Consider the following 137,716-nt stretch of genomic DNA (forward strand, 5'->3'; position numbering starts at 1 on the left):
TTACATCATTTCCACGACAACACTTCACTAAAGACGTCATACTTACTAATTTGCATATTTACACACGAACACATTCTACGGCCAGATTGATTAATTTACATAATTAAACACACGTCATTAGACATCTCCCTCTATTAACGTCGTCACTAAATGCCCTGATTCGAGATTACCGGAAGCGCCGCCATTTTGGCACCATAGGTAAATATAACCGACAATTTTCTTCGGGGAAATAATTTTGGGGAAATGTTTTTATAAAACTCATCACTACTCTCAAAATTAACATTTTTGCCATTTTATAATAGTTAAAAATATAAAACGTTTTTTAAACAAAATATGATAACAGATGGCGCCACCAAAATTTCACATGTCGGGAAAGTTGAGTAACTGGTTTACAGTATTTCATTTATTGACTGCTTCCGCTCTATGGTCACTAATACAGGATTTTGGAACGAATCTCCAGGATACAATCCTTGGTTCACCAAAGCAATAGATTTATACCTTAACCGGCCGGGTCATTCAGTAAATTTATACCAATGGATCGATTAACTATTGTATAAGTTTCCTCTATAAATATAATCGTTTTGCCATTTTAAGTTCAGCAGGGTCACAATGGGGACAATTGGATATTCGGGATGGATTTCCCATGAAAAATTCGATTCTGTGTTCTCCACAGCGATAGATCTTTAACATCCTCACTCATCTGGCCATCTTACGCAGGGTGTCTTTAAGTACAGTACATATTAATACATAGCAGATAGCTGTAGAGTTAAGGCAATATGTACGCAACATTTCAATGAAATTACTCGAAAATACTAATGCACGGATACATAATAAAAACTTAAAATAATGTTTATCCCAAAGGTTTATTGTATACGACTTACCTAGAATGTGTTTTTATAAAGTATGCGGTATAACAACTCAACTATGCGACATTCTCTCAGATCCGGCAAACTGTAAAGGCGATCGAAAAACCTAGTTAACAGATTGAAAGTAATAAATCGTAGGCATTTTTAGATGAAAAATTAAGCTGACATTTTAAAAAAGTTAGTCAAGTCTAAAACAAAACTGTTAGAGGGATGCGATTATGTTTCCAAAACGGGCCGTTTTCTAATCACTTTTAACAATCTCCGCTTACATAATTATCATGTCGAACACGTTTGCAAGTTTCTTGTCCCGGAGACGAACATTTTTCTAGTTAAACATGTTTACAAAACACGTAGTGGGCTGAACCCGACGTTTTGCACGCATTACACAAGCGTTTCGCAAAAAAAAAATTTCCCAAAAACTTGTGTTTGTTTACGTTTAAAAATATTTAAATTCCCCCCCCCAAATGATTTAAATAATCCAAGATTTTCGCACCAAAAGTGGATAAAGTTATCTCATTTTTAAAGATTCTGTCAGTTTCCACTACAGAAACTCGAAGGATTAAACTAATTTGTTTATAAATTAATAAAAAAATTTCAGTAGGGTTTAATTGGTTTATTAGACGAAGGTTTGTAAGGTTATATTTACTCCTTAATTTATATACTATACATTGTATCTTCATTATAATCTTCTAAGTATCGCATCGCTGCATCAATTAAACTGTGTTGTGTCAAGCATACAATCCATGCGAGTAATTATATTTTTATTGTGATGAAACTCGTATATATATATATATATATATACATGTATTTTTTCTTCTTCTTCTTTTCTTTTACATTCGACTTTTTACAGAAAGAAAATTATAACTGTAGTGGCAAACGTCGTAGTCATTAGTATCCTATTGCTAAACTTTCTTATGCTTTCTATTGCTTAATTTTTTGCTCTTGAGAGCTCCCTTACTACAGATTTGAATAAATATTTTTAGTAAATTATCTGTTATAAGCAAGATCAAGGAGCAGGTAAATTATATTTTAAAAATACGTATAATTTTAGGTCAATTCTAAATCGATTAAAGTCTTAAATATAGTTTTTTTAATTACTACATTCTACACGAATCGATGAAAATAGGCATGATAAATGCGACAACGTGCCTCGAATGATGACTTATGTTTTGTGTTTTCTGTTCCCTATAGCAACAATTGACGTAAACAATCAATTTTAGATTGAACAAAATTATTTTTGTAACACAATTCTCTATAAGTTTGTCGACAAATCGTGCATTTAAATCGTTTCTTTTTATCGTATATAATCAATCTGTAACCAACGTAACATATGGGCGATCTGTCAAAGAGATGCTTTCTCCAGAGGACTGTGTATGGGAAACTGGCTCCTATTTAGGTGTTAGACACGTGACGAAACCAGGAAAACTCCACGTAGAGGTGCGTTAAAACTTCACGGGGTCCAGAAAAATTAAAATTATGGAGTTTCATAAAGAACTTTAACTCCTTCTATCTCCCCACTCCCTCGATCTTTAACCACCAAATTTTAATAGCACCAATGGCCCTAATACACAAACCTCCCTGCAAAATTTCAGAAATTTTCGACAAAATACCCAGGAGTTATTAAGCTTCAAAGTAGATAAATAAAATCGTGCACCAAAAACAAACATATATAGGCGTATGGAGAATGCATGGCGATTGGATATGTATAAATGGCTAAAGAAATCTATTAATTATACAGTAAAATATATATTATTATACAATGAATAGATACTGTAATGTACGTGAAATTAATGTTTCCAAAGAAAGAAAACTATAATAAAGAGTGTATTATATAACTACATACATTAATTCTATTCCTGATAGAAAATAATGAACTACTTTCACAGTGAACTAGTTTACTCGTTATTGTGATGTACAAGTATAACATTTTCTTTCTTTATACACGGTATACACTTCCAATAGAAATATTTTGAAAAACTGGGGAACACTTGTGACTATCTCGACCCACATTTTACTTCTCTTACACCCCTGTATAACGCTAAGCAGCACACTTAAATGTACAGTACTGTTTACTATACACGGCTTTTGTGTTGTTACACAGGCTTATAGCCTATATTTTTATACATAATTTACTGTTAAAGGGCAGTGCTTGCTATAAGTATTCTAGTATTATTTATACATTTATTATTACGTTTTAAAACACCTTCCCCGCGATAACAGCGGGATAGTCTTAAATTAATTGTAACTAGAGCTGATTTTGCATACAGATAAATAAATTAATTCACCGTGTAATATAATTCCTAGTATTTGTGACCTAAAATTTTCCGCATATTTTTTGTATTACTGTCGATATTATTTAGTTATTTGGTCTATTAAAATATTTTACTCCTCCCTATACTTCATCCTGTATACGCCCATTACCTATTCAATTATTCTAAGAGAAGAATGAATGCATAAAAATGAAGATTGTACAGGAATTATTTATATTTTTATTTATATTCTACCTCTCTACACGTGTTAATAAGCGTGTACTTTCTTAAAACAGGGTCGTGGATACAGGAGTAGTGTTGATACGTACGCTAACTTATACCAATTGTACGTATCTCGTTTCATTGTCTGCCTTATTTAATAAGGTACAGAGACGTAGAATACAAATTTTCAAAGAAATATTACCTGATTAATTTTAAAGAAACAGCAAGTTGGAAAATTTAATTGTGTTAGAGTTGTCGATAAGCGTAGGTTTTGAATTTCAATATCAGAATAACTCATAAATAAAAGCGAACTTTTTGTCTTTCTATCTGTTTAACCGTTACTTACCTCAATAAATTTATCATTTTATCTATTGTGAGTAAAATTATGGTGACGTTTAGCTGTAACTTTAGATTGGAACGATGAAGGATAGGCTCAATATCCACGTGAATTCCTAAGTAACGACGATATAGCATAACGATTTTCTCGTAAAATAATAATTATAATAATTCTAATAATAAATAAAGTCGTTAGTAATATAGATTTTTATATAATTATCGAGTAAATATGTGGAGCGATTGAAAATCCTTTAAATATATTGTATTATAAGACACTTAACATATCAAAACACATCTTAACATCTACAATCTCGTATATATAAGTTGGTTAACCGTTGTAAAGATAAATTTCTGTTCTGCTCACATACTTGCATGCCAAATCATACTTTTTTTCGTTAGTTTTGTAAAAGAAAAGCACGTTATAACAATTTATTTGGCCTTTGTATTGTAATAACATGCAAAATTTTATGTGTTCGTGCTATTTATGCTTCCCTGAATGCAAGGCAATTGCTTACCTTAAGTCAATAAAGTTGAAAAATGTATCGTTTTAAGCTCAATTCACATTCAAAAGTGTACGTAAAACACAAGAAACGTTTGCGGTTAATTGGGCCACCCTTAATAATTTACTCCTTTTATTCTATTAATTTTCTTTAATTTTATTAATTAACCTTTAACTAATATTACCATTTCCCGCTATTAATTTCTGTTTTTAAAATTAATTATACTTAATCCCTAAAAGATTTAGAAATGAAATTAAATGAATAAAATAAAAGAAAATAATTAAAATTGTTAAATCAGCAATAAATTAAAATATACTTTTACTCTGTATATATCTGATAATTAAAATATTACCTTAAAAATTGAATTGAAAATATGTAGGCTATATACTGTATATAAATTAAAACATGTATATATGTTAGGTAAAAAGTTCTATACAGTTCAACGTATCCTCACCAAATTTGGCAAGAATATTCTTCGACACCCTAGAAAAATTTTGTAATGGTCCCATCCCACCTTCAACCACCTCTAAAGCCCCTCCAACATCTCTTAAAGTCCCTAGATTAGAGGCTTTAGGAGTGGTTGGCATCCCTCTTAGTTTAATCCCAACAATTTTTTCTGTTTTGCAGTTTCATTATTGTAAATAAACATACAAATTTTAGTTACAAAAACCATAATTTTTTTTTATCACTCCCTCCCAATCCGACCTCACCAATCCCCCCAAAAGTCCAAGCAAAAACGAACACAAGCAGCTGGTATTTACATAAGATAATATTTTTTGTTCGTTTACATTGATATATTTCAGTTATAAACTTAAAAGAAATACAAAATAATAGATAAAACTTACGAAATTTTATTCCCGAAAAATAAAAATACACATGTTCACTTGACATTCGATTTTAAATAATGTGCAAATGACAAGAAGATAATATAAAGAGGCACGACCTTATTTCTGATAAAGTATTTGATGATTTAATGAAGCGATGCTTAAGTATAGAATGCAAGTTTATTATCTCCCACGAAAGATGTATGATACGTAAGAAACGAGCAAAATAAATAGAGCACTAGCCGGTTTGACACTATCACCTACAGATGTCCTACTGCTCTGTGTTGGAGACAGACTATATATGACTGTACGAGGGATCCAAGTACTTGATGTAGTTGTAGCGTGATACCTGCTGGCTGTCACTTTATTGGTAGATGTTTGAGATAATAAATTCTCCGGATCCGCTTTTGGGCATCTGTAGTGCAATCTACAGGAAAACAACACTTCACCCTTATTAAGGTGTTACACTAGTTGAATCGAAGGTGTTTTTTTTTTTATTATTTTATAAAATTTAAAGGGTATACTCACGGATAAAATGCATTCCCACAGTGAGATATTAGATAAGTCATTGAATGGGCCATTAATTCGTGTGCATGCTTACCACACTGATGCAGTAAAGGATCGTTCACGCACTGTTGAAAATGGCTAAATGTGCTATAAAAAATTAATTTTTTTTTTTTAGTATAAAAACTATAAATACAGATGTATTTCTGTATTAAAAACGTGTAATTTACCAACAAATGTGATTTTTTTCGGCCCTTGAATTAGTAACCTGTTCGACCATTCGACGATAGTAAGATCCACAGTTAGCCGCGGCCACCCTTTTGAAGCAAACTGCGTGATCTAGATAATCTATAAATTACATTTCACATTTAATTAACTTTACATAAAATTAACGTTTAGTATCTAATTACAATTTACCTCTCTGATACTTATTAGAACTGCATATAGCGTGAACTGTGCGAACGGTATCTCCGACCGCAGCATTGAATTTCGACTTAATTAATCGATTAGTGCACTCGCTCATATAAGTTCTAACACAATCGATGAATCGGCTCCATAATCTAAAAGAAAAAAATTACAACAAATTAACTTAGCCTACGCGATGAGCCTTCGTATATTTACTCGATACGCTTACTTGCACATGTCTTCCACGTCTTTGATGGCCGTAGGGAACATGTATCTGAGGTCGTATAAGAACGGCTTAACCATCCTCTTACAGCTGTACAGTGCTTCCTTACAGCTTCCATCAGTCGAGGATATTATAAATATAACTATTAAAAAACACTTCATATTGGAGATAAGGCTACACCTATTGAAATTTGGAAATTCCTAATTATGGTCTATTACCTTGTATTAAATGCCAGGCGATCCTAACCAAACTCATGTTGGATATAGCATATCATTTCTGCCTCTTTCTATCAGGATATCCGAATTTTAGTGCGTGCACTGGCCATTAGGTCACCAGCCTCTGTTTCCGTTCATACAAGCGGATATGACGCTAGGTTTAAAGTACTAGCCCACTGACTTAGTACATTTCAATGGTTAACAAGAGTGATGCAAGGCACAATGTAGAATAAGCTTAATTTCACCACTAAATTTACAAAAAAGAGGAGAGTATATTTGTATGAACAGGAAAATCGTGAGAAAGAGAAATTACGTTTGCTATTTAGAAACTATGAAAACTTAAATATTTGCCATTGCAACACCCTTTGAACAGTGAGCCAGTTGAGCCACTCAGATGTACGAAGGAGAACTAACAAATATGGATTCAAAATGTCCGTTTTAACTTACAGAAAGCCTTTTGTGGATCCAAAATGTCCATTTTATTCAGAGAAACTGGTTTAAAACCGTTTAGATTATAGATCCCAACTCTTCGGAGTACCCAAATCTTAAGTTTTGTGAATTACGAAAGTTCTAGACTTCATCATCATAAAATTAGTTTTAAGTGTTACTGATAATTAATGAGTTTGCAACACTCGACAACAGATTATTGCCCGAGGAAGAATGTCAATGACATACTCGAACGCTTCAAAACAGAATATAATAGGAAGTAACCGCCATTGCTCAACCAGAAATCCTATTGATCACTCGTCCAATTAACTTTATAAGTGTTAATATGTACGTTTATAACTTAAAAAATATGTTTAAAAAATTATTTTTATACGAGAAACACTCGACATAAAGAGAAAAAAAAACGAGGTTATCATCTTTAGTGTCAGAACTGGATCACATTTTAGTTATTGTTTGAATCACGACATCCTGCAACACGCTGTATCTGTTCCCTTGAACTGTTTCAAATCACGAAAAGATATCGATTATATAAATTAATTTAAAATAGTTTTTATTAACTTTTTACATAAAAATATATCACACAAGTCGGTGTCTCGCGCACACTTCCATCACAGTTTTCATTCCAACGATTAAACTGAGTAATGACGTTAGAGCAGAACAAGACGAACACATGTCGAGATTATAATTAATACATTTGTAATTAAGATCCCTGTTTAGGCGCTGTAAAGCATTGTCGATTATTTCTCGAGATTCGGATCTACAGTTTTCAGTTGCAACGTCGTCGATACAAAAGACGTACTTCTTAAAGGCACTGTAAACAAAATGATAATTGATGTATGACGTACAGAAAAATATATTGTTAAATATATCTTTAGGCATAGAACACCTAAACTTCTACCTAAGACCCGAGTTTTTAGGGATTTTAGACGAGGCTTTTGTCGAGTAATCGAGATCCAATTATCAGTGGAGGTGTGCCACCTGTGCGTTGGCACAGGGTTCTTTTAGAGGGGTGTAAAGATGTCTTGTTTTGGTTCTCGTCGTCTTACCGGTGGCACGTTACCCTATGGGCAAAGAGGGCAATTTTCTGGAGCCGCCTACCATCAGGGGGTCCCAAACCGATCTTTTATAAACTTATTATTTTAGTAAGATCATCGAAATTAAAATTTGGGACCCTAGATTGCCGGTGTGGCGCAGGAGCAAAGTGTATTGGCACAGCGCACGGAGGTCGCGTAAAAAAAACGAACGAGAATACCGGGGAATCCTCCAAAAATTCTCCCGAAGAAAAATGTTTGAACACTGTACACGGGGCACCCTAATTCAAATTTGCCTGGGCCCCATGAAGCTATAACGCGCCACCGTGTCTTACAATGCTCCCGGTAGTAGCTAGGATCCAACCTTGTACAATATGAAGTATCGTGTGATATAAATGAGGTCTTACTAAGTCCACGCTTGCTTAAAACCTCGAATTTTTACAGATCTCATAGAGGAAATTTTACAAATGTACATAAAAAGGGCCTCACACGTTTCTAGGGCCTCGCGCAACCCAAAAACCACTGCCGAATTTTACATCTAGTCCCTACTTACCAGCAAGCAGTGGCAAAGATATCTTCACTCTCCACCACATTTTCATTCTCGTCGTAATTTCTTCTGCACACGGAAAGCTTCTCTCTATTCTTAATCAAGCACCCCGCGCCCTTTATGGACCCTAAATAATTAAATCGGTAAATTAATTTATAATTAAAAGAAAAAAAAACTCATTAAAACACTTACGTATCATCAATTGATCGTTTCTATTATTAAAATACGTATCCTCTTCTGAACACATCCAACTGAACTCATCCGCTTTATCTAACAGATAAGTGCTTAAATAGATGTTGTATTTCTCTGTACATTTTTCATCTAGTGTCCTCTCGGCGCATCTTTTGAACTGAAAATAATGCCTACAAAAAACGGGGCATGTCACTGATATATACATCTTTCAACTGTTATATTTTATAGTCCTCACCCGCAGCTGTACTCGTCGATCTTCTTGTAATCGTTATGCTTGAAGTAATCCTCTTTACAAGCTTCCATCTCATCACTCATATAACATTTTCGATCCCTCCAGTTCTCTTTAAGTGTATACATTTAAAAAATATATATTATTTAAATAATATAAATTAACCTTATATTCACGAATAGCACCTCTGAACAACGGCCACTGACGGGAACATTAAAAAAATGGCCGCCGTCTGGAAATTATTTCGTATGAATTTTTGCATTCCTTATAAAATGCCCGCTGTTTAGAGGTGGCCGTTATTGAAGGTTCGACCGTAATTTTTTATGTTTAAGATGTATTCGTGAATAGCAGTGTTGTCAAACCTGTGAACAACGGCCGCTGACGGGAACATAAAAAATGGCCGCCGTTCTGTATGTGTTCCCGAAAATTGTCCGCTGTTTAGGGGTGGCCTTTATTGGAGGTTCGACCGTAATTTAGGACCGTAACTTCTGAGAAAAAACTTCTATTGTAATTTTTTTTTAAATTAATTAAAAAACGAACCATTGACTTGTTCGAAGTCTTCGCACACGTTCTTCAGATACTGCCTGACGTTTTCGATGACGTCTTTGCTAACACCGCGTTGCGATTGGCTAATACAGTTAACAGAATACCAAATAAGGCAGTTTAGACCCTCCCGAAAATTCCTGTGTAAAGGGGGAAAACGTTAATTATATAAAATAAGTAAAAAAGAGACAAAAGAAAATTATAAATTACCTGCAATTACTCATAAGTTCGATTGTAGAAAGGGGAGCACCGATAGATCTTCTCTCTAGTGTTATAGATATTAAACACTGCTGTAACTGATCATTCGAACACTGCAACGTGTCTAATTTTGCATAGGATACGCCTGTATAAAGTAAAAATAAAATAATAATAAACACAGGTACGGCTCGGCTACATAAGCTAGTAACATCAGGTAAATTCAAGGACAGGTAAACGTATAAGGCGTTTAAACAAGTTAATATCCTATAGGAGAACCTTTTAAATGGCATAATATACTTACTGAAACCCAATAGAAAAATCAATGTTTCGATGTATGCCATGTTTACTCACGTGTTCATTATTAAAAACCCATAAACACGAGAAAAATGGTGTTCATGTTGATAGGTTACTTCCTCATTCAAGAGCGCAGGCGCAGATACGTAACATCAACCTGCTTTTTATTTAGTAACCGGTATAAAGAGTAACGTTAGAGAATAATAACGCTTATCGACGATAGATGGAAGCACTGGAGCGTTTTAAACACGTATCGATGTTTTTAATAAATATTTTTTAAGCTCAGAAAATTATTAATTTAATGCCAAATATAATTTCGATTAAAATCATAATTTATTTGCTATTATTTATTTTTTTCTCGATAGAAAATATATATATATATTAGTTCATTTTAAAAGATTACAACGTGTCGCCATCTGTTGAGCGAAATCGGAACTTGGACACGAGGATAACGACCCTAAACACCCATAGGAGGTCTAAGATAATGCACTTCAATTGATCAACATATAAATAAAAGACTTTCTTGAAAAACGATGAATAGAAAATAATGAGGCCCTTTTTTTCTTTTATTTGATGTTATTTTTTTAAGAGGGGTTAAATCACGCGCTTCTTTTTCTAAAAATTCTCTACTCTGATTGACTCTTGCATAATATTAAATATTATTGTTTCGGCATGTTTAAAACATTAAAGGAAATCATGCAACCGTATTGAGCAATATAACCGATCAATATCAAAGAACAGTAACTTGGGAAGTCTGCCAGACATTACGCGTGGGCTAATTTAGCGATCTGAGACTTATCGTGGGCCAAACAATGCCTTAAAATTCTTTCCAAAGGTTACGGTGTCCTGTTTCCCAGTAGAAAAAAATCTTCCTTTTAAATTCCATATTCTTCTTTTTTACTATAATAAAATTATACAAGATAGAAATCTTTGTTGTTGTTATTGCTCGGATGAATGTGTTTTATTGTTAAATAAATATAAATCGTGCAAACGTCTGCTTCAACACGCTAAAAATCACAAAATTTCCCATTGTGTAGTTATCCGAAGTGCAGTTTGCATGTCTCAATGTCACGTAGAAAGCATAAACACAGTATTTTTTTTTTTTTTTTTTTTTAACTTTCAGACACACAATTTCGAATTCCGAAGTATTTCTACGGATTATTCTTGGCAATTTGCATGGCAAATAACCTTTTAATCAGCGTGACTTTAGACTCTTTTGCATTTAAATACTATGGGAATTAATAAGCCGTACGCTATACTCCCCACGGTGTATGCCCTATTGGGATTAAGCTTTTTTTTAAAGTTGTTTAACTCGTGTACCCCACTTTACATTTAAATACAATATTATGAGAATTACAATGTGTTACCGTAACGGGGGAACTAATACCCAGGAGATGGCGAATTCATTAGGGAATGTTTTCGAATATCGAATCGAAGATATCCCCTAAAGTGTAGTATATCAAATGCGCGAATGATATACATATAAGTGCTTTAAATATCTGAAATGATTTTTATGTTACGATTGAATAGGGATGAGAGTTAGCGCGTGTTAGGTGCGTAGATTTTAGTGTAAACGTGATAACAGAAGGAAATATCACGTTTACACCTAGGTACGAATCGATAACTGGTTAGAAATATAGAGGCTATTAGAGGAAGGTCGGTTGCGTGGCCCGTTGGTCTAGGGGCATGATTCTCGCTTTGGGTGCGAGAGGTCCCGGGTTCAAATCCCGGACGGGCCCTACTTTTCTTTTTGTAACATTCCTTTTGTCATTTATTTTTTTAAATTTATGTATTTTCATCATCGCCGCATAAGACTCGCGTTAAGACGTTTTTATGGATTAATAAACTGCCCTTGTTATTAAAATATGACGCTAGATGGAAGCACCGCGTTTCGGTTTTTTCGCGCGCATTTTTCCCGGCTAATTACACGCCGTTTAAGAGGAAAGAAATGTTTCGAGGGCCGTAAATGGTGGTAGTATGAAAAATATTCCGTCCTGTATCACGTTTAAATGGAGTACAGGAAACACGAAAGAAACAGTTAATTAGATTAGTAAATTTCGGTCAATTCTAGTCGTTATCCATTGTGATAGTAGACGAGACGTGTGAAAGGGTTCACGGTGCATCTGCTTCTCCAATTACATTCGACCAATGCTCCTGCACCCGAAGGCCAAGCCGTACCACGTGATGGGCGAGCGCCATTGAACTCGGCGGGTGTGTTGAGGTAAAGCACGTGCGCGGCAGACAGGTCAGTGGCTGTGTATGTGTGTCTCGACAATACAAAAAAGGGATTTCCCTCCAAAAATCGTTAAGGAACGTCTAGTCCGTAACAGATCGATACACCTATTAATTAATCTTTAATTTAGTAGATGGCGACAGTAGAGTATAGTCAGGCGTTACGCAGACAATTAAACAAGGCCAGGTGTTGGTTAGACCGACAGATGTGGTGTTCTCACTAAAAACGGGAGACGTCTCGGCTGAATGGACCCAAACGCACTCTGTCTCTCTCGCTGAACACCTGTCTGTTATGGAGCTGGGGGGCAGGTGTCCGATCTTGGTTTTTCGAAAACATGGAACACCAAACACAAAAGAAAGGAAAAACCCTAACAGACAGCTGCATTCCAGTAGTGTTAGATCTACTACGCATGCCCTAATCACGAACCCAACAAGGCCACGTGGTCATAGACCTCGGTCTCGACCTTGGATGTTTGGTCACAGATCTTGATTCTCGTTTCTGAATGATATTGATTAAACGCAAAAGACAAGGTGACGTCAATGCAAAAGGTCGAAAGTCGCTTTCTGGTGACTGATCCCCATCGATATTCTCGTCACGTTCCCAAAACCATTGTTTCTTATATAACGAAAACTTATTATCGGGCTTATTCTTTGCCTCGTCATTTAACAGTTCGTTTTACCAACTTTTAACTCCCGATTTATCGATAGATAGCACGTGGATAAGAATTTATAGCGCTTTTTTTTTCTTTTAGCTTATTCCGAGAAAACTCTCTCCTCTTCCGTTTCACCTCTGACATTTCCCCCTCTTCATCCTGCATCACGTGATAAAACACTAGACGGACGCGTGCGCAATATTAAAATCGATATTTTGACGCCATCCCATCGACTGATACACATCGTTTTACGTTTCTCGTGTGTATGTGTAAACCCTTAAATAGGTTAGGGAATTCAACACCAAAAACTCCATTTTTTTGTACAAAAATTCTTAAATATATTTTTTCCTCAAATTTTCTGAAACTTTTTTCTCTTTGTTAAAAAAAATATATATAGAACTTTACAAAAGTTTTCTTCTTCTTCCTCCTCATCTTCATCGTCTCCTCATCCGAATACAAGAAATACTGGCATGACTTTTGCTATTTTTCGATAAAAGTTTTGGTCGTATTTTGGAACTTCTGCCTTATAAATTATCAGGAAATATACAAATTAACAATAATCAAAACCGTATATACAATATGTACAAGGGGCTGAATAAATTAACCATTTATCACAAAAAAGAGTTCTACGAAGCACAATTAGGATCATATGCTTTCTTCGCTTGTTGTCGACGCTTTATCGTATGTCTGTTGATCCAAAGAGCTTCTTCGAGTCGGTTCTAGTTTGGCCGTCATCCAAGGGTGCACCATGATGTCCTCCAGGGTCAAACGATCGTTAGGTACGAGCGACAGACATTTCTTGATTAAATCCTCGCATTCTGTAAACGATTAACAATTATCTAAATGGTACATGGTTCGAGGCAGGGGAATCGCTTCTTTACTGATGATACGATCATACCTGAACTGAGATTCCTCCGAAAGCGGATGTCACCCCTGAGTATTTGTTCGTCATGTTCAAAGGGGATGTCTCCACACACCATGTCGTATAAAAGGATTCCTAGAGACCACACGGTGGCACTGCGACCGTAGTAGCGATTGAAGCGGATCCATTCCGGTGGACTATACACTCGAGTACCTGAAAAGCAAACCGGGTTGAATGGCCGAGCAGGTGGTACAATTATTGATTGGTTGGCACTGTGCCAAAAATGACGTCAGTCTAGTCCAATTGTCCGTCGTCACTTACGAAAGTAATTTTAAATTAAAAAAAAAAAACTCACCGTCAAAATCCGTATACATGGTATCCTTCAGATATGCCCCCGAACCGAAATCGATCATCTTGACTTGCATGGAACGTAGATTCACTAATATATTTTCGTCTTTGATGTCGCGATGGATGACACCCACTTTGTGACATGCCACCGTTGCCTCCACCACCTGTCTGAAGAACATCCGCGAAAGCTTCTCTTCCAAATAACCCTTCTCGGTAATGAAGTCGAACAGATCCTTAACTGGCTCCGGTCTTTCCATGACTATTATAAAAGAGTCCGATCTCTCGTACCAATCGAGTAGATTGATCACAGCTTTGATGTGCCGTACCTTCCGAAGTAAACAGATCTCGAGCGGTACACGATGTCCACCGATCTGTAGAAAAAGAAAAATAATACCAAATAAAACTTCGGAACTGAAACGGGGGGAGGAACTACTTCCGCGTCATCTCAACCTGTCTGACTAGCATTCCTAGCTAGTGACGTCTCGCATCAACAATGTCAACAATGTCAGCCTCAGCACACTACTCCCATTACCGTGTAAATACAAAACAACGTTAAAACGACGGATACAAACTTACCTGTCCCCACTCGGGAACTCTCTCCTTCATAACTTGTTTAATAGCCACCTAAATTGCATTCATACCGTATTAGATGAACGTCTAATATGCAAATTTTTTTTTAAAACAAATAAACCCACTTACCTGGAGATTATCTCGTATTCTCACACCGCTATAAACGGTACCAAAGCCACCTTTACCCAGTATGGAACCGATTCGGTATGTCTTCTCGAACTGCTCTTTGTCGCGACACTTACCTAAAAGTAGTGGTGGGTCAGTCAAGTGTTCATTCAAACACAATTGTTAAAGTATAGCATGTACTCACTTCCAGACTCCTTGTCGTTTCCAGTAGTAGAAAAGACGTTCGATAACGTGGGTAGTTTTCGCGAAAGCATGGTCGAAGATTGTTAACAGGAGAATTCGGAATTTTCAGCAGAAGTGTGATGACCCTACCAAGAGGCATGCACGCCAAAATCACAATACTCTGTCTCGCCTTCTATGACCATTGACCGTCACCCGTCTGGTATAAATGCGCTGTCTGGCGGGAGTTTCGTGCTAGACTACATCACGACTCTGTCTCCATAAAACAGACACGACAGGTAACGTCACAACCTAATTAACACCTATCGATCGTCTAATCTTACTTATATTTTCCTCCTTTATAAATATTTCTAATATCTTCGGGGATTACTTTCTTTTAGTGAGACGATATGACGTAAATGGATGCGAATCGTCACCACGAGGTTGCGAGTAACAAGTAAATTCCTACCCGCCAAAATAGACCAATCGGCAGACGTCTTTCTTCGGTATTTATAGAAAAGGACGAATAACCGTAAAGAATATTTGGATGAATTGTGACGTCGGGCTGTTGTGTTTGGAGAGGGGAGGAGTGCAATGACGTCAACAATGGCGAAAGTTTATCAAACGTAGTCTCTTTCATAAGACACTACGCATTAAATTTTATATTTTTTGTAATAAATACTTAATTTACAAATTTTGTAATATTTTAGAAAATATATATTTATTTATACCCAATTCAAATCTATGTTTATATAAACACGTTTGTTTACACGATATTCATTGCATTTCATCTTAATCACTAATGAGTTCTGTCTACAAACATGTTGACGCAGTGTCTGAGTCTTCGATCACTTTATCCGAAATAATTACATCTTGTCTCATACCCGTTTACTAAAATTGAATTTCCCAAATAAAATAATCCATTTTCCAATTGTTTACATATATTTTTTTCCCCCAAGAAAATTATCGACGGGTAATGTTAAACGAATTTCTTCTTATCAAAGAAAAATAGGAACAAAGCTCTAAATGGGGCCCCTTTTAGCCTACCGGATTGATTACAAGATCTGTATATCTGCCAGAATATTTTGTTTATGTGTTATATACTTAATTAGCTTGTTCTCGGCTCCTGACACTTAACAGCGTATTGTTTGTCCATAACTGCTGATATGCATCAGCATATTTATTTTGTCTATAATCTGCAGCTCTTAAATAACAACAGTTTATTTACACCGGTCACAATAATACACTGACGTGTTCGAATCTTTAACGCTTTTAAATTTGTCATCCGCCTGTGTATTTTTTTTTTATTATTATAATTTTTAATTTAATTCTCTTATACGAAAGCTGCTTAATAGGCAATTTACTCGATCCGCTCGTTATTTCTTTCCCTTCTTTTAATAACATTGTGCGTGTGTCTCTTCTTATTTAACGGCTATTTTAATTGATCCATATTTCTCCATGCTCATTTGCATACAGATATGTAAATTGGTTGTATTTTGGCATATTTAAACGCCGTGTTCTTACAGTGCTTTATATATAGGTAAAGCTTATATTCTTTATTATCCTGTTCTAAATCGGAATCAAAACAGAGTTTCCACTAATGAGTGAAAAAAGGAGGAAACTAGGCCAAAAAAGCAACGTTTTAATTCGGTGCACATTAAAACTGTGATATCTATGAATGGAAACTCATAAAACGCTAACAGATGTTAGCGTGGGAGTCAGGTATACAGTTCAGTAATACTGGCAGCTGTTCTTACCTTAATATCCTACTTTACATCTACCCTTAAGCAAATAATGTAGGATCTAATTGAAGGATATAAGTTTTAACCGCAGAAATAATTTCGTTTTGATGATATTGATGCGATAATTCAATGTCGTTTCTATAGGGAAAAATATGAGATTTTTCTGCCTGGTTTCTCGTCTTATACTTCCTGGTCCATCTGGTAATCGTCAGTTTAAGGAACGATGCTTTTATTCTCTTGACCGAAAAATACTTTGGGCATATGGTTAATCTAGTTAGGCCAATAAGGTCATTTCAATTAACCAACAGGACGGAGGAAAAATGCGTTTATACTTACTGTGCGCAATTTTTTTTTTCTTTTGAAATCTCATCGTCACTCCATTTAGTAGGAGACGAATAAAGGAAACTACAGTTTGGATAAAATCCAAAATTCGCATTCAGTAATTTTGATTAAAGTATCTCTTACATTTCGCGCGTGCTAAAATAATTTTACATCGGGTCTTCCCTATTCTTTTCTTTATATTTCTTATAAATGTTGGCGTAAGTTGTAACTTTGCTTTTTCCCGTCTAGAATCTTAGATAGCCGACCTATACGTTGCCATGGCAACTGGCTGGAATAGAAGTCTCCCCTCTGTCACGTGATGTTCACCTGGTGATCTTTGCTTTAAGTAAAAACAAATCGAATCAATTTGCCTTGAACCCGGCCACCGATTGTGCAACATATTCTACACGTTAATAATTATAACTGCGATTAATGTATTCAGGGAATCTCAATTCGCAACTATTGCATAAAATTCTAAAGAAGTCGAGAACAAAGACGAAATTAACGTAAAGAGTAATGAACTCTAAAAAAAGGAAGGGCACGTGTAAATAATATCAAAATCTGCAATAGTTAATGACGTCTGGATGTATGGATTGTCGTATAAAACCAATCGATTGATGAGTTGAAGTACGACTCCAGCATTTGATGATTCACTCTGCAAGCCACGTGACTACGGGTACGTCACAGCACGTGCCTAGTCCTTCGGGGCTGATGTCATTTAACTGCCTAAATTGATAATACGAACTATGTATAGGAGATACATAAGCAATACGGCGTGTACCTGTGCGGGTAACTGGAGCAACCTCTCTCCTCATTCTACACTAAATTAGCCCAGACCACACCTGACTCCATCCCATCACAAATACTGTATTATGTCATTAAATACAATAGCACTGCAAATGGAAGCAACTTTCGACCTTGAGAATTAGAAGAATAGAGAATTAGAATGGATCTTAAAGACGTGTGGCCATCAGTGGGATTAATTTCTTTCTGAAAGTGTATTCCTGTACCAATCAGCACTGAGTGACCCCATCCATCACTGCTCACTAGACCCTTATATGACAAGCTAATACTCGATCCCCCAAAAAAGAATCGCTGAAGGCACTATTCGGTTGCATTTCTTTTTTAACCTCTTCCGGTATTATAGTCTCATTTTTAAATATCCAAAATAGGATTTCTTAAAGAAAGCGTCCTTGGATGGTATGTGAAGGATGTCTAAAAACTGGTTTACGACTCCCTACGTGTTAATTGTCTGCAGACAGACTTATAGATACATGCTGGACGGTCAATAACCTAGCCAAACTTGCCCACAGATGGAATTTTCTCTGCTAAATGCAACCAAGCAGGGCAAATTGATAGAATATGAACGCTGTTTGTCTACTTTGGTTCCATCTCGTGTAAAATTTTTACTTTGCAGCACTTTCTCAATCTACTCATCCCTTTTTTAAATAGGATTTCTGTGCGGATTTTTATTGCCAAAATTCTTATTTTACAATTATTATTATTATTTTTTTTTTTAAGTTACACACTCGCATAATATACTAAATACGTTTCTGCAATTTACTTTCAAATGAAAATTTTGATGCGAAGATTCTGCAGAGTGATCAGATTACATTCCAATTATCTGTAATAAACACCTTTAAAATTGTATATTTTAGATAATACTAAAATTAAATCGCCTATAAATTAATCCCGAATAGGAAAAAATTTACATATATTAATTATTTATTACTTTAAATTTCGCAGAATTTTATCCTTGACATTTTAGGCGCCATAAAATTAAGTTATGTAACAGTATTATTTTCCTTATCAGTCATAATAATTTTAACTATAATATATATATATATATAGGCTACGCTCAAAATGAACCAATTTGCAATTTTATTTTCAGAGCAGTCATGAAAATTCAGGATACTTTTCAAGCTTAGAATACCTGAAGCTTCTTCATATTGCATAACTTACGCCATATTAACCTATACAAATTTCAATTAAGAAATGTAAAACACGAAAGCTTGTGTTTAAAATAATTAACTGAAATTATAGAAATTTCACCAATCTAAGTGAAAACCAGGAAATTTTTTATTTTGTGTTCAGTTATGCGTAGGTAGAATCTCTTGTTTATAATACACATTTTATATGTTTATAACACCCACACACAACTGTTCAAATTGCTCTATTAAGAGGAAATCGCTTTCATTCTAACATCAATATTTAATAATAAAATATTTTATATACCGTTCTGCGATTTAAATAAATTTAAAATGTTTATAAATTATTAAAAATCGCAGAGATTTTAATTTTATCTCCCGATTTTCTTTTTTTCTTTAATATTTGAAAAGACAAGTCATTTGTCCCCCCCTCTTAAGAGTAGTGTTTCGTTTTAATTGTGACGTCGATATTTAAATACGGACTGATTGGTTGATTTAGTTTCAAAAGTGGAGAATGCAGTCAAATGAAGCATGGCCGACATGGGTTCTTAATTAAATAAACGTAGCTTTGGCTTATTCGGGGAGGGATTGTACAACTTGGATCCTGACCGCCGAAGAGAAATGTTATTGACTTTTTAATTTTAAAAAGTTGCAAAAACGATCAATATGCATTTTAAATGACGCCGTAGCGTTTTGAATAGGCGAAAAATGGCAATAATAAACATACGAGTTACATAGTTCTACAGATAAATGCGGCAAGTTTTTATTAGTTGTTGCTATAAATTAAAAGGTTGTATCGAATGTCCCGGATATATAGACATTTTGTTTCGTATAAAAACTTAATGTTTTGCACACAAAACAGGCTGTCGGCGCCATACTCTAACTAGACTATAATTTGGCTTGACCTTGGCCACTGTGCTATTCTTTTATCGCTATGCAGCTGGAATTCGTTTGGACGAAATCCAAAAGAAAAACGAGAAAGAAAACGAAGAGGAAACAAAACTGATTTAAAGAAATAGAACCTTATATTTCTGGCGAAAAGTGCAATAAAAAAAACGCAGGGGGATTAACACTAGAGAAGGCTTTCTTGTGACGAAAATAGAGCTGTTGCTTAAATGGGAGGGGGGGGTGAGATTTGTCTCATAGCGCCATCTACCAACTCCAACCGGAACTTCGATACCAGAAAGGAATCTTTAAAATCCACGCCGTATAATTCGACTAAAAGAGGATCGTAAAGTTATTTAAGGCATCCTGGCACACGCTGCTAGATATATCCTTCACCGAGATAAACCTACTTCAAAGTGAGTCATCGTCGATGTATTTGGGAACCACCTATCAGTTGCTGACCTTCGGCTCTCATTCCATCGCGTCCAGAAGAATTTCGAAAATATTTTTAGTCGACGTTTGTTACGAGAGGTTACACAAAACATTCCGCGAAATGTAAACAATTTCTCAATCCAATTCGGATACAAACCCATCCAATTATTATTGTTTTTCTTATTTTTTAATTGTGTAACGTTGAATAAAAATTTGCCATTGCTTGGCACAAATAATGAAACTTTAATCGAGTTAGTTGAAAATTCAAAATATGTAATGAATATATGCAAATACGGTTGGTTATACAGAAAGTATGCAGATGGGTGCTGTTGAGTGGGATTATTAAAGACCAACGTATCGAAATCTATCAGATACTTTGTTGAAGATTTCGTAGATAAAATTTATCTAGTTTGCGATTAAATAGCTTGCGATAAGGACATTAAACCTACAGCATATTTCGGTGATACAACTTGAAGATCATGCTGTGTACTTTGCAGCTATTTCCTAAATAGAAATAATAATAAAAAAAAATATACAGTATGTATATTGACGTATCGATATTATGTAACAAAAATCATAAAAGATGAGTTGTCTTTAATATAAAAATAAAATTAATATAAAATTATGTAATTATTTTGGACTTTATATAATAATATACACAGATTAAAAGAAGTAATAATAAATGAATCATCTATATATCTTTTTTGATAATAAAATAAAGTAATTTTGGCTTACATTGGCATTTTTTATGTTGTTTTTTATAAAAATAAAATTCATTATTTCTCAACAAAATTATTTTTCTTAAGAATAAATAATATTGTTTTAATTATTAAATTCAAGTCATATTATTTATTTATTACAGATCAACTATATTCCTTAGTTGATAAAGAAGAAAAGTTTATAAATAAAATATAAAGTGCATAAATATATTTTAATAATTTTAAAGACTATACTATATAATAAGAATTATTATTATTATTATAAAAATTAATCTTTATATATGTTTGAGATAAATAATTTTTGGCCTATCTCTGGGAGTTCATGAATTCACTCCTAATTTCACGTGTCCCATGAGAATTGTTATGTTACTTTATGATAGCAAATATATTTTAAAAAATTTTTACACCTTATGCCAATCATAAATTATGGATAATTCATTTATATATTCGAGTTATAAGTCAATTCTACTAAATAGAATTGACTTATAACTCTTATATTTTTAGACTTATTAAGCGCGTTATACTCTTATTAAGTCTAAAAAAATAGAATTCAAAACATGAAAATAATGCTTACACTAGGGAATTTAATTAATACTTTTTCATTTTTATATTTTTCTTTAAGAGTTTTCACATTTTCTTTTAAAATATAATTCATATTTTACATGTTGCTTATATTCAAAACTCTAAATAAGGCAGGAAATATATTATTAAAGAAGCAAATTAAAAAATAATGATGATGAAAGAAGATACACACAACTTTTTATGATGAAGTAAACTTTTGAAATGGACTCCAAGTTTTGTTATTAATTGAAAATATTATGGAAGTTTACTAAATTAATATAATCCTTCTGTACAATAACAAAATTGAAATTAGTGTAATCATAAATTCTCGAATTTATTTCAATTTTTTATTATTATATAGTACAGTACATAACCATCTTGGAATATCCCAAAATCTTCATTTCATTAAAATTATTTTTCATTTATTTTAAATATACATTTTACTTTAAGGTTCTTTTAATCTATTTTAATTAATAATTGTATAAGTTATCAATATTTTAACATTTGGATATTGAAAATTCAATATCCAGACGTTAAATATTAATTGAAAGGTAAACAAGTTAGGCATTACTTGCTAGTTAATTAATATTGTAAAACTATTACTTTAATTCCTACTTAAATAAACTGATCATTTGTAGATTAGTGATTTATATATAAAAAAATTGATTTTAATATTTTTATTTTCGTAAAACAAAACAAGAAAACTCTACTGTTGTTTTGAATTTGCTGCATGACTGCATTTTCAAACAGGGATAATTTTTTAAAATAAACTATCCTTTCTTAAATTTAATTCTGTTTTTCTCTTTTTTTATTCGGTGAAAAACAAAAATATCCACTTTTCCACGCTGGTATTTTATTTTTTTTATATATAAATAAATTTCATAAACAACAGAGAAAATATTCAAAATCTACTTTTATTAGCATTAATATTTATGATTTTTTGTAGTAAACAATGTAAAAGATGAAACGGCGAATAGAATGCTGTACGTGATGATTAAGCGGTACATATTTTTAATGAAAACACAAATATTTCAAAAGCTCGTACTTAAATTTCCACAAAAAAACTGCTTTAACTGATTAGCACGTATATTAAATATAATAAAATAATAAGAGCTTGTTATAGTTAAATGTGCATGCGTTAATTATTAAAACAGTCTCGTTCTTTAGGTGGAAAAAACATTAATTCTTTGCCTAAATCACAAATAAGAAATACAAAATAATAATAACAAACTCTGCGCCAAATATCTGTATCTCAGATTCGCGACTGTGTACCTACTTTTGAACCCCTCTGACAAATTAAATAAACCAAACAAAGTATAAAATTAAAATGGTTAAAATAGAGGCAAAATATATTCTTATCATCGATTAAATCGCAAAATAGAAACTTTGACCGCGTTTAATAAATATTTGGGTTAAATAAAATATAAAATATATATATGTATATATAAATTACGTAAAGATACGCTAGATAAAGATCCAGGAAAATAATTATGTATAGAAGTCCAATCATAAATTTGTACAGGATCTGTTTATATTTATTTTCAGTGAAAGCAGCACCGAGAAAAGATTTCTAGATAAGGTTCCTCTCTCCTAAAATTTGGCCTTTCGGTGAATGAAAGATGCTTCGCGTCTGTCTAGATCCTCTAGAGAAACTATTTTTCAAATTCTTCGAGTAGAAAAATGTAGATTTTTTATTCAAAATAATAATCATATTTAATATATAAACCTACGTAGAATACACTCGATATTACAATGCTTAACGATAAATCTTTGTCCATTTAATCGTGTGTATAAGCGAAAATTAAAAGATATAAATATGGCAACGTTCATTAAAAGTATTAGAAATTTGATACTTTAATTCGTACAAATGCTTGTAAATACATTAAAAATATAATAAAATGCTTGCATAATAAAACAATAACCTAAAAAAACTTTTTGAAGATAAACAAGACATTAATGTAGTGTGATATTTTAAGTATAACAGGGAATAAGAGAATACATTTCGCATAACTTTAATTAAATATTGTTAATTATTTAAAGATGTTTAGCCACGGAGAAGAGCAGTTATTGTGGTTTATAAGTATAGGGCAAGCATCGATCGAGCACACTTTTTATCGGAATTCTGTTTCATTGAGGAAACTGTGACTCAGCAATTAACCATAATTTGGCCACCCGTGGTTTACTCAATGGTTCTTGAATAGCAGTATAATAGATAAGATGACCCATTGTACTATAGCAAAAATTAGCTTATTCCCAGTGATATATTTTATCAACAAATGTAGAAAAGCAGTATTTAAACTTCTCGATAATTTCGGTAAGCAACTAGCAAGGCATAACTACAACCACGATAATCTACGGATCTATATAGCGTGTGGATTTAAAGCGCAATCAATCATAAAAGCGAGTTCCCACAATTTTACTGGCGGAGGAAAATTAAAATGCCACATCGAAGTTAATCTAGAATATTTAAAAAATTCAACGTTTGTTTGTTTAATTATTCGAAAATGCAAACGCTGTGTAATAAACAGATTGTTAATTATATACTATTTACTGTATATCCGGGCTTATGATCCTTAACGATTAAATATTGGAGATCCGAAATAGGAGAACAGATCAATGAATCACGAGTGAATCATCAGATAACCACTGGTCAGATGGAATTCGTGACCTTTCCAATGTACATTTCTATTCTTTTGGGATTTTATCGCATTAAAATATTCTAAATGAGTAGAACAAATTCGGCGTAAAAGTAAAAATTTCGTGAATAAACAATATTAATTTTACAAAATCTTATAATTAATTTTATATTTCCATAAATTTTACTAATTTATTTCCTCGGTTTAAAATTCTATTTATCAGTAATAATTTTCTGACTGGATCAGGCTTTTGACTTTGAATAATATTGATGTTTACTGGTTTAGAGAGACTTTATTTTCAATTGAAACTGTGGCTTTCTAAATGATTTGCATCTTTACTTTGTTTTCTTTCAATTGCTAAATCGAATTTTTAGCAAGTAAACAAGCTCTTATTTTTCTCATCGTCGTCTTAATGGTATGGTAGAAAACAACACAATATTATACTGTAAGATGACAGCAATGCACATTAAAATCGTCTATACTTGAAACAGTATTCAAAATTTAATAAAATTTAGTCTATATTTTCAAGAGGGTCTATCGATCGAATAAACCGTGTATCTGTGCTTCCATCTGACGGTGTTAATGTCAATTAAATTGACAAAACCTGTAAACATATAACTTGTTTTAACGTAAAATTTCAAAAAAAAAATTGCATCAAAAAATAGAAAAACAACACTTTTGTATTTTTTAAAAATTTTAATTAAATTATGGTTAACACGAAAACGATATTAATGAATGTATTATATTATTTCAAAATCATGTGAAATTGTTTACCCAAATTCTATTTTTATGTTTATGATTAAGAAATCCAAATTACAGTACATTAGCCCAAATTGATATATCATGTTTATTCGAAAAATATTATGTTGGTTAGCATTATTATTTCAGTTTATATTTAGAATTTTGCAATTAATCCTTAAAATAACTCTCTACAATAAATAAATAGGTTAAACACGCGTAAGATTTTTTTAAAAATAAAGTCAAATTTATGATAAATTCTACAGAATTACCATATATGATACTTAGGATCATCCAGAGGGAGAGGAGCTGGGGATGGGGGGATATTTTTACTGACAACAAATAAAATCTTTCAAACAGCTTTGTTGTTAATAAAAAAACATTCTACTTATTTAATTTGTTCAAAAATAAATGGCAGAAGAGGCACGCTCTAGCCTTAGACCTCATACAATCTCTCCACCGTCTGAAGCTAGGTTGGGTTGAGTCTTAAGCACTTAAAAGATTTTGGTGGCCCCATATACTGTATATGTAATTCAAAATATAAACAATAATAAAACATGAAATAAAATTTGATTTTTCGAAATGAATGACAGAAGCAAATACATTGGAATGTTAACGCAGCAAATTACAAAATTAAACTAGAGAAATCGCAACAGGAATGTACTAAAAACCCCAAACGTACGCTTCAAGGTGTATTTTCTAAGAATTCTTGTCATGTCCTTATAGATTACAGTAGAGCATCGATTATCCGACCCCCGATTAACCGACCGCGTTCTAGTCGGCAAGTTCAAATGTCCGCTAGTGATGTGGCGCTACAATATTTGGCTATGTCTTGGCTACTTTAATATTATTTTTGTTAAATTTTTGCATGTTTTAGCTGGCAACACTGGCTCGACCATGAAAGGGAGGCTAGTATTTAAACCAGGCTAATACACTATACTAATAATGTATTTTTTCATACTTTTCGGTTATCCGACCAACCCCAGTTCCCAATTAAGTCGGATAATCGATGCTCTACTGTAGTATGCAAAAGATAAAAGGTACGCTTTGTTTAACAGTAAGTTTCGAAGAAAAGGTCGATTTAGTACAGATTTTTAAAGAATTCTTAACTTTTGTCCCCATGTGTAATTATCACAACTGATAACAATAACCGAAGTTTCATTATAACTGACGGATTAATTTTATATAGACTGTTTTAGGACCGACTGATTATTATAACAATAGCCGATCGATAACGTTATCCACGATTATAATAACCGGATTCCACTGTACTTTAGTTTTTTCATTTATTGTGGGGGCCTCCTTTTGTGGACTCTGATTCATCGCCACCATTTGCAGTTTTGCACCATATGTCCATGGTAAATTAGACAATGAAAAATTTCAGTGGTGCCCCCTTTTCTTGATGCCCTAGCACGTGCTTACTTTGCCTAACCCTGATGGTACTATATTCTACGATTAGCATTATTTAAAAAAAACAGGTAGCTTATATAATAATATCTAATTCCATTACGTAAATAAATTGTTTTAAAGAGAAAGATTATTATAAACACAAAAATAATGGGACTATTTACATTTTTATAATAGGTAAATTTATTCTATCTCAGTTTTTATAAAATCTAAATTTTAGATTAGAATATAAACCTATATTAATATGGTAATTGGAGAATGTAACACGCAAATAAAAAAACCCAGAATTTCGTCCGGTGTTTAAATATGATACAGGTATATACAATGTAAATTAATAATTACAGCTGAGGTTATAAATTTGAGTAAAATATATATATATATATATTTTAAAAAATCTGAGAATGTCTTTGGTCAGTCATAGCTTTTATGTCACGTTATATTTTGGAATACTCTTATGAAAAATAGCTCACTTGCCAATCTGGCCTGTCAATTATCCGGCATACCCCCTCCAAGTATGATTGCCCATCTGCTTTTGTTTCCACGAAAATGTTAGTCATGCCACATCCTGTTTTCCTGTTTACTCGAGTTTTGTTTCTGTGTAAAGTATTTCATGTTAGTGCGTCTTATTATCTGCCTGCCTACCTCCAAAAAGAATCAGTACCGAAGGGCGACAGGCCACTTCATTCATTGCCTTTAAGCCTGTACGCTTATTACAAATCCGGCACTCTCGCTAATCTGACACCCCTTATGCAAGGAATGACCGGTTTAGTAAGAGTCTAGGATATAATTATTCATGTTAATTAACTGTTAATTCAAACAACATTGTGAAATGTTCGAATTTAAAAATATACCGTAAAATAATAACCGTTATTTATAATCAATTACTATTTAATTTTAATATAAATTACGGTTATTTAATTACATTTGTAATAAAATTTATTTTAATTGTATTATAAATACAATTCAAAACTTGTTTGTTCGTATTTATTATTATTAATTTAATCATTAGTATGAGATAAATAAATTGTGGGATTGAAAAAATAATTAAGAGAAATTTAAAAAAAAATCAAAATAACATCAGATCTAGGAAGGATGATTCTGCCTTATATCGTGTGATTTAGCTGGAGTAAAACCTGTCTATAACGGAAATCTGCCTAAACAGAAAAATTCGCCAGAACGGAGCGATTTTCTGTGTTAAATTTTAGTATAAGACGGAAATGGAAGAGATTTTGGGGTACGAAAAATGTAACTTAACCTGAATAAAGCGAAAAATTAAGGTCCACTTGTAGACAAATAAGTAAAATCGCCTCTAGGTATAACGGCCATCGCAGAGCATTCCGAGAACTATTCTGAAACTTCACAGAAACGTAGGTCGCGTGACAAAAGACATACTGACACAGGGTCTTTGTTTAATATTAAAATATGTTGGAATTAACTAGGGGCAGAATCGAATGTTTTAAAGAATAAAGAACTTTCAAGATTTCAATGAGTTTCTAGAACAAGCAACGAATGTAACTCGTTGAAAACAGTGAAAATAATGTAATGCATTGCCGTCAATTTGTCTTCTACGGATAGTTTGTAACTAACAACGGATATTCAAGAAAAAGTTCGTAAATAAGGAGATTGAAATTAACGATTAGTTAGAGTATTAAAATTCCTTGATAAGCCAGATTACAGAACTACTATTACAAAAGAGCGATTTGAATTTTCGACGGCTGAACGAGACACTAATTCTTTGTATTCGAATTGGCTTGCTCGCTGTCATGCCAGCTCGTACGACCGATTACAGAAACCAAGTGTAGTTTAAATTAAGCTTAGACATCCTTGCCTTTTAGCAATTAATTATCCATTGTCGAGCATTATTCTCGTCAAAAGCCATAGCTTAAATACGGATAGAGACAGGTCTAAACTATAGTTTAGGTTTAGACTTTGTTTTCTGTTATCGGTCCATCCAGAAGTACTCGAGCACAAATTTTCTTGGGAACAACGAGAACTTTTGCATTCGAATACTACCATCTTTCATTGGGAATTACTTTAAATATTTAACCAGATAATAAATTGTTTTTTATACATGTTAAAATGATTTTACTATAAAATGAATGTAACTGTGTGGCATTTATCTGGTATAATGTAAAGATTCAAAATACGAAGAAGAAAATATTAAAACCTGTTCAAAAACGGGAAAAAAATAACTCGGTACCGTGCGATTCCGGTTTACATAAGTTTTACTGTATTTATTTAAAATATCAAAAAACATATTACATAAATTCTCATATAAAATAAAAATAAATAATTGAAAATATATATATATATATTATGCTTATTAAATCGTAATTGAGAAGATATATCGTAAAGTTATTAAATAATTAACCGAAATAAAAATATTTTCAATATACATAGAGGAGAATAACAACTGTACCTATTATTAAAAACAAAACATTTATGACTTTTCTTAAAAATTATCAAATTATTAATTATATATCCAAAATACTCAATAGTAATATTGTAGTAGTAGATGTTTTTGTTGTTGTTATACATAACAACGCGACTCGAGAGATCTACCCGAGGGGATGGCTCCCGGAAGAACTTTCTATAGGAAACTGGCCCCTATTTAGGTGTTACAAACGTGAAGAAAACCCGGAAAACGCCACGTGCCAGCCCGTCGGTGAGGCGCGAGTCACCACCGACTGCCATTATATTTTATTTTTTTAGATAACGTTAAGTAGAAATGTGGAAAATATTCACGCAAAAAGTAATTCAAATAACCACTTTTTACGGTTTTATACATTCGCCACTGAATTGGCCTGTGAATTTTTGACGTCTTTATTATTCCCAACGCAAGTCAATAAGAATTAATAAGACAATTTGATTTTCACGGAAAATATACTCAATTTAAAAGATCCATAAGCTGTATTTTAAAAAATTATTTAACTCCCGGATGACCGAGGCGGCTAAGGCGTCAGCATCAAACCCGGCCGCTCAGAAACCCACAGGAATTTTTTTATGGGTTTCATTGTGGATATATCGAACCAGTTGGGCCTTTTTCCATACCCATTGTGGGTATGGAAAAAGGCCCTCTTAGTGCTCGAAGAGAGGAGAGCCAAAGATGCTAATTATTTCTCTTTTATATGACTTTGTTTATACATAAAAGCATCTTTGACGCAGCAATGACGCAGCGTTAGTATAAATTACGTATATCATACAACGATCATATAATGTTGATATTCTCTAATTCAACATCCAAGTGCTTATTCTAATACGAAATTTATATCTAAATAAACCGTATTACAAATAATACTACACTCCTGTATTAGTATGAGGAATATTTGTACAAAGTGTACTTACAATATTCTGTATAAATATTTATTTAATTATTATTGGCATGTTTTTATTTACAAATAATTTTAATTTAAGTATTAATATTTAAGTAATCGCTAGCATTTCCTTAATGATTTTTAACTTGTCAACTCCAACTTATGCACAATTTGGTACTCCAAACTGTACGTAGGCATAATAAGCGTCCACAAATATTTACTATATTCCATATATACAAAAGTAGGCTTCTTTTTATGATTATAGCGTGTCAAATATGTTTCGCGGGCCTTAGTATTTAGCATAGTTATAACAATTCTTTATATTAATCTGTATTGTTAATAATGCGGCTAAAATTCGATTACATTACTATATACACCAGTGGCGTAACTAAAGATCTGTAGCGTGTTCCTAAAGATTATGTTCCTTCGAGGTCTTGGCGCAATTTCGTTATAAGGCCCTTAACTTAAAAGTGTTTTTTATATTAAAAAGACAATACAATCCTTAAATAATATCAAGTTTTTTCTTTATAATGTACTGTACTGTACACTTTATAAAATTTCAGTAGTTTATTACCTTTTGCTAGGTAACTTTTGAAGCCCTTCGCACTTATTGGGTAATCTGCCACTGACTAAGATTTTACTCTGGGAGATGTTCTGAAAGGATGATCTATGTAGTATTGAAATTTAAACCTGTAAGGTTACAGAGCAAAGAAAGAATTGCAGCATCCTTTAATCCGCATAATTGAATAATAAAAATGAAATAATGGATTGATATTGAGTTAATCACTAATAAAATGTAATTTTAGATGTTGTTTAAGGCGTATTTCAGATGTTATTTGAGGCAAATTTTTTCAGTTTAAATTCTAGAAACCTCGAGGGATCAACACCCAAATCACCCCCATAAGAATAATTAGTTTCCATCAGAAGACTTACTAAAGTCATAAATTAATCTTAAAGATTTCTAAATATTAATAACAGAAAAGACTGTAATCATTACCTGAACCTCGGGTTTCCAAATCCAACGAGTAGAATGCACCAGTGCAGCAGATGTAAGGTATTAAATGAAAGTATTTACAAATAAATATTAATCAGTTGACGGAAGTTAGACATCTGCCATTGCCGAAACATTGATAAACAATACGTAAATACAATACTCTATAAAAGAATAAACTACTTTTATAATTATTGAATTACGAACAAATTGAAAATGCGTCTAAACCGACCTTGAAACAAAACATAAACCCTTTTTTCTAGGTCACTGGAATAGGAAGCGTCGCCATGGCAACTCAGAAAACAACAGCAGCAGACGATACCATTTTCGGATCAAAATCAAATTTTACTTAATTTTTCCATACGATATTTAATTATTATTTAATTTTAAGCTTATTTTATCAATAGTAAGTTACGAAAGTCCCGTTTCGTTATTTATATTTTTCAAATATAATAATAGTATATTATATTTCTTAACACCCCTTTCGTTACAATAGTACGTAGCGTAAGTTTGCGTGTTAATGAATTTTAAATTCGACCAATCAGCGTTCGCGAAATTTCCGTTGGCTTCGTTATTGATATAATCTTTTTTTTTAACTGGATGAAATCACTTAGGCGGAAATCGTTAGACATTTTCTCAATTCCGTGTTATTATCCTATTGTAAATATTAATTAATATATTATTAAATTTAATAATGAAGCATCTGTAGATATAAATTTCAAAATTATTTTTAAAATCGGCTACGTAGGCTAATTTCACTATAAATGGGATGAAGTATCCGCCTAGCGGAGTAAAAATCTATAAATATAGAATTTTGGATCTGATTTATTAAAAAGTTTATTAAATTATTATTAATTACACTAATAATTTTACAAATATTTATGCCGCTTCGTTAATTTGAATATGTCGGAAAGAAATTTTAACGTTTTATAATAAATACACGTGATTCTTGTATACAGAATCAACGCGACACTTGTTTAAATGATTTCGTAAATAACCTTCGCAGATTATAACTTAAACACCAATAATAAAGCAGCGATAATTGGACGGAAACAATATCTTTAAAAACATTAATGGAAACGCTTCCACCCGCATTTTTCTATGATGAGTAAGTAGAGATGTAGAGCGCGACAGGCGGACACTTAAACAAACACTACGAAATCACGTGCAAATAATACAGCAAACCAAAAGCCTATAATTTAGATTGTTAAGATCGTATCTATGTAATAAGCCCAAATTATTACTATAAAAAGTTTAAATTCATTGTACATTAAGTGTTTACTTAAGTAATATGTTTTTATGTTTGTTCGTTATTAGCCATCAGAGATAAAAGGGAAAACGCCCCCTAGAATTCGAACGACAAATAAATAGTTCTAAAAATGGAAACGTTTCCGCATTCGCCATTTATAATATATTTAACGCCAAAAATATAAAATTAAATAATTAAAAACTATTGAATATTATCAAGGTTTAAAGAAAAGTAAATAAATTTTTTTTAAAGATATGGCGTCCAATATAGTTACGTTTCACATTTGATATTACTCCATTCAAATTTTTATTCTTCTATTACTGTTGTAAGAATGAGAATTTATACTAAAGATTTTCAATTTATTCGATAAAACAATTTAGTTTCTAAATACTCTGTGATCGTTTTCTTCTGTATTTTCAAGAGGCGCCACCAGGATTTTTCAAAGGATCAAGCTTTTTGGATAATGTCAATTGTTTGCTTTTAAAGAGATAACCTCTTGCCTTAAGCGTTAGTGAGCAAATCCAGGGAGAAATTGGCTAACATGCTTGCCCCTTCCCTGCTCGATGCGTCTCGTGATTTCGATTCAATTCAGTAAAACGTTACCAAAAAAAGACGCTCTAAATCAATACATTTCGTTGTTGTTCAATCAAATTTACGAAAATATTAAGCCAAATTTTATTAAATTCGAATAAAAATTAGTAGTAACAACTTAAAGTAACAACAGATATAACAGCGAGCATTATTTAGGGGGTTATGCGTAATGCCGTCACACATACCCATTCCCAAATTACGTAACGCATATCTTCAATCAACCCCTTAATTGTACTGTATTAAAAAGTAATAAACAACATGAGTATGTACTGTACAGTACAGTACGTTGTCGCTATTTGGGGATAAAATCCCTACATATTTAACAAAACCTCGTTGTAACGCGTCGCCCACCAGTGTCCGAGTGCGTAAAACCGCTTAACACTAGATTTTCTTCACTTAAATATCCCTAAATAGGTGCCAGTTTCCCCATAAAACGCCCGCCTCCCTCTCGTTAGATCGCCCACGTGTCGTGTTACCTCGTACGAATAAACCAACCTTGTAACGCATCGTAACGATCACCCGCATCTGCGTTACGTAGTTTAAGGGCATCCCTCTAATATATTTTATGACTAAAAACAATAAAATTGGCAATTACAACAACTTTATTTTGTATAAAAACAGGATAAACTTGATCTGTTGGGTAGAGAGCGAGATCAATTTTTGATTATTACAATGTAAATGTTTAAATTAGAACAAATAGTAGTGATCTAACAAAAAATCCAAAGACAAAACTTCTGATACGTTTACAAACTGAATAAAGAAAATATTTTACTTCTGCATAAACAAACAAGACTCAAGTACAGTACTTTGTAAGACACGGCTCTAAATCCCTTCAATTTTCATTATTTGAACTTCTTTTCCTCCATACAAAATCAATCTTTTTGAATGTTTCCTCCTAAATTTTCAAGCTTGAACTTTAACTTTTATCATCAGAGATTTGAGTAAACATTTTGAAGTGATATAACGTATTGAGCTAGCCAATTAGGATCTTAAAAATTGCTGTTACTTAACTGGTAAATTAATCATTTTGCATTCAAAAACATGATTAAAGAACATCACATTGAATAGATAAATGCATTAAAATATTAAGTGACCTTATCCATTGTTTATGAATCAAAAAGCACTATCATCCACGTTTAAATGCATTATGAAAGTTCATAAACCTTTTTCTGTTCTTAGATTTAGATTATATAAATTTAAGACGATAAAAACATGAATTAATTCATAAATCTATGGCAACAATTCAATTTAACGAATAGGAAAAAGGGGGGGTTTATAAAGTAGAATTAAATTTAATCCCATTTTATTAAAGGTCAAACTCCTAAAAACAAAATTTTATTTTATAATTAATATTACTGTACACGGTTAAACACACAGAGAACAGAATAAACCAGAATTTTTATAGAGTAATATTTTTATTTTTATGACAATATTATTACAGTAAATTAAATTTCTATATATTTAAGCTTGTTTATTAATATAATTTTACGGAAATTTTTTGTAAAAATAGTTTTAAAAATGACAATATTACAATAATATTTTGTTATGATGAAAAATAATAATTCAACATATTCAAAAAAGATATTCACAATTGTGGTCCATTATACAATTTTACTAATTACTACACATTCAGTAAATATTCAGCATATATTTTTAAAAACTAAATATACAAGACTGGTTTCAGGTTAACATGTTAATACAAGTAGTATACATCCTTATTTTTTTCCGTTAGATCTTGATATAATTAAAGTGTGTAAGCATTTATGCCAACGTAAGCGATGCTATTATTTTGATATCCGATATATTTTATTAAATTAAAAACCGAAACAAAACAACGTTTAATTCCTAATGCCATTGATGTACGGTCTTCCAAACGAATGCTATCCGTTTTAAATTACTGTAGTTATGCTGTCATCACCTCAGTAGTATGCAACGTACGCCAATCAATAGAGTAACTGTCCGAGTTTCGCCGTTCATCTGCGCTCGAACGCCTTGTCTATTACCTCTAGGAGGCGCCATAAAGAAAAATGGCGACTCTGCGATACAGAAGGCTTTTGGTATTTTGCAGTTTGCAAAGTCAACACGAATAAACCAGGGAGATGTGACGAGTGCAATCAGAATTTGGGTATCGGTTGGACGTGTGCCATGTGACGTGTTTTGCACACACTGAAAAAAATAATGGGCAAGCGTGACACTCGGGCAGTTTTCCAATGTTTTAGCGTACATTACAACGCACTAGGATAATAATTAATGTGATTACAATAACTTAAAATGGTAGCACTCTTTTTGGAAACCCCCGTACATTAAATATATATATATATTATTTAATGTGAAATTGGAATTTTTAAAACAATTTTAAGCCATCATCATCACATAAACCTCATCAAAAGACGGACGTAAGCCGTCCAAACGAGATCTAGAACGACTTGAGCTTGAAACAATTGTTCACGGTGATGGTGATGATGATGTTGACTAAATTAGCATATAAAATATGTAAAACATGCAATTATTACCTTAATTAAAATTAACAATTTCTCTTCTTAATTCGTAATAAAGTACATCAAAGTCTTGCTTAATTATAAACAATACAATAAAAGGAAAAACTTTACAGAGCATTATTCACATTATAAAAATCTAACTAAAAAATTACACACAAAACAATATATATATTTTTTTTCCTCCTCATAAATTAAAAAATACAACCACTTAAGATGGCAGTGACAAGCTATATTTTAAATCTAAAAAACGTGCTTTATTATAATACTTAATAGATGGATACGTTTTTTTTTGTTTGTTTAGTTTTAAAACTTAGTAATCGTCAAAATCGGGGTCGTAAGGCTCAGATTTGATGTTGTTTTGGAAATGGGCTTTATTGACCATCGAAGATAATGCAAAATTGATTGGAAAATACGTTTTGTTATCGGGCGAGAAGTAGGGGCTTGCATTATAATTATTTGGAAAATTTGCACTCGAGCAATGTATAGAATCGTCGAGCGAATTGGAAATTGTCGTTGCCGTCGCTTTTGCCTTGTTCGGCGCCTGCTGCCAATTGTTGACGGCAGAATGCAATAGACTATTCCACGATTCTTTGTGGGATGCTTCGGAAGATGTTTTCTGCGAAGTTTTCTGCTTCTTCCTTCCGCTTTCTTTCGGATTTGCGGAATTACTACTTTTCTTCTTCTTTTCTTGCTTGTTTCCCAGATGAAAGACAGAATTTTCAGACAGAAAGTCTGGATTAGCAGACATGTCGATTTCGGCTTCGAATTCGAATGGTTCTTTTTTAACGTCTACCTTCAGTTTCAGGTCGGGAAACGAAACCTCTGTAAAGTCTAAATGAGGTAACAAACCACAAAGATGATCACGTAATTTTTTTAAAGCTACATAAAACGGGACCTTGTCTACAGCTCTGGGTAACTGGGCACATCTTGCACTCGACGATGGCATAACAAATATTGTCTACAAAAATAAAACGTTTTTATTAATTTTACATAAAATTTAACTTAATTTTAAAGTTTTTTTTTACCATTTATGGCTTACACCAATAATTATTTCTGATATTTTCATATAATAATAATTGTAAGTATCTGATTTTTCCATCGAACCCAATTAATTCTCTTGAGTTCCATCGATCCCTTTCAGAATTCCATTGATCCCCAGGGGGTTTAAATCGACCCATTTGGAATCCGTGTTATACAGGGTGTACCACATAAAACCACCTCAAACTAAGCATAGGCTATGCAAATTTCCATGTTTTGTGAATAAAACTAAGTCTTCAAAGTGTTTCTTTGTCTAGTTTTTATTTTCTTTCATTCGCCCCTTTATTTTCCAATGTAAAAATTACAACAATTCACTCAATCAGTGAGTGGAGACAGTTTTACATGGGTTACATTAGAAAAGTGTCAACTATAAAATTTATTTTCTATTAATTAACAAATGTTTCATGGTTAGGTCTACTTTTATCACTTAATGACAAACCTTTATGAGGTTAACAGACTCTACAGTACATCTTTTTCCCCTCTCCCAAGAAAAAGTACAGCTATAAAAATGAGAAATTTCAATATATAGAATAATTCATGCAAAAACAGTCAATAGAATAGAAATGCATTTTTATTCATAGATCTTTCAGTAACGTTTCCAGGAAGATGATAGGATAAAATTGGGAACAGATATCAATAGGAGAAATCTTTTCTAATGATCACATTACAGATTTATTTTCCTTTATGTGAGAGGTATGATTCAAAATATATTCTCATTCTCATCTTAAAATGATTTAAGTCTTTCGTAATACAAAAATATTCTTACATGATTAATTATAATGCAAAAAATATATACACACAGTAAAACCTGTCTAATATGGACGAAAAATAATTCTTTTGGAATGGAGCAATTTTCTTCATTAAAAAAACCCCCCATCCAAAATGGAAACCTGCCAAATCAGATAAAGTATTTGATACTGTGTAATTCCAGTTTACACAGGTTTTACTGTATATAAAATATTTTACTACTGCTAAAATCAAATACCAGAGAATATTGGTTATTCTCAAGAAACAAGTTTTAATTATTTTATTCCGAAAGAAATGTGATTATACGGTAACAATTGCACTTAACGAATCCTTGCATAGAAACAAACCTTATATTACTACCAATAGATATTTATGTTTTAACTGTTACTGTTACCCAGACATTAATTTATCTTCAACATCATACTGCCAAATATTGTTTAATAACTACTGTATAGATCTTCAAGTGAAAAGAGAAAGAAGTCTTTTGGTATCAAATTTGCTTGAGCAAACAGTTGCAATAATTATACATTATTACAGGGTCATTGGATAGCTTAAACATAAAAAGAAACAAAAATCTCAAACTGGAAACTGTTCAAAATATCAAAAAGATTAAATATTGTTGCTGGAAAGCAAACGGTTATGGTTAGACAAAGGTTTTCGGACTGATTTACAGTCAAACTTCAGGTTTAGATTCAACTTTATGTATAGTACATTTGCATTCTATCTGAAACATTTTTATGTTTGAGGTATTTTTATTTTTAATGTAAACAGAACTGTTAACATTTGTAAAATTGTAACCAAATTTGAATTTTTATACACGTTCCAAAATTTTAAAATTTGAAAACTGGTGTGCAGTACATGTCATATGACTTTCCAATGTTTCAAAATATAATGCAAGGTACTACATTAAGTTGAATCTAGAGGCTGAAGTTATACTATAAATCAAACCAAAAACCTTTGTTTAACCATTAGATATTGTTGCTGGAAAGCAAAAGGGCTGACACAGTTTATATATATATTAATGTCAGTGATATTTGCATTGTATATGTGTATATACTGTAGCTACATATCCTGTTTTCATATATATATGTTACACGAGTGCATGCATTTTTCTTCCTGTTACAGTAATATTTTGTTTTCTGTACTGGTTTCAAATTTATTGTTGCATGTGTACACTTCAGTTAGTGCTGTGGGAGATCTGTCATCTGCTTGATGTAGAACTGTTTACTTCATGCAGTTTCCTTCTTATCCCTCTGCTCTCTTTCCTTTTAATCTCATTTCTCATTGAAAGAAACAGTAAGGAACACTTACTTTATATAACATGTTTCCACAAATAGATAATGTGTAAAGTTAAACTGCAAGAAAATGTCTTTAAAACGCACACTAATCACTTTCACTTGGATAGTATGCTTAAGAAATTTACAGTTATTCTGTAACTTTACAAAATTATTTTATTATTAATAGTAATTTCATATTAATATATTGATATGAAATTATGAAAATAATTCCTTAAATTTATGAAAATTATTTGAGATAGCTTTTATATTTTTAAAATCTTTCCAATTAACAAAAGACACTTATCAAACAAAATAAAATAAATCAATAAAGATTAATTAATTAATTAATGTAAATAAATTTAAAATTCACAAGTATTGAAACAATACATTTAGTTGACCAGAATGTTTTGAACATATAACAGGGAACCAAAGAATTTTAAAATGTGTAATATAATGATGAATAATTAAATTCAATCGTTAATTTCATCAAAAATTAAATTAAAGCATTACATCTAAAAAAATCATGACGTTAATAATTAGTGTTGCAAGTTAAATTTGCAATAGAATATTAACTTAAATCTAGTTTTTATAACTAGAATAATATTTTCAAAGAAAATAATTCATAATATATAGAAGAAATTTTCATTTAATATGTCACTGTTGTTATTTTATTGATTTCCAATTTGTAAGGTTATCATTGGTAGTGACTACTCAAAATTCATATACTGCATATAAATATAAGTAGATAAATAAATATTTATGCAAATTATAAATTTTTAAATACAAAACTTTTTACTTCTTTTAATTAACCCAGAAAAATAAATAAATAAAAAACATTAACTATTTTAAATTTATCAAATCCTTGAAATAAAAATCACCACCACCAAACATTTCATAGAAATGCAGGAAAAAAACTTAAAAATGTCCAGAGCTAGAATTATTAGTATATTTCTAAAATTAAAATTATAGTTTTGCATGTAATCCATTGGAAGCCTTTGGTCCAATCGAACTTTCAACCCATTGCCAGAAAAAATTGTTTATCACTGTGATAGAATAACCATTGTAATTGTTATTGCATAAGTGGAGGTTTTTAAGCTAAATATATTTTGACCTGAAAGATCCATTGTGCATCCCACCACATATTACTTTGAAAGTCTGATCTCTAAAGAAAGACTGAGGGACATCACTGGTGCTCAAAAACAAAGAAAACAGATGAGTAAGTTTGTCTGAGCAAAGATCTACACAATCACACAGAAGAGACGCAGAGGAATCGCCTCAGCAGATTCACAGTAGTAGTAAGAAGCTGTGGAGGAAAGTTTTAGATGGCACAAATATGTATGAAATAAGCAAAACCAGTTACAACACTGACTGAAAAGTGAAAATGATTTTTGTTAAATATCCAGATATCCCTGCCCAAAGAGCAGGCTGAACAAAAATGTTTTGCTTGACTCTAAACCAGGAGTTAAACTCCACTGTTTAGAATGATTGAAAATAGTTCAATCTTTGACAGCTCTAGAAAAAACACTATCCTAATTCAAGCCATACAGAGGGATAAGATTATCTTGGAATAGTCAGTAGATCAGCACTTATATCACTCACAATGAGTAACCATAATATACCCATTTATTTTTGTTGTAAATTATAATTTAAATCAAGCTGTACCATGTAAATGTTATACTAAATTTACATAATAAACTGAATTCTATATGTATACTGATCAGTTTCTTATCCTCTTTTTCATTAATTAGTTCTCATATACTCCAGTTGTTTTAATGGTTAATTGGAATATAACTGTATATGAGAACTAACCAAACCGAATTCTTTATTAATCTGATAATTATTAAAATTTTTATTACCATATTTTCCGACGTATAAGACGACTTTTTAACCCAGGAAAATCTTCTCAAGTCAGGGGTCATCTTATATGCCGGAAAATACAGTATCTTAAAATTGAGAAATTATTAAAAACGATTGTTAGGAATACATCATCAATTTAACAAGTGAAACATTAAAGTATATTGTATGAAGTGAACAACTTTTTCAATTAACTTTTACTGTTTTTGTGATTTAGATAAATATGAATAGTAGTATAAGGAATTTCATATAATATAACTATATAAGAAAAATCCAGATAAGATAAAAATTGTTAAACATAGTTTGCTATAAAATTTTAATAAGAACAATAATATGATTTTGGTTAGGACTAATAAGTTTTATTTCCAAATCTAAGTATACTAGTCAATGTTAACAAAGTAAAAAATATTATAGCAACGATATATATAATAAATTAATTTAAAATGGTGACACGTCACCAGCAATGACTTCTATATTTTTCACTGAAACAATAGTTACAAAACCTTGGCTGTACAGACAGTTTTGATATTTGAAATTTTGTATTGATTATATTTATATAATAGTCAATGACATCATTTATTATGTCTCTCTATGCTCTATCAGACCTTCAAATATGAATAGTTTTATTGAGTGTTAATATTAATAACAACATATTGTAAAATTATAGTTCATATGATTTTAACAAAAATAAACAGTAAATCATTTATTAAATAATAAATATAGAATAGTCTAAATAAAATTCCCGTGCCTCATACTTTTTAATTTTATATATTATATTTCAGTCAAATCATATATTAATATGGAGTTCTCGTATACAGGGTCTTCTAAAAAAAAAATGCCACTATTTTAAATTATTGTAATTATATTAATTATCTGAATGTTATAATGCACATTAAAACATTGAAAAATTGTTAAAGTTTCAGATTTGCCCATTCATTTTCTCAACACATGCACCTTATGTTACAAAGCACACAGATGACTGATACTCAAATTTTTCCTATGCTCGCTACAGCATATCCATTGTCACTCCTCCCACAGCAGCCATAATTCTACAGCTCCTGTAGAATACAAATCACCTTCTCTGGTGCAGAGTGCCATTTTATAGCACTTAGGAGGAGTCCAGAGGTAGACAAGATGTTTGAATGCAGATGGGAAACGAAACTCAGACAGTTACTCTATTGATTGGTGTACATCACATACCTCTCAGATAATAATTAACATAATTACAATTTAAAATGGTAGCATTCATTTTGGAAGATTTTGTAAGATTTTAAAACATTGTGGAAAAATATGAATGACTCACTGATTTAGAAATGCAAACTACAATAAACACGCACGGCAATTAAGTAATAATTGACGTGTTATTTTGTTTCTTAATACTATTTCCCACACTTACAAAAGCAACCAAAATATTTAAATGAAATATTAATATTCACAAATGAAAATTTTTGCTCCTCATTATATGTTTTTTAATATGTAAATGGTTTTAAAACATTGCTGAATTTATAAAGTATTTAATTTCAAATTCCAAGTTTGTGAAATCAACATTATATTTATGCCACAACTGTTAAGAAGTATTTAGAATTTTTTAAAATATATCATAATCGATAGAGATTATTTTATTTCTTACTTAAAAACAAATTTTAATTTAAACTTACAACTTTTGTTCCTAGAACGGGTTCTGGCTGCCTTCCAAAATCAAAAGTCTTTCTACCAGAGAACACTTCGTAGATCACTGATATAATTAAATAATTTATTATTATTTAAAAATTGATTAATTAATTTAAAAAAATAAAATCTCTCTTACATTTTCCATTAAAAACTGCAATTTTTGGTTGGAATTTTTGTAATTTCTTCAGTAATACTTCTGCACCTTCTTTAATTTCTTTTCTAATGAAAAAGAAGTTTTTATTGAGAGACAGATAAATATATACACTATATTTTCTAAATGTATTTATTAAAAAATAAGAAAATAGTAATTTTTCATTTATAAATTAAAATTATATTTAATTTAAAGTTAAAATTCACTCAACATTAAAAGTGAACAAATTATAATTATGAAATATTGAGTAAGTTACTGTTTAACAAAAATATATATCTTTATAAAATCAAAATATAATAGAATCTGTTTATTGTAACCACTTTGAGATTTGCCTGTATTGATGATGATAACTCATTTAATGTTATCAGTTGTAAATTACATGTATAATTTAAGGAGGAGAAAAATCACAAAAAGTATATCATTGTATATGACGAGGAGAGAAGTGTTGAGACAATGTCTATGTGGACTTTTTTAGTGGTATTAGTGGTGTACAATTCTTATAAACCTACGTACTAATAAAAAAAGTTCTGCAAAATATCTTCTAAGCCATTTCTTCAATGTCAGAGGGGTCCCTGAACTATTGTACAAAAGGAACCAAAAGTACACTACTGTACTTTTGAAGAAAAGGGATACAGAGAGAAGGGTGGGGAGTTAGTTTTGACAACTGACTCAAAAACTGTACACACACACAATTAATTGACAGCCGTATGTAAAGGCTACTACAGTTAGCAGAAATCGTGGTTTTATTGACTGACATTAAAACATGTAAAAGCAATTAAAAATTTAATTTTGGATTGTTATTAATTAATAATAGTGTAATTAAAATAAAAAATACCGGCAATTTAAACTACTGTAATTAAAGCATATATTAATGTCAATAATCTAAATCATTATTTCAAGCATTGCTTAAAAACGTACAGTGTATTATCAGTAACATGTGGAACCATTAGCATGAAAAGACATTTTAAAAATGCCTACTTATCTGAAGATAATGATAAAATACCTAAAACTCTGATTACAGTAAGCAAAATTTCATAAACATTTTAATTGATGTTTTGAGACATTCTAATTCTGATAATATTAAAACTGCTGATAGCAGTATGTGTGATTACGATAAGCAGATTCTACTTTCTTTATTGCAACAGATGTATCTATTATTCCAGTACAGAAAACATTTAAAATCATCTGGCAAATTATTCTTCAATAAAATACATGTAGATAACATGCTGTATAGAAAAATTTGTAGTTTGTACATTTCAAAATTATGAATTAAATTGCCAATTGTAATCTCACAGCAAAAAGTTGCAATACTTGTTAGTGTAATAATATGAGTAATGTTGTAAAAACCAATTTCATATTTATGATTAAAAAAACATTGAATCAGCTGTTACAAAAAAGTTATCAAAAATTACTGTCCAAAAATTCATTTCCTCCAATAAAATTTCTTTTAACAAAATTTCCAGTCCATATATCACATGTAAAAATTAACAGGTTTTTTTTTTTTTTGACTTATTCCAAACAGTGTCTTCTTTTAATTATTCTTTACTTCACAACTGGGTACATAGGTAATGAGTATCAGTGTATAAGATATTTCTGAATAAAGAGTGATGTTAAAGATGCCCAGTGTCTACCTATGCACCCAGTTGTGAAGTAAAGAATAAGGTTATTTTTTTCAAATCCAAGATTCACTGCTCTTAATTAAATACAATTAAAGTGTATCTTCCAAAAAATGTTTGTTTATTTTGATTTAGATTGTGCACTTGTTTACTACAGTCTCAGTCTCTATAGTGAGTACATAAGCAATAATACATATAGAAAATTTTTCTGTAAAATTAAACTTCTCATATGTACTTAATTTTAATTACACATACCTATCTACATAAGTGTGAGAATCCACACTCACTATGTAACTTATTAACAACATAACTAAATCACAGAATAACATCTTGACAATAAAACTTTGTCAAATAACTGTCAACTTTCAAACCTGGGAGTAAATTGTCCGCTAAGTTCTCAGCACTGAAAGCGACATTTTCTCATAACCTTCTGACCTACTGTCTCATTTTCATCAGTTCAATATAGCAAGTACTGAGAGTTTAGTTAATCGTCATCCGTTCATCCAACTGTTTAGTACTGTGTCTTATCTAGTTCCAATGGTTCTTATGGATACTTCCTTGTCTACTGTTAGATCTTCTGAAGATGAACTATCTCCTGTGACTAAGAAATCTTGCTACCATGATCAAGAATGAGTCAATCATCAATGAGCATCAGACCACTTTTGAACACTATCAACCCCAGTTATCTATCGCCATGCTAACCTCATGTAAAGTCTCACATTCCCTTACGTCTATAAATCCCTTAAATTTAACATCTTACTAAATCTAAATTGTAAATTGTATCATGTTTTCTTTGAAATTAAATTGTTATTAGTTGTTAACCTGGCATCCAAGTGATTCACTTCCGATATGCCATCTCTCAGATCTCCTCCACCCCAAATCTGATCTGTCCCACATGTGGCCACTTGCATGACCTACTTTTAAACAAATCTCGTCATTGAAGCTTCCATGTCAAACAAGACATGATGGGGTCAGTCTCGATGAGGCATCGAAGAGGTGCCGATCAATTTGCCAATTTATTTGTCAATTTTTTAACATATAAAGTAAGTTTTCTGAATGCCAAATAGATTTTTGGTTTTAATGATACCCACTCACCCAAACTGGTCTGTTAAATCAAGGTTTTACTGTTTTTAATTAGTGACAAAAAAAGTACAGTAGAATCTGCTTATTACAATCATTTTAGGGTAAATAAATTGCGACTACAATTAATGGAAATTCTGGTTAAATGATTTAAATTTTGTGTAAGAGTTATCACTATTAAGATAAGCACAAGTAACTAGAACATAAATTAAGGTGTTTATACAGAATGCAAACTTGATTTATTTAGAGATCGGGTGTACTATAGATTACTCCCTATGGAATTTCAGGACTTTGATTATATATTTGAACTCGGGACCGAGACAAGTTCAACGATACCCTATTTTTGGACCGGAGACGAAAAATAAAAAAGTTATCACACTTTTTAAGTTACCATACTTTTTTAATGCTCTCATGCAGACGGCACCGTAGTTGCTAGTATTGCCATCTTGCGGTAAAGTCTGCAAACCATGACGTCGGACTACTGTCATTTCTCGGAGCGTTAAACACGCGATACGAGAGCGGAGAGAGCGACGCGACTTCCGATCATTGCGCGATCGCCATTTCGGTTAATGTTACTTATGGCAGCAAACATGGCGGCCCGACTGACCTCTCGTATGGGCGCCACCACACGCCGCCATGTGATAAACTAGTGATCGATTCACGGTAGTTCTTGAACAAAGTAAAAAAAGGGGAAAACGTCTACTAAAGGCAATTTTAACGGCAAGCGACGGGACTCTTGATCGCGATAGCGAGGCCGACTTAGCGGAGAGCGACATGACTCCCTATCATCGTGCGATCGCCGGAAAAAAGTATGATAACTTTTTTATTTTTCGTCTCCGGTCTAAAAGTAGAGTATCGTTGAACTCGTCTCAATCCCGAGTTCAGATATATACCCAAACACACGAAATTCCATAGGGAGTAATCTATAGTATACCCTAGAGATCTAATGCTGTGATTCATGTCACTAATCCACTCGAAGAAGGTTAACTCAACTGAAGAAAGGGTGTTAAAATATTGATCTGGATTATCAATTTTCATTCCGTTCAAATGATAAAAAGTACACAGGTTTGAAGGCTTCATTAGGGTTAACTATCCTCATGTAAATTCAGTATTATATAATCATACTAACATTACTGTACAATAAATAACTAATACAATGGTGCAGGTTAACTTTCTTTTTGATATTAAAGACACTGAGGTGTTATAAATTAAACAGCAACATTTATCTTGGTATTTATGGTATAACAAGAAAGTATTTTTTTTAATTGTTAAGATGGCTAAAAACGTTTACATATCTATTAAAAGATTTATGCCGAAGTTTTGGTTTTAAGTGTGTTTATTCAAAAAATTTCTAAAAAGAACATCTTGACCTAGTTATGATCACCCATTCAAAGGGCAAGTTCCACTTTTTTTCCTTCTTTTATTTAGCTTCTGTTCATGCTGTTTTCACTGTGCTGCAATCATAAATAAAGTCAACATATTAGCTCAGAACACAGTGCTGACAGCAACAGTTTAAAAATTTCTCTGTGGAAAATTTCTTTGATATCAATTTCGTATGATTTTTGCATCTTAACAGACTATGTTACCCAGGACTGACCAAAAATAATGCTAAAACTGATTTGCTGGCCAGGCCAGATTTAATCCAATTACACTATCTTAGTTGTGAAATTTGCAAACATTTAAACTTTTATTTCTTATAATAGTACAACTCTGAGAAAAAAAACTATGATAGTTTCAATTAAAAAACAATTTCATTTTGAACAAAGTTTAACTGATTGGAAAATATTTTCAGATTCACTTCAATTAATATTCAAGATTACTTCACAGTAATTTGAACGTAACACTGTGTAAAATAAACTTTCCTAATTTAGTTTTGTCATTCACAACAACAAAATTTAAGAAGATTTTTTCTAATTTTTGATAATTAAATTTACACAATTATGTATCTCTGCATTTTATGTAGAAATATCCAACCTTGTTTTTATAATATAATTAGCTTTAATGGTCAGTGATTACATAAAAAAAAAAAAAAATGAAGTAGTTAAATTCTTTACCATGTCAAGTTATTTTACTTATTAAAAATAATTCTTAAATAAATTCTTCATAATATTTTTGAAAAACAACAGCCGTTTTGTTGTTAAAAAATGAAAATTAGTAAAAAAATTTTGTAATCAAAAATACAAAAAAAGCTGATAGATATAACAGCAGGTATTATTTATTTCTATAAGGAATCATCCATAAATTATGTAATGTTATTTTTATACTTTTCAATTTTCATCCCACTCTTGTAACATTCTTTAACACCAATCACACATACCCACCCAAAATTACATAACACCTATGCATGCGTATTATATAGCATTTTTACACCTTACTCATGGAATTAAATGGGTGTATACACACACAATGCAGTTTTCAAATAATAAGAGAAGCAGAATCATTTGCAATTTGTAAGAAAATTTTGTATTAAATAACTATGATCTATAACAAATTCAGCCAATATACTGAAACAAGTATCTCTGTACTGTGTGCTTGGAAATATCATTCTGCACAAGATGCAAAGGAAATAAATTTATGCATACCCTGTACTTGCATATAACCACACTTCTAGAGTCTTCCTTTTATAGCATAAACATTGGCAACTTGTCTAGCATGTAAATTTGAGACCAACTCTAGGACTTGAACTAAATTTTGGCAATCCCAAAGCAATGCTGGAGCATGCAATACGCAGCTTAGCAGGATCTCGTTGAAAGACTACATTTCCAATTTGCCTCTGAATTGCCTCTACATTTTGAATAGAATGATTAAAGCCAAACGATTGCTGGAGTAAATTGATATTAGAGATAGGTGTTAGGTGCCATCTCTTATTAAATTTAATAATTATAATTAAATTAATATTTACTTAAATAATTTATAAAGTTCTGTAATATAATTATTAATAGTAGCAATAATATAGCCTGATTTAATCTGGCAATTGTTTAGCTTTAATAACTATTAAGATTAAAAATGTTTATATATGAATAGAATAATGTTTCCAAGTATATATCAAGACAATTATTACAATGTAAATACCAATTTTTGGTGTCGAGTATAGATCAAGTGAAGTATTTTACTTAGTAAAAAGTTTCTTTACAAACTGGAAATTATTCTGCTTCTCTCACCATTTATGACAGTTGTGTATGGGATATGTATACATTTAGTGCTAGAGATAAGGTATTTTAAAAAATACTAAATGACAAATTTTACTTATATTTGTTACTAAATTTCTATTACTTTTATTTCAACAGTTTGTTTAAAAAATAAAAAAAGCTATTGATTCCAAAAAGTCATGTATATATTTTACAGGGTAATTCTCTCAATAGGAAACCCAAACATTCTCAATAACTTTCTTATTGCTTTATGGTTCTTTACAGATCCATTTTCAATATTGCTTTAAGACAACCTGGTTTTGCAAGACACAATATAAGTGCATGTAAATTTTCATAGGAAAACATAAAACAGTTATCGAGGAATGTTTTGGCTTCCTAGTGAGAGAATCATCTTGAAATATTTCTTATTTTTATGCAGATGTTCATTATTGAAAATTTTACTTTGGCTATTTCAGGAGATAAAAAAGTGTTAAAATTTTTCCTATGTTATCAATTAACCAATTTTTAGTATTAACTTTTACTTCTTGTCATTTAGTAACAGAAATGAGAAACAAAAGATATAACAACATGTATTAAACTTAAACATAATATCAAGGTTATGTAATAACAAACACATTGAAAATAATAATATATGACTAAAATATATTATATTGTGTATTTAAGAGCTGTTGTTAAATAGTTAACTTTTATAAGAAAAAATAATTATTCATTTATGTTTGAATGAATTGTGGTAAATAAGTTAAATATTAAAAGATTTTTTGGAATTTCTGATTTCATTTTGATTAGTAGATAAACAAACAAATTATAGAAAATGAACAGCTGCGTTGAAACTATTTTATCAATTATTGCTTTGAAGCAAATTTAAAAATGATATTAAAGAAATATTGCACTAGTAACTATTCATTATCAAAAAATAAAAATGTAACACATTGTCAATTATACATATTTTTTATCATCATATTGGGAAAATTTATAAGTCAATAACCTTGTCAGATCACTACTTCCTCTAGTAGTACGAGCTACAATGTTTGTGAATCCAATTCCATAATTTAAAAGTTTATAATCGTCGAGTGCCGTCATTGGTTCAGGAATTAACCCAGCAAGAAACAAACATTTCCCTGAAAAAAAAATTAAATGAATTACAAATTTAAACAAATATTTATCTACACATACAATAGTAAATCAGTTTTAAGTATAAATCTCATTCTTTATGTAGTTTGTTTTAGCATTGAAATATCCTGATTTAATATTATATAATTAAATTAGATTTGAGTTGTCATGAAATAACTCAAGAAAATGTATTTGTTTTTAAGTTTAAATCTAATCAAGATTAACTGCAATATAATTGAAGAAATGATTATGAATAATCGTATGATGCAGTTCTTCCAAAACTTTTTACAACTGCAACCCAAACGTAAGAACAAACTGTCATAATCTACCTGGTTTTAATGATGCCAGAACATGTTATTCAATTTAACTATTTTAACTGTTTATTGAATATAATTTTATAATAAACATACCAAAACCCGATACATAGATACTCAATGAAAAGAGCTCCTTAAATAATCAGGCTATAAATCCGCTATTATTAATGATTAAGTACTAAATAATTTGGTACTAGAGGTAGACGTTGAGTGCCATGTCTTATTTAAATTAATAATTATAATTTATTAAATAATTTAAATGAGTCATTTTCAGGCTCAAGGAGTTTGACAACTGTATTTACTTCAAAATTTGATTCTCATTCTTACCACTGCCAGAAATCCAAATTCAAAGGGGTGCAAAGATTTATAAGGGAGGAGTATCTTCAATAGAAGGTATTGGATATATTTTTAAATAGACAACCAGAACTGTTTCAATCTTTTACATGATATTCATTTTAACATGGTATCATAGGTTATTTCAGTGAGCTCTTTGTTAACCTTTGGCAGTGTTCCAGTTGTTACATCAACCTAAATTGGATTTGCAACCCAAATTTTTTGCTGAGTTTTTTTTTTTTATCTCTTTACGAATTTAATCACCAAAATTTTCTTTCATTACTTTCAAGTATGCAGAGGTTGTAAGGCTTATGCTAATCAGCTGATTTCACTTCATTAATGGTGATTAAGGTTTCAAATGATTCAGAACAGTCATACTTGTGGTCTTCAATTTTCTTCATCTGCAACATGAATTCTTTGATGAAACTGGAAATTTTATCAACTGTAAATATATTGGATTCTTCCATTCCTTCTAAGCACATATTCAGTTTAATTTCATAAAGGCCTGCCAAATACATATGCTTCAGAACAAATTCCTCATCAAAGCAAACTTCTGCATAATTGTTTTCTAATCCAGAAACATCATTTTATCATGCAGTTTTACAAGTGTTGTCAACAAGAGACTGAAAGCAAATGTGTCTTGATGTTCAGAAGTGATTTATGGATACTCCATCTCTTCAGTTTTTCAAACAAGCATAAGATGAATTGATAATGTTCATTAGTTTCATGGAAGTGTTTAAAATTCTTTACAAAACATCTGATAACTTTCAGTAGCAACATTTTCTTGTTAATATTGCAGTGAGTCCATGTCACATTCAGATTAACTTTGCAGTCCATCTCTTTGGATTAGTTCCTCTTCTGCACACTGGGACATTTCATAAATTGTGTGTAAAAATGGAAAGCAGTATCATTTTGATTTCTTTAAAGCTCTTCTCATTTAATCTCACTACCAACTATCTTTTTTGCTGGAAGCAGTAAAGATCTATCAATTGAATATTGCTTATTATCTTGAATAATTAAAAAAACTAATTACATATGAACTGTACATAGCTTTTTCATTGCTCTTGGTAAAATGTTAAAGCTCTAATTTGATTGATTAGAACTCATTGAAAGTTGTTCTTCCTCAACTATTATTTTTTAGATTAACTACTTCATCCATTGCCATTCTGTTTGTCTTCAATTCCAGCATTTTGTGCCATCATTGTTTTCTTTAACAACCACTTAGCCTTGATTCAATACGAAAAGATTCACAACAAAGACATTTAACTGTTATGCATTTCCACAAAGATGACTAACATAAGTAATAAAAATAAATACTGTGAGTAACACTGACATTTCACTTCCATTAACTGTGACCAATCCACCACCAGCAACTAACACAGTTCATAAGTCACTTTGGTAGATTGCTTTAAAGTTCACGTATTCACTGTTATATCTGGACTGGACTCAAGAGAAGTGATCCTGCTAAAATATGGTAATGGAAACTTCTAGAAACAAGCATCCAGTGAGTGTGCTTTGGTTACTAAAGGGCAGCAGTAAACTGTAGTTTATAATTTTACACAAAATTTTTGCAATTCAAAAACTTTTGGTAGCAATGCCACAAGCTGATGTTTTTGAGTAAAAACATGAACCCATAGTTTGGGAAATACTGATATAATGGGATTAAAAGGTGGAAAACAATCTTGGAAGTTCAGCAAATACGGAATTCTTACATCACTAACAAAAGAGCTAAATCAATTTATAACTAATATTACATGATTTAATTGCCTTTTCATAGATATTTTTAAAAATCTTTCTTTCATTTAAAGCTATAAATATAAAAATTCAGAATAATGATGATACTTACAGAAATGATTTCCAGGACCAGCATAATGATGTCCTTTAAATGCAGCTATTAAACCAGGATTGATTCCAATCTGAAAAATATTTTAGTTTTTCTTCAAAAATAAGGAAATAAAATAATTTTACAAATAAATGAAACATTAATATACTGAAATTAATTTAAAGCTACTTTGAAAATATATGTCTATCATTGATAATTATTTAGAGATATAAATTCTAAAAGTATTTGTACAAATTATCAAAGACACAGCAAATATTTACAAATACCTAACATTAAAAAATTTAAATTAATTTTTATTAATTTCATTAAATTATCATCATCTTTAATCTCCAATTTTATAATAATTATGAATAAATAAGAATCCTCTGAATCTCCAGTTTAAATTAAAGAAATTAATCATCATTGTTATATAAGTTATATTGTGATATAAAACGTTTTAATATGGTTACTTAAAATATGATGAATAAACTTTATACTACTAATTAAATTACTTTTTAAAATAAACTTTAATTTACAAAATAAATATAAAAATTATGGATTCTTCTAACATTATTTTTCATGTTTCATCCACTGTCTTTATTGAAAGTAATATTTCCAACTGAACAACTCCAATTATTACATATTGAAAGTAGCAGCAATGAAATAATTAAAGGTTTGCTGTGTTTCTGGCTCAGATGATTTGTTTAAGAAAAAAAAAAAAAACAGTATTTTTATTGTTTATTGTATACTTATAATATATTTGAAGCATAGCATTAGCAAAGCTTCTACATGATTTGATTGTCTTTTCATAGATATGAGACTTACAGAATTGTGTTTGTTGTCAAAATCCATTTGATAGATTTTGATTAAACTTTGCCATTTTCAATTAATTGCAATGCAGAATTCAAAAATGCAATAAAAAATGGGAGTCCATGACTTTGTTTTCGAGATATAAGGTTGTTTCAAGAGTGCATGCAACAAAGCGATGTCATGAAATTGTGAGAAGCTGATATTAAGTTAATTAAATAATTTAATTACTTAAAGTAATATTCTAATCCAATACCCCCCTCAGGAAAAAGGGGCAAACAAAAGGTCACTGAGAAAGAGAAGACTGACCCGGACAAAATCCACACACATCCTATTTCCTGTGATTTCTTGATAGATAAAACAGTTTGAATATCAACAATTATTACTAAGGTCGCAAGACAAATCCTGACCTTAGTCACCTCCAGCTATTGATTCAGTTTGTTTGACAGCTGTTATCGATTTTATGAGGTAGAATGAGTAACAATACCAGATAGAAAGAGGTAATAAATTTGACGAAATGTTCAATTTCTGACAATTAGCATAAACTCTAGACACAGAACGGGTTACATCATCCAATGCATTAGTCAGCTCCCCGCGAAAACGGGTATAAAAAGGGGTAGGACACAGTCCTCCAGGTGCAGATATCACCAGAGGACAGGACCCGTCCCACCATAATCCACAACAGTCACCTCCAGCCCAAAGACAGAGCTCTACATGCCACCCCTACTGACTACTGATCCTGGAGCATTTTGCCAACAATCTAAGAGGTATATAATACATAGATTAGGTAACTCTCTCTCTCTCGGTTAAGTAGTTCTTTAGTTCTATAAGTTAGACTAATATTAACTCTCGATATGGAAATCTAATCCAGTCAGACTGACTGTAGAACCTGCAAAGAAGTATCAGCTCGACTGCATTAATCAATGACACGCCAAATAGAATTGTCGTGCCAATACCAGTATTTACCACTTTTCTTGTATCCAGTATGCCAATACCAGTATTTACCACTTTTTTTATTTGTTCTGTACTCTAGAAAAATTGTAATCTATGTGTTTATTAAATATGTTGTTTGTATTCAAAGCATGCCATCCTTGAGTACACTCGACACCCTATCCCGACCTTACCAACCCTCCTCAGTACACTAAATTACTTCCTATGGTCATCCTCTAATAGAGAAGCCGATAAGCAGGGTCAAGCTCACCGCTTAACCCCCTTGGCTCTCACACAACGTTTCATGGTCACTATCATGTCTTACATGGGTTTATAGTATCAAGTTTATTCTCAAAATTTAATAGATTGATTTTGATAAAACTGCCATTTTCCATTATGGAGACGAGGAATCCAGAAATGTAATGTGGGTCCATTTAAATATAAAAATTTCAGCAATGAATTACTTAACTTTCCCAGCAACATTTAAAAATTCCAGTAGCGCTTACAATATTTCATTAAAAAAAAAAAACTGTTTACATTTTTAATTATTATAAAATGGCAAAAAGCTTAATTTTGAGGATAGGGGTGGGTTTCATAAAAAATTATAAATGGTAATAACCAGTAAAATTGTCATTAAGTCTGACCCTACTTGAGATATGATACATGACCCTTTATCTCCCCATCCTGTCGACCTTAAACAACCACCACCAAATCTAATAGCACGAATCTTTCTAATACACAAATCTTCCTGCAAAATTTCAGAATTTTTCAAAAGCACAGGCATTATTAAGGTAAAAATTAGCACCTTTAATCATCCAGCACAAAATGTTTAGCAAAATAAAAACGTTTTCGATCGTTTTTAACGGTCATCCTCAGTTAAAACTCAAATTAACAAAAGAACACTAAAATGGAATATAAACAATTAAATACGAAAAAATAATAAATGCACATGCGCAACTACAAATAGATTGCGCATGATGCCTAATATACATATATTATATTAATAAATGAATATAATATATGTATATTAGGCATCATGCGCAATCTATTTGTAGTTGCGCATGTGCATTTATTATTTTTTCGTATTTAATTGTTTATATTCCATTTTAGTGTTCTTTTGTTAATTTGAGTTTTAACTGAGGATGACCGTTAAAAACGATCGAAAACGTTTTTATTTTGCTAAACATTTTGTGCTGGATGATTAAAGGTGCTAATTTTCATATTAATTATAATTTCCAGTATAATTAAAAGTTGGTTTCTACATTATTAAGGTTCAAACAAGGCAAAAAAAACCATGCCACACACACTAACATCCATATATACAGAAAAAACTCTGGATGTTTTTTGCATTTCTCAATATTTCAAGGTCCCCTAAGTTCAAAAATGTAAAAATCTTGGAGATTATTTTTTCCAATCATCATACTTTTCCTCTATTATCTATAACAGAGCCAGAAAAGTAAAAATAATGAGTCTACGATTTTGTTTTCAATATATAAAAAGGTATTACAGTGACAATGTCCATCTATGCTCCATTCCATCTAATGTCCACCTAAATTCCATTAGGTGCACTCATTGCATCAGAGAGATGCAATGAGTGCACCTAATGGAATTTAGGCCTAGAAGTCGAAAAAAAAAAATAGGTGTGAAAAATGAACAAAAACACCAGAACAAAGCAATCACCATTGGTTGTTTTGTTCTTGGATTGTCTCTCTGTACCTGGCCAGTGCAAGGATTCTCTCTCCTGTAGCCTGCAGGTACAAGGATAGCCTCTTTTGTGGAGGCAAGTGCAAAGTTTACCTGTCCACGTCCATCAGGTACTTTACAAGGATTGCCTCTTCTGTGCCTAACAGGTGCAGGGATCGCTTCTTTCTTTCTGGCTCAGTTTCAATTCTATTGAAATACAACAGAGTTGTGCGATGTCCTAGTATATTTTAAATAATATTTTTGATGTTTATAACACGTGCATAATAAGTAACAAAACATTAAAATAAGTTTTTTGGCACACAGCTAGAAACATTACTTCCGATGGGGGCAGTGAATGTGTTAATTATTAATTTAATTTGATATTTCAAACATATCAGAACAATGACTAAATTATGATTATGCATATACTTACTATTAAAATATCAAGACCAGGAATCAAATGATCAGGAAGAGTTCTCTTCATTACATCTTCTTCAGACATCCCATCAAATCTATCAATCTTCTTTTTAGGTTTAAACTTCTCTGTAATTTTCTCTTGTTTAACTTGCTTTATACCATCTTCCGTATTAATGAATTCATATCTAATCGATAAATATATGATATTAGAACAACCCAGAAAATTATCAAACATTTACATTCATTTATTGCCTTTCAACTAAAATTAAAATGTGATGTGTAAGTTGCTAGAGAACAAAAGTAAGTTTATGATTAAATGTTTTGAGTTAATTAATAATTAAGATTAATTTAACATAAAACTGATTATCAACCAAATGATCACCTTAAATCGGGCTGTAAATCCATTATTATTGATGATTAAATACTAAAATAATTTGATACTAGAAGTAGACATTAGACGCCATCTCTTATCTAAATTAATAACTATTTAATAAATTATTAAAATTATAATTTAGAATCATCTGGAAGAAAAGAACTGGCCTGGAGCAGGGATTGAACCCACAACTTCCACTTGCCACAGAGTGCACTTGCCAGTTGCGCCACCCAGACCCCAAGCAAGTATTCACTTCCAGATGTATTTAAATTTAGATGTAACCTTAAGCAGTTACTCACATTGGTGGCTGGGGACAACAACTCCTCCCATGGCCTAAGTACATCTCCCCAATGGCACTCAGCCATTGGGGCATAGGAGTCGTTCCCAGCCAGTAACGTGAGTAACTGCTTAAGGTTACACCTAAATTTAAATACATCTGGAAGTGAATGCTTGCTTGGGGTCTGGGTGGCGCAACTGGCAAGTGCACTCTGTGGCAAGTGGAAGTTGTGGGTTCAAGCCCTGCTCCAGGCCAGTTCTTTTCTTCCAGATGATTCTAAATTATAATTTTAATAATTTATTAAATAGTTATTAATTTAGATAAGAGATGGCGTCTAATGTCTACTTCTAGTACCAAATTATTTTAGTATTTAATCATCAATAATAGTGGATTTATAGCTTGATTATTTAAAATGATCGTTTGGTTGAGTATCCATGTATTGGACTTCAGGATGTTTATTATACTTAAAACCGATTATCTGATAAGACTAAATTTTAATACAAATCATTTCAGAAAACAATGGCTCAGTACTATTAAAGAAATATCCATCTAATACTTCAAAAAATTACAAGTGTACACTATTAAACAAGAGAGGTTCCATAAGATTATAATAGAGCTAAAAAACCTGTAGCCACTTGTACCTTTTCTACGTTTAGAAACAAATACTTATCATTGTGTTATATTAGTAGTAGACTGCACCATATAAGTTCCTCTAACTATGATATGATATTTGCTTAGCAAAGAAGTCATTCATTGACATTTCTCAGAATTTATCTTTGTCATTGTGCATAGCTGCTTACAGATTATATTGACACAGAAACTGAATTATACCTATCTGAATTAAATTTGTGTCTACAGCATTTAATTATTAAAAATAATAAACTTAAATATTGGGAATTGAAAAAATCTACTAAATACGACTTTATATAATGTGTAATGAATTAATGTTATTGTAATACATGGTATACAAAAATTAATTCATTATATAATCTGTCTTTCATATTTATTCTGTATTTGTTAATAAAAAGACAACAAATCGAATTTAGCAATTTAATTGTAACAATGGAGGACTTCATGCTGATCTCTGAATGAGCAAGAGACGAGAAAATTGACATCCAGGCGTTAAGTGTGTAGGAATATTGCTATAATTACTAGCGCTTTCCACGAAACTATTTTCGTCTTCGTCAGGTAGATAAAAACGGTTAAAATCCTTTTTCGAACCAAAAATTTTAAATGAAAAAACCGCTTTAGAACTTTGGAACAAAATGAACGATGGAACTGAGCGAGAAGAAATTTAAACGTGCGTGCGCGGTGACGTAGCACATGCGCTATAAACTACTGAGATGCGGAGCTAGAGGTGTTGTCTTAATCTGTTATATAAGTTGACCCACATAACAGGCAAATCAAGCGTGGGAGTGTTGCACGGATTTAGTGCAGCGGTAAGAAAGGCCTCCCAAATAAACACGATGCTCCTGTTATTACAATGCCTGAGCATCACCACCTGGTCCCATAGTGGGGTGTACAGGTGCTGTAACACCATTTCCTCACCTTCAAAAGTTCACTCACGAAAATTTATTCTACCATCAGCTTTACCTGGGAAAAAGAAAATGAAGGGGCTATTGTGTTTTTAGATCTAAACATCTCCAAATCCCAGGGAGCTTTATCGTACTCCGTGTTCCATAAATTCAGCTGCTTACCACCTTTAATCCCTGCTACAGCTTTCCAGCCGCAGCATTATGTTAATGCAGCTATCGCCCCATTAATTAGAAGGGCTTTTATGTTATCTTCCAATCAAACGGCTGTCGACATTGAACTTAATGCCATTTGCTCAGCAGTAAACGCGGCGGGATACACTAATGCCAAGTACAGGTATGTCCTAAACAAGGTCAAAAGATCGCTCTTTCCTCCCATGGCGTTACATGTTCCAAACGAATGCACGGTAGTCCTTCCCGCATTACCATTCTGTGGCCGAGTTACCATGCGTATTTGCCGTGTTTTTAGGTAACACGCGCTCTTTCTACCAGTCTCCCCACGGCCAAATCTTAGGAGGCTACTGTGCAATGACAGGGATGCTACCTCCGTACTAGAGAGGTCTGGAGTTTACTCTATCCCATTGGAAAATACTGCATCTGGTATTCACACCCACTACGTTGGTGCGACAACTAGAATGTTGGCTTGTCGTATTTCCGAACACCAACTTTCCATCAGGGCAGGCAAAGGAGATACTGAACTAGCAAGAATGGTGTTACAGCACCTATACACCCTGCTATGGGACCAGGTGGTGATGCTCAGGCATTGTAATAACAGGAGCATCGTGTTTATTTGGGAGGACTTTCTTACCGCTGCACTAAATCCGTGCAACACTCCCACGCTTGATTTGCCTGTTATGTGGGTCAACTTATATAACAGATTAAGACAACACCTCTAGCTCCGCATCTCAGTAGTTTATAGCGCATGTGCTACGTCACCACACGCACATGTTTAAATTTCTTCTCACTCAGTTCCATCGTTCATTTTGTTCCAAAGTTCTAAAGCGGTTTTTTCATTTAAAATTTTTGGTTCGAAAAAAGATTTTAACCGTTTTTATCTACCCGACGAAGACGAAAATAGTTTCGTCGAAAGCGCTAGTAATTATAGCGATATTCGTACACACTTAACGCCTGGATGTCAATTTTCTCGTCTCTTGCTTATTTAGCAATTTATTTTTCAATGTATGTTCTGCTTAAGTTAAAACATTTTTCTATATAGTGTCACCACCACTCTAAGCCCTTCTGATAGAAATCAGTGCTCTTTATTTCTAGCCACTGCATTACAATGTTTTACTTGGTCTATCGACTGCTAGCAGACGCCTTTAAATGTCTTCTTTTAAATTTGAAAATAAAAAAAAATGTCTGATGGAGCTAGACTTGAATACCTGATAACCGATAAAACAAGTCTCAACAAATTTAGGTTCATATCAATTAATTATAAATATAGCATTCTGTTTATGAATAATAACCACTTTCTGAAAACTTTTTGAATGCCCCTTGTATACTATATACAAATTCTTATTAAATATTACAGCAACATTAAATAAAGTATTTAGATCTGAATTAATAAATTTACTTAAAAAAAAAAAGTATTACTTATTGTCAAATAACTGTTGCTTTTTTCTTCCATTCTTCTTAACCAACGTCGATACATTTGGTATACTTGTGTTAGGCTCTTGTTTTATCTGTTGCATTAATAATGAATTTTTGTTTACTTCTTTAGATGTACCTTCTTCTGGTTCACATTCGCGTTCCATCATTTTTGATTGTTTTTGTTTATCTCCTAACAAAAATGCTGAAATATTTTGATTATCTTCGTTAGCTGAATGAAATACAGAAGTTGCCATACTAAAATCTAAAGGCTCTTGTTTAATGGGCATCGTAGGATATGACAACTTATTAAAGTATCCATTCCACTTCAAATCCTTTTTATCAGGTGTATATAATGCATCTTTCGCATTTCCAGATAAGTAAGCAAAAAGAAGACTCGTCTGTTGCAGTGACTGGTATTGTTTTAGCTGCTCATCTGTAAGCTGAGATTTAAGTCTGAAAAAGTATATAATGATAATATTAAAGAATTTAACTTAAATAAGTTAAATTTAAAAAAATTAAAATAATCATGCATTTATATTTTTATTATTAAATTAAAAAGCATTTTTAATTTAAATTATACTTATTTAAAAACATTATTAGAAAATACAGACAGCTCTTTTACTCGTTCAAAAATTTAAATGTATTATTTATCTGGATTTAAGTACTTATTAAAATATGTACGAAGCGGACCTATCTGTGGTTTTCTTTTCGGACAAGAAACTAACCGGACGTTTAAACTTCATTTCTCCTCCATATTCTTATGAAGTAGAACGTTCAGGTCACCTTTAAAAATTCATTGGTAGACAAAATTAAAAGTTCTTACTAGCTTGGAGATTGCACAGTTAAATAAGCTTCTTGTTTCCTGTGGGGAACCAGAATGGCACTCAACAAAATAAATATTAAAATTAAATTAATATTAAAGTTTTCCTGTATTCATGAGAATTTTCAAAAAGAAATTACAAAAACAGAATACACATCCAAATATTTACAGGGAAGAAATGAGTCATTTGAAATAATTAAAAAAAAAATCATTATATATATAAAAAAAATAAATATTAATTAAAGGAACTTTTGTACAGAGAATTGTTAGTAATTTTGATTTTAGAAGAATAAAAATATTAATTCAACTAAAAAATAAGAAAATTTCCAATAAAAACTAAGTGAATAAATCTGTGACATGCATTTTATTATACGAAACTGTTCTAAAATTAAATGTAAGAGGAATTATTTTAAAAATTCTAATTCTTTGCTTTCTTAACTAATTATTTCCAATATTAAGATTTTAAAAAAAGCAACTGACTGCAAAATATTTAAGTAAAAATCATGTCAAAGAATTTAATTTTTGTATAATATAATATTATTTGCACATTAAAATAATATATTTTAAAAGGAATAAAATACCAGACAACTCCATTTATTATAGCCAGATATTGAGAGATAATTTAATTGATTAAAATACATGTACACAGTATATAACTCTTGCAGTCAGAGCTGAAGAATGTTAAAGACTGTGGAAAAGATTTTAGAACATTAATTTTAGGAAGGCAACTGTATACTGAATGTCGGCTCAAATTTTAATAAAAGAACATTGTCCACCTGGAATTTCTAAAGAGACTTAAGATAGAAATGAGCGATCAAAAAGATTATGTAATAAACTCTTGAAAGAACATCACCAATGGAACTTAGATGATACTACTCATTAAAAACTATTTTATAACAAGCAATTATTTATTGTGACATTGTCACAATGCCAGGCTGCAATTTTTAATCATATTTTAAATTTATTTAAGTACATAACAAAACAATTGCCTTAAATAATCAGGCTATAAATCTGCAATTTAATGATTAAATACTAAGTAATTAAGGCAATTATATATATGTATATATGGCTTTGAGATGTTTGATATATACTCTCCCCCTCAAATTAGTAGTGGCTTGCCCCTACAAATCGTCATACTTTTCCTTTAACAATAGAGTTGTGCAGGTCATCTACCCAACACCTTTTGAGGAAAAATTTTGAATTATGAAATAACGACTTTTGGTTTGCATCGGAAGTTCTTATATAGTTAATTGGGCCTCCTGTTGCTAAGGTTTCTATACCTGGCCTTGTCTTTCATCTAACTCTGTTCCCGAAATTAAGGAAAAACAGGAAGACGAACAACAGTGGGAATTTATAAGTCTACAATTTTTTCGAATTGCAGCCCAAAAACTCAATAATAATAAGAATGAAAGTGTGTTGAAATTAAGAGAAATCAAATATGTTAATATCACAGAAGAATATTGATATATTTTTACTTTTTAGATGGAATTCCTCCTTCACTAAGCTTTTCTTTTGTTTTTAAATAAATAAAAATAAATAATCAGAAATCTATTTTATATTTTTAGACTGTAGTTTAATAAATGAATAACAAAACTTTCCAGATATTAATTTAAATATAAATGCAATAAATTTAATTTAAAAATATACAGGAAAAAAAAAAAAGAATTTTCAACAGAACAAAAAAATTTCACACACATTCATCTGAGACATGTTTCAAGTGTTCCATTCTTCTCGGTGCTATTCTTTTAAGAATTTATGGTATTATTATTATTTGAAGAAAGGAATAAGCAACTTTATATTGATAAGATTGGTAATTAAAACAAAACAGACCAAAAACATACAATATTTTTGTATGTTTTTAGTCTGTTTGGTATCACAAAACTAGATTCCTACATTTTGTTTTCACGAAGACATTATTGATAAGAGAGATAAAAGATGAATTTAGATCTGTCATAAATATGGCTGACGAGAAAATGAATCTCTGAATGTGACCTCTTAAATACTTTTCAATAAAGTTCATAATGAAGTTCGAAAGAAAATTTTCTCCATGCAACTAAATTTATAAAAAGCAATTGAATTTTGTTTTGATCACTAAATGGTAATAAAATGATACAGACAAACACAATTTTGGCTTCAATATGAAAGTCAGTAATTAGATTATTAACATAAAATCTTTTTCAGCAAAGTCCCTTTAAACATTCAGGAATTGGTCTCAATATTCTAGTAGCTTCTGAAAGCATGCTACATAAAATGTTAGTTCTGTTATCAGTCAATGTACATAATCATTACATCCCATTTATATCTTTTGTACAGCACACTATGAGCCCATGGTCGCGGCTATTTACATAGCTTTTTATATATATCTGTAATTAAATATGTATATTATTCTTTGCCAAATAAAGGCTTTTCACATGTTCCTTGACTACTTCATAACCCAGAAAAGTTCAAAACCCAAGTTGTACCTTTGAAAGTCCAAAATGGTAATCATATAACCCTAACATATCAAGTGATTATAAACATTCGGATCTTTAAAAAAAACTATTTGGGTGGCAAACATTTTTCAAGCAATAAAAGATATTCTGCAGTGATTCCAACAGCGGTCTATGGACTTTTTATGCAGAATATTTTCAGAAGCTAATTGGAAAATTTGAATAAGTTCTAAAATGTTTATATAAAAATATATTTTTTGGTGTCTGTAACCTAATTACTGATTTCTCAAATATTTATAATGTTACATAATTTGGAAACACTTTAAATTATGTATAAATGCATATCAGTTATAAGTAACTTATAATTTTTTCTTGCAACTTCTTGACATAACTATCAGAAGCTACAAGAAATAAAACTTTTAACTGTTTTTTTTTACAATTTAAACATCCAAATAATTAAATATAAATTGAACAAAACACCATATTAGAACCAGAATTATAAAAAAATCTTATCATATTTTAGTTATAACAATAATTTAGAGTTACATCCTATAAGTATAATTATACTTTATATTTTCTTATTAAAATAAAAATTTATAAATTTGTAATTCGTTTTAAAGACTTCTCCAAGTTTATTAAATGTAATATATAATGCTTTACAAAATATTTTTAAGTCAGTACTTAATTCCAGATTTTTAAATCCATTCTAGTAAATCATTATAAGCGTTGTTAATTTTAAAAAAAAAATTATTATTTTAAGTTTTTAAAAATCACTTTATCTAATATGAGAAAATAAGATATTGAGTATATTAAAAGTTTCTCTAAATATACAATTATTAAAAAAAATGCATGAGGTACCTCACTGTTTTGCCTGTCAATAATAGATCAAAATTTGTCTATTTAGCAAATGTTGTTCTATTATTGATTATCAGCAACTTTTGTATAAAAAAAAATTCATTTTATTTATTATTCTGAACTAATGTCATAATGCTTTTCCATATATTTCACCATGTCACAATGTTTGAATATACTATATACAGGTTGTGGAAATGTGTACCACTCAAATTCTATAAAATATAATTGAACATAAACATGCATATTTAACCCAATTTTTGATTAAAGTATCATCACTTAAACTAACACGTAAGTTATCGTTTAATTTAAAGAAAAATTCCTACAAATGGTCCATATCAAATGCCAAAGTTGGCCAAGCAACAGACCTGTATTGAGAATTATCAGTATATTATGAGTGTAAAATTGCAGAGAAGTGATCTGAAAATAAACCATAACTGTAAGTGTGTGTCAGAAGAGTGGTGTTACAAACTTAGCATAGAACATTTGAAAAATTCATCTGCTCTATACCAGAGTGCTGCAGACCTATTATTAAAACCATGGTCACACCATGCGATTTCCAGCCACGCAGGCAACCACAACTGCAACAAGTGCAAGTCGCGCGCATTTTCTTGTGATCACATTGTTCAACTTGGAAACACGTGATCCTATAATAAATCAATAAAATTACAGCAGCTTGTTTTAGACTTCTTTCGTGAGTTTAGCTATATTTAAAACAATTTTGTTGTTGCCAAACTAAAAACAATCAACACTTATATCCAGAAATCTAAACATGGTACTTACAATCAATGCCAAGACTTTCACTTATCTCACGCCATGCCTGCGCTCTTTTATCCTTTCTTCGATAAAATGAAGAATTAAAATCCCACAGGCATTCGTGAGACTGAATTAGCTCAATTAATCTTGATTCTGTTAAACTATCCATCATCTTGCTTTCTGCCATTATTTTCTTACTACAGTATTTTCAATGTTGCCACTGTATGACATGGCAAATAGACATTTGTTGATTGGATGTGAATTTGCAATCGGTGCAAGTAGAACAAACTTTTTGTTTCTAGTTGTGGTTATAGTTGTGTGGTTTTCAAAGAGGGTTTTTACTAGTTAACGAGAACAGCTGTCACGGTTGCAGTTGCCTGCACGGGTGGAAATTGCACGATGTGACTACAGCTTAAGGCATACAAAGTAATAAAATTCCATTCAGCAAGAAATAACTATTCATATGTTTCTCAAGACTATTTTGCTGTGAACCCTCTTGTTTCTATAACTGTAAATAGTAAGTTCGTGCAACAAGACTCATTAACAGTACTGGTGAAGTTGTGGTGTAAAACACTTATTTAAGCAATGTAGCATTATATGTAACAAATTTTTCTTGGTTTATTCTTCTATGCACTACATATGTTATTATTTTGGTATTTATCATAGGTGATACAGATATATATGATACAATTTCTGTGGATGCTATCATGCCCCATATGAAATGTTTTAGACCACAGCAATCAAATGCAAATTTCCACAATGCTAGAAACCCACAACATACATGTTCTGATGCTTTGAGTTTACACTTTGACACAGAGTTGAGGCAGCTGCAAACACATACATGACCTTTGACAATGCTACTGTGACAACTTGCCACACAAACACAAACCACATCACCATGCAGTGACGGCTTGAGTTCTGGAGTGGCGATCTGAACATGGAAACAGACTTCAAGCAAAACATGTGAATAATGTCCTGGCACCTATCTGAATAACATTACTATTTCCAGACACCTGGTGAGGATGAGTAAGGATAAAAAAAAAGAAACAGACACACTGAAATTCCATATGAATTGATATGTTATCAGCAGTAACATTTAGTGATCTCATATGCAGAGGTTGCAAAGAAACCCTTTTTGTCATGTGTCATTTGTGACAAGAGATCCAACAGTTAAGTTGATGTCAATGTTGTATCATATGGTATGTTTTATAGCAATTTTTCTTTCTTTGCTGCAATGTTCTGCCATCACCTCGGCATCAGCCATTCATTCAGTAAAGGTACACAGTATTTATTTACATACTTGATGCATTCATAGCACAGCTTTTATAAATTAAGTAAACAATAGTGTATTCACCTACACATGATGCAAAAGCAGGATTAAGTGGGGCTCGGATAATTGGAATAATAATATATTTTCATTATTTTATTTTTCACATTCAGTTTACATTTTAGAGTAATTTATACAAGAAATTGTACATTGAAGGGAAATAAAAATTACGAATGCTCTGTTTATATTGAACCTAACTTTTACATAATGCATAATTATGGTTTATTAATTTGACTTGTGTAAACAATCGTATTATAAAGTTAAGATGGTAAAATTAAATCATCTTTATTACAAAAATTGCTGATAAAACACTTGCTTTAAATATACATAAATTTTTTTTAAAATTATATTTAGCTACACATACAGTATATAATACAGCATAAAATAAGATTAATTTCGTATGTATAATTTTACATTAGTTTGCAATTAGTTAAGAAATGCTGAATTTCCAAACCTCGTTCGAACCATTCACTTACTATATATGGTTCTCAGTATGGTTTGAAGGTTATTGTAATAGCCATTACTTGATACCTTAGTTCCAGCAGACAGCAGTCATCATTTAAAATGAACAAAGATGGCTATTTCTGTGTCAACCTTCATACAATTTGATAAACAGAAATGCTGGTCCTCGTTAGGATAATAATAACCTCCTAGAAAGTGATAAGTTAAAATGGATTGGAAACTTTGCATTATTTCTTTTTATATTTTATTAAATTTGTTAGTAAAAATTCTTAATGAATGCTTTCATTGTTGAGTTTTTCATAAAATCACCTAAAATCACTATTAGAAAGTATTGAAATTTAAAATTGAATGAATAATAAACCAGAAACATTTACTTACCTCTGTTGATATAAGAAAGTCAAATTCTGATTCATTTCTTCTAACTGAGAAGAAACTGACAAAGGACTCATTTCAGAGCTATCTTCACTTGCCGTAAATCTGATAAGATAATTTGAACAATTTTGAATAAATATATTTTTAAAATTTTCAATATTTTTAATGCATAATTTCATGAAAAATAGAAAGCAATAACAAATACACCAACTCAATTACAAAGCCAAAACTGCTGGATTAACCTTGTTCCAGCCCAAAAAGTAATCCGGCAGCTCATTTGGCATTAATAAAGCAACAACTGAATTCAAAACATTAATGTCAAGAAGCAGAATCAAGATTTTAATTTCATTAAATCTGAAACAATTAAAATTTGCTATTTCCTTAGCACTTAAAAACCATTATTTTCTTGTAAAATACTTACCATATATTCTGGTGTATAAGACGACCCCGACTTTTGAGAAGATTTTCCTGGGTTAAAAAGGTCGTGTTATACGCCGGAATATATGGTATTACTGTATTTTTCATAATAGTCAGTCAAAATAGCTATAAATTTTTAAGTTAATATACTCATCCTATAGACCAGAGGTTCCCAACTTATTTTTAATCATGGAATCTTTTTCAACTTAATAACAAATGTTGAAACTCTGCAGATATCAACGAATTAAAGCATACCAGCATTACCATTTTACATTCAAACCAAAACCATTTTGGTTTATATATATATATATATATATAGCTTTAATGATTGTATTTTTATTTTTATATTGTATCCTTTTTTAAGGTTATGACTAGACTAAACAGATTTTATTGTGGAACCCCAAATTTTTATTGGAAGAACTCTAGTGTTTCATAGAATACAAGTTGAAATCCCCTGCTGTAGATTATATCCAAAATAAATTAAGTTGTCTATGACTAATAGTTAATAAAGAAAAACAAAATACTCATTTTATTTGAATAATAACCACTCTCAAACAGCAGTTACATCTTGTCCTTAAAACTTGAAATAATAACTGCCCTGAAACAGTAGTTTCGTCTAATATTTGAGGTTGGTTGTTATTAAGGAACAATACAAAATTGATAAATATAAACCATGATAACTAGGTACTTAGCTATCATAAGTTAGAAGTAAGAATAAGTGGGTATTTATTTAAGAAACTAACCTTAACAGAAAACAAAATACCGTATTTTCTGACATATAAGACTACCCCTCGACTTTTACAGTTAAAATATAGAGTTTGGGACATACTCGCCCTATAAGATGACCCCTGACTTCTGAGAAGATTTTCCTGGGTTAAAAAGTCGTCTTATACGCCGGAAAATATGATATGTAAAATGCACATAATGAAGTAGTTTTTAATTATTTTCTTATTACTGGTATATAGAAAACAGTCATCAACAGCCATTAAAAAGAAAGCTACCAGTTGCCATTTCAAGTATAATTTTCATAAATATTTAAATACTTTACTAGTAACAGTCAAACAGGTATGTGCAAAATAATTATCCATAGAAAAAATATGCAGTTTAAACTAGTAGACACTTTTATTATTCAAATAGATAACATTAAGCAAATAGAGTAAAGAGGAGGTTAATTTCACTAATATATTTGATAGATATGATGCTAAGATAAAACATTTTATTACAAACAAAGAAATGATAACAAAAGTGATTGTATTCCATATAAAGACAGATTTTTGAATTCAGTTGTTTTGAACATTTTCAAATAGTAAACAGGGCATATAAATGTTATACAATGAGTGAATAAAACTTGAAAGTGCTTGGCTCAAGTCTTTACAGAAGTACCAATGTACATTTCTATATTACTGCATAACCTCAAATATTAGATGCAAGTTTTAATGACTGAATCAAAGCAAGAAGACATGTGCACATGTGCAAGTGGAAGATCCAGAGGAAAAAAAATAAGTAATGTTTTCAAATAATCAACGTGAAATAGTTATTTAATTTATCATAAATGCAGAAGGAATAAAACTAATTGATAGTGGATTACATCAAATTTAATAACTGCTTGGTTGAAATAACTTTTAGCAAATATTGTAGAACATGAAATGATGATAAAAATTATTACGCTCAGCAAAATTTATGGGAGAAAAGGATGACGATAAACAAGGTGAGCATACAAAATCGGAAAATATATGGAAATGATCATATTAAAAATAAGTTTGAAGAAAATTATCATTTTCGCAAAAACTGTGATCAACAACACAAATAAATACGCTGATGCCTTATCCATAGACTATGAACACCTGGCCTTTTTATTTTATTCCTATAAGATAAATTATGATGACTAAGATGAGTATATAGTTTTATATGTTTAAAATGCTATCCCCAGCTGACTGCATAATGATTACTTTTGTTTACAGACAACATTACTTTCAGCCATTTTGTTAACCAAAAGATATCAAAACCAACGATAATGCCATTACTATATTATTTGCTTCATTTTTTAACTTTACAGTGTAATTCTCCATTTTATATTAAATAAAACATTTGTTCACAATTTAATTTATTAAATACTGTATCTTCAAATTTAGTGAATCCCATCATCATACTGTCAATTATAAAAAAAAAAATTTCTGAAAGCCAAGTAACAATACATAGTATACAAGGAACATTTTTGGTCTACCTTAGGCCAACATCAGCTTATATATTAGATATACAAATGTTCGACAAACTTATTACAAAATTGAATATCTAAATCCCATAACAATAAAATCCCTTAAATGTAAACGTAATACAAAACATTTTAAATTTAATTTAAAAGCGCAAATTAATAATGGTTAGGTGTGAAAACAATAATTAATAACAGAAGTGTTAAATTGTTTAAATTTAGAAATAAAATGTGCAGGAGTGCAGCAAAATTGAAAATAGCTATTTAATAACTGAAGTTAAAAGACAACAGTAAATGAATTTAAAAATTTCAGCATACTTGGAAGACAATTACAACTCATCAGTCTAACATATTGATATACAGTAGCTCATAAGCTTATCCCTTACTGAAGAGTCATAATTATTACTATTTTCCTTATTATTTCACTTATTTTATAATTACATCTGCAATGAATTAATAACAGAAACAAAATCAGAAGAAAAAAACATTTAGTAGAATACATTCTAATTTCAAATGTCTTCAACAACATTTCCAGAGGTGCGAGTATATGACAGCATAGCTATAACATTTTTATTTTCATTTTAGCAATTTCCTGTAGGTATACATGACTATGCAAGTTACGCTCAAGAACTTGCATAGTCTGTATGTGTACATACACATACACACACAAATAATGAAAGTTTGTGTCTGTAACAGCAGACAGATATCAGATATTGATTAGAAATGCATTTCTAAGAAAGATCTCAATCTCTGGATATACAATAAAGTTTTCATCACACTGTGTATATCACATTGAAATGGTAAGAGAATCAAGTGTAACCACTAAAAATCTTGTTTACTACTTTGATAGAAGAGTTCTGCAATTGTTGAGAAAATAAGCTGTAGCCTTAAAATGGAGAAAAAAAATGAAAAAATTTTATTTTTACTTAAAACGATGTAAGATGTATCAAAGTATAAATTTTTATCATCACATTTTACTTTCCTGGCTGTTATAACAGAGGGAAAGTATGGTGATCGGTCAAGGAATGACCCGACCCTCCGAGATTTTTACGTTTTTGGACTCAGGACCTTGAAACATTGAGAAATGCAAAAACATTCCAGGGTAATTTCTGTATATATGGATGTTAGTTTGTGGGGGGAGCACAGTTTTGTTGACCCTGTTTGAAGCTTAATAACTCCTGTGCTTTTCATCAAAAATTTCTGAAATTTTGCAAGCAAATTTGTTTATTAGGGGAATTGATACTATTAAATTTTGGTGGTTAAAGGTCAAGGAGGTGGAGAAATAATGGGAGTCGTGTGTATCTCCAGTAGGGTTGGACTTAATGACAATTTTACTCATTAACAACATTTAGAATTTTTCTCAAAACCCATCCTTACCCTCAAAATTAAGCTTTTTGTCATTTTATAACAGTTAAAAATATAAAATGTTTTTTAATAAAATATCATAACAGATGGCACCATCAAAATTTTAAATATTGCTGGGAAAGTTGAGCAACTCATTGCTGGCTTATTTCATAAAGATTATATTTTCTAGTAATGTTGACCTAAGCCTAAAATTTAAATTTTTAAGTTCCCTATGTTCTAGGATTGTAATCCTAACTTACCCAATTTTGTTAATCTTTAAATTTAGACATGTACTGTACATTAGGCAAAATTAGTATATTTAACTTATGACAGAAAATGTCATCCACCACAGATAATGGGCACATTCCAGTTTGAATCAATCTCAGCCACAACCAATGCGCTGGTGGATTTGAATTAATAAGCATTTACGGGAACATCTGGCAATCCAATAAGATGGCAGAAGCAATCGGCTGTTTATTGATATTTGTAGAGTTATTTTGTCAAAGTAATTTGGATTAATACATGAGTGATAAAAATGATGTTAATAACATAATGATTTTAATTGCTGAATAAAACTATGACTGCCATGGATGTTCCTACAGTTTTCAGCAACTATAATTACCTGGGTTAAGTTATACAGCTATTTGAAACCTTCACACACATGTTATGCTGCTTCCAAGAGCCCACACGTGTGGCAATTCAGCTGCCTTTTTTTTTTGTTCGTTTAATTTATTCATTTAAACACTAAATTATATTATTACAAATACTATATTGTTCTTACATATACTTATGTATTTATCCTACTTATTCTTTTACTTACTTTAATTGTATTAATGTATATATATATATTTACCCAATGTACCCACTGTTATTCTATTTAATATTTCACAAACCTCTTGGTAATGCATACGCGGGGCCGAGAAATGTACTTTTGTACCTAAATAAAGAATGTAATGTAATGTAATAACATAACGATGAAGATAGCCAAATTGCTTCATCAGCACTCACCATATCCACAGCCTAATGAGTGCAATGTGCTTCAGTCAGTGTACCAACAAACTCCCCAGTAAATACTGAAACACAAATAGTATGTCACAGTTCGATGCACTGTGTGATGATACTGGAATACATCCAATGTTATCAATTAAATTTTATCAATATAAAATTATATCTCAAATATGACAAGTTTTAATTCACTGACATTGGAGAAAATCAATTACTTCTGATGTTACAGTTCAACCTATAATTAAAGCATAATTCAAAAATGTAGTAAATTACATTATGTATTTATCAAATAAAAAGAATAATTTTTTTATGCTCACCATTAAGTTTTGTATAATAATTATTACCAATTTTACCAATGACAACAACGCAACTAAAATCATGCAATTTCCATTAGCGAAACAAGTGTTTCTATTGCAAAAGCATTCGAATTCTTCTTAGAACACACTGAAATTTTTAACAGTTTACACAGTTGCAGATGTACAAATACATAATAATAAAACATTAATTTTAAACTAGATCATAGCCTCAGAAGTAATTTATTTTCTCAAATACAAGTAAATTGAAAAAATTATTATAAATCTAACAGTTAATCACTTAACTGTTCAATTTTAATAATTTTATTGGTAACAAAAAAGAAAAAAAAAGCTAACACACACCCAGGCCCATAAGAGCTCTTGACAGCCTTGCTTATAGAGTTAGCAATGTACAGACATAGAATATTACATTATTAGGCTGCAAAGAATTTTAAATTTCCAGTAAATGGACAAATTATTAACCTCAAAACAATAACCATTACTGGAAACAAAAACATGGCCGTTATTAGAAGGTGGGCTTTATTGGGAAGTTTGACTGACACACACACAATTTTATGTAAAACAAGAAACATTATATATATTAAATAAAAAAGACAAAGAAAGAAAGATTCTCTTTCGTAATTGTTACCGATTACAATTACTTATGATTAGAATTTACATGATATCAATACTTGGAGGCAAATAAGTAGTAAACTACTATTCCTTGGTTCAATATAAACTCAAAAAACTTTAACCAATGATGTCATTGAACTAATGTTATAGTAACAGTAGCAAATGATCAAATTTCTTGATTTTCTTTTCAGGTGATCTTTTTTCCCAGGGGAATAAAGATTATCAGAAAAAGTAACTAACTTGTAAGTCTATTAAGTTTCACATCTTTCATTCTTTTTTCTAGCAAATTCTTTAATTAAATCTAATGAACTTTGTGTTTTGAAACTTAATATACAGAAGTTCTAGCTTCCTGCACAGAATAAAAAGTGGTGAATAAGTAGGTAAAGTTAATTTTAACAATTTTTAAGAAAACCTTTTAATTTTTATTTATTTTTTATACAGGCAAATTCGTTTAAAAGATAAAATAAAGTTAAAAATCCTTTTATGGATAATTTATGTACATATTGATGTATTGATAATAGAAAACAAGGAACCTGTAAGTAATTTAATAAATTTTACACATTATTGTCAGGTATAAAATTATTATGTTTTATAAATTTTTTGTTATAGATTATTATTATTGTAAACCTGCTGAAGAGGGCCTTAAGATCTGAGGTACAAAAACAGTGTAAACGGGTGAAAAATAAAGATTTTGTTTTTATAAATAAGATCTCTGTTTGAAAAAAAAACACCGGTATAATAAGTCCTATTAATGTACTAAGTCCAACGTAGACAATAACGTAAAAAATTTGCTTCTATTTTTATTCATATGGCTCTTTTTCATTTCTGAATAGTGATGGCAAATTTTGCATTCCTATATCTCTCATATACTAAACAATGTAATAGAGTGATTCAAAAGTTCCTTGAATATGGTACCCTAGATCAGGGATGGGCATTCATATTTTTTGCAGCTTGCGTCGCATAAAATATGAATAAATATATCAATTTCCCAGATTAAGGAAGTATTCAGCAAAAATTCAAACGTTATTTTCTACAACTTATGTATGTGAATAGTTTTTCCGCAATGAATTTAGTAAAAATTAAAACAAGAAACCGGGTAACAGACACATCAAAACTAATTTAAAACTAGAAGTGACGAACATTTAACCAAATATTTCTGATATATTACGTTTACATCAGTTCCAGCAGCTAGATTAAGTATACATATGCTAATTTATAATTATATATATGAATAAATAATTGTGATTTACCGGCATTTTTTTCCTCTTTTCTCTTGTATGCAGCCCGCGTCAGTTCAAAAATTTTAAAATGTGGCCCTTACATAGAAAAAAGGTTGCCCATTCCTGCCCTAGATGATCATTGCCATGATAAAACTGAAATTTCAGGACCTGAGTTGATTCCTGAAGGAAGGAAGAATTTCAAAATTTTTCAAAGCCAATCCAAACAGTTCTATCAGGAAGGCAGCACAAAGACTGAGCCTCAACAGGGAATCTCTTGACACTATTCTGAAATATTTTCTTGAGATACCATGCTTACAAACCATGCATCAGAAACTTAAGCAATGGTCACACCTAGCAATTTCCAGCCTACAGGCAACTGCAACAAGCACAAGCTGCACACCTGTTGTCATGGTCACACTGTTTATTGACATTGCAATTCAAACACACAACCTTATTATAAACCAACATCTGCTTCATTTGTTATCATTTTTTCTTTTTAAATGAGAAGAAATGTTGTTTGCAAATGACGATACTTTTTACTTAGTTCTTTAGCTATATTTAAAATAATATCGTTGTTAACCAAACTAAAAACAATCAACGTTTCATATCCAGAAATCTAAAAAAAGTACTTACAATAAATTGTGAAACTTTTGCTGATCTCACTCCATGCCTGTACTCTTTTATCTTCTCTTCGATAAAACAAAGAATTAAAATACAAATATTCATGAACCTGAACAAAGCTCAATTGTAAACCTGTATCATTTGGTATTTTCACTTTGTCATGATGACGATGACTTTCAAAGTTGCCACCATACGACGTGGCACAAAGGTGTTTGCTGATTGGATGTGCATTTGCAATTGGTGTAAGTAGAACAAACTTTTTGATTCTAGTTGTGATTGCAGTCACACCAATTTTATAAGGAGTTTACTAGTTATTAAGAATATCCATCATGGTTGCAGTTACCTGGAAATCGCAATGTGTGACCACAGCTTTAACCAACATGCAATGGCAACTTGAGTGAGCTTTGCTAATAAAGTGACTGAAATGTTTGTAAGTGGGACATTAGATGCCAACAAGATAATATTCACAAAGCACATTTTCATTACGATGGCTATGTTAATAAGCAAAACTTTCAATTTTGGAGAATACTGAATCCACAAGTTGATTGCTTCACTGGTTGCAGTGGTTTGGACCACTGCAACCAGTGAATATCACAGCAAGGGCAGCAATTAGATTAAATTCTGTATACTCATTACATCGAGTATTTCATTGAAACTTCAGTCACAGGCCCCGTAAATAAAAGTTTCTTGGACAAAGAAAAATTATTTCATCTGGAAATATCACTTATGCAAAATGGCATTATTCCCCACCACACCCAATGTGTTTGATAGTGTTTTCAACTTGTATCAAGATCATTCTATTGGATTAGGTTACCCAAAATTTGTGGATAGTGGGGTTGAATGACTTCCTTACAGCCCTGAGTTAAATGCTTGTGACTTTTTCCTATGGGGGTTGTGTCAAAGATAATTGTTACAAGGAAGAGCCAAAGAATGCAGAACGATTAAACACTGCAATTAAAAAGGTTGCTATCAAAAATGCATGCTAGAAAGGGTTTTTCAGGGGTTTGAAAAATGGCTTTAATTTTGTGCTGAATCAGATGGGGTACTTCATTTTAATGGTAGATATTTTTGAATTTAATACTGTGTAATATGCTTTTGATTAAAAAGTTATAGTAGGGTAGATGTACCAGTTTTGGCCAGAAAACAAATTTAACTTAAAAATATAATCACAAATGAAACAAACTTTTATTGTTAACTGTTCACACAGTTAATAAAAGTTTGTTTCATTGGACAGATTTGAATATGTGGTGATTATATTTTTGAGTTAAATTTGTTTTCTGGCCAAAACTGGTACATCTACCCTACTTTATTTTTGATACACATTATTTGTCACCCTTTATATATTTATTAATTTGATACTTATTACTATATACTTGAAGATATTATTTTGGATCTGACATTGTATATTCTATCATAATTTAAGATATTACTGAAACATCTTTTAAGATTAATTCACATTTAAATTTCAACTAAAACAAATTCTGAAAATTAGTTAAGCATACTCATTTTACTTTAGACTTTTTATTTTAACCTACTGACTGCAATCAGGAATCTTAGAGACACTGTACAATTTCAATTTGTCTCTGCACCTCTGCTCCAAAAAGCTGAGATTTTTATGATTTCAATGTAAATTTGAGTCTCTATGAGAGATATTTAAGTGAAAAAGTACAATTGCATGTGGTGTGCTGTTTTTGTGCTACAGAGAATTTTATGGGTCTCATTGACACTAGCCTCGTTTTAGTGTAAACAACATTAATTATTATATTTTTCAATATTGGAATTAATTTTTGAATTTTTTGAAGGTTAAAACAATCCTAACATTGTGACAAACACTATTACAGGTATTAATTAACTGAAGTGCAAGCAAATTTTTCATCCAGATCACGTGGCTTCCGCATGAGAAAAGCGTAAAAAAAAAAAAAAAAATACTAACTATACAAAAATTCTATGTAAAAGGATTAATAAACGTTAATATCACTTTTTTTTTAATGTGCAAATAGATTTTTTAACACTATATAGCTTAAAGTAAGACTGTAATCATGATTACAGTCTACGTCAACAGTACGATTGAAGACATTAGCTTATATATATTTTTCAGATTATTTTCAGTTTTATATTAAGCTTGTACAATTTTAATTTCCAAACGTTTGTTTTAAACACTTTAAAATTTTAGAACAACAAATCAGTGGACAATACAATACTAAAACAACAATCTGAAGTTAGATAAACAACAGCCTATAAAGATAATCTAACAACATTTTTCTTTTTTAAAATTAAATAGTAAAACAATATATTTTATAAAAATTAGTTTATGAATTTAATTAAGACAGGTTAATAATAATAATGTTTTACATCTGTAGACTAAGGATGAACTCAGAGTATTTGAGTGATATACGGTAGATGTAACAAGGCTCTCCCTGTAAACTTTAAAGCCCTGCCAAGCCATTCCAAATTTATGGCTAATTTTTTAATTCTGTTTTTATCATTTTAAATTTTATGACAAAAATATAAAAGCTATTTCAAAAAAGTAATTCATAAACTTTTTTGCATCTGATAAACTGATCTGAGTTTTATATAATTTCATGATTAATATTTGCCTGATAAGACACTGACATCTACAATCATCATCAATATAAATTATTTTGCCATTTAATGAGGGCACTATTTTATTCATTACTTGGACTGTAGTTATCAGTTGAGAGTTTAGATAAAATTATCTTCAGAATCATATTTTGCCTTTAAATTAAGATTAATTTGAACATCTAAGTGTTTTAAATTAAATTATGACTAGAAATTAGCAACACTGATTACCCAATATACATTAAATTCATTCACTTTTCCAATAAAGGTTATAAAGGATTGCTAGTTTCAGTAAATTAATGAAAATAACCTATTACTACCGTAATAAAAATAAATAGGAATTAATTTGGAACTGAATCTCAAAACTATTTTTTAATGATTTTATTAGTATAAATACTTTTTTTAAATCGAAATATATATTTAGGCTACATATATATATACATACATGTAAATATGAAATATTTCTAAAGGCTATATATAGTATCAGATATTAGGAGGATATATAAGAACTTGCATATCCTTTCAGATCTTTGCAGCTTACTTTTTTCCTGTCTTTCTGCACAAGCAGAGTATTTTTGTCTTGCTTCCTTAAATATTTATGATAAAAATTATATATTGCAAGAAAAAAGATTTTAAAAAATTCTAAGAAAGCTTAGTGTTCCTTTATTAATCTTAAAAAATAATAATTACAAGAATGATTTTAAATTATGCAATGTAAACCGTCTGTGAATTTGATGCACAAACACAAAGTTAAAAGTAATGAAAAATCAGCAGCTTAAAATTGAGGGACAATGTCTCAGAACTATTTTTTTACTGTATATCCTTCTCACATTAGACCTGAAATCTTTTTTATACCCAGTTTATGTTTTCTTTTAACAATTTTTAATTATAGTTTTCAAGAAAAATTTATTTTAATTTTGCAACTGAACGGCATGGTTTCTCATTATGGCGTCTTCAAATTTTTAATTATCATATTTTTGTGCACAACAGGCAGGTTTACTAGTATTTAAAAAGATACCAATTTTAACAAACTCACACCTATGGAGTAATGGCTTCTGCAGGTAGTGTGGGTTATTTTCATTCCAGAATTTTTAGCATGGATATATACCAGGGCTTCCCAATTGAATCAATGAAAGTTTTCTTTAAAGGAGTTCAACAAACAATATAGTATTTTAATATTGTTTAATTATTTAGTAAATATGATTATTTTAAAATTATTGAAAATATTTTTATATAGTCATTTTCAAATTTTTATCATACTTCAAAATTTGAAGTGAAAACTCTATCCAAGTTGTTATACGCATATGTTAACTCGTTCATTTAGATTGAATTGCCTACATACTATGAGATCGATAGACCAAGAACAAGCTAATCTAGTCAACATGGCTTTGCTTTTTGACTAGATTAATGCAGTTTTGGGTGTCACCTTATCCACAGAATACCCTTTTTTCATTTATCTCCTAAAATATGGCTGGGTTTCGGGATTGCAAGATTGAGCTACAAGTAGCAGATTAAGATATTTGTAGTGCTCTAGGCTATTAGATTTGGGTGACTTATTACTTTTTGGGGTCGCTTTAAAAAAATAATTTGGGCTACATTTTGAAGAATTCTACTATACTTTTTATAAAACTTATCAGAGACCTGTTAGGTTCTCATGGGACACATGCTGTTTAATAATAATATAAATAAAATGCAGGTAATTAATAAAAATAGCATTCTGTATACATAGCCATATTCCATTTGCTTAATAAATTACATGACATTTAGCATATTGTAAAAATATGTCAAATGTCATTTAATAAAAGAAAAAAGCTGGATATTATGAGATCAGAAAAAAGGTCCTTAGGTAAGGTGACACCCAATAATGTGTTACTGTAAAAAGGCATTTGTATATATAAATTACACGACGTTGGCATATTGTACAGAAATATGCCGAATCTTGAAAAATTCGAAGTTGCGATTATTTTGTCCCTTAAATTTCGAACTAATGAGGATTTCCTATATATTATGATTATAACCAGGAATTTAGGAAAATTTTACTGTTTATTCACAAGTTTGAATTATTTAAGAATAATTTAACAGTTACTAAATCTGACAGAAGATTAGTTAGTAGTCAAAACCACAATCAGTTGATAATTAGTTACATTTTTTAACTAGATCTTAGCTTCATAGTTATCCACAAGAACATTTTATACCAGTATATTAATAAATAGTAGTTATAACCTAGTAGGTTTAATTTAGAAATCTTTACAATTCAATATAAAGTTTATGAAGTGATAACGAATTATATTTCTGGTGTTCAAGTTATAAGTGATTATATTGACATTGCATTCTAAAAGAGGACTGTTAAAGCAGTGTAAAAAATTTAAAAAAATCCTAACATCCCCTGTGACAAAAAACATCGCATCTTTAAATAAGAAAAATAAAAGGAAAGGACAGTTCAAGTACAGAGTAGAAAATCATCAAGAAATCAATAATAATAATAATAATAATAATAATATGAAGTGATATGAAAAAACAGCAAATAAACTTTCAGTATATATATATGCCTATATATAGAACTGAAGTGAAAATGTAACAAATATTGATTATTTGCAAATTGCCCCCTGGTGAGGTGCATGCCCCATGTTGAGAAACGCTGTGTTAAAGGGTATTACCATTATTTCTGGAGAATATTCAAAGTCCAAAATTATTATTTAAACATCATAAAACATATGTTAAACAGCTGTGAGATTTATTAATTGATTATTTAATATTTATATATAAATTAGAAACAGATGATAAATTAGACATTTCGTCATTTGGTTAAGTCTCATCCTGCTTATTATCATTATCATCATATTAAAAACATGTATTAATACCAGTATACGAATAACGAGCGATATATATGCTTTACATTCATAATATCGAAAATGACAAAAAATCTTTTTAAATATTTTTACACAATTTATATCTTGTAACACACAAGAATATTTACACGATTACATTGTGCAATACGACAGAGTCGTAAGTGGATAATAAACCGAAAATCCACGCATTTTATTGACAGAAGGCACTTTTTTGTCAATTTACATCAAAATTTAGAAACAACAGATGTCCAAGAGAGAAATTTACATATCAACTCCAATACAAGATTTACATTTTAAAAACCACAGTTTATTTAATGCTTCACTAACAACACAAACAACATCCCTTTGTTGCTTACAAACACTTAAAATTTTTTTTTTCCTATAGAATTAGCAATAAATACCCAGAAAATAAATTCTAGATAATTTATTACTTCTGTAAATTACTGAAATCAATGAAAAATTGTTATATTTATATAAATATATATGAATAATTAAAAAAAATTTTATTAAATTTACATAAATTTTTTTGTATATATCTATTAGCTTTTAATTTAAAATCGGTCAGAAATTATAATTTGTAAATTAATGATGATTTTTAATTAAAAAAATAAGTAATATATAAAACATTACTTACTCGTAATCATCATCATCAAAGTCTTGTTGAGAAGACATTACTGTAAAGTACAACCCTCAATATTTGGGTTTGCTTATTTAATATAAATCTGCTTTGAATGAACCAAGTTATGGTTCTTATCCAATAAAATGGAAAATTCAACAAATTATCATAGATAAATATTTATGAACAATAGAAAACAATATTCCCTGTGTGTGTGACATAAACTAGTGTATCACACATCGACCATTGGGGAACAAAGAGATGGATATTTGCTTACGTTAACTGAATCCTATTTCCGAATCTTACCTAACAGAACGTTATAACTAATTTATTAATACATATATTTGCCTTTAAAATTAAAGTATGCATTCGACTTAAAGTTTTGAATGGCAAAATATAAAAATCATTCGTGATTTTTAAACTTCCGCAACCAGGGGGCGGGATTATAATAATAATTGACCAGTTTCGCTTATGTTTATTGGTCAGTTGAGGTGAAGTCATAACGGTGTCGTCCAATAGTAAGTGTCAGTCGATGAAATATACAATAAGGTTATCGGGTGGATTCGTGATTTGGTGTTTTAATTTGTTTATCGCGCGTGATGATCTTTTAGGGTTTTTTAAATATGGAAATTGTACGTAAAATTTTGTTTGTATGACGATTTATAAGTTCTCTTAGTATTGTTTAAGGTTTTAATTTATAGCTGATTTTTAAAATATTTAAATATATTCCTAAGTTAAAGTTTTATGAGCGAATACTAATGGTTTAAATTTAGGTAGAAGTGACTTTTAGGTGTTTATACACGTGGGGAAACAAATGAACTGAAAGTCACTTCTACCAAATTTCTAATTGATGTTGAAAGGGTATTTTCAATTGGATTGATATCTGACTATGTTAAATAAAACATTGATTCCAATTAATAGTAATTTTAATTATTTAATACTTTGGAAACAGATTCCATTCTCTCAATTATAATAAGTCTTCGAAGCTTCTTGACCTATTCAATTATTGTACCTTTAAATCTCACAACTTTACAAATGTAGGTCTCATAATCAACTTCTCAAAACTGGATATACTTAACGACCCAACAATGGCCAAGAGGTTCTGTTCCCTAAACACTGGGAGTTCGGTTGTGGGTTTGTGCTTTGCCAGGATGGGCTGGCCACGTGGAGTTTTCCAGGTTTTCTCCACGTCTGTAACACTTGAATAGGGGCCAGTTACCCTTGAAAAGACCTCCCGGAAGGCAGATCCCAATTGTTGTGTTGCTATAACTTAACAAACAAACACACTTAATAATCAAATGAATAAAACCAATTTCCAGCACAAATTTATAAGAATGCAAACATTTTCGACAGTGTTAAACAAGCATCTTCATCCTAATTTGGCCGAAATGCCTGTTTAACACTGTCGAAAATGTTTGCTTTCTTATAAATTTGTTCCGGAAATTGGTTTCATTCATTTTGTTCATTGTAGGACTTATCATATAGGATGTGTGTTCATAAGAGCATGACAAACTTAATTACTTTGAATTGTTGTTTTTGTATGCATTTTCAGTCTAAATCACTCTTCGGCTCTTGACAGTTCTTTAAAAAACTGGTCCAAGTAAAGTCACAAGGAAAATCTATTTTTAGTTTAATAATAGTATAATATAATATACTTTTGTTTAGAATCATTTGTGATTAAATGTAAAATAATTCAAATTTTTGATAATTTTAACTTTTTTTTTTTTAAGTTGCCTTAAGATGATTAATATTTATTGTTGATTTCAAAAAATTAGACTTCCATTCCCATATTATAATTAAATTTCTGTTTTACAATTTAATTGTTTTCTACTATTAATTTTTGTTTCAAACTGTAATTCTGTTTAATCTTAAATGCTTATTTTGATTTCAGTTTTTAAAGATTTTATTTCAGTATTTGAATATTTTTGAATAAGGAATTGCTTATCCACAGACTTCAGATATTGATAAATGCTTTTATTCAATTAGGGAATAGATTTGACAATTTTTGAGCCACTTTTCATTCTTTCCTTCCTTGTTGTGTACAGTAATGCACTTTTAGCAAACTTTTTCCCTTTAATTACATGAACTGTACAATAGTTCAAGAACTTTATGTTGAAGAAATAGAAAATATTTTCAGAACATTTTGTTAACAATTTTTTATTCATATGACTAGTAAATAGGCTTATAAGAACAAATTCGTGTGCGACTAATACTACTAGAAAAAAGGTCCATGAAGACAATGCCTCTACCTCTCTCTCTTCCCATCAGATTTAATATATGCTTTTTGTAACCCACTTTTTCCTCTAAACTGTACACATAATTACTGGTTGTTCTATTCTATTCACACTTATTACTACTGGAGTGGAAGTATAGCACCAAATCTTCTTTGTAGAACCTTCTAAACAATACTCCAGTAGCTTAGAACCTTGATAATGACTAACATTTTCAATCCTTCAGTTGGATCATCTTCAGGTCAAACATAAATGTTACATTTTTAAAAACTGCATTTATTTTCAACCTGAAGAAGATCCAGCTAAAGGATTGAAAATGTTAGTCATTATCAAGGTTCTGAGCTGCTGGAGAATTGTTTAGAAGGTTCTACAAAGGTTTGTGGCTATACTGGTTGTTCCTTTATTATATTCTAAAAGAACAATCACAGTAACCTATATTTCTAAATATCATGTTAATACAATTCATTTATAATATAAAAAAGTTATTAATTCTTGTATATAAATATTTTTTTGTTAAAAATACTATTAATTCATATTAATGTATTAATATTAGTGTATTTTTGGAATGTTGATACTTGACAATGCAATCTCATAGACTAGATAAAAATTTCAAAAGATGATGACAATGCTTTCTCATTCCTTCATTTTGTTATCTATCAAATAACTGTTTGTAATGATGTAAAGTTTTGCAATATTCTGTTACCTGAAAGTAAAAATCAAGCCAACATAAAAATTGGCCAAATAATAGATTTAAAATATTTGATATTTTTTATAACTATTATTAATAGTATTTATAATTTAAAACCAAAATAAGTATTCATCTTTGTGATTATCTTATTTTTTAAAACAGAATGATCCAACCTGTTTCAACTAATGTCTTGAGGATCAAATCCAAATCCTGATCTTATATAATTGGCTTGGTGTTGCTGTTATTTAGTAGTAGGGTAATTTTCCAAGTGCAATTTATCATGTTTCACAAATAGTCAAGCTAGATTTTTTTTATCAGGCTACATTTTGGTTAATTAAATACAAAAATGCTTTGTAATTTGGACTAAATGTAGGCAATTAAGTTGCCATCTTGTATGAAATCTAATTTAATTCTAATTATTAAAATATTCTGGAAGAAAAGATTGATTCAGAGAGTAACTTGAACCCACAACTTCTGTTTACCATGCAAATGCATTGATAATTATGATCTTTCATTCCAGACTTTTCTTATATGGTTGTCTGGTCATATACCACTTTTGTATGCTTAACAGCAGAAAATAAAATGGCTGTCAATTTAATTCTTTTAAAATGTTTCACTAACTATTCTAAATTTGTCAATGAAATGCCTTAAACCAGTTTTTATATTAAGTTTATTGACATTTTACTTCACTGAAAGTGTTTATAGACAAATTTCAGCTGATTTGGATTAGTGTATTGTTGATAGGATATAAACGTGCTGTGAATGAAGTTGTTATACAGTATTCTCTGTTATTTAAGAATTCAAAATGTTGTATGTTTCTAGTCATGAAAAAAAAGGGGGGGACTTCTCTGGTTTATGACTTGGGTGCAACTATGCAGACACAAACGAGTGAATTTTCTGAGCAAGTGAGAACATCTGGCGAGTAGAGATGATGACATTTTATACTGTTTCATGCTCTCGTCTGTGTAGTCATAATAAACGAGAGCAAGAAACAGAGTGTGAAACATCATCACCTTTTCTCACCACACATTCTCGCTTGCTTGGAAAATTAGCTTGCTCGCGTCTGCATAGTCACACCCTTAAGATTAAAAGTACAGTTTGGTCCCTAAACTGAAATAAGTTGGAGTGAGTACTCTAGGACAATCTGAAAAAGATATATTGTTGTGATGTCAACTTTTGTAAAAGATTAGTGAATGTCATTAATTAATTTTATTTATTTACAAATGTTACAGGCAATGCCCTTAAAGACAAAATTTGCCATTCCCCAAAATAACAAATTAACAGACCCAGTAAAATCAATGAATAAAATTTTAAAATTTTGCCACAATAACCAGTTAACCAATTTTGCCACAATAACCATTTCATTGATTTTCATAAATTTAATCTTTGATTATATTAATAACTTTATGGTTGTGATAGAAAAAGGATTTGCTGGAAGTGGAAATTTAATTATTGTTTTGATGTCTGATTATTTACATTTGTTTAATAAAAATATTTTGATTTTAATAGACCAGAGTTTCCAATATTTTTTGTCAACTTTTCCAAAACCAGATTTAATTTGTTGTTCTCTGTCTACACTGATACGGAATAAAAATTGATTTTTTATTCCCCCTATTTGAAATTTAGTGTAAATTGAGGATTATTTTCGTTTGTATTTAAAAATATAATGAAAATAAATTTGTCCGTTAACCTCAAAACGAACTTGTAGATAAATTGATTGAACCCTCACTTAATTAATAACCTGGTTGAGGATTCCTGATTTATACAATGAACAAATCTTTTTCATATTTATTGATATTACACAAATGCATACTTCAACTATTTGATTGTTAACTTTTAGTAATAACCTAATCAGTTACTTAAATTTTAGGGCTTATCACACCAGTGAATATGATATTACAAAGAATTTCTTTAGTTTATTCTTTTGTAAACTTAGATACAAAATAAAGAAATTTTACAATGAATCTAAAACACATACAATACACCCAAAATGCATTTGCATTCTTCTGGAGTCCCTGTTTAGTTGTTTTTAAAAAGATAACAAAGTAAAATATACATAAGTTTCATTAAAAGGTTAAAATAACTGCAAATTCATCACAATTAAAGTAATTAATGTTATCTCATGCTGTATGATAATTCCATTTTTTTCTATTTTTCCTATAATCATCTAGCTGTGGGCAGTGCTATACACAATTAACAATAATTCATTTGTAAGCCCTCTGAAATGGGGCTCCCGTGGAAACTCCCTGTTTTTGGATATGAGTGGTGGTATATTTAAAAAGGACATAACTACCCATGTTATGTTAGTTCTCTTTCAGGGGACTTAAGCAAATTGGAGAAACCCTACTCAGTACCAACGGGATCCTGGCTTTTTTTAAATTCTTCTTGTCCCAGGAAATCCCACAAATTTCTTGAAAATTTCCTTTTTTCTTTTTTTGTGTTAAAGTTGAGGAAATTTTGCAAATAGAAAGTATAATTATTAACCCATAAACTGTCAGAATACATTTTGTATTTATTAATTTTAAGTCTGCTTATTAGTTTTTTAAATTATTTCTTATTACGGCATGTCATAGATTGTCAATAATCAATATGTAGCCTATTTGTGACATGACTGAAAATTCTTCACTTGTCAGAACCTGTAATGTCTGGAATAATTGTGCTTATGCTGTCTTAATTTTTAACCATGCCCAGTAGCTTTGATAACTGCATTATGCCAGGTTTTGCAAATTGGGCAAGGATACAAACAAGTACGGAGTGTGCAATATGAAGTTTTTCTTCATAAACCTGATTATTAAAGCCAAATGAACTGCTGAATTATCGGGCTGTAAGCTTGATGCCACTATTAAAGCAGCCGAGGTAGACAAATCAAGAATACTAGAGAGCAAAATAAATACTGTAACAAATCTCGAAAACAAACTAGAAATCTTCCAGGCTACAGGTGAAAAAAAACACATCATCATCATATCTTAATGCATTAAAGACTATTCCATCCACATCAATTGAATTGAAAAGGGCATTCTCGGTAGCAGGACTTTGATTCTTATTTTAATAAAGAAATCATGTACCTGGAACCTGTTACTGGGTGTGGGTGATAGGACAGATAAATAAATACGATTTATATTACAAACATTTTTGAACAATAATAGTTTTTCCTCAGGTGATACAAAAAACAAGCAACGGAACATAGAACAAAATAGAATACAAATATTTAAGAATCGAATTGAGTATTGACTATCTTTGCTTTTTAAAATCTTATTATAAAAATTTACAACAATATTTTGTTTTATGTTTTATTTAAATAACAAAAATTACCTTTTAAGTTAGAACAGTTGTTCTCAATCTTTTTGAAGTCAGTGAACACTAAACTTTCACATTTTTTTCCTGCAGAACACTTACAATATATCAGATTTAAAGCAGACCAACATCGTTATGTAATAAAAGGTTGGTGGTGCTCTTGACCCTTGGAGACGGTGACCTCGTTTCACTCTCCTTTCCAGCGCTGACCATCCACAAGTCAAGACAGTGTAATCTTTGTTTCTTTGTTATATAACCAGTTACACGAGTCTAACTAATTTTTACTAATCTCTCCGACAAGCAACATCTAGTCTAACACAAACTTTGTACCTAGAATCCCTAATTCAACAATAACTACAAAAAAATTCTAGACTTATTTTAACTTCTGGAAGAAAATTTGCTGAGTTCAGCATTATTTTCTCCCAGAAGTTATTTAAACTGTGGCATGAGTTTTTAAGTTTATTTTTGCTTAGACTTATTTTGATGTCCCAAGTGCCCAGGGCATGTGCCTCTTTTTCTTAGTTATGCCTCTGATTACTAGCTTCCTGCTTCCAAGAAGAATTAGTACCATAGAGTGACATGTTGACATTCATTGCCTTTAGTACTATATATTTTTGTTAATTGGCATCCTCTGTTAAAGGAATGGTGCAATTAGCAAGAGTCTTTGTGTGTGTCTGTGTAACTAGAAATAAATGTTATTAATAGACAAAATACTATTTTATTTTTTAAATTTTTAATTAAGTATTTTATTTATGAAATTTATTTATTGATAATTTGTTTTAGATACATCATGATACGTAGTAGTCAACTAAAAAGATTATTAAATTTATGGCCTGGTAAAAATGTTCTTGGTATTTATCGCTTCATACCAGCATTTTTCGTTCTTGGTGCATGCTTAGAATATGCAATGATAAAATGGAATCCAAATAATGTAAATTTTTGTAAGTATCGTAATTAATTTAATGATGTATATGAATAGTAAAATAAAGAATAATTTCTGTTTAAATAAGATTAAAACCTTTTTTATATAAATATGAAATTTGTAATAATTTCCTTTTTGCTTAAGATTCAGAAAATTATTTCAAATTATTACACAGGGTGCTTTAAAAAAGTTAACATGTGGAGAGGGGTGCAGTCACTATGGCAGTCACTATGGCAGTAGTAGTAGGGCCATACTTTTTTGAGAATTCCACAATTGAGTTGACTTCTTGCCCGTGATGGAGAACTGAATTAAGAAGACAACTTGATATTAAAATCTGGTATAACAAGGCCTGTTCATATTTCTATGAGAACAGAAAAGGGAAGAGAATGTGTCTGTTCTCTTTTCAATTATTTTCTTTCCATAAGTTCATTTACAGGAAGAGAAACTTAATTTAAATACAGGTGCTCTCCTACTTAAGAACAGATCATGTTCCCAAGGTTTTGTTATAAGTCAAAAACTAACCTAGAAATTATATTTGTACACAGAATAATCATGTATTGTTAGTGTTTGATCCTACAATATACTTAGAATATATTATGCTCATTACTACTTACTACATGCTTGCTACTACTAAATAGCAGTAATTTCAAATGAGGTGTTTTTTACCTAACGTACTCAGTTTTATAATGTCAATTTTAGAGCTGCCGCAAACTACGGGAAGCAAGAGCTAGCGTACTCTCGGTCGCGCTCCTAAGCCCCGCCTTTTTTCCCATGATGCTATGGGCCATTTTTGCTAGGTAAGCTACTCGAGCACGAAGCAGCCACAACTACACAACGTTTGCTCGCGTAACTAGTCCACATGACGTGGAATCCAGATGTGGATTGGCTATAGAACAAAGATTTTATTATAACCTATACTTGTCAGTTTTCGTTCCGTCAGTTATTATAACGGAACCTGTCTGTCAGTTTTCGTTCCGAACTTTGAAACAGAATGGGAAAAATATGCCTATTAGTTAAGCCTAACTAGGCTTAAGCCTATTTATAAATAACTATTTTAATATACAACGTTTATACCATTTTCTTTTCAATACTGAATGTATTAATCATGTAATTTACGTACATCGATAAAATTCTATTATTTCTTTTTCGACGTGTGGCATGTTTATGTAGTCATCCATTTTCCGCTGCTCTCTCTTGCTAGCGTAATGCTCTCGTTGTTGAATTCTGTGAACAGCGAGAGTACTCTCGTATCGCTGCTCTAGCAAAGGAAAAACCACGTGAGCAAGAAGAGAGGGGCGGAGCCTTTGACGTCATCGGTTGTGCTAGGGCACGTTTGCTAGCATTTTGCTCTCGCAAAGTGCTAGTTTGTGGCAGCTCTTAGTTACCATGGTAACAGAGCGACACTTCTTGCATTTATCTCCATTGTTACTAATATAGTTTGAATGCATCTTTGAAACACTAATAATAAAAGTTTATAAAAATTGCAAACAATATCAACAAATGTTGTTTCTCCAATATTACTGACTTTGATGCCACTTCACAAGTGGTGATGGAACCTCAGAATTTGCATAAAAATGAAAAATTATGATATGCAATAGAAATAAGTCCACATTAATTATTTATGAAAAATGTATTACATATTACTGGTCAAACGCTGACTTTAATGACACCCCACAAGCAGCAAGAGAACTTCAGAATCTGCACAAAATTTAAATTTCAAGCGTGTGGTCATATTGTTCATAAGTCTGAAAGTTTACAAGATGAACATTCATAAATGGGGTTCTGTACATCAAAAACATACTTCAAAACAAGAGAGAAACGTGTGCTTTTGTTAACTTCAGTTTAAAATATGGTACCTATTAGCTACAATTAAAAGCATGCTTTGAATCATAAAATTCTTTAAAAAATGAGAATATATATGGTTTGTTAATTTGAGTAGAGAGAGTGAAGATTATTATAACATTACAAAAAAAATAGGAAAAATGATCATGAAGTGCATTTTCAATATTTTAGATATGTTTTAAATACTGATTATCTTTATATAAATAGTCTATTTGGATTTGATTGGCTTAAAGTAGAATTATAATATGTATATTTTAATTCTATTTTATTTTTATCAGTCTCCATATTGAAGGATGCAAAGAATTGTAGACTACCAACAGAGCAAAAAGTAGAATCTCTCTCAACTTTTCTAACCAAAAGAGAGTGGAAGTATGTCACTAGTAATGTGCAAAGTGTTGCACACTAAACCTATTCGGTTTTATTTTTTCTCTTTTTTTTTTTTGTTCTCTCGAAGTACGAACTGGTCTTTACTTTGCATATTAGTGTTAACATTTTTTTCTGAAGCACCTTGTATTATTAAAATTAAAGTCTAATTCTATCATCAATTTATATATAGACAGTCCTGATTTTCAGATTTAAAGTATTTTAAAAAATTTGTATGAAAACCCAATGTCTGAAAGCCAAACGTTAATTCATGTTATAAAGAGAGTTCCATTTCCAGAGAGCTAAAAAGACAAAAATTATAAAATTTTTTTATTAAGATAGATAGGTTTTAGTTTTTACTTTGAATATATTATAATGCATAAAACACTGTTTAAAATGTTAAAACTGTAGATTAAACAGAAAAGCAGATGATACACATTAATTTTCACAAATTATTTTGATGATACTGAAATCAGAACTGACAGAAAGTACTAGTGCATGATAGTCTGAATTTGGTGGTGAAAAGCAATTTAGGAGTATAAAGGTATCATGTACAAAAGTTGAGACTACCTGTTTAGCTTAAAGTAGAGCTAGTAGTGGTGTTACATAGCAGGTCACAATAGGAATTTCTGATAATAAATTTGTTTGTTCAATGAATTGCTTCTTGATGAAATTGAGAGAGAATTTATTGCAGCAGTTTCAAGATTAAACAATTTCTTTGTTTCCTAAAATTTTATGAGTATGCTAGTAATTGGGGGATTATTTTGTAAATTGCAAGTTATAACAAAAGTTTTATATGAAAATCCAAAAATAAAAATTTTTTGGATTTTTTCACATTAAACTTTTGTTATAACTTGCAATTAAATGAATTATCGTATGATACATCTGATGTAATTTTTACAACTAAACCCAAACCTCCAACTTTACTGGAAGCAGAACGAACTGGATGGTGACAACCATTAGACTGCTACTGGTTAAAACAAATCAATAATTTAACAAAAGATTTCACGAAATAAAATCTAAACAAAAAACACTTCAGGAGCTGGAAAATAGCATAAATACTGACAGACACCTTCTGTACTGGTTCCAGCAGTCACATTTATTGGAAAATTACATTTTCAATCGCAGGTTATTTTGTTTCCATAATTATGGAAAAATATAACCCGACGAAGATCTCTGAAAGTGATCGAAAATGTTTTTTCCAATAAATATGGCTGCTGGAACCAGTACAGAAGATGTCTGTCAGTATTTTAAATCCAAACATTTTCGGATTATAAAATGCCTATCTTGAAGGAAATCTTTCCTTTTAAACTATTCCTATAATACAATATTCTAAACATAGAAAATCAATGTTCATTTCAAACATTAAAAATCTTAAAATTTAACAGTTTGAAGCAGAGTATTCACTGCTGTTATGGCAAATTAAAAGATCTGATATTTCTAGATTTTTATTTAAAACTTTATTTTCTTCTTAAATTTAGAAAAATCAATAAACTAATTAATTGTATCATCTTTACAACGATAAACTTCATGGAAATGAATTAAATTAGATCAATGATAGAGAATCCTTTGGTGGTTTTAAGATACTTTGAATGCTTAGAAAGTATTAGGTTTTTATAAATTATAAAAAAAAAATCTTATAGATTTCAAAACTGCATAAGTAGTGTGAAAGCAGGGTTCTAATACTATTGGAAAAAATTTTAAAAGTTGCTAATTATAAACTTCAGATAGAAAAATTGTCATCATACAACAATAACAAATTCCCATTAAATGAAGTACATAGAACCTGGTTTAACTGATGTTCTATATTATCTGATACAAACCTGCAAACAAATACAATACTATTCTTATACTGTGATTTATAAAAGAAAATTTAAAATCATAACAGACTACAACATAGTTTTTCTGTTACTTTTTATTATTTAACTTCAATATGAAATAAATCATTCACATTTAAAATGTGACTGCAATAATACACATTTTTGTTCTTAAAACTGTTATATGTATTATCAGTATAATAAGTGGTGTAAAAATTGTTTTTATATGTAATTAAATTCACAGATTTATAAGATATAAAAAGAGGCTTAAAATTGATACCATCTAAATCTTTTATATTTGTAATTTTTCATCCAAAATGGCTGTGGCAATCTACTTTATCTGACTTTTTGGTTAACTGAGATAGCATTGGTCTACATTAACTTGGATAATTGAGGGTTCTACAGTATTTGTTTTCATTATAATTTCATAATTATTTTCTTTCCTCTTGTATAGAGTTTACTATTATTTACTTGTATGGAGAAAGAAATGAAATAAAGATACCAGGAATATTGGAATCTGAGTATATCTGATTACCGTTGGTGTATTAAAAAGAGAAAGAACAAAAGCAATACACAATATAAGTCATAAAACAGTCTTTTAACGAGGACATGATGATCTTTACACGATATATTATCTATTACTTTGCAACAACAAATATAAATTCTACTATATAGAATCAGTAGCTATGACGTGGCTGGCCCCTCGGCTTAGTAATGCCCATAAACAACATATTATCTTTTTCAAACAATATATATAAAATATATGCTTTTACTTTCATCATGTAAACTTAGGCTACTGTTACTTATGTTTACATTTAAATCATAGCTAATAGGTCTAATGCTAGCTGTAAAAAGAAAAATACCAATCACAATTTTTTTCAGTTTGTCCCACTAGCTTCCAATGATTCATTCCCGATTACAGGACTGTATAGAATTAAAGTAAGGTTGAAGTAATCAAAATGATGAATGTTGAAGTAAAGTTATCAATGTTTACTGGATGGGTGTGTTGTAGTAGCAGAATAGGGTGAATGGAGGTTATCTGAAAACTATTAGACTGTCACTAGTATGAAATGATTATATAGTTACCGACTCATGGAAAGATAATTCTTATATCTGCAACTCTTGTGTTGTGTTATCAGGTGATTGACAGTTCATTCATCAAATGATGATGAAATGTATCATTTGATTTTTTTTTTTATCTAACATTAAAAAGTTTTTGTGTAAGTCAATTTAGTATTAGACCAAAAACTAATTATAATAATCTTTAATATATCTTTTATATTTAAAGATAAAACGTATAAGAAAAGACGAATTCAAGAAATTGTAGAGAAAAGATTGAAAACTTCAGAAAATTCATAAAAACTGGTAATTATTTTGTCATGTTATTTAGTTTATAGTTAAAATTTGTTAGTTAATTTTTTAAAAAGTAACTCGATTTTTATGCTTTAGAGCCAGTTTATTTCTGTAAATATAAGGCTTATTGATTATTAACTTTCATATCTGTTTTGTTGAAATTAGCAGACATGATAACTATATTTTTACTTGCATATCTTTTGTTTTCTGAAAAATTTAATTATCTAAAAACCAGGTCTACAGAATCAAATTATTTAATGATTAAGAAATTTATCCAATTCAGTAAACTCATATAGAAATAAACAGTTTTTGTTATAACATCACAATATTTAACTCTACAATTAAATTTTATGGCAGATTTTTTTTATTTTTAGATAAATAACTGCTTTTTATTAATAAAAAAATTATTTTTGGACTAATGAAAATAAAAGGAATTGCATATTTAATCTGAACTCTGCTTAATACAAACCAATTGTTTATTTTGTCACCAAATGTTCCAGTTAAGGAATTGCAAAGCCAAAGGAGTATAATTGCATAAAATTTATAGAAATGCAGTAAAAATAGTAATGATAAAAATAGGAACACTGATGGCTAACTACTTCAATTTTTTTTTTTTAGAGGCTAATCTACTGTTTGAATGAAACATTTACATGATGTTGCACACAGAATCTTTACAGCAAAAGGGATGTTGTCTTATTTACAAGAACAATAATCCGAAATATGTATTAAACTTTTCTTACTTGTTTGTTGGATTTGCTAAAGCTTCAAGTCTTCAAGTGATCATGTTTTTTTAACAATATTATTTTTTAAAGGGTTAGATATTGTATTTCTACAAATTCTAAATGATCCAGCCAAAAACAAAAAATTCTAGATCTATTTTTAAAATTATGAGATTTGTAAAATTAGTTTGTATTATATATTGTAACATAACTATTGGTCTCAAATACAGTGTAAAAATTTTTAAAGTCTATGCACTTGTCTGTAGTTATTCTTTTCTGCTACCTGTTCTTTATATATAATTCCACAAATCTGAACTTCTCACCAATTTCTGATCATTAATAAGGTTAGCGAGAGTGCATTGTAATTGTATCATTCCAAATAAAACACATTAATAAAGCATTTTAATTAAAAATGTATAGTTAGTTCTAAAAGAAATTAAATAGGTTTTAGGTTTTCAACATTTTATTTTTATACTAGCAATACCTGCCATGTGTTGCTGTAGCTTAAAATATATCTATTATAAATGTATAACACTTCCCTGCAGGGGGAATTTCGAAAAATCCCTTCTTAGTGTACATTCTCGACGTACCCTATTAAAACGCAACAAAAAACACAAAATCTGCATCTAAAATAGTATAATAGAAGCTGTGTTCTTTATGGTAAGCCTTAATCTCGTCTCTCTCCCGTGCAGGGAGGGGAATTTCGACATCTATATTATATAAAAACATGCGCATTTTCGAATGCAACAGTGTGTCAAAATTTCAAAGCAATTGGTGAAGAACTTTCGGAGATTAGCTACTAGGAACAAACAAACATTACATTTTTATTTATATAGATGATAAGGACTGTCCAGTAATGAGTTTCCTACCTTTCCTGGCATAAATATTTGTTTAAGAAACTAAGACACGACACAAAGTTAAAATTGTGTGTGGCACCATATAAGTTATTTTAAATAAAATTTCATAACATATCATTAATTATTACAAAAAGGCAAAATGCTTAATTTTGATAGTGGAGATGAGTTTTTAAAAAATTGTAATTGCCTATAAGTAAAATTTTAAGTTTTTTAATTAACTCAAGATATGTTACATGACTCCCCCATATCTCTTCATCCATTTAACCTTTTTCCACCAAAATTTAATAGCATTGAAGTCCTTTGTATACAGATTACTGTACCAAATTTTGCTTCTTAATCTTTTCCCTAACCTGAGAAATTAAATGAAAAAGATGCACACGCACATGTCCACTTAAATTTCAAGATTTACAAAAAACTCTGCAAGTCAAATATCACATTCCAATACTTTCCCATGTTGTTATATAAATAACACAGGAAAGTAAAAGTCATGATCCAAAAATTTGACATATTTGTCATCATGTCCTTTTTGTGTGATGATAGATTTTTATCTGAAATACACTTTACTCGTGTAAATTTCATGCAAACACAACAAAAGCAATAAATTTCAAATTTTCATTTATTATTATTAAATATCACTAATAACATCTAATTAATATTACTCTCATAACAGATTGTGAATTTTTTGTAAACATCTTTTAAATATTGTTAAATACTACTTATTAATATTTTCATTGGGCTGCAATTTGAAAAAGTTGTAGACCTAAAAGACCTAGTGGCAATTTATAATTCCCACTTTTGTCTGTCTGTCAATCTGTCCTTAATCTCAAGAATGGAGTTAGTTAAATGAAAGCTGGGGCGAGATATGGAAAGATTAGGGACAGGAGCCCCCAATTAACAAAATACAAACTCCCAATGCAAACCAGAAGTCATGTTATTTCAATTAAAAAAATTTCCTATTAGGAGTTAGATTACTGGAATGACTCTATTACTAACAGGAAAAGTATGATGTACAGAGACATAACACTACTAATTTGAGGTGGAGAGCATGTATATTAAATTAATTTAAAAACAATGTCGCAATAAATAATGACTCGTTGGTTATTTAAATTTATTAAAATTAGAATAGTTATGAGCTGAGTAAGATACAGTGAATTATAAAGTATTAAATTTAATATGATTATCATATATTATTCTTTATTATTCACATTATTTTTTAGCATAATGGAATAAATTTTAATACATTCATTTTCTTTAATTTTATAATTTCTGTATATATCAAAATTACTGTTACTGTTTAGACTAAATTTCATCTTCACAACTAGGTGCATAGACCGACACAGGTCATTTCTACATAATCTTTATTTGGAATCTCCTATCGGCCGATACGCATTTCGGGCATAAGGCCTTCATCTGTCGGCTACATAATAAAACATATCATGAATTTCTCATATTACAAAATCTTTATATTATAGTAGGTTACAACATACCATGACTTCTGGGATTTCTTGTAGATGGTGTTGACATGTATACATTCAGTATTTTGAAATGTTTTCCATTTCCTGAATTTGAATTGTATATTTATTATATTTTTGAAATTTAACAAAATTATGTCATTATGTAATATTCTACTTAAACAAAATTTTATATTTGACAACAATTAAGAACTTTGTTTTTACAATTTGATTTTTATATGGTTAATTTAAATATAAGTGTGCAGTTTTTTCAAAGAAATGTGGCAAATTTTTCTTATGTAAGATGCAAATTCGATTTTTTGCATTTGTCCTTTTCTTTGGCACATTATGCATGGAATGTTATTTAAATATGAAATTTTTGAACCTTATTATTTTATTTCAAACATACGTTAATGATCATCACATAATTTATAAGTGTAACCTGAAGGTGGCTTATTATGTAGGCTGAAAACCTTGATTAAAATAAAACAACTTTGCTGGAAATTAAAGGCATTAAGTATGTGATCTTGATCAGTAATTCCAGTTGGACATTTAGATTCTGTGTTTTGAAATAGTCACATAATACAAATTTCTTGCAAGATATTACACATGGGCTACATGTAATTCAAATTAAGTTAAAGAATAACTTGCATCTAGAATTTTCTTTTTAAATTTGTAAGAAATGAATTTTGGTATTTTAATTGGGGCTATAATTCATAACAGAAAGATTTAGCATAATAGATAATTACATTAAATTATGATATAAAATTCATATTGGTAAGTAAATGACAGTATCTGGTTTCTCTACATATATATTATCCAGCTCATACTTGCACTATATAAATGTTTTTATCTTAAATAACTACACATATTACAAGAGTTTTTATTGAAAAGACTTTATACAATATAACTTTTATTCTAACAAATAGCAAATATTTTATTTTCAATACATTACAGTATAAATAAAAGAAATTCTTATAAGAACTTGTACTTATTTCAGAAATATTTTTAAAATCTTGTGACTAAAATTTGCTTTTGTAAAATTTAATAACATTAGATGCCAAATAATGTCACAAAATTAACCACACAACTGTGAATTGGTGTTACAGAAAAAGTTTATTTTAGCATAATTTTGTAATTTTTTACGAGTCAATTACATATCATGCTCCTACACAAGGAACAATTTTGAAAAATATTCTTTGCTGTTTGTGTTCCATTTTTTCAAATAGTAATGTTCTGCTCTCTGTGAATGATACAGTCTAAAATATAGTTCTGGAAAAAGTTCCACCTGGGATTTGAAACTTCCTATTAAAATTAACTAATCTCCTGTAAATATGTTGTTTAGATATTAAATATCACTTCTTAAGCCTTTTAAATTTCCGGTACTCCATACGAAAATTAACAACTAATTAACTAACGTTTTCGATCGCCTCCGCGATCTTCGTCAGGTTTTATCGACGTTTTTTTAGATATTAAAATAACCATAAACCAAATATGAAGTAAAAAGCTGTATTTCAATTTCTTAAATATGAAAATAACTTTTTACTTCATATTTGGTTTATGGTTATTTTAATATCTAAACAACATATTTACAGGAGATTAGTTAATTTTGATAGGAAGTTTCAAATCCCAGGTGGAACTTTTTCCAGAACTATATTTTAGACTGTATCATTCACAGAGAGCAGAACATTACTACAGTAGAGAGTCGAAAATCGGCACCCTGGTAATCGGAATCACCCGATAATCGGCACGATTTTCAGTCAGACTGTGTCGTTCTGAATCGAACATTTTTGATACTAAATTTACTTCTAAAGTATAATTTTCATGTTTTTATATTCTTCAATATATTTATTTTGTTTGTACAAAATAAAGAAATAATTTTTAACGATACGATAGCCTCAATTATTATTATAAAAATTTTCGTTAGGCTTAAAATCGACGAAAATTCAACGTGAAGCGACATGCGACGGAGAAAAATTTGAACATCGGACAGGTTAATATTTTTTCGTACATAGACCGTAATCGGAACAAATCCCTAATCTGAACAACCCCAGTCCCCAATTGATGCCGATTTTTGACACTCTACTGTATTTGAAAAAATGGAACACAAACAGCAAAGAATATTTTTCAAAATTGTTCCTTGTTGTCGTATTTCAATTTTTTAAATATGAAAATAACAAGTTGTTGTTGCCTTGTTGTCCTGATTTCAAATAATATTAATATTATATTTGTCAACATGGACTTAAATTATTAGTAGGACAGTTAAACTGATGTAAGCAAAACGCAGGAAGTTGGGTGCTAGTTCACACGGAAAAACAGTCTTTCTTTATTTAATCTCCTTATCACTATTATCTCCCTCACTATTATCAGGAAAAACAATATTTTAGAATATAAAAAATACATAAAACCCATGCAAATACAGAGAGTTTTAAACTACAAGTCCAATGTCCCTCGATCAATGAAATTTAATATATTTAAAATGTATATTGAAAAAATTCAAAAAAGAACTACAAACTTTCATGACCAAGTACTAGAAATTGAACAGATAAACAAAACATTTCTACTTAGTAATTACCCTAAGAAAATATTAGATAAATGGATGAACTGGATTAATAACCAAACGGATAATAAAAATATAAAATGCGTAAAGCTGGCTTATAGTCCAAAAATATGTGAACGAGTCAAAAACACACTCAAAGATATAGTAAATGTAGTACCAGAGAGAAATAACTCGCTTAAAAGAAATCTATATTATAAATCAGCATATTAAAAGAAAAAAATGTAGTTTATTCCTTTGATTGCAGTTGTAACCCTAGTAAAACATATATTGGAGAAACCAAATGCAAATTGGGGACACGAATAAAAGAGCATATACGTGCAATAAGAAGAAATTACACAAATTTTGCAGTAGCTGAACATGCTAATAAAAATCGTTGTGAAATAAAGTTAAATACTATTAAAATAAAGAAAAAAGAACAAAATTATTATAAGAGAGAATTGTACGAGTATATAAACATTGTAAGGGAGAAAAATAGAATAAACAACAACTTAGGCAGAATGATTGACCAATCATGGACAGCCATTCTTGACAGCGCCTAAGAAAACCAATAGTGCACTCAACACGCGAACATATTGTAGGACCGTGCTGAAACATTGAGAAGGATGATGTGTAAGTTAAAAAAAACTACCAGAAGACCCATCATTGTCAAGAGTTGGATTCTCACATATTGTAAGCCTTTTTTATGTTGTATTTATTAATTTTTCGTACTTATGTTTTTAAAAAATTCACTGTTAGTGTATTCTTTCATTATTTGTAGTTATATGTAACAGCCATTGTCATCCTGTTGATGAGGGGCGTAATAGCCTGAAACACACAGTTGTAAAAACCATAGTATGTGTACAGGAGGCTAAATAAAGGAGGACTGTTTTTCCGTGTGAACTAGCACCCAACTTCCTGCGTTTTGCTTACATCAGTTTAACTGTTCTACTAATAATTTAAGTCCACATTGACAATTATAATATTAATATTATATGAAAATAACAAATTATTGCTTGCAATTTTCCTGGAAAAAAGTTTGAGACCAAGATCAAAAAAGCACAACAAAAACAAAATATTGTAGGAAAAACAATGTTTAATACTTAGTTTGTTTACCATTATCCTGAATAACATCAATCAATCAATTGGTTTTAGATGTAGTAAGAGCTGTTAGCCTTTCAGGACCAATTTCATCCCAAGCAGTCACATTGCCTTTTTAAGATCACAAACATTATTAAATTGTTTTTTCTTTTGTAGTAATTACTCTTACAAAATCACCCCAAAGGTTTTCTGTTTGGTTTAGATTTGGGCTACATGGTTGATGTGGCAAAATATCATAAAATATTATAATATGTAATATTATTAAATATATTATTGTCAGATAGCCATGTCATTGTTGAGGTAGCATTTTGAATAGGAGCATTATCCTGTCAGAAAACAAAATGTTTGTTCATTGCTTTATCTCTTAATTGCAGAAAATAATTTTCCAACACATCTTGATAGTGAGCTGCTTTTGAACAAGATGAAATGAAAGCAATAGCTGATTTTAATTGATGAGTGAAAGCTGCCTACACCATCATGTATCCTCCAACTTGTACATGATAAAAGACAAGGTTGGTGCCAATAATATCACATACCATCAGGGCTATCCAGGTTAAATTTCTTCTCATCACTAAAAGCTATGTGATTCCATAAATCTGAATGGCCAACATAACACATTGCAAAGCCCAGTTGCCTTTTGATATGGATATTGTCAATTTTGGCTGTGCCTGCATTTTAACGTATGCATGATTTGCAGATTTTTTCAGATCATATCTTGTTGTTGTTGGTATTACAGATAGCTGCAGTGAAGCTGTAATCTAAGTAGATGACATAACAAAGGAAGTAGCTGTTCTCAATAGTGCCCTGTCATCTCTAACAGAAAGGTATCTTTAACCCTGATAATTATGAACTACAGTCTTTGATCTTCCTATTAGGCCTACAATGACACATTCGGATTTTCCAGTCTCTAAATGTATATATCTTGTCTTTTTCTTCATCTGTGAATGTTTTATCACTGATGGTTGAAAACACACAGTAACTTAATTTTTATACATCCATATTATATCTATAGTATCTTAGAATGTTGTAAAATATGAATTTTTGAACATGGTCTCAAACTTTTTTCCAGGAAAATTGCAAGCAATACAGTGGTGCCTCGTACAACGTACGCCTCGAATAACGGACTTTCGGTTTGGCTGTTACATGATTTTGAGCAACGGACTGGCTGCGAACAACGGGCTTTCCGTTCAGCAGTTACTTGAGGCGAACAACGGACATTCTGCAAACAAGTGCAAAGGATGTTTCCACTCTTTTGTCATTGCCAATGACAATCTGCTATTTTTAGAATATATTAGTATTATTAGAATATATTATTAGTATATCTGAAGTACAGAGCTCCCGTTGGGATTCGGATTGCTCCCTTGTTTAGTACATACATCATCCCAGTGCAGGGTAATTACATTTATTCAAGTGTTATGCAAATCATGTGTAATATATGTTGTTGATTCAAATAAACGAAATGTAATCATGTAGGTGCTGAGGTGGCAGGATGAAAAGAGAGGGTGTGGAAAAACAAACAGAGCGAGAGTAGCTCGAGGGAGCCAGCTGGATGTAGATGTGTTTAGTGATCTTAATAAAGAATTATTCGTATCATATTGTCTGGTCAGTTGAGTCGTTTATAATGCATCATGGCTTCTAGAAAAAACAGAAAGGCGATTTCAATTGAAACAAAGCAAGAAATCATCAGAAGGAGTGAAAGTGGGGTAAAACAGTGTGACCTTGTCAAAGAGTTTGGTCTCAGCAAGACCACCATCAACACCATTTTAAGCAAGAAAGACACCATCAAGTCTGCCAAGGTTGCCAAGGGAGTCTCCAAGATCTTCCGTGTGAAGCGTAGGTCTTCACTCCATGACGAAATGGAAAGGCTGTTGATGGTTTGGATCGATGACAGGCAGGTGAGAGGTGATATCTCTACCCAAGAAGTTATCTGTCAAAAAGCCAAACTCATCTATGACGAGTTGAAGAAAAACACTCCTGGAACAAGCAGCAGCAGTGGCAATGAAGAAGAGGAGTTTAAAGCCAGCAGGGGGTGGTTTTATGGGTTCAAGAAAAGGTGTGGAATCCACAGTGTCACCATGCATGATGAAGCTGGCAGTAATGACAAGGAAGAAGCAGAGAAGTTCTCTGTTGATTTTCAACAATTTCTCAAGAATGAAGTATACTGCCCACAACAAGTTTTTAATGCTGATGGAACTGGTATTTTCTGGAAGATGCCCAACAGGACTTTCATTACCAAGGAGGAAAAGACTTTGCATGGACACAAGCCCATGAAGCACAGGCTGACACTCCTGTTTGCAGCTAATGCCAGTGGAGACTTGAAGATCAAACCCCTGCTGGTTTACCATTCTGAAAATCCCTGGGTTTTCAAGAAGAACTGCATTGTCAAGTTTAACCTGCCTGTCCATTGGAAGTCTAACCAAAAAGCCTGGGTGACCCAGGTTGTCTTCAAGGAATGGATCCTGGAAACCTTTGCTCCTGCTGTAAAGAAATACCTGCTGGACAAAGAGCTGCCGCTCAAAGCCCTGCTGATACTGGACAATGACCCTAGTTACCCAAAAGACCTGGAGGAGATCCTGGAAGAAAGCTATCCTTTCATTAAGGTGCAGTATCTGCCAGCAAACACCACTGTCGTCCTTCAACCAATGAATCAGCATGTCATTGCCAACTTCAAAAAACTGTACACCAGAGCTCTCTTTATGAAGGTGTTTGAAGAATGTCAGCTTTGTGGAGACATGACTGACCAAAAGTTCTGGAAAGAGAAGTTTTATGTTCTTATGGCAACCAGACTCATCCAGAAGGCCTGGGAAGAAGTCACGCAGAAGACCCTCAATTCAGCCTGGAAGAGGCTTGTTCCTGAATGGACCCAGGAAGAACCAGCTGAGGATACAGAAGTGGTGCAGGAGATCATCTCGACAGCCCGGGAGGTGGAGGTGGAGGATGTGGAGGAGCTCATTGAAGAATACCAAGAAGAGCTGACAACTGAAGAGCTTCAAGCACTTTTGGCCCAGGAACATGAAGCTCAAAAGGAAGCTTCATCTGATGAGGAGGAGGAGCAATCCAATCAACCAATTTCAACTGCTGCCATCAAGGACTTCCTTGTCAAATGGGGAGAGGTTCAGGAGTTTACCAACACTCACTATCCAAACACAGCTGCGGCCAACAGGATCAATGATCTCTACAATGACACCCTTGCCCATCATTTCCGACAGGTGTTGAAGAAGAGAGAGAAACAGACTACCTTGGACATGTTTTTCAAGAAGCCAACTGCCAAAAAACAAAGGATGGAAGAAGAGGAGTTTATCCTGCCCTGGTAGCCTCTCCTGAATCTGATTCCGATTAAAAAAAAGAAAAAAAACAATAAAAAGAGACCTGCTGCAATGTGTAAAAAGTGTGTCTGTATGAATGTGTCAAGAAAGTTTCTCCACCTCCTCTTCACAACATCTGACAACCTGACATAATTGGTGACTGTTCCATTTTTTTTTTCCTGGTACAGTACAGTTATTCCATGCTGTGGAACAAATTAATGTTTTAACATGTATTTCTATGGAAAAATGCGTTTCGTATAACGGACACTCAATAGACGTGCACCTGAAATGGATTAAGTACGTTATACGAGGCACCACTGTAATTTGTTTTATTTGAATTTCTTGAATATGAAAATAAATTTTTACTTCGTATTTGGTTTATGGTTATTTTAATACCTAAACAACAACAAATTTACAGATCAGTTAATTTTAATGAAAGTTTGAAAACCCAGGTGGTCCCAAACTTTTTTCTGGGATTGTACTTGCAAAAATAAGCATTTTCTGTATTTGCCAATAGAAAGTTGTGTGGTTAAATTTGCTTTTAATAATAAGTAAATTTATTCTATTGTATAAAAATAAAAATTTAGTATGATTTTAAAAAATAATGCAATAACATAATTACATTAAATATATTTTATATTTGTTTTAATTGCAGAAAATATATTTGGTATTAAGATGAAGAAGGTTTTATTGTGAAGTAACACACGCATTGAAAATATAATTGATTTTAGAATTATGAATAAAATGTAATTTAAAATTGCCAAAGTATTGTAAATTATAAAATACATATGTTAAATCATTAATTTTCTTTAGCATTAGCTGTAATTTTATAGTTTATGTAATATTAAAATTCATCAATAAAATTTTTATGGCAGTTTTATTTGATATTAGAAATTCAATATTAAATAAATATAAGAATCTTGTAAAATTTAAGATGCAAAATTTGTCTGCACATTTAACATTGATCAGGTGTTACAATTAATTTTTTAAAATTAAATCTAACAAATTAATCTGTTATCAAGTCTTGATATTTAACACAAAATGCTATTAATTTTACTTATGTAGTACAATAGTAATGTTTGTTTATTTTTGTTTAATTCAAAATCTATCAATGGATATTGAAGAAACAGACATATACACTATACAAGAAGTATAAAAGAGAAAAATAACAACACTTGAAGATAAGTAAAATTAAATCTACAAAGACTGTTTAAGAATCACTTAAACATATTTAAACTGAGAATAAACATTCAATTTGAGCACTAGAGTAAACAACAAGATTTTTAAAATGAGAGAAATCGTAAAAACGAAGATACTTCTATTTGCGTGACAGAACCAAGCTGTAAAAAAAAAAACGTTTTAGAGAGAGCTAGACAAACCTTAAAAAGAAAAATTTGGAAATATATTAAATAACGAATACAAATATTTAAAAAATTTCTGGATATTTGCATTTACATTTTGCAATAATTAGAAAAGGTTCAATTAAGTTTACTTTTTATTTTCCTGGATCTGTTATACAGTATATAACAGAGGGAAAGTATGGCAACAGGTCAAAAAATGACCTCACCGGATTTTCGTATTTTTGTATTTGCATTCAAGAAATGCAAAGAAAAACCGAGGGTTTCATCAGTATGTATAATCAAATACACCAACAACTGCCGTAAATGATCGGGCTAAATTTTGGATAAATGATTATAGACCAGAAATAAATTTGGCACTAGAGGTATGATTGTTAGTATGTTTGTGTGGATGGCACAATTTTGTTAACCCTCTTTTGAAGCTTAATGACTCCTTTTGCTTTTTGTCAAAAATTTCTGATATTTTCCAGAGAGGTTTGTGTATTAGGGGATTGATGCTATTGAGTTTTGGTGGTTAAAGGTCGAGAGAGAAGATAGAGGGGTTGCATCATATCTCAGGTAGGGTCGGACTTAATGACTATTTTAGTCATTATTAGCATTTACAATTTTCTATGAAACCTATCTCATCCTGAAAATTAAGCTTGTTGCCATTTTATAACAATTAAAAATATAAAAAGTTTTTAAAATAAAATATCATAACAGATGGCACTACATGCATTTTTAAATGTTGCCAGGGAAAGTTAAGCATCTCATTGCTGGATTTTTTAAAATAGTTTATTTAAATTGTTCAATTTCTAGAATCTTGATAAGATTGAATTGTAGATAATCCATAGCAAGTGGTCTTCTCGTGAGTGTTTTTCATTTTCGGTTCAAAATTCTTGATCTACCAAAATATGATTACAGAAAGTTATTTTTCGATAAATGATTGCTAATATGGAAATCATCCTTTGTACAGATGTGGCTGCTTATGATTAAAAAATGGTTAAATAATTTGAGATTTTGTATACTTATCAATTTCAGATAGTAAGGTATTTTTCTGCTGAATTACTAGTCATTAAATGATAAATATTGGTTTAAGATAGAATGGTTATTGGTTGAATAAGTTTGATTTTTTTTTAATGTTTGCCTACTTTTACAATAAATTTGTTATCTATTAATTTTGTTCAACAAACTTTGTATAAATAACTGCTTTATTAATATTCATTATTTTATGTATGTATGCATTACTTCTATGTATAAAATGTGGATGGTGTTTTGTATATTACAAAGAGAAAGGAGAGAAACTAAAAATTTCTGTAAAGGTGAGAGCTAAATCAATCAAGTTTATTGTATAATAATAATAATTATCATCATAATTTCTTAAAATATTCAAGGCTTTTAAAAACTTTTGTTGGAATACTTTAAATGAAAAAATAAAATGGAAACTTAATAGCATATGAATAAAAAGAAGTCTACAAATTTTATCTAAAACTATATTTACAGTCTGCAAAAATTATTTAAAAAAACAATTTAAATTCAGTGTTCTGAAATCTTAATTCTTAATTTGATGGTGGTGATAAAATATACTAAAAGAATGTTTTATAAATTACATTTCTATACAAACATATTACTGCTTCTTTTAATCAGTTTCCTTAAATAAATTAATATTTTACTTTATAATAATTTTTCTGAATCAAAATTTAAATTCATATATAAGCCTAGTATAATTGGTTTATATTTTTATGGTATTTTGTTTTATCCTCAAAGTTTAATAAAATGTTTTAAATTTATTTATTTATTTTTTTTTTTTTGTTATAAATTACTTATATCTAATAATAATAATTGGTAACAATAACTAAATAATCATCAAAAATAACTCCAGTTCTTCTAAAAGAAGTTTCGATGGTCATTGGTGCGATTTGATCCATTCCATTGCATCTTTTCACATGGTTTCTCGCCATTAGCACATTGTGCTTACAAGTGTAGAAATATTCCGATTACTTTTCTTACTTCTTGCATCGATGCTGTATAGTTCATTATCTAAATTGCCAATTTCTTCATCTGGAAAATCTGGACGTATTCTATTGCCTGATTGCAAATTGTACCATAATAATCTTATTACATAAGTGCTTTCTTTAATAAAAAAATATTATAATTTTGATTTAGTTTTTCCTATATGAGCATGTATTAAATTTTCTACATGCCACTAACTTTATTATAATGAGAAGTATTTTATATTCTTATCTATATAATTTGATATTTTGATTAAAAATTGACTGATTATTTAATATATTATTAATTATTACTAAAATACACAAGCCGTCCGTTAATTACGTGCACAGCTTGGAGCCACTTCTAATTCTTCTCCTCCCTGTTGGTTACAATAGACAACGTCTGAATTCCCTCCCTCCCATCGTGTATAATGATACCATTTTTGTGACCCCTTTAAACTGTGCACGTAATTAATGGACAACACTATTACAGAATGATGAATATCTATTACTAGTGTATCGTTGAGTAAAATTTAGCAGTGTCTTTGGAGTTGAATATGTAAATTTGAGATATTTAATGTCGTGTATCTCTCTGTAACTACAAATAACGAAGGTTAATAGTTCTACATTTAAATCTTACGAATGTAAAAAGATTACGTGAGATTTAAACATGGCTTGTTTTCAGACATGTCTGGCTCCATGCATGAAGGATCTCATAAAAAGGCCCTCTTAGTGCCTCTTGTTTATATGTTGAGTCATCCAATTCAGTTTTTATAGTTTATCTGATGGTAAAATTTATAAAATGCCTTGTCTTAAACACTTAGATTAGTTAGCAGTACTTAATTATAATGCTTGAAGAATGTAATAATGGGAAGTGTTTAATAGAACAGTTTATTGTTATTAAGAAACCTGATATTTTAATATTTCCCATTAAAATATTTTCTCGTAGAAATGAAAAGTTAGTCATTGGATCTCTTAAAATGTGTTTTGAATAGTCAGAAAAGTAGAGTTATTTTAAGCGCGACGCGACCACTAACATTCCAGCTTAACGATGCGAATCGCTGTATAATGAGATATGCAAAACAATAAAATTCCTTTATAATTATAAATTGTCTAATTTTATTATATAATATGCTAAGTTCTTCATTTTGAGAATTTTACGGCTTTCTACATCGATATTTCATACTTTATCTGTTAATAACGTATTTTACACTTAAAAATCTGTAAAAAAAGATACTTAAAATATTTAATTAAATAGGAATTTATTCTAGATAAATCTAGAATTTATTGTGTTGGGGCCGTTCATTAATTACGAGTACAGTTTGAGGGGAGAGAAAAGTACCTCATTGTACACGATGGGGGGAGGGGAGGACTGAGGCATTGTCTACGTAGACCATTTTTTTTACAATTTGTTCGTGTAAGCCTACTTACTAGACATGGAATAAACTAGCAGAAAATATTTGCAGGACTTCTTCAAATGTCGGGGGTTCACAAAGAATTGTACTCTTAATTAAAGGGGGTTTGCCAAAAGTACATCGTTGTAACCTCTCTCCCGCCTGTTTACAAGTGGCTCAAATCTATACGTAATTAGTGAACGTCTCCTTGGCTTAAAATTGGATTAATCTTGCTCGTTAAGTTATGCGAATGAAAGATTTTATTAAATTAATAAATAAAAAAAACTGGATAACCCGGACAGATTTTTTTCGAGAAATTTGTACGGTAATTTAAAATTTCTTGACAAAAAAAAATTATAGACCTTATCTAGATATCTTATATTATATTACTGTATATAGTAAGTTACTAAACACTGTACATTGCTGTATACTGTTAGGAAATTTTTTGAGGTCATTTTCTTTAATAATTTCAGCAGTACAACCCATTAAAGGTCAGTAAAACTTCTGTATAGAGCTGCTCGTCATAAATTACTGTACTGTGCCAACGCGTTTTCCACATCGGAGAAAACACCCCACTAACTCGGACAACCTTTACCTCTATTAGTCCAAGTTACGGGTGTTTACTGTATTTTAAAAAGTATTCGAATACATGGATATAAATTTCCGAATTGTATGTACTACTTAATTACTCTAAATTCATTATCTCAACAGATTGAAAAATATTTGCATTAATAATTGATCAAATAAATATATATTTAAATTAATATGCCAATATAATTTTTATTTTATAAACATTAACAATAATTTAACTATTATTTTTGTGTACTTTCTCGAATTAGGTGATATGTGGGTTGTTAGATACACTTCTAATTTTCACCGTTAAATTGACAAAAATAAGCATTATCGAGATTACAATCGGCATCGTTCCATTTATACTTTATAACAGAGGTTATTTCCACACAGTTTTCGTTTCCATGTAAATTATTTGGTTCGTTCTCAGCCCAAAAATGGATGCTTCCTAATTCGGTTCCGTCTGTCCAAGCCCAAGTACCTTCTTCGTCTTTATCGCTCAACCCAATCCACGCACTTTTTATCTTCTTTTGTTTCATAATTTTCAGCAAGAAGTTGTAAGTTGCCGCATCTTCTATTTTAACCAGGGTACCATTTTCTTTTTTGCATTGTTCTACGGAATTTTCGAAAGTTAAATGATCGGAAGAAATCCTGAAATACCTTGTGCCAAAGCGGATGTAATCTGGATGAGATACTAAAACAAAATGGTAAACAGATTTAAAAGATTTTAAATATTGAGATCTATCGGATAAGGTTTCAATTTAATATACATAAAAAGTTTTTAACCTGGATCGCAAACGATAGGATCCTTAATCCAGTACCCATCTTCGCATTTACATATTCCGTCTCTGCACAAGGATAACTCTCCGGATACAAGTTGACAATCAATACTTTTTTCGCAGCTTTTATTTAGTGTCTTCATGGGAACAACTGCAAAAAAAAAAAAAAAAAAATTTCAGCATACACTTAAAATTTATTAAAATAATTTTAATACTAACTTGCTTCGCAACGTCTGGAACATAAACTATCTTGATAACAGTAAGGCGTATTCCAAAGAATGCCATTTTCCTGTAGAATAGAAGATAATTATTAAAATATAAATAATGATGATATATCAAAATTCTAATATAGGCACTCAACAACCGTTTTATAATTAATTTTAACTCTCAAATTATTAAAGATTTTCGTAGTTTTTAAGCATGCTCATGACGTCACTCGTGATGTCGACATGAAACCTCTCTATACGTGATAACTAGCTTAAGGCGTCAGCCTATCGCTCTGGAGGAAAAATTCCACGAATTTTTCTGGGGTGATCCCTTCCGGATATATAGGGCCCCCGTCTCTCGCCATTTGCCGCTCTACTGTGGGCCTGGTCGAATCCACGATGAGTATAATTAAAAGGCCCTCTTAGAGAGATTATATTGTTTATCGTTCAAACCGGGACAGTTTTCAAGAGAGTAAAAAAAAAAAAATGGCTAAATTTATATTATTTTTGAAGAAATTATTTACATATTGCCCTATAAATTGGTTATATTATATTAGAAGACGTAGAATAAAATTTTAAATACAACCATTTTATATTTTTGAGGGCCAGGAAGAATCTGAACCCTCCTAGACAAACCGGGGCATATGGTTACCCTACTCTTAGTTTCCACAAGATGGAAAGAGCTTAAGAAATATTAAGATCTTTCAAAGAATAGTAGTAGTATTTTTTAAATTTAATTTTGATAAGATTAATCAAATTTAAATTAACATTTAGAAAAGTCATATAATCTCTTTACTAATTCTGAATGACATTTAGTATAATAATGTATTGCGACTTTTCGAACAAAGTTTATATTTAAATAATTTTATCACATTTTATAATAATCCTATCGTAAATAACTCAAATTTTGACTAATAAGAATACGTGTGAGAAATTAGATAAACGTGCTCAGAACTTCTAAATATTTCGAAATTACTAATTCATGAACACTGACAGAATCACTCTACCGTCACCCTTTTAGTTTGTTAATGAAAAACATATTAGACAATGAGCGACAAAAATGTTTCAAGATTTCAATTTTAGCAAATAATGTACTTGTACAAAGTATTACATCGTATTTCCACTTACAAAAGTATGCTATTTTTCTGTGAAAAAACTATTTTCATGATTAAAAATTGATTTACTGTTACTGTATACCTTAATCAGATAGATCGTTATTGATCACAATATACCAAGAAACAAAAAACAAACAATTTCGTAACTCGTTAAGCGTGGAAAGTGGAACATTTCTAATATATAATTTGATTTTTACGAATGAAAAAATGGTTTGCCGATAATTACAACGGTAAAAGACCTATAGAACTGCTTATTGTTATAAAATGGCTGATTATATATATATATATATGTGTATTTCACTTATTTTTTCTCTTTTCGTCTCGAGGGCACTAAAAACTTTTTAGCAAAGCTGTTAAGGGTCCGGCCAGGCTCGCAACGGGGCGGCAAAGTGACGAAAGACGGGACCCGACTTATCCAAACAGATCATCCCCGAAAAATTCTTGGTGTTTTCTATCCGTCCGGATTCGATCCCGGGTCCCCCAAGTAGTAGCTGCAATCTTAACTGTTCGGCCATCCGGAATGTTGTTCGTGGATCATTCAAGGATTAAGCAATTTTGCTAGTTCCGGCTTTAAAGGTCATTGCACTTATTGGGTTTTCCCACGCCTCTTCTTCCTCTGGATTTATAATTGACCAAGTTTTTGGCAGTCATTCATCTGCCATTTTGTTTCTACTCCGTTTCCATTTTGTTAGGCTTATTTTCCAATAATAACCGTATATCTAGATCACAAATATGCTCCTTAATTCGATTTATTTTTTGTGAGAAATGAGACTAGGTAACATTTGTTTTTTATGATGATTATTTACACTATACTGTTACTAAGATCTTTGTTCCGTGCGTTTTTTAACGTAGAGAATTAAATTCCAACCAGATTTGTTTATCTTTAATATTAAATTCATAAGCGACACTGTAAAATGCAAAAATTCAAAATAAATAACATCAGTGAATGTAAACACCTACCTCAGTTTGGTCAACAGTCGCAACATCATAATAAGAAAATCCTTCCGAAAGTGTCAAACGTTTTCCAGCCCTTTCACAAAGATGAGTGCCCAAGATCTGACAGATATTCTTGCCAAAATTAAATGACATACATTTCGGAGTTTTAATGCAAGATATCAAACATTGAACCATGGTGAAACCTCGATGTTCTGCCAAGATATTTCTGGTCTTCAGAAATTTTCCCTCGCGATAGGTAGAAAAAGCATATCTGCTTCGTACGGATATTGCCGCATCTGATGACAACAACACGCTGAGAAGCACCAACTGTAGAAAAAGCATGCTTGTTACTGATTTGTTAACAAGAGCACGTATTAGGGAGAGTAAATGAGGACAAGCCAATCGATGCCATGAGGAGGAAATGTATAATTTCTCCCAATGTCGCACTTAATAAGAGTTACGGGCGTGGGATCGTCATGCTAGAGGGTGGAGTAAGTACCTGCATAATATATAGTAACAAGATTGAAAGTATATGAACAATACTTTCTTTAACCAAATTGGCGATTCGATTAATTATTAAGCGTTTTTATTAATTTATTGTTTAATATAGATATTTTGTATAGTGCCAAGTGCACTCATTCATTTCTTTGATCTTTTACTTTCTCCTCAAGAATATTAATGGAAATCTTGTAGTTTATCAAGTGCAACTGAATTTTTAAATGTAGTATAATCATAATTTATTTATTATGATTAAATATTTTTTATGATTTATATGTTTGAAGGGGGAAAATTTTTATGCTTAAAATTTAACGCGGATTTTGTGGAACGAAAATGAATATTTTTAGCTTGTTTTACAGCGTGACTCATGGCAGAAAGTGATCTTTAAAATTATGATTTTATATCAAATCAAAGCGGTTTAGATAAATTAATTACTCTTATATCGAAAACGATGTCGATGGCCGCGGAAAAAAAAATCTAAAGTGATTAGTTCCTATTTTAACCACTAGGCGTATTATCGTCGAAATGGCGGCAATTCCGGATAAATCATGGCAGCCTCCTCATGTGGTTTTAGAAACAACGTGAGTAATTAAATATGTAATTAATTTGCACTTTTATTATTTTAAAAGTTTGATTGCAATCTATAATATGAAACTACAGTAAAACTACTCTAACTTGAAGTTCCAAGGGGCAGGAAAAAACTTCGAGTTTGAGAACAATAGACTGAAAAATGCCAATTCGGTTAATGTTACCTATGGTTCCAAAATGGCGGCTCGTCTCTGATTCCAGCAAATAGAAGAAAGGAAACAGTGGGGACGCACGTTCTAACCTAACCTAACCTATTCTAATAATTTGTTGGTAATAATTATGGTAATTCATTAGAATAGGTTAGGTTAGGTTAGAACGTGCGTCCCCACTGTTTCCTTTCTTCTATTTGCTGGAATCAGAGACGAGCCGCCATTTTGGAACCATAGGTAACATTAACCGCCAATTCTAAATGTATTTGTAATATTTGCATTATGTAAAGAATCTTTGATTCTTATACTGATAAATACCTAATCATCAAGCTAACTTCATTATTATTGGGTTACATTTTGACTAATTAAGCATACAAATGCTGTGATTACAGTTGTATACTTAATTACAGTAACCCAATGATAAATCCTGCTTGATTATTTGATTAGTAATATGATTTGGGCTTGTTTCTTGTTATCTTACAAATTTGCTATCTTATTGACAATAAGATAGCAAATTTGTGTTTTAATGTATCCAGCACATATTAATATATTAGTGCATAATATAATTCTCTTTTATAATTTATCATCTTTAATTCTATATGGGAGTTTGAATTAGTCTTTACATTTTTCATATTTTATTTATTTTTTAAATTTAATAATTAAAATGCTTCTCAATTATATATATTTTTAATTCCAGAATGGGAGAAATAGCTATTGAATTATATTGGAAACATGCTCCAAATACTTGTAGAAATTTTGCAGAACTTGCAAGGAGAGGCTATTATAATGGAGTAAAATTTCATAGGATCATTCCTGATTTTATGATTCAAGGTGGTGATCCAACTGGCACAGGTAAATAAAAATTGTGTAAATTTTGTTTATAATTATTCTGTTTTAAAATGTTTTAATAAATATTAATTTTCTTCTTTTAAATACTTTTTTTTTTTTTGTGGTTTTAGGCCCTTTCCCACTCAAGAGAGATCATAAAAAGGCCTCTCTTTTAAATACATTATAACTGGTCCACTTATAATGTACAGTAGAGCGTCGTTTATCCGAATCAATTGGGGACTTGGGTTGTTCGGATAACTTATTTTTTGGAAAACCAATTATGTACAAAAAAATATGTTAACCTATCTGATGTTGAAATTTTTCTCCGTTGCGTGTCACTTTGCATTGAATTTTCGTCGATTTTAAGCCTAATGAAAATTTTTGTAATAATAATCGTGGCTATTGTATCGTTAAAAATTATTTCTTTATTTTGTACAAACAAAATAAATGTATTGAAAAATATAAAAACAAAAAAAATTATACTTTAGAAGTTAATCTAGTATCAAAAATGTTTGATTCAGCACAACACAGTCCGACAGGAAAGCTTTCGATTAATGACGTTTTGGTTGATCGGCTTTCAGATAAACGACGCTCTACTATATTTAATATCTAAGTCCAGTATTTTCCTATTGCATTTAATATTTTTGAAAGTTGTTTCAAGACCCTTGGAATTCTACAGTAGTGTATTCATGTAAATCAGAATTAACTAAATAAATAACTTGTACACACATATACCAATCTTTTTATTAAGAACAAAACAGACAAATGTGAGCATATCTATTAGCAATAGAAATAAATGACATTTATATAATATCTTCTCAATAAACTTTACTTTGGATTTATGGCACATATATATGAAATAATCCTCTTAGTTTTGTACTTAATATCCAACAAAATATGTCTAACTCATTTGAAGATATAAGATTCAAATGAGTTAGATGTATTTTTAAGATTATAAGTATATAAATATATACTATAATGTCTATAATGTAATTTAAGAATTCAAAGAATTTTTTTGTTGCATTTAGCATTTCTAAAAAAGTTAATTCTTTGGTTGATGAATTGCTTTTTGTCCTTATGTTACAATATGAAACTATGAGTGCTAAGAAACATTCTGATACCACCCTATAGTAGCATCACTTCTGTAGTAGAGAACATTGCTTGTAGAAGCTGACTGTCTTCAAAAACATATGTAACCTTTCTTAAAACAGCTCTTACTTTTGTAACTGTAAGACAACTTGTTCGAAATACATACTGTCGTCATAATAAACCTGTGTCTACCTACTTTTGTGTGATTACTTTGATAACATGAATAGAGTGTGATAAGTCCTCCATAGGGCCAAAACTTAGTGCTCACAAGTTAATTCTTCTTCAAAGTGTTTCATATATTTGTATAAAGAGTGTCTAGAAAATAAGAGCCAGTTAGTATAAAAAACTTTCTAAAGATAATTTTAAAAATAAGTTTATTGCAAAATGTTTATACATGTATTATACTATTTTTTTATATAATCACTACATACATTCAGAAACTTGTTGTATTATGACATCAGGTTTTTCACTATCTCTTGAAATATTCGATAATGATAAATTTTATAAGTTTCGAACCTTTATATTTATGAAACAGGTGATTTCCTCTTAATAAAAAGTAACAATGACAATTGATAATATAATTTATGGTGGTCATTTCTATCTTTCGACAACTTTCAATCTTCTTCAGCATTATAAACTATTACAAATCTCTGTGGTTCTTGGCTGTAAATACCACTTCCATTCACCTCTGTCCTTGACTTTCTTTCTTCAATCCTTTGGGTCATCCTCTTGGCAGTTCGATTTATGTTTTTTTTCTTATAGGTTTTCTTTGTCTTTTTGTTGTCTTCCCTAAAATAGGCACAGTTAGTATTGACCAAGTGCAATCTCTGTGTGCCAACTATTCTGTTTGTTCAGTGAAATGATTCTTTGAATACTTTAATAATTTCCACTTGTAGCAATAAGTTTTATATTATTTCTGAATTCAAATGAATAATAAAACTTTATTATTTTTAAAAATATTTTACTGCACATTTTGACTGTTAATTTTATTTGAAAATTTTAAAAATAAGTTGAATATTTGATAGGTAGGGGAGGAACATCTATTTATGGTAAATATTTTGATGACGAAATTCATCCAGATTTAAAGCATACAGGTAAATATATCTAGTCAATACAATTAGTATTGTTATTTATTGTCTTACAATATCTTCATTTTTTTTAAGGTGCAGGAGTTATATCAATGGCAAATGCAGGTCCAAACACAAATGGAAGCCAATTTTTTATCACTCTGGCACCAACTCAATGGCTTGACGGAAAGCATGCGATATTTGGAAGAATTTTTAATGGAATGCAGGTTGTTCAAAGAATGGGAATGATTGCAACTGATAGTAGTGATCGTCCTTTAGAAGATGTTAAAATTACTAGAGCTGTTATAAGGTCAAAATAACTGTAATGTGTTTTCAAATAAAATTATATCTACATAATTATCTAACAATATAAATAAAGAATCCCATATTAGAAAATGAGTAAGAATTAACCTTTATAAACATTTATACAGCAGAAATAATTCAATAGTTGTGCCTTTATTGAAAATTATAGTTTAATTTTTTATTATTGAGTAGCTAATAAATTCATATCTTGGTATATTTCAGGGGTTGCGCTGCATAGCACCAAAATTGCCACATGGCAATATTTTTATTAAAGTGGCAATAAAATCCTAATCTGCTTGTTTCACATTCAGCATGAAATTGAATCACAAATTACACTTCAGGAAAAACAGCAAAATATCGAGTTCCATACAATGGGAGTCCTGTGCACTCACATTAGCGATGTCATGACATCGTGTGGCAAGTTTGGGAAGAAAAGTAGGAAGTAATGTCAAGAACCGAAGGCAGCTTTGTGCAATGCTACCTAGCATTTAGAGATTGGAATATTTTATTGATTGAGAAATTTTGGGGAATTTTTTGGGGTGACTCTTTCACTTTGATCTTTTTTTCAGCAGACTAAAACAGAAATTTTGACATGGCAGAACCTGTGAAATACTGTTTAAACATTGTGATCAAATGTGTTATTTGGAATTATTTGTTAAAAAATTATTTAAAAATGATTCCTATTGCTAACAAGAGGATGGCCAGACGTTCAGGTCTCTGATTTGAATGAAACTTGGTGAGATAAATAAACCCTAGTCCCTAAACACAAATAGCTCGTCGTCCAAATAATAGGTCCCACTTCTCAAGTGTTTACAAAAATTTTGTGGGAAGTAACAACATTAATCTTATGCAACCAACTGGACAGTTTGGTATGAGATTGCAAGGTGGAAAAGATGCAGCAAGTTCTCGTTATATTTTTACAATGCTGAGTCCACTAGCAAAGCTGATATTTTCACAGTTGGATAAGCCACTACGTGTTCACTTGTTTGATGATAATCAATGTATTGAACCTGAATATTATATTCCCATTATTCTGATGGTGCTGGTGAATGGATGTGAAGGTATAGGTACAGGTTGGAGTACAAAAATTCCTAATTACAATCCTAGAAAAATTATTTCAAATATTCGAAGGATGCTGAAGGGAGATGAACCAGTTAAAATGAATCTGTGGTTTAAGAACTTCAAAGGAGTTATAGAGCAGTTAGATAATCAGCATTATGTTATAAATGGAAAAGTGTCGATTTTTGAGTTCTAATAAATTGGAAATTACTGAACTTCTAGTTTGTACTTGGACTCAAACTTACAAAGAGCAAGTGCTGGAAAGAATGCTTCACGGAAGTGACGAAGTACCATCTCTTATAACAGACTATAATGAATATCATACAGATAGTACAGTAAGATTTGTTGTGACAATGAACAAAGAGAAACTTTCAAAATCAGAAGAAAAGGGACTTCACAAAGTTTTTAAGTTGCAGACTACACTTTCAACTTCATCTATGGTTTTGTTTGATCATAAAGGTTGTTTACGTAGATACGATTCTCGAAAAGTCTTTAAGAATCTCTTTCGGACAATTGTATCTACGTAAACAACCTTCATGATGTACATCTGTCTTGTTATGAAAGAAGAAAGGCTTATTTAGAGGGAATGCTTACAGCAGAGAGCAAAAAAATTAGATAGCCAGGCTCGCTGTATTCTTGAGAAAATCGAAGGTAAAATAATAATAGAGAATCGCAAAAAGTTGGAACTGATTAGAACTTTGTAGGAAAGAGGCTATGAATCAGACCCTGTAAAGTCTTGGAAAGAATCTCAGAACAAGAATATTGATAGTGAAGAAGAAGAAAGGGACAGTTCAGGTCCTGATTATGGCTATCTCTTAGGTATGAATCTGTGGAATTTAACAAGGGAGAGGAAAAAAGAACTTTTGAAGAAGCAAGACGATAAACGGGCAGAATTGGAAAACACCTGCAGATCTGTGGGAAGATGATTTAACAAATTTTACGGTCGAACTAGATCGTGTTGAAGAGAAAGAAAGAGAACATGAAATAATCTGGTGGAACTGAAAAAGGCAATAAAAGTGGGTAAATCTGGAAAGGGTCGTAAAGTTGCTCTGGAGGAGACTAAACCTTCACCCATGGTTCAAAGAGTGATTTCACGTATTGATCCAGATTTGAAGAAGAGAGCGGAGAAAGCACTTTTAGGTACTGGAAAAGGTTAAAAAAAAAAGAGGAAGAAGCAAAACAATTGATGTAGAAACTTTAAAGAAAGATAAAGATGATTCTCCACCTTTACTTGCTGAAAGAGTAAGAAATTCACCTACAATATTAGAACAGAAAAATAAAAACAAAATGAAACAGGGGACTTTATCATTTAAAGCTGCAAAGAAAAGTTCTAAAGGTAAGAAAGGTTCAAAAAGAAATTCATGGTCATCCAAGTCTGATGGTGGTCATTCTGATTCTTCGGATTTAGAAGACATTGAGCCAACTGAGAAATGTGAAATTGTGCCTAGAAGAGCTGCAGCAACTGTTCTAAGTAAATATATCCTTGATAGTGATGATGATCTACAAATAATTAATTTGAATGAAAACAGTGATTCTTCTGACATTGAACAGAATAATGAAATATTAGCAAAGAATGATATAGATTCAAAATCTAAGGATAATTTTGTTCCTGAATCTGAGGATAGTGATGAAAGTGTAAAACCAAAATCTAAAGCCAAGAAAGGCAGAAAATCTAAGAGTAATGTAGTTGCAGATAATGATGCTTTACTTGAGTGTCTCCTTTCTGACGAGAATAAAAATAATGCAAAAATGGATAATAATGATGACAACTCAGATCTATCCTTTGATGAAAATATTTTGCAAATGAAAGGAAATGAACAAAAAAATAAATCAAAAGCCAAAAAGGACCAAAGAAAAACATCTCGTCAGATGACTTCGGATCTGACTCAAACGAAGAAAATTAAAAAATACTACATCCTTGATACAACTGTTAGATCAAAGTATAATTGCGACTTTTAAAATTTATCTTGCAAACTAGTACTTTTTTAAATCAATTAACAGGACTTATTATACTGAAATTATGGATGCAGACGTTTAGTTTTACAGATCAGAAATAATAATTTTTATTTAGTTCACCTAGACAAATTTTTATGACAATGGATATATAAATCGTAAATTTAAGGAAAATAAATTCTAGAGCATTTTTTTTGTACCATTGTACGTCTCATTCATTAAATTTGGTTGTAAATGATGCTGCCAAAGTAACAGTTAATTTTTTAACACTACTAGAATTGTACACGTTTTTTCTGCATCCCCTTTTAGATGGGACATACTAAATCGTAATATAACCGGTTTAACATTGAAATCCGTAAGTAATATAAGATGGGAGAGCAGAATAAAAATATCAAATATTTTAATGGATTTTTTAAAACAACTATACAGAACTATCATAAAAACATGCCGGTAAACTCTTATCCGTTGGGTTAAGTTATAAATCTAGTCTAGGGTGGGCAACCTTTTTTATCATATGGAAAGAATAAGTTTTACGTTTTTTCCACGGGCCGTAGTAGTCAATTGTTTGTCTGCAAATATGAAATAAATAAATAAAAAGTTAATTACTACATTTATTTCTCTTATCGTTTTCGAAAATTACAAAGAATTGGAAAAATAACTATTAATCAGTCATTTTTCCAATTTAATAATCTATTAAAGATCTCGCGGGCCGGATAGAAACTTTTCGCCAGCCGTAGCTGGCCGACGGCCGGATGGCCGAGCGGTAAAGGTGGTAGCCTACTGCTCTGGGGGACCCGGGATCGAATCCGAACGGGTCGAATAATCCCCAGGAATTTTTCGGGGGGTGGTCCGTTCGGATATGTCGGGCCCCGTCCCTCACCACCCGGTCGCCCCATTATGGGCCTGGCCGAACCCATAATGGGCCTACTAAAAGAGGCCCTCTTAGTGCCCACAGGGCGGAAAGAGTTAAAAAAAAAAAAAAAAAAGCCGTAGCTGGCCCGCGTGCCGGGGGTTGCCCGTCGTTGATCTAGTCTGCTCATGATTCACATAATCGGGCGAGGGCGGCCGGATATCTAGCAGGCAGGCGGCTAACAGCCCAGAACCGGTCCGGGATATAAAATTGGATGCTTTAATGCGTGTGTTGCTTCCACCAGCTAAACCGTGACATTGGTGTTCTGTAAAGCGCATGTGCCAATGCCTATATAATCTGGCTGATTGGAAACTGACACGGTTTCGACGCTCCTTCCGCCACTGAATTATTCGAATATACAATAGCAATCTTATCGGTTTTTTTTTTCACATGTTGTATAGAAATTTGTAAAATATACGTAATGCAGTTATAATATTAATTTTAATTAATTCAAAGTACGTTAAAATATGAAAACTTATATTTTTTAAAATACAAGGGAAGATCATTGGAAGGTGGAAGCGCCGCTTCCAATGACGGCACGCCACTGCTATAGATATACTATATTCTGAAAAATTGCTTGTACAATAAATTTTACTAATGAATCCATCAGATTCTAACATGTATTTTCTATCGTAATTTAATTCTCTCTCTATCATTAATAGGAGGATCGCCTAAAGTTAAATAAAATTTTACATCGTCAGATGGCATTATAGGTTTAGGTAAATCCAGAAAACTCCTTAAGATGAATGAAAGGTTATTTGAAGCAAATAAACCGTTTTCAGTTTTTTTTTTTTTTTTTAATTATATTGCTTGGATTTTCATCAATTTTAAAATAGTTCTTGAGATACAATTTCGTGACTGCATCCGTGCCTATAATTGAATTTTTTTAACCCGTTTATTTTCATTTCGCTAAGTTTTAACCCAGCATGAACGTTTTCTCTTATTTTTCTTTTCGTATATTCTCGCCAGCTCTAACAAAATTATCGCTTTTTTTTTTATTCATTCCAGAACAGGAACTGCTTGCCATTTTAATAAGAAAAGTGGCTAAAATTCCGTAAATAATCTGAAGTGGAACGTAAAATGTCGGTAAACTCACGAAAGTAATCAAAAACAAGCTGCTGTAATTTTATTGGTTTATTATAGGGTCACTTGTTTCTGAGTTGCAACGCCAGCGAAAATGTGTGACCACGAGAAGACGCGCGTGTTGCAGTCGCGATCGCCTGCGCGGCTGGAAATCGCATGGTGTGACTTGGGCCGTGTTCAGTAACGCAGAATTCTTGCTAAGTAGTTATGCTGTAATGTTGAACTCGATTCTAACTACTGCTTGACTCTTCCCACCACTAGCTTCCTTTATCTATTCTTAGCTTCGCCCACTAAGCCACTCAGAATTCTAACTTAGGTGTTCTGCGTTACTGAACACGGCCCAGGCCTTAAGACTAGCTTTTAACTACGTAGCTACAGTACGTCATCTCCGGTCACGTGACTCCGCGCGGCCGTACCTCGGGTGCCCGCACGATGTAAAAATAAAATAATCTTTATATTTATTAATTAATATAACTTTTTAAAATATACATGTTTACGTAAAATGGAAAATATAAAAATTAATGTTTTCAAAAAATTTAATTTTCATAAAGTTTTTTTTAAATGTTTTAAAAGTTTTGTAATTCATATAAATAATAAAACATTTTAAAAACTATAATTTCAAAAAAATTAGGGTTTTTTAGGGTGGAAAAATATTTTTAATGGTTTTTTTAGGGAGTTTTTCCAATGGATCTAGGGGGCGTAAGCATCTGGGACTTGGCAACACTGTCTTCCTATCGTTTTCTGGCAATGGAAGTTGAAACATAACCTCGATTGTCTAAAATGGTCGGAAAAGATTACATTTTTCATCTTTTCTTTGCGATATTTTAAAAGTAAGGATGTGGAATTAAGCTATTTTTTCCATTATACAATGCTGCGATGACATTTTTAAAAATAATTTAAAAGTTAAGCTTATTTTTTTATTTGCATTTTACTATATTCAGTTTTTTTAACACCGTTTTCCTTAAGTGAATGATGGAAGCTTGATTTACCAATTTCCATAAACATCTGCCGGGAAATATGTCGGCTTAATTAATTATATTTGTGATTTTGTTTATTTCATTTCACAAGAATGATTTTTTTTTTCTTTTCTTAATTGATAAGAAAATTACTGTTGATTTTAATATGTTTATAAACAATTGCATGTTATCAGTTAGATTTAAATTTAATTTAGTGTGAATTTATCAGTTTTTATCAATAAATGATTACATTTTTAACTATGATTTTTGCAAAATTTTCATTGTAGAATGGGTAGAATTGGTTTTAGCTCAACATTTAGGTAAATTGCACATATATAAATAAATTAAAGTATCATGTTTAATGAAATAATCGTTGAAATTTGGTAAAATGTAAACTCTGAATGAGGGGTTTCCCACCCATCCCAGGATGGTACGAGCAAAACGTCGACTTATATGTGTGACCCTTCGTGAGATATTTTCCTCTGGCATACTGCCTAATCTCCGTGTTGGTGCGAGTAATGGCCGGCACCTCGGCACTGGCGTGGTGTGAGCCCTGCACTCCCTAAAACTATATAATGTCGAGTGGGCTACCGAAAGCCAGCATGGTTGCAAGCTAAATGATTAAATGCGATGGTCTTAGTGGAGCAGTGCGACTTTTGATTGTGTTCGAACTGATTATGGCAGTGTTTCTCAACCTCTAACGAATCGTCGCCCCTTCAATAAAACTGTTACATAGTATCGCCCCCTCACTTTGAAAAAAATTTTGACGGTCGTCTAATCAGGACCCCCAAATATTATAATTTTTGCCATGTGACAGAAAAGGGTTAAAAGTGGAAGGAAGAAGGATTATAGGAATGCTATTTGTTTAATTATTGTATGATATAACGAATAAAATATCTAATTATTCTTAATATAATGTTTTACTATATCACCCCTAGAAAATTGTTTTTTGCCCCCAAAATATAAATTGTTGCTAATTGCTCCCCAACATGGAAAAATTGCCGACCTGGGGCGATATCACCCCCGTAGAGAAACCCTGGATTATGGGGATATATCTCAAAGGGTCACATATAATTATGGTTCCTTTGACTTTTTTGCTCCTGTGGGTGTGGTGTACGGCTCTGAGAAGGTCCTAACTGTCTCATTCAGAGGTTGACTGTCATAGTAAATTTGTAATACAAAAATCTTAATTTTTTTTTCTTTTTTTTGAATATCAGTGAATAATTACATTTAAATTTAATTAAATATTGTACGGTTGAGTTTATTAACAAACATGGTACAAAATTAAATATTTAACTGTGTCTAATGTTGATAACTATGTTGATAATTTATTCAAGATTTGAATGATTGAGTTTAATGTAAAAGTGAGTTAATTTATTCTAAATTAATTTTCTGTCATTAAAAAAATTTGTATTGAATTTAGCACGTATTAAAGTTTTAGAGTATTCAGAGTAAAACACTTTTTTTTTATTCTACTTAAAATGCAGCTATGATTTGCAAACTGCTGCAATATATCTTTGGATAGTTCAGTGATTCATATTTCAAATGTTAAGAATTTGACTTTTGGTTCTATTGGAATTTTTGTTCGTGTGTGTTTTCTTTCCAGTTACTAAGTAAAATTCTGTTCTAAAATTAGTTTACCACTCTGCTTCATTAATTATTTTTTTTTAATTAATTTCTACAAAACAGCTTTATTTTAATATCAATTCCTGATATTTTTTAAAAAAACCATATTTTTCTGTTATTTAATATTATTTATAATTATAAATTATTTGTTAATATAAATTAAAAGATAACCAAAATATCAATCAAATTTAAATAAATTTTCATTCTTTTTAAGCTTTTATCTGTGATTTGATGTGTATCTTACAAGTGACCTCTTGGTGTTTAATGTTGATTTAATGAAGGCTATTTGTTTGATCATTGTCAATTTCAAATATCAATAATTCTTTTGAAGATTGTATGGAAGTTGATGTTAGGCACGATAATGAATTTTTTGTCTATAACTTTTTTAATTTATTGATAAATGCAATAAATCTAAGCCAAAATCAATTTTCGAAAACCCGTAAATTGAGGGATGGATTTAACTTTTAGTTTATATTAAGACTAATTTAATTGAAATTTTGCTGAAGGTACTGTTATGCCATTACCTTGCATAAATATTAATATAATAATTAGAATTTGATAATTAATTAAATTAGTTTTAATATAGTCCAAAAAAATAATCTGATGATTTAAAATTATGTTCGTGAGCATACGAATCTGGGAAACAGTCAACTGACTTCCTAAATTTGGACAAAGTAAAAACAAATAAAATCGGAGAAAGTAAAAAGATTTACAAATTATCAATAATGGCAAATTTAAAATTGGTTTTTGTACAAAATTTTGGACAAATTAACCCCTTCAGTCCTTTTAACTAAAGTGTCCCCATATGCCCATGCTTATGTTTGGCAGTTTAATTTATTTGAATAATAGAAATATGATTTTTCTTAATGTATTTTTGATTACAGTACAAAATAAACTGTCTTCTCATAAAATATTTGTGACCAAAGGGTTGGCATCGGATCGGCGATGGCAATTTGTTTGTTTCATGCGCGAGCAGTTGTGTATGTAAGTGGTTGGATTCAGGAGATTGGATGTCCGAGAGACAATGCAGCTGAAAGAAGTGCACACCACAACTTAATTATAAAGAAATAATACCCATTTATTTATGTAAGCTATTTACACATATGCATAGGATAACAGAGTTCTGTTATCAACTTTAAGGCTTTATATATAGTGTAACATAATTGATTAGGCTTTATACTAGTAGGTATTGTTTTAACGGATTCCTAGCTGAGAGAGAGAGCTTACATTTTTATGTGCGATGCTAAATACCCTGATTGGCTTCATCAGTCTTGAGGTTGCAAAACGTCCTGATGACGGACGGGGTGGAGAGGTTTCAGCTAGGTTGGGTAGAATTGGGCTCCTTGATGGTATAATTCACTATCAAACGTTCGTTGCTAAGGCATCTATGGCAAACGGCGGTTGAAGGGATTGGCAATGGAGCACGGTTAAACTACACTCACATGAAAAGGAGGTGGATTGGCAAACTCTCTCTGTCATCATCGGACCTTGCCTTTATCTTGGGTCCTCTCCGTTGTCCCCTTGTTTTTTTCTGGCAATGTTGCAACACCTATGTCCAATAGCAAATTCTCGTTGCCAAGTTCCTGGTGACACATTCGATGTATCATCTTGAAAGGGAAGTGACTCCATAGAGGGATAAAATCATATCCTTTACAATTTTAACAATCGTGGGAAAAATTATAGCAAGTTTCAATTTCAAAAATTAAATTTTCACCAGCAAAAATTTTTTTGTAAAATCCAGGCTCTCTCATATTTATTTTTTAAAAATAAAATTGGATACTTTTTCAAGAATTAATTGTAAATCAATTTAATTTTAGCATAATTTATAATTAACAATAATTAAATGATTAACAATATACTTTTTAGTAATTAAAAATCAAATTAAATTTTTTTAATATTAAACTAATTGATTGTTTTCACTGTATATTATTGTGTGTACTAACACAAAAATACATTTCAAGGATATAATTAAAAATAGATCTATATGATGCATATAATCTAATTATAATTAACTGATGAGATATCCATCTATATATTGTTGACTTCATATTCATTAGGAGAAATTTAATATCTGATAATTTTTAATTAGGTGAATTTCATTAATTAGTAAAACTTTTGATAATTAGGCAATAGTTTGTTTGATTGATTTGCCGTCAAGTTTGAACTCCTTTTTTTTTGTTTCGAATTGAAAATAAAATATTAGTTATAAATCAATTTATGAATGAATTCATAATTGGAATTAAAAAATACAAGAAAGTATTAGGATTTTATTAAAATTTAATTTTCTAATTAACAAACAATGTAATTTGAAGGGAAAAAATATATTAAATAATTTAAAAATTCTTATTTCGATAAGTTAATTTAAATTGTTAACTTAAAGATAATCTTATATCATTTATTTATTTAAATTTTTTTCTCTTGTAGATATTAGCAATTATGGCTTCTAAACAACTTGTATTGCGATGCAAAACAAAAGATGGACAGTATACATTGGATACATTGACTGGTGATAATACAGTTGAAGATTTAAAAGGACATTTGTTCAGTATAACTGGTACTGATCCGATCGCTATTAAAGTCCTGGCTGGTTTTCCTCCCAAACCTCTTGATTTATCAAATGATAATAAAAAATTAGAAGGTCTACCTCTATATTCTGGTGAAACATTAATTGTAGAAGAAAATGCAAAACAAGTTTTGCATCAAAAAGCCGACGTTGTTTCTCCTCTGTGTGTTGAACAGATGAACAGTAGTGCTCCAGGAATACTCATGAGACGTACAGTACCAGCAAATAATTCATGTTTATTCACTAGTGTTTATTTTTCGTTATCTAATGGAGAATATGATATTTCTGCTGGCTTTTCTTTAAGACAAATAATTGCAGAGACAGTAGCTGCTGATCCTGAAACATATAATGAAGCATTTCTAGGGAAACCTAATAAAGAATATTGTGCATGGATTCTTAATGAAAATCATTGGGGTGGTGCAATAGAACTTTCTATTCTCAGTAAATATTATGGTGTAGAAATTGTGGCAGTAGATACACAAAACATTCGTCTGAATCGTTTTGGGGAGGATTTGAATTATGATCAGCGTATTTTATTAATTTATGATGGGATACATTATGATCCCTTAATGTTGGAAACATTAGGATCCCCACAACAGATTCAGACATTATTTCAAACTTCAGATGAAACTATTTTACAGATGGCTCTAGAAATTGCACGAGAAGCGAAATCAAGTCGACAGTTTACTGATGTTCATAATTTTTCATTGCGTTGTTTAGTATGTAATGTGGGACTAAAAGGACAGATAGAAGCTCAGCATCATGCTAAAGAAACAGGACATACTAATTTTGGAGAAATATAACATAGTTTTTGCATATTTATACATAATTTAAGTTTTAATCTATCAATATACAGGGTGGTTATAATTAAAGTTGCCGTACTCAGATCTGTATAGAGCCCATTATTGCTGACGTACTTTGATTAAACTTGGTATATACGTTATATGGATCATGGGGGAAAGGAAAATGCAAAAAAAATAATTAGTTCAAATTTATACCACTAGATGAAAAAATGGCACCTGAAGAACAAGAAACACAAAAGGGTTTTTATTCAAGACATTTGTTCAATGTGCAATCCATTTGCGTTTGTCACATGTTCAAAGCACCTTACAGCGTGTTCAACAGTAGCCCAATAGATTTCTTGAGAAATTGCAGCAATATGGCGTGTTGTGCTTGCTTTCAATTCAGGCAGAGTTCGTATGCCTCCTCTATAGACACGATCTTTCAGATATCCCCAAAACCATACAGACTCTGCCTGAATGGAAAGCAAGCATAACTCGCCATATTGCTGCAATTTCTCAAGAAATCTATTGGGCTACTGTTGAACACGCTGTAAGGTGCTTTGAACATGTGACAAACGCAAATGGATTGCATGCACATTGAACAAATGTCTTGAATAAAAATCTTTTGCGTGTTTCCATTTTGTGTTTCTTGTTCTTCATGTGCCATTTTTTCACCTAGTGGTAGAAATTTGAACTAATTATTTTTTGCATTTTCCTTTACCCCATGATCCATATAACATGTATACCAAGTTTCATCAAAATACGTCAACGAGAACGGGCTCTATACAGGTCTGAGTAGGTCACTTTAATTATAACCACTGTGTATTTAAATATGTGGTTTTCTTGTAGACAGAATTAAAACTCAATTTTAATTGTACTTTTAGAAAATTAATTCATTTTCAAATTATTCTGATTGTCTTATTTTGTATCTTGAGAAACTGTGATAATATAGAATTTTAATTTAAACTATGCATGTTTTTGAACATTTACCCATCAAAATATGTAATTTGTTTCAATTCTGACGAAGAGTAAAATGAAATTTGCTTTTATAATATACTAGCAGGTAAGCCTGGCATTGCCTGGTATAAATTATCATGAAAGTTATTTATGAAACAACGAAGAGTGCACATTGAACAGATATTCTTCTTGCTTATGAGCAGGAAACAATGCTTAGATTTGAAATGTGTAATTAGTATTTTTTTCAAGAAATTATTCAGTGTGTAACAAAAATCTGTGATATGAGAAATAAACAAAACTCATATCAAGCAAAGGTGAATTTGAATAAGGTATATAAGGCTATAAAAGTGAAATAAAATTTATAACCCTTCTTTATATACAACATTGCGTGTTTTTCAGAATGGAGAGTATACATAAAGATTGTTAACAGTTCCTACCCTAGAGCATCCTACATACAGTTGACCATTCTTCTAATTGTAGGCCAACAACTTTCAATGTCCCTGTGATTTGTTAATTAACATAGCAAAGCTTAGTCTTACTGGAAACTGTATGCATCTAAATTGAAATGGCTTCTGTGATGTTATTAGAGGTATCCTAGGAATAAAAGTATACTCATCCTTGCCACAACCAGTTTGTATTTGTGCTTCAATGACATGAGGCTGTAATGCTTTTATTATTAATCTGGTGCCATTGCAAAGCTTAGGCTGATCTAAATTTTGTAGAAGATTATAGATGCTCCAACTTTAAGTTATAGTTTGTGAGGAGGCAACCCTGGATATTACAAAGAATTTAAGAACTCCATTGGATATGTGACAATTTCATTTGGATTTATAACTGTATCAATGGATTTGTAAATATAAGATTCACCTGGAATATTACGGAGTAGTTTTAAGTTGAATTACAACTAACAAATTAAAGAATTAACTGTCACATTTTTCAGTGCCAATATTGCTCTTTCGCACAACCAGGTAAAGTTAGTAAATACCTTATTTATTAATTCATTAACACTTTGGACTACTATGCTGATTTTAGATATATTGACTATTGTCAGAATCCACAGGAAATTTTCCTCCAAGTTGTGGCAAATTATGAGCAAATAAATATATCTGAATTGTGGTCACCATAAATTGTTGCTAACATGTTAGTGGTAAACTTAAAGATTATAACATCATGCCACAAACAGGAAGATTTGAGACGTTCAAATTTCATCAGCTTTTGTTCCTCTATGTATAACTGGCAGGGTCTGGCGAAAATCTCCAGATAAGACAACAGTTACACTGCCCATCAGTATCTTGTTATTTCTGACATCTTGTAGAGTTTTATTCAAGGCTTCCAATGTTCTTTTATGGGCCATTGTACATTCATCCCAGACTATAAGTTCACATTTTTTTAAATACCTCTCTCATATCTGAATTTTTGGTAATATTACAAACAGTTCCTTTAGATTTAGCTACTAATGATGAAAGTTTGAATGTAGAGTGAGCTGTGCATCCTCCAGGTAGCAGTGTAGTGGCTATACCAGAAACTACAGCTAGAGCAATTTTATTTTGCTTCCCAATTTTGGCCAGTAATAAATTTCTGACAAATGTTTTTCCAGTACCACCATGAGCATACAAAAAGTATATACCTCCATTTTTCTGAGAAATGCTATTCATTATAGTTAAATAAGCAATTCTGTGATCAGGCAACAACTTTGGCTCATTTTCATTTATATATTCAGTTAAAAGTTGGTATCATATGATGTTTCTCTTATAAGATCGGTAAGTAAATTGTTGACTCCTGTTCTATTGGTTTGTGGAAGAACAAATGATGGTAGTTGTGGTCCATCCATTGATACAATTTTATCTTCTATGTCAATTAAGGTTTGGTTGTATATTTGATCTGTGTAAAATACATCAATATTTGGGTTGGTAAGTTCCACTTGGCACTTATAGTCATATGCCAAATCATCTTTATATTTGTTCCATAATTCCAAAGGATTTCCTACATCACAAGATTTTAAGAGAATAGCAAATAAATCTCAGATGCTTTGGGAATTGACATATGGCTGCTTCTCTTAAAGCGGCATCCCATTGACTATCATTTTCTAGCAATCCTTGTTTGGAGCATGCTCCTCTGAATATTGCGCAAACATTGCCATCAACTGTTTTAAGATCTTGAAAAGATTTAGGCCCTTTAACTTCATGCAGCAGTAATCTTAAAAAAACACTCGTGCTGAGTAGGATGAACAGTGTAAACTCATCCCAAAGCATTATCAAATTTTATACCTGGATGACCTTCAATTTCTCTTCCTCTCTTTCTTTTGTTCCATTTTTTGTTGCTCCATGTGTAATAAGATGTAATTGATAATTTAATAAGGCTTGAGCAAACACATCATGTTGACACAGTTGAAAAAAACCTGTAAGTGGTATGTTTAGGATCAAGCACTTGTTCGGTAGCTGTTTTGTTAGTAAGATAAACGCTTTGTCCATTTTCTAAATGTACTGCTAATTGCTGTACTGCAGGATATCTTTCATGAATTGGAAATCTGTAAATTCTCCAAAAGGCTTCATTGTTGCTTATGTAATGGCCTTGTTGATAGTGACTTCATGTATATTCTGTTGTTGTAGAGCAAACATAGCTGCATCTGATTCCTTGTTAACATATTTGCACACACATTTGATAGACTTGACAAAGTTACAAAATTCTACATTTTATGTGAGCATTAAATGTTTTAGTTAACAGAGGGCAGTAGATTATTGATTTCATGAAGTCTGATTCTCGTTGTAAAGCCTCCACATCAGGTTTTTTCTGTGATATAAAGGATAACCATCTTCAGTCTGAGTATTTCTTATAAATTGTTTTGGATAACATTTTGTACATTTATTGTCTTTCATACAAGGTGAATTAAAATTTAGAAAGCCACAGGGATCATGCACCATTTGAGTTTGAATTATTTCAGAGAGTTCTGTCTGCATTAGGGTCTGGAATTTCAGCAAAGATAACAGAATCAATTTGATCAGCTTGAATTTGGCTGATCTTTATTGATCAGCCAAATCAAAATATGAGCATGAGACAGTCCTCTTTTTCACCATTCGATAGCGTACATATGGCATTGTATGTGGCTAAAAATGTTACGTTTTGTGATCAAGTCCATCAATTTTAATTTTAAGTGAAAAAACTCTGGTTATGAGGTTATATCTATAAATATAAGTTTGTTCAGGTAATAACTCAGCCTGAATTTCTTTCCATTTAGCATTGCTTGTGAATGTAATGAAAAAATTGGGTTGACCATAAGTGCAAACATATGTCATTGCATCTTGAGTTTTCTTATGCATGTAACATGGGCTGCCTACAAAATTTGATGGAAGAATGCAAAGTTGACCAAGCTCTTCCAGCTACATCATTATTGATTCCATCTTTTAGATGTATATATGAATCACATCTTAATTCTTTCTGATGTGTTCTAATATAACAGCAAATTGATACTGTTGATATGTATCAATTTGCTGCTGATTTTGCATACATATCAACAGCAAATTGATGAAAGAGGTTTCTAGCAAACAAGATGATTTAAAGAATTGCTACAAACCGTAAATCTGTAAGCATAGAAATCCACGCAGGAAACTGTTTTGTTATAATGTTCACTTGCTTGAGGTATTCCAACATGATATGCACCTTCTCCAAATGGAAATAGTAAAGGATATTGCAAGGAATCATACAATCTATGGGTTTCATTGATGAATTGCAGAATATTGTTTCGAGTTTTAAGGACAATGTCTCTCTTGCCATGTTTTTGAGCATCAATGATCACTGCCACTTCATTGCATTCTGGGAGATTAAATCTAGCATAGCATTTCTCAACCTGGGGGTCGCAAAACAACAATGAAATCATGAGAAAAAACCATTTATTATAAACTTATAAGCATTTTACTTACAATAAGTACACATGTAAGAAAAAAAATTAATGTGATTGTTGCATTTGCTTTTCATTTAAAATTCGTGGATCTACGTTGGAAACACAAAAGCAAATTGTTTTCGAGTGATAACAGACGATTCCTGTATTTAGTTTTTACCGCAACCACAGACGAAAAACCCTTTTTACAGAGATAAGACGTGGCGAAAGAGATTAATATTTTCAATGCTTCTGTGACTACATTTCCATATTCATGTCGACGAGCGAGCCAAAACTTATTTAAATCTTCAGATGTAAATTGCAGTTGTAGCATTTTGTCGGAAGATATTTCGACGAGCTGGTCGTGAATCTCAACTGGTAACTTAGCAGCGGCAACAACATTTTCACTAAACGGATTCAGTATCCATCTCTTCGAGAAATCATTTTTATCTTCCGGGAAATACTCCGTCAACTGAGTTTTTAGCTCACGCAAATGCATCTTCATGCAATCCAAACTGTGGTGAATAATAGTGTCTTGTTCATTCAAATTTTTCTCAATATAATCCGAAGTGAGTGGGAACATATCCAAATTTTTGCTTTGAAGGCGAATATCCAGATATCAAGCTTCTTAATGTCTGTCAATAAAATGTTTTTATTACGTCCTTGTAAATTCATATTCAAGTCTTTTAAATGCGAAATACATCAGCTAAGTAAGCCAAAAACAACATACACTCATTATTCTGTAAAAACAATGAGAATGGCGTTTGTTTATCCTGGGAAAATAATAATAATTTATCTCGCAATTCCAATACCCGGGTTAATTTTAACACTCCCTCGCGATAACCATCTAACTTCTGTGTGGAAAAGAAGAGATTTTTTATTTTCTACCATTTCATCGCATAGTTTAGCAAACAACCTGTTCTGTAACGGTGGGCTTATAAAATTAACCAACTTTACAGTTTCACAAAGAATTTGAGATTTTCCGGCATATTTTTTGTGATACGAGCGTGTCTTTTTTTTTTAACCCTCCGCCCTGTGGGCACTAAGAGGGCCTCTTTTAGAAGGCCCATTATGGGTTCGGCCAGGCCCATAATGGGGCGACCGGGTGGCGAGGGATGGGGCCCGACATATCCGAACGGACCACTTCCGAAAAATTCCTGGGGATTGCTCGACTCGTTCGGATTCGATCCCGGGTCCCCCAGAGCGGTAGGCTGCCACCTTGACCGCTCGACCATCCGGTCACTACACGAGCGTGTCTGTGAAAGAAGCAGTGCGTCCATTCCGCCCTTGGTATAAGACGATCTCTTAATATTTTCATTAATCCATTGTTCTTTCCTGTTATCGCCTTTGCACCATCACTACATACTGCAATACATTTTGTCCAATCTATGTTAGTATAGTTTCTCGTAGCTTCATAAAAAACATCAAAAAGACATTGTCCCGTTGCATGACCCGGTACTGTTTTGCAAAACAACATATTTTCTTTGATGTGTCCCTATCGCATTCATACCTTACAGGTTTGCTACATCTGTTGATTCATCAAATTGAATACTAAAAAAATTCACTCGAACTCGCTGAATTATCTGATCGCGACATCAGCAGCCACGTCATCGATTCGCCTTGATATTGTGCCGTTAGAAAGCGGAATGTTTTTCAATTTTTTTGCTTCTTCCACATCTATTAAAACACTGACCATATCAATTGCAGAAGGCAATATGAGATTTTCGGCAATTGTATGGGGTTTGGACATCTTAGCTACTCTTAATGTTACGAAATAAGATGCTTCGAGTACACTTTTATCAGTATGGCTTAACTTACAAATAGAAGTTTGTTGATTTTTCAAGGTATGTAATTTTCTTTCGAAAAATTCCAAGGTTTGTTTTTATGAGCCGGATGTTTAGTTTTCAAGTGCCGAACTAATTTTAATGGCTTCGTGCTTTTATCGGAGAGAACTCGAGAGCAAACAATGCATTGTGGCTTTCTATCCGATGAGGTGAAATCATAATTTAAATAACTGTCATTGCACAACCTTGACTTTTTACAAACCGATTCAATGGATGTAGATGGCTCACTTCGTTTTTTCACAAATTTATCCATTTTGCATTAGAAATTTAAAAAAAATTCAGTTTCACGGTTGACCGCGCACTAAAATAAAAGCACCAGACGCAACTTCGCATTTGAAACTTAACTAAAGTGGTGCAATCGCCAGCGCCTCTTTTATACTAGTGACAGCACGACTTGTTCAAACGCATCCATATGCATGTTCAAACATGCTCCCACAGCGAGTATTATAGAAGGAAATCAAATTACAAAGAGCACGTACTGTACACATCAAGTTGGAACTTATAAATTGCTCATGTATGTACTGTACACGTCATACATGCATGTTCATACCCGTCGCTATTAACGCAGCGACATTAAATAATAGGAATACAGTAGTTGTACAGTGGAACCTCGCTTAACGAGCATAATTCGTTCCAGAGTCTTACTCATAATGCGAAACAATTTTCCCATATAAATTAATGTAAAATATGATAATGCGTTCCACGCCGAAAAAAATACTCAAATATTTTATGCGTGATGTTTATTCAAAGAAAATTATACAATAGACATTGTTATGGAGCGTGAATCATCATCTTTTCTTCTAGCGCGGAATGAACCAACCAGAAATACGAATTCGAATTTTGCCTACCACTAGTCAAATTAATTAATTTGACTAGCGTTAGGCAGTTATGTTTCCATCTCGTATTAAATTTAATAATTATAAATAGTTAATTTTTAATTTAGACATTTCTGGAATTTAATTTGCGGTTTAATTATACGAGATGGAAGCTATAACTGCCTACCACTAGTCAAAATAATAATTTCTAATATGTAATTATAGCCTTTACGTAGCCCAAGAATTTGGCATATCGTTTGGCGTGTTTATTATATAACGGGCTATGGTTGTTGATGTTTATACGTAATGTGTGTGAACACAAGTTTGGAAAAATGTGTGATCACAAACGACACTAAGATGCTAGCTGCACGAGTGCTAGCTGCACGAGTGCTAAACACGGACTGATGGAGCAACTAAAAACCAACCGAAAGTTGACGGTTGCACATGTGTAAAATCCAAACATATACACGAAATAGACACACATACACCATGTGTACCTATTATTTGTGAATCCGGTACAACAGTAAATAATATACATTCAATGTGCGTTAGCGAAACCCTGTTGTTCACACAAGTAACGCCACGCGTATGATAATGAGTTACCTACCTTAAAATTGATGCACTCGCCCCTCAGGCCGGCCTTGTAACGTATATCTCTAGGGCTTCTAGGGCCCTAATGTGCTCGTATGAAAGGCCCATTTTATTAGCCTGGTGCTAATAATTTTAAATCCATTTATTATGAATAAAATCTTTGATTTCTAAATTTGTTAGTATAATTATGTTACTCTTTAGTTAATAATTTATTAAATTCAAACCAAGTTAATAAATAAATAAAATGTACTGTTAAATTTGTTAAATGTGGTGTAGTGATAAAGTTTAAAAGGTAAACTAACTACTATAAATATAAATAATATATTTTTGCCTAGTTTATTTTGTTAATTTTTTATTTTAATAATAATTTATGCAAAATAATTAAGGCATGTGCCTGTTATGAGGAACAAATTGTATCCTTTTAATGTTTAGGCTGTCACTATCTGTCTGCAATTGACTCTGAAGATAAAGTTCTCTTGATATTCTTTTTCTTAATTTATCATGATAAATTTTATTTTTATATAAAATTATAAAGTATTACAAAATATATTAAAAAGTTTGAATGTTTTGATAAGACTAGTTGAATAAACCATATCGGACACCTACCATTTTTTTCTTTATGCAAAATCAAAAATGGTTTATAAAATTAGAAAAATATTCAGTTGAAATAGAAAAGTGTAAAGTAGCAAAAACATTTCAATCTTAAATTTGTATTGTCAATATAAATTGTGCAAATCAATTGATAACTCTTGGTCTATTGGTATGAAAACAGCTACATTTTTGGAAAGGTGCTGCGCCTTAAAGTCCTTTCTCTAAGCTAGTGTTTTAAACCGGGGTGCCGCGGCGCCACGATTGGGGTGTCGCAAAGTTTAGGACCTTTAGGCATTTTCTTGGAAATTTACCCTACCCCAGCGTTGCGCATAATATTCGTTTTCGCAAAAATTCATCTGCCTCCCCCCGTTAGCTCCCCTTAATCAGATTCTAGATCCGCCGCCGGTCAAGGATTCCACGATTTTTTATTTTTCAATAAGGGGTGCCACTCAATGAAAAAGGTTGAAAAACACTGCTCTAAACATAAGCATCCTTTGCATTTATCTGCCAGAATTAATATTTCCTGCATAAAATGTCAACAAAATACAAACAAATTTAGTTGATTTACATATTTGGAATTACAGGACTTTTTCAGGAGGTTTTATCTTGTATTGTGCAGTTATATCAAGGATTTCATTTTTAAAATAGCAAATTTTAATTAATAATTATATCTTTGAGTAAGGATGAACTAGCCACTGTAGTTATTCAGTTAAATTAGTCAATACACCTTTAACAACGGATGAAGTTTAATTAATAATGTTTTCAACCAGGGCCATGTTAGGTGTAGATTCAATCACTGTTAAAGGTGCATTGGTTAATTAATTCTGCTATAACTTTGGAAATAAAACAAAAGATATTTGAAGATTCTGATGCTCTTTTTTATATTCTCAATTGGTTGAAACGTATAACATTCCCAAAAATTTATATAAAAACAGAAATTTCAGTCTTACAATAAAATGTTATCATGTCGCTGCAGTATAACTTTCTTTGAGGCCTTTACAAAAGTTGATGCTAAACAAGAATCTACTGAGAACTTACAACTTTAATTTTAGAACAGGCATGTCAAACACGCGGCCCGCCAACACATGGGTTGCGGCCCGCCGAGACTTTTTAAAAATTTTTAAATATCAAGCTTTGACGCTTGAAGTTGGAAAGTTTGAACTTTTTTGAACTGTACGATTCCCGCCCTTTTTGTGTTTGTTCGTTCCGTATTTCGTCCAACCAATTCAAATTGGTCGACGCTACGAAAGACGGTTAGATAACGGCCACGGCTTTGAATATACGAAGGATGATTGGCCGGCGAACATCGTACGAGAACGGACGTCGTGGTAGACTGCTACGCGCTGATTGGTCCATCAGCGATTGCTACAATCCGTATAAAAGGAAAGGTTTTGGCGCGAAAGTCAAGTTTTTGCTGGAACTTCAAGGCGGATGTTTGTGCGCTCTACCGTAAGGTGTTTCGTCTACTGTTGCCGTGACGAGTGACGGGAGGAGTGTTCCGAGTAACTGTATCCGAACTATACGTCGCAAGGCGTCTTTTCGACGGATCAAAAACTCTATTTCAGTTCCTAAGGAATATAATCTTAAAAGACACTATGACAGAAATCATAAAAGAAACTATGACCAATACCGCAGCCTACAATAAGAAACAGCCTAGTCAAATGGGGGAAATCCCATTGAAGAGTTGTGTCCAAGCGAAAATATTTTCTCCCGCTAGATGGAGCCACACAACGGACCACACACGCTGATTAAGTTATCCTAGCTACATGCTGTCATATGTTCGTAAAATAAAACAGTAATTCAAACAGGGTATAGCAAATTATTGATTTTTTTTAATTAAGATTTTGCCCGGATTTCTGCAGAACAATCTAAAACAATAGACATGTTATCAATAATTATCTAGACGGTTAAATGCGATAATAATTAATGGGCTAGATGTACTGAACCTATTCTGGTCATATTAAAACAATTTTCAACTTTAAAAAAATATTTTTATATCCTTACAATTTTTTAAAGCAATGAAACAGTAAAAATAATGCAAAAAACATGTTCTCTTTTACTTTATTACAATAATTTTTATTAATTTTAACATTTTATAAACAAAATTTAAATTTTTTAAAATATACAAAAATCACGAGTTTTCACCAGGCCTGTACCAGTTGTGGCCACCCCATGTTTATAGAGGTGCCACTTTTATTATTTTTCTTGATAAAGCTTTATTATTTGACGTTTTGGGTCTATGATTCTCCCGAATATAAGTGTCTTTCACAGTTCTTATGTAGTTGGAAATGTAGGGTCTGATGAATTTTCTTAGAATTACATTACACAGTATATTTTGGTGTCCATCTTTACCACACATAAACAATGGATTTTTCTCCATCCAAGGAAGAATAATCTTACATAAATTACACATCACAGCTGGTTGCTGAATTAAAAATGGTAAGCCTGGATGAATAGCCTTCTCCAGTTGCTGCAAAAACCCAATAAACTCTACTTTTGGATATAAGAGCCCGCCTAGATCATTTAAATTTATTATGCCCATGATAGGTGCAGGGGATTTCACTGATGCAAGTATGTCCAAACAGTCGGAACATTCAATTTTCTCTTCGGTGATACGTACTAAGTATCCAGCAATGTATGCCATTGTAGCAGATTGAATGTTTGGCTTTATAATATTGGAAGGTCTAATCTCTAGCTGTTTCAGTTGTGGCTCAATATGCTTAGTAACTTCCTTGATAGTATAGTTCTTATCCATGCATGCCTTTAAAAATAATAAATTATTATTATAATGATTACTTTATTAGGTATATTAAATTAAATTAAATTAGGTCTATTAAAGTAATTTATTAATCAAAATATAATACCTGATTTACAATAATGGACATGTCTTCATTAGGAGACATCCATTCCTCACAATCTAAGCTTTCTGCATTGCTTTCAAGGGATGCACTAATTAGTCCTGTTTTAAGAATTGTATGCAGTCCTTGCATTATGCTGCAGGCATTTGTCTGGTCATTGAATCCAGACATGGACCGCAGTCCACTAAAAAGGTTCTCTATATCATCTGAATTGAATTTTCTGGTTAATATAAAATCAAAACCAGGGCCGGCCTTCTCAATAAAGGGGCCCGGGTGCAAGAAACTATTTGGGCCCAAATGTTTTTCTAAAATAAAAAAATTTACAAACACGAACATATATTAATGCATGTTTATTTAAAGCGTGATTTTGTTCTTGCTAATACATTAATTACTTCAGAAAAATTACTAAAAATACTGCATTCTTGATAATGTTGGGGCCCCCTCAATCGCGGGGCCCCGGTGCGTAGCATCCGCCGCACCCCCCCGATGGCCGGCCCTGATCAAAACCATTCTCCAACAAATACCTGATACACAGAACAGTGGATCTGGTTGTGAGACAAGC

General features: G+C 31.1%; 8 protein-coding genes, 1 long non-coding RNA gene, 1 other non-coding gene and 1 pseudogene across 12 annotated transcripts; 5 read left to right on the forward strand and 6 right to left on the reverse strand.

Annotated features, from left to right (window-relative positions):
- Positions 1-5,008: 5,008 nt before the first annotated feature.
- Positions 5,009-7,324, reverse strand: LOC136974922 (uncharacterized). Its single transcript, XM_067269923.1, has 6 exons — positions 6,348-7,324; positions 6,136-6,271; positions 5,919-6,061; positions 5,732-5,849; positions 5,526-5,651; positions 5,009-5,424 (listed from the first exon to the last, which is right to left on the reverse strand). The coding sequence occupies exons 1-6, from the start codon at positions 6,382-6,384 to the stop codon at positions 5,181-5,183; spliced, it is 804 nt and encodes a 267-aa protein (XP_067126024.1). The 5' UTR covers positions 6,385-7,324; the 3' UTR covers positions 5,009-5,180.
- On the reverse strand, positions 7,325-9,986 carry LOC136974920 (uncharacterized). The gene is made up of 7 exons (XM_067269920.1): positions 9,833-9,986; positions 9,544-9,676; positions 9,331-9,473; positions 8,797-8,902; positions 8,562-8,731; positions 8,376-8,496; positions 7,325-7,602 (listed from the first exon to the last, which is right to left on the reverse strand). The coding sequence occupies exons 1-7, from the start codon at positions 9,870-9,872 to the stop codon at positions 7,368-7,370; spliced, it is 948 nt and encodes a 315-aa protein (XP_067126021.1). The 5' UTR covers positions 9,873-9,986; the 3' UTR covers positions 7,325-7,367.
- Positions 9,987-11,492: 1,506 nt separating this feature from the next.
- Positions 11,493-11,564, forward strand: TRNAP-UGG (transfer RNA proline (anticodon UGG)). The gene has a single exon. It is a non-coding gene; the product is annotated as a tRNA-Pro (tRNA).
- A 195-nt stretch (positions 11,565-11,759) lies between these two features.
- On the reverse strand, positions 11,760-16,299 carry LOC136974921 (serine/threonine-protein kinase pim-3-like). 2 transcript variants are annotated; one of them, XM_067269921.1, is made up of 6 exons: positions 14,801-16,297; positions 14,620-14,732; positions 14,497-14,544; positions 13,928-14,291; positions 13,609-13,785; positions 11,760-13,528 (listed from the first exon to the last, which is right to left on the reverse strand). In XM_067269921.1, exons 1-6 carry the CDS (start codon positions 14,868-14,870, stop codon positions 13,356-13,358), a joined length of 945 nt encoding a protein of 314 aa, XP_067126022.1. In that variant the 5' UTR covers positions 14,871-16,297; the 3' UTR covers positions 11,760-13,355. The 2 variants fall into 2 exon arrangements, with proteins under 2 accessions (XP_067126022.1, XP_067126023.1); XM_067269922.1 differs by lacking the exons at positions 14,497-14,544; positions 14,620-14,732 and having other exon boundaries at positions 14,801-16,299.
- Positions 16,300-18,895: 2,596 nt separating this feature from the next.
- On the reverse strand, positions 18,896-30,773 carry LOC136974980 (uncharacterized). Its single transcript, XR_010880725.1, has 2 exons — positions 30,456-30,773; positions 18,896-20,587 (listed from the first exon to the last, which is right to left on the reverse strand). It is a non-coding gene; the product is annotated as an uncharacterized lncRNA (long non-coding RNA).
- A 2,931-nt stretch (positions 30,774-33,704) lies between these two features.
- On the reverse strand, positions 33,705-79,806 carry Tdg (Thymine DNA glycosylase). The gene is made up of 9 exons (XM_067269915.1): positions 79,382-79,806; positions 65,583-65,681; positions 58,562-59,011; positions 54,803-54,971; positions 50,974-51,043; positions 48,356-48,488; positions 41,511-41,593; positions 41,362-41,438; positions 33,705-35,745 (listed from the first exon to the last, which is right to left on the reverse strand). The coding sequence occupies exons 1-9, from the start codon at positions 79,417-79,419 to the stop codon at positions 35,098-35,100; spliced, it is 1,767 nt and encodes a 588-aa protein (XP_067126016.1). The 5' UTR covers positions 79,420-79,806; the 3' UTR covers positions 33,705-35,097.
- Positions 79,807-99,288: 19,482 nt separating this feature from the next.
- LOC136974905 (tigger transposable element-derived protein 1-like) lies at positions 99,289-102,214 on the forward strand. The gene is made up of 2 exons (XM_067269895.1): positions 99,289-99,361; positions 99,607-102,214. Exon 2 carries the CDS (start codon positions 100,166-100,168, stop codon positions 101,849-101,851), a length of 1,686 nt encoding a protein of 561 aa, XP_067125996.1. The 5' UTR covers positions 99,289-99,361; positions 99,607-100,165; the 3' UTR covers positions 101,852-102,214.
- Positions 102,215-107,324: 5,110 nt separating this feature from the next.
- Positions 107,325-110,596, reverse strand: LOC136974907 (uncharacterized). Its single transcript, XM_067269897.1, has 4 exons — positions 110,195-110,596; positions 108,133-108,202; positions 107,921-108,064; positions 107,325-107,828 (listed from the first exon to the last, which is right to left on the reverse strand). The coding sequence occupies exons 1-4, from the start codon at positions 110,510-110,512 to the stop codon at positions 107,431-107,433; spliced, it is 930 nt and encodes a 309-aa protein (XP_067125998.1). The 5' UTR covers positions 110,513-110,596; the 3' UTR covers positions 107,325-107,430.
- A 581-nt stretch (positions 110,597-111,177) lies between these two features.
- Cypl (peptidyl-prolyl cis-trans isomerase-like 1 Cypl) lies at positions 111,178-114,746 on the forward strand. The gene is made up of 4 exons (XM_067269896.1): positions 111,178-111,249; positions 112,103-112,257; positions 114,348-114,416; positions 114,486-114,746. The coding sequence occupies exons 1-4, from the start codon at positions 111,194-111,196 to the stop codon at positions 114,707-114,709; spliced, it is 504 nt and encodes a 167-aa protein (XP_067125997.1). The 5' UTR covers positions 111,178-111,193; the 3' UTR covers positions 114,710-114,746.
- A 619-nt stretch (positions 114,747-115,365) lies between these two features.
- LOC136974948 (DNA topoisomerase 2-beta pseudogene) lies at positions 115,366-117,710 on the forward strand (annotated as a pseudogene).
- Positions 117,711-120,421: 2,711 nt separating this feature from the next.
- Positions 120,422-126,894, forward strand: Yod1 (Yod1 deubiquitinase). Of its 2 annotated transcripts, none has more exons than XM_067269898.1 (2): positions 120,422-120,535; positions 124,711-126,894. In XM_067269898.1, exon 2 carries the CDS (start codon positions 124,716-124,718, stop codon positions 125,643-125,645), a length of 930 nt encoding a protein of 309 aa, XP_067125999.1. In that variant the 5' UTR covers positions 120,422-120,535; positions 124,711-124,715; the 3' UTR covers positions 125,646-126,894. The 2 variants fall into 2 exon arrangements, with proteins under 2 accessions (XP_067125999.1, XP_067126000.1); XM_067269899.1 differs by having other exon boundaries at positions 120,439-120,527; positions 124,704-126,894.
- The last annotated feature ends 10,822 nt before the right edge of the window (positions 126,895-137,716 follow it).

Source organism: Centruroides vittatus, unplaced genomic scaffold (genome assembly GCF_030686945.1).
Source record: "Centruroides vittatus isolate TY-2023 unplaced genomic scaffold, ASM3068694v2 contig_359, whole genome shotgun sequence".
NCBI classification, from domain to species: domain Eukaryota; kingdom Metazoa; phylum Arthropoda; class Arachnida; order Scorpiones; family Buthidae; genus Centruroides; species Centruroides vittatus.

What these genes read in the sequence shown, in the direction of transcription:
- LOC136974922 (XM_067269923.1), bottom strand. Translation starts at nt 6,384, where the DNA reads ATGAGTTTGGTTAGGATCGCCTGGCATTTAATACAAG. An exon ending in TTCTAATAAGTATCAGAGAG is followed by an intron (nt 5,850 to 5,918) that starts GTAAATTGTAAT and finishes TGTAATTTATAG; the next exon opens with ATTATCTAGATCACGCAGTT. An exon ending in TGTGGGAATGCATTTTATCC is followed by an intron (nt 5,425 to 5,525) that starts GTGAGTATACCC and finishes GTTTTCCTGTAG; the next exon opens with ATTGCACTACAGATGCCCAA.
- Yod1 (XM_067269898.1), top strand. Translation starts at nt 124,716, where the DNA reads ATGGCTTCTAAACAACTTGTATTGCGATGCAAAACAAAAGATGGACAG.
- LOC136974921 (XM_067269921.1), bottom strand. Translation starts at nt 14,870, where the DNA reads ATGCTTTCGCGAAAACTACCCACGTTATCGAACGTCTTTTCTACTACT. An exon ending in AAACGACAAGGAGTCTGGAA is followed by an intron (nt 14,733 to 14,800) that starts GTGAGTACATGC and finishes CACTACTTTTAG; the next exon opens with GTAAGTGTCGCGACAAAGAG. An exon ending in TCGGAGGAATCTCAGTTCAG is followed by an intron (nt 13,529 to 13,608) that starts GTATGATCGTAT and finishes AATCGTTTACAG; the next exon opens with AATGCGAGGATTTAATCAAG.
- Tdg (XM_067269915.1), bottom strand. Translation starts at nt 79,419, where the DNA reads ATGTCTTCTCAACAAGACTTTGATGATGATGATTACGA. An exon ending in CTGGTCTTGATATTTTAATA is followed by an intron (nt 51,044 to 54,802) that starts GTAAGTATATGC and finishes AATATTTTTCAG; the next exon opens with ATTGGAATCAATCCTGGTTT. An exon ending in GGAAGTAGTGATCTGACAAG is followed by an intron (nt 41,594 to 48,355) that starts GTTATTGACTTA and finishes CTTTTTCATTAG; the next exon opens with AAAAGAAATTAAAGAAGGTG.
- LOC136974920 (XM_067269920.1), bottom strand. Translation starts at nt 9,872, where the DNA reads ATGGCATACATCGAAACATTGATTTTTCTATTGGGTTTCA. An exon ending in AGACTTCGAACAAGTCAATG is followed by an intron (nt 8,903 to 9,330) that starts GTTCGTTTTTTA and finishes ATACACTTAAAG; the next exon opens with AGAACTGGAGGGATCGAAAA. An exon ending in ATCTTTGCCACTGCTTGCTG is followed by an intron (nt 7,603 to 8,375) that starts GTAAGTAGGGAC and finishes TTTTGTTTACAG; the next exon opens with TGCCTTTAAGAAGTACGTCT.
- Cypl (XM_067269896.1), top strand. Translation starts at nt 111,194, where the DNA reads ATGGCGGCAATTCCGGATAAATCATGGCAGCCTCCTCATGTGGTTTTA. An exon ending in CATGTGGTTTTAGAAACAAC is followed by an intron (nt 111,250 to 112,102) that starts GTGAGTAATTAA and finishes TTTTAATTCCAG; the next exon opens with AATGGGAGAAATAGCTATTG. An exon ending in TCCAGATTTAAAGCATACAG is followed by an intron (nt 114,417 to 114,485) that starts GTAAATATATCT and finishes ATTTTTTTTAAG; the next exon opens with GTGCAGGAGTTATATCAATG.
- LOC136974905 (XM_067269895.1), top strand. Translation starts at nt 100,166, where the DNA reads ATGGCTTCTAGAAAAAACAGAAAGGCGATTTCAATTGAAACAAAGCAA.
- LOC136974907 (XM_067269897.1), bottom strand. Translation starts at nt 110,512, where the DNA reads ATGCTTTTTCTACAGTTGGTGCTTCTCAGCGTGTTGTTGTCATCAGAT. An exon ending in CGACTGTTGACCAAACTGAG is followed by an intron (nt 108,203 to 110,194) that starts GTAGGTGTTTAC and finishes TCTATTCTACAG; the next exon opens with GAAAATGGCATTCTTTGGAA. An exon ending in TCCTATCGTTTGCGATCCAG is followed by an intron (nt 107,829 to 107,920) that starts GTTAAAAACTTT and finishes ATTTTGTTTTAG; the next exon opens with TATCTCATCCAGATTACATC.